Raw genomic sequence first — 144,179 nt, forward strand, 5'->3', positions numbered from 1 at the left:
CCACGTGGTAGATCTGGTTTTATACTTTGCAACCTCCAGCTCCATTTATGTTCTTTACCCTGCTCAGGGAAGATTAGCCTCTAGATGGATGTGTCTGAGGGATCACCTCAGGGGCAGATCTGCATGCAGAAACCGGTTTTTGCCATAGCTGGAAGAGAGCTATGACCCAGCAGAGAGCTCCATCTGAGCGGCTCCCCCAGCATTGCAGGAGCTGGTGAGCGCTCCTGTGCAGGAAGCTTTGTGAAGGCAACAGCTTGGAAGGGGAAGCTCTTCAGATCTTTTCCCCCTCCTTCTCCTCCTCCCTGGCCTGTGAGTGATTCAGTGTCCCAAACCTTAACTTTTTGTTACCACCTTCCTCCTCTTAATCTCCTTCATCTTCAACACCTCCTCCTCTATCACTACCATCTTCTCCTCCATCTGTCTGCCTCCTGGATCTTTCTCTTGTTTGCTTGCTTTCCCCCCTCCTCTTCCACCTCCCTCCCTCTCTTTCTTCTTGCCTTTTCCTCCTCTCTTTTCTTCTCTTTTCTTTCTCTTTTTCCTCCTCTTCCCCTACACGTTGTTGTTGTTGTTAGAAAGGATTCTTGCACCCCCTGGTGCTCTTGCGTTTTGTGTGGTAGGAGAGGAGATTGTCTTCTTTCTCTCTCTCCCTCTGGTTGCTCATTATTCAGAGAGAGACACAGAGGGTGAGTGAGAGAGAGAGAGAGAGACGGATATCTCAGGTCATCTGCAGCTGCAGCAAACCAGTGAAGGAGAGAGAGAGAGGGAGAGAGAGAGAGGGGGGGAAAAGCAGGGAAAGATGGCGATCCTCCATTGCTGAGACCTGGCAAGGAGCACATGAGACTCACAAAACAACTTCCACAACAATAACAAGAAGAAGAGCTAGGCAGAGAGGAAGAGGAGAGGAGGCAGCAGCCAGAGCAGCAGTGCCGGGACGCTCCTGTAAGTTCTTGCAATTAAAACCCATCTCCGGTTTGGCATTGGAGAGATCATCTCTCATGTGTATATATACATATATATCTATATCTCTATTTTTTTTTGGTCTTTTTTGTCTTTCTTTCTTTCCACCACCTTCCTCTGAAATCCATTCATTCGGCCAAGGGAGGAAGGAGGAAGAAAGAAAGGAAGAAAAAAAAAAGAGAGAAGAGAGGGAGCGAGAGCGGGGTGTTTTGTTTGAGAGAGAAGTCTCTTGCATGGAGGAGGAGAAGAGGAGGAGGTGCTGGTGGTGGTGGTGGTGGTGGTGGTGGGAGGAGGAGGAAGGCGGTTAATTAATTTTTTGTTGTTGCATTAAAGGGGGGGGGGATATGGGGAGATAAGTGAGATATCAGCCGAGCTTTCGGGGTGGGGGGTGCCCGTGTGGATGCGTGTGTGTGTGCGAGGTCTGGATGGTGCTGTGCGTGTGGACTTGGATCAGAGACGGGAGAGACACGGAGGAGAGAAAAGCTCCGTGCTGGCACGACCCAGGCAATCGGGTGACCTCTTTCTTCCTTCCTTTCCTTCTTTCTTTTCTTTCTTTCTCTCTCGCTCTTGCTCTGCTCCTCTGTCCCCTCTGGCTGCCTTCCTCCTCGCCGCTGGCGAGGCTGGTCCCTCAGCCGGCGGTGGTGCCCCCTCCGCGGCTCTCCTGGAGTTGGGATGCGGGGGTCCCCGGCGGCTTCGGGGCTGGGGGGCTGGTGGTGCCCGCAGGAGGTTGCTTGGAGGAGGACAGCGTTCAGCTGGAGAGCAGGAGCCATTACACACGCTTCTGCTCTCCTCTGAGAGAAAGAGAGCGAGGAGGGAAGAAAGGAAGGGGAAGGAGCCCAGTTCTTCTTGCTCAGTTCCCCGATGTCCCTACCTTTAAACCAGACAAGGGAGAAGGAGCTTCCTCCCCTGCCCCTTTCTCCACCACCCGGAGCAGCTTTCTCCCTATCTCTCCCCCTCTTTCCCTTTCTTTATCTCCCTGTCCTCCATTTGCAAGCTGTCTGCTTTGGTTCCAGTCCAGGCTCCACAACACAAAGCTTCTCCTCGCTCTCGCACACATGCACACACACAGTCCACAAGCTCTTTATGTCTTCTGGAGTAACCTTCTCCTTCCCCCCTCCGCTCCTCTTAGCATTGTAGTTTCTATCTTCTAGACAGAGAGATCCTCCTGGAGCTTCATGTAGTTGTGATCTGATAGGATTTCTCCCCCCCTCACCTCCCTCCTTTGGGGAGAAAAAGGAAAAGTTTCATTCGTTTTTCTGGTGTTTGGAAGGAGAAAGACCTTCAAGTTTGAGTGCTTTCTGCTGCTGCTTTTGTGTGTGTGTCTGTGGGGGTCTGTTTGTCTCATGAAGCTGCTTGCATGTCTAAGAGGAAGTGACTAGTTTGGCAGAGAGCTGTGATCTGAGTCAGGTAAGCCATGTCATGTTCTCTAGCTCCACCAGAAAATGGAGGAGAGAGAGAGTAGACAAAGCTGAGATGGGAAGTGCTCCTAACATCGTGGATGTCTCTCCATGTTTTGAAGCTTTGCTGGCAGTAGCTGGCTTAATCATGATTTTTTCCCCTAGGGTTTCTTCAGCTTTTTCAATGTACAACATTGTGATGGGTCTTCTCTCTGACTTCATGCTATCAGGAAATGAGGATTGGAGGAAATTGCTCAGATTCTCCTTCACACAGAGAAACACATCCTCAGGCTTTTTTGCTCTTATGCTTTCATGTGGAGGTCACCTTTCTAGATATTTTTCTTTGGTTAAAGACCACAGAATTTAGAAGGTTGATCGGTTGGCCAAAGAAATAGTGTATATATGTATATATTTATAGATTTTTTAAAACGTTTGGAGGTAAGTGCCCACAGCTAGAGGCTGCACAGGTTCTTCCACAGAACATCATGAAATGTTATTTTTTTCTGAGTGATGATGGTGATGCCTGATTTGGGGGATTTTTAACTTATGATTTTCAAGAGCATTTCTTCTTTTGGATGTATTTTAAATTAAGATGAAATATTTTTCCCCACTCACTAGGTTGCATGAAAATGATACTGTGAAGCTTTTAGCAGGTTCCTCAGAGCACCATAAAATACACAATTTCTCCTGGAAAAAGCTAAACAGTTTTCACAGTTATCTTTTTTGGTGTCCTAAAATATTTTTTTTCTGAGAACTTCTGGCAACATTCTTGTTAGGATTTTAATGTCATTATGGAAACCTAAGATCTTTAAAGTAAGATAGAAGTTGAAAAGGAATTTTTTATTTTTTTTTTAACCCACCTTTTCATCTGTAATCATTTTGAATAGTCTCAAATGAGGCCTCACTCTTTTTTCACCAACCTCAATTTGCACATCAGTTGCATAGTAGATGCAAAAAATTCAAACTACGTGCTGAAATGCATGAGGGTGCAGAGTGCAGTGCTACTGAGTTTGAAGGCACAGCTCCATGGGAAGGTATCAGTAATTTTCAAACATACACCACTCTGAGGAGCTTAAGAAGGACTGCTTTACATATGGGAGGTATAAGTGATAGGATGGGAGACCAGTGAATTGATATACACTCCCACATGTGTACCAAGAATAGAAGGATTTGAAGACTGTAGTGACTAGTGATGAACTTGGTATCCAGATGCTGCAAGGTTAAAATTAATGCCTTTCCTTTATTTTTGCTGGGAAGAAATTGTATATAATGTAGCATACTTAGAAAGTATTTTGCATTACCAACTGTGCATCTCTTAAGTTCTGGTTGCTGGTATGTCACCCTGATTACTGAGATGCTGTGGGTACCTTCCATCTTTCTGAAATGAAACAGTTTCTGAGGTGGGCCATGGAAGATGCTATTTTGGATATGTTTAATGTTACATTTGGATGAAGTAAAGAGGAAATTTAACTGTTTTTTTGTTGTTGTTTTTGTTTTTTTTCCCCTGAGGTGGTATTCATTGGTGCAGTTTGCAACCTCAATACAGGTCTCAATCAGAACCCACAAAAGAAAATGAAAAACTCCCTACTGAACTTCGCTGATTTGGGTCAGATCCTAAGCGTCCATCCCCTCCATCATGTATATATCCTTCTTAGGTATCTGCCTGTATTTCAAGTTGTGAATTTCCTCTTAGTTAATGAGAGGTCAGCAGGATGCTTGCACTATGATGTGGCCTACCTATACATTGCTCTTGAACATGGAATGAACAATACAAGAAGGGGTTTGAGATTTAAGCTGAGGATCTTCATAAGGAGAGCAGGAGCACCTACCCTGTGGTATTAGGCACTCTAGAAAACCAAATATTATTGGAAAAGTTTGAGTTGAAGTGAGAGTGGTGTTACTTCTATGGGGGTATTCTTCACTATGAGACTGAAATCTCTTTAGAGAACAATATCCTTGTTAATGCTGTTAGTTGCTGTAGTTCTTTCCAGACAGACTGAAATTGAAGTTCACCTTGCTGTTAAAGGTTAGGTAAGGGACTTTTTTGATTTTAAAAACAAAACAAAACAAAAAACCCCCACCCCAAAACAGGTTTAAAGAAACTCTAGAAGGATGATCTTAATTCATGAGATAGTAATGACTAGCAGGTTTCTGGTAATCAGTCACTAAATTCTGTGTTTAGACAATGGATATCAATTCCTTTTGATTTGTGAGCACCCAGAAGTTTTTGACGGTGCAAGCTCTTTCAGAAGCTCCATATTCATAGCTTATTCTTCAGCATATAAACATATTTTTTGTAATCACTTTTCTCAAGAAAAAAAATTAGAGGTAGTCTACAGACCACTGCCTAAAAACATTGGATTAAACAATGAATTGATTTCCTTATATGTTTTTATTGGGTTCATAATGCATTGCATTGTTGAGAAATACAGCATTTAAAAGGTCACATTTAGAATTTCTTTCCATCAATTTTCAAAATTATTTTGTTATGTGAGGAAAACCAAAAAATATGTTGTGTACACTCAGACTGTGAAGAATATGAGTACATAATTGGATGCTGGGTATGGAAAGTCGAGAAACTGCAAGCAGAAGTGGAAAAAAATATGATCATTTTAATTCAGTAAAGTTAAAACCAAATTTCATAGTCTTGTGGATTTTGACTTAAAGGAGGATTGATTTTTTTTTGAGGACATGAGTGATTAAAAAGTGAGTTGGTAAGTGTTGGAGAACTGTGTTCTACGTAGATGTTTGGACATCTGGCAGATGTTACTCTGGGCCCTAAGGAATGGACAAATTTAATTTTAGCCTTAGAAAGGAAATGGGAAGAACTAGTATCTTATAATAGAACAAGTTACAGTTTGAGGAAGGTTACTTCACAAAAGCCTAAAGATGCTGCTTGAAATTTGGAACTCCCAGAAACAAGTGTAAATGAGTTTTTCCTATGATGTTTTTTGGATTATTTACAAACAACATGTGTAGAGTTACAATATAAATTGAGATTGCTCAGATTGACTGTAACACTTTCTCTGCATGTCGTTGCGGATAATTTCTCAAATTGAGCAGAAGRACACTGCTTCGTAGTACGAGACTGTGGAAAAAGGACTTGTATCTGTGAAAATGTTGAATAGCTATGTTGTATCCATTAACTAACTTTGCTCTATTATGAAGCTATCACCAACCAAACCTAGGGACAAAAAGTGTAGATGTGCAATTATCAAAAAAACCCCACTGAAATCCTGAAAAGAGTGACTTGAAGAAGGATGCTAGTAGAGGAAGGAGATCGTCTTTTGTTAGATCAGGAAAGGTCTATGGAGACGAATATGTCTTTGTGTCTTTTTGCTTATTTTGTTGCTCTTGACTTTCTATTGTACTTCCAGTGCATTGTAATAGGAAATGATATAAATGCTCTTTTCATGGAGGTTTCTCTATTTTGAACTGAAATAATGTATTTTGTGAACCTGTTCCAGATGAAAACTGTCTACTGCTAGTGACAGAATTGTGATTTGCTTAACACCTAAAGGATATGATCAAGTATGAACTTCTAATTACTGACTTCAGTAAGAATCTTTAACTTCATCAGTCTAAATGCTTGCTGGCTTTTCAAACAGTTCCTGCCTTCTAGAGTACTAAATAATCAAGCAGCCTCCCTGTGAAATGTTTTTTTAATGGAAATCTTTCAGGTGCTTAGTAAAATATAATATGGGCCCATAGGACTCAAACAGGAGTCTACAAAGTGTTAATTGAGGAGGGAATGAGGAGAACTCCCATCTCACTCTTCAGCAAGTGAGAGTAATTTTGAAGGAGTATGATAAGAATGAAGGCTGCTCAAATATCCTGTACCTTCTTGGAGAGAGGAACTCAAATTCTTTAATCAAAGAGGTGCTGGAGAAGGTGGTGTGATGCAAGTCTTCAGCTGCTGGCAGAGACACAGTTAACATTGTAAACGGTTGAACTTCAGCATGGCACTTCTCCAAATGAGTTGACTGTTGAAAATAAAATGTTCCAGAAGAACTGGGAGAACAGGAAAGAAGTTAAAATAGCATGGTTTGTATGCCAGTGCTGAAAGAAGAAAAGGGGGGAGGAAGGGAGATAGCTCAACTTATGATAATTATCTTGTTGGTTGTAGTGAAAAGGCTTTAATAGAAGTTTCCAAATGAGGGGACTAGATTTAATAGAATTCGGTCTTCATTTATGTCCTGAGTTTGGAAGTATTCTTCTGCTTTCTGCATGTGTTTGGGAAGTTAAACACATGGGTAAATAAAAAGTCACATGAGATTATTTGGGGTTTTGTTCCATTTTATCCTTTTAGCTTTGGAAACAATACCAAAGATCTAAAGTCTGCCACTCATCTCTTGAGTTTCATGAAGCTGTGCCACATGTTGTGGTACAAACACAGCTCTGAAGGGGTTTGAAAGATGGCTTAGAAGATGGGAAAAGGGGAATCTTCATTGCTAGCGTATTATATTTGAAACACTGGGCTTGCGTAATGCTCGCCTAATCACTACTTGAAGAAACTTTTCTTTAAGCAGTGTTTGAGAAGGAACCTTCTCTCCACCATTGGTGCTTGTGATCACTTTGTAGTCATTTTTGAGACCCTGGTTAACAGAGCATCAGTCCCACATGTAGCAATAATGCTGTGTCTCTTATTTCCCCTTGATCTAAAAACCTCTTTGTACCTCTTTGGGTAGTCTTTGTGATATATGGTAGGCTTTTGGCTGGGGCTGAAAGCAGTTTTTTGAGAAGAGGATAGCAAGGTTCCTCAAGGAAAACAGTCAGTATAACTTTATTTGGTACTTTAAATTTAAAGATGGAAATGAGACATTTCAGGATGTGCTATCATCATTCTTGAGAGAAGAGTCAAATACAGTCTTTTTAAGAATACATATTTAATAATGTCAGCATAAAGAGCTGTAGGCACAGCATCAAAGTCATGAGTGATTAGGGAGGACTTACTGAGAGCTTATCAGGGTAGCAATCATTGCAAGGCCAGCATGGTGAGGACAAATAATTCGAGGAAAACACTTGATTCGCTGGGCTACTCCTGTTAGTTTTAAATCAGTTAAATCAAGAATCCAGTTGTTAAAGCATGTTGCTTGTTTTTTCATGGTGGGAGATAAAACAATCTAATTAGGATTGTGCAGAAAATTGGAGAGTTATTTCATGCTTTTGTGAGAGGAGAAGCTAGATGCTTGCATTGTGTGCCTGTATTTTTCCTTCTTTCAATGCCCAGAATATGCAATTAATAACTTGCTAGTCATTTAGGTAATGGGTGATCAGCAGCACTGGGCAGTGTATCTGCAGCACTTGTTACAGGTACAGCCTCTATGCTGACCTGAAGATTAAGAAGTAGGATGTTGAGTGATGGCATTACTGTTGCTAATAAAAAGCTCTGGAAAGGGGCCTGAGAACCCCAGCTGCTGTCGTGGTAGAGGAAGTCAGGCCTTCAAAGGATACAAGGATTAGAGTGTCAGGAAAAGTAAATGGTAGCATCAGCACAAGTAGAAAATAGGCAGAGCTATTCAGCAAACAGAAAAGTAGGCTAAGGCATGCCATAATTATGTGTAGTGGAAACTTGCTGCTAATAGAGCGATTGCGTGGGGTAGAGAGGCAGGAGAATGATTTTTCAAGACAAAACAAAGCAGACATTACAGAGAATGATATAGGAAGACTGAGGATTCAGTGTGCTCGTGATAATGTGAAAGAGAAGACTTTGTTTTGAAAGATGCTAAAAATGGAATCTTCTGATGTACATGTGGTCACTGTTTCCGTGGCCTTGTGGGACAATAGGGGCTTCTTTGCACTGCCCGAATGAGCAAACTCTTCCTTCCCGCTGGTAGTTCCTAAGGTTCAGATAGTGCTGCTTCAGGGTGGTAACACTGATTGTGGGAAGAAGGCATCATAGGATATTCTTTCTGGGAAGATGGGTCATACTGCTGATACACAGCAAACTGGACTGGTCAGTTGTCATGCAAATGGATTCAAAATATGGTAGTTATTTATCTCAGGAGACCCCGAGCACTTCCTTCCCACACATTGTCCCCAGATCTTTGATTGCTGGCAAAGAAACGGGGGAATGGGAGAAGGTGACCCCTAAAACCTGTGCTCCGGCAGCCCATTTTTTCACTTTTTTCCCTTATTTATCAAATAAACAGGGTTGATAAGCGAAGACTGTATGTGCTGGAAGATTTGGGTCAAGAATGAGTTTGACATGTAGGGTGATGCATTTACCTTCTAATGACTTGAAAGTTAGTTGACTGGTTGAAGACTTTAATTTAACGTCTAGATGGGAAAGGGATCATTAATAAAGGGCTCGCTGCAGTCTGAAAGTCAGAGTTCAGCTGCCTGATGATGATGATGCTGAAAAGACAATGTTTTTTCCTTTCTTCTTTCCTCTTCTTTTTGATTTTAAATTGGCAACTCAAATAGTTCCATATTTCCTATGCTAGGTTAGGCAGAAGTTCTAGAATGATTGGTAAAGTTGGTTAATGTAGGAGTTGGTTGGTTGACAGCTTCTTCCCCCTTCCCTTCCCTTTCCTTTCCTTTCCTTTCCTTTCCTTTCCTTTCCTTTCCTTTCCTTTCCTTTCCTTTCCTTTCCTTTCCTTTCCTCTTTTCTTTTCTTTTCTTTTCTTTTCTTTTCTTTTCTTTTCTTTTCTTTTCTTTTCTTTTCTTTTCTTTTCTTTTCTTTTCTTTTCCTTTTAAACCAAGTGGACACTCCAATCCAGGCTAAACTTGTGAGACTACTTGTAAGAGTGCTGGTCTTGTGGTGTGTGCTGTGAATCAGGCATGGGTGTTTGTCTCTTGTTTTTCCAGAGACAACTTGTGCTGTTTCAGGCAAATTGCTTCTGGCCAGAACTTCGAGAGGCCCCTGAACACTTGTTTATTTTAACTTAGACTTGGATTCTTCAGGTTCTGTCAGACTCTGCTGGATTTGTGGGCATGTGGCTCTTCATAACTGGGTTTTAGGGGTCTCCGACCAACCACTAAAGAGACCAAAGAATTAGTGGTCAGCTCTGGAAATCTTGCTCTTAATTTTTTGAATTCCTTAAACCATCTGTCCCTCCACCCAGTAGAATAGACATAAATAAGATTTAAGAGGGATACTAGGACTTAAGGTCTTGGTGCTGCATTCTGTTGCTGTGTATGTTGAAACAAAGAACATATAGATAAGAAAAAAAAGAAAAGCTCTTTCTTTGTGGAGTGGTTCTGGTCAGTGAGAGTGGGGCAGATCTCATCTGTTGTTTGCAAATACGGGGAGATCTAGGACTAGTGATATCTGGTTTCTATGTCACTTTGGTCATTCAGACTGATCATTTGTTCCCAGATGGGCTGTTGACTGTGGTGAGTATGGAAAAGATACTAAGTATCTATATAGTTTATTTGGTAATGCAGTAAAATCTAGGAATGAAATGGCTATCAGGAGTCATTCCATCTTCTTCTATGTTCTATGACAAGTGGTACAGTCAGAAAAATAAATAAATGACAACATATACAGATTAGGAATAATTTCTCCCCCTACTTAATTGGTCTCTTGTCTTGCCTTTCAGTTTTTCCCTTCCTTGTCTACAGTCTGGGTGGCTTTGACTACAGGATATTGAACCTCCCGCGCTGGTGGGCTCTGAAACCACGCTTCTATTATGCCCAGCTAAATAACTTGACAAGTGTAAAAATGTTAACAAATGGCTGATGGAAAATTGAGAGCAGCCAGGCAGCTCTCAGTCTAGTTAATTAGCTCCTGACTGCTGAATTGTTACTGCCCTCTCAAATAGCTGTAGCTTGCAGCCCTGCAAGAAAAGGTTTGGGTTCCTGGCCAGGAGTGCATCCCCAAAGTTGATTTGTGTAACCTGAAGTCTGTGTGGACCAGTTCCTTTTGGTCTAACTGACCTTTTATCTTTGGTGGGGGAGGGCAGTGGGGAGAAAGCATATCGGCTTTCAGCTATGTCAGGTCATATGGAGGTCAAGTTCTCTTGTCTGCGATCAAGCATATGGTGTAAAACAGCACTGCCTGTGATAGCACCAAAACCGAGGGAGAGGAGGACCTTATCAGGCCTTCAGGAGGTAAATATGACTGAAGGCCATTGTGTGAATCAGCATATATGATGACTCTCAGCTCAGGGTTTGCTGGAGTTGGGTATTTAACCCTTCAGGTACTGGCTTCTGATGTGTTTCCTGGGCCGTACTCTGCTAGGTTGAGAAGAAGCTGCTGTTTCTCAAGAGCTTGCAGGTTTCTCTTGCCAGGTTATCTGGGCACATGTGAGACCTGAAATTTCTGGTTCCGAGGGCATAACTGTATTACTCACTGGAGCTACTGAAAGAGTGAGTCAATATATTTGGGTCTACCAGCCGCATGAATAAATGAGTAAACCTGAATTATTTTTAAATGATCAGATTACAGAGGTGATAATGTACTACAATGAATTTTCCAGTCCATGCCTTCTCCACAGATGCTCTGCTCTGTTTCCACCTTGGGGATATGTGTGTGTTGGGGGGGAATACAAAATTTTCAGTATGTTGGGCTCCTAAGGAACCACATTAAAACTGCTGAGGTCACACTCAGAAAACGTCTTTCAGACCAAAAGCCTTGAGTCAGAAGTTGCTTGGCAGGATGACAGGCAGGTTGACCAAAGATTGCGTGTGGTGTTCTCTTGCAAAACAACCCAAAATGCTCGTTGCCCTCCATGGTTCTTCAGTGCTTCCAGAGGTTCGCCCATGTTGCTTCAATCGTGTGCAGGAATATAATTTGCTTACTGGTATTGTGGTCTTATCTCTGAAGATACTTATTTTAAGAATTCATGTCTACATAGGTTTGCTAATACTGTACTGTAATATCAGATGGGCTGCTGAGACCTCAAGGGGGTGAGCAATCTATTTTTAGTGTGTTTGAAGGGTAGATGATGTTTCAGATTGTGGAATGACTTTCTGGGGGGCCTGTTACCATATACTGAAGTTTTGTATGTCATGGCAGTGGAGGCCAGTCATATGATGATGAGGTAGTAACTTAAATGGGACATAAAAAAAATCCTACTCTTTGGGGAAATTTTAAAGATAGATGGAGCTAAAATGCCACACGGTCTATTCTTATACTTGTTTCCTTGATATGCCAAAGACATCTAATCCTCTTTGCAGGTGAAATAAGCAGCCTGCTTATGGGCTGAAGGCAGTGCCTGCTGATCTGTTGACATCCAGATTGGAGGGTTATTCATGTCTAAATAACAATTTTAATACTGGATGACCAAAAAAACCCTTTTTTTTAGTTTCCCAAGTGGTGTGAAGATGATTTGTGATCTCCTTCCACACCAGAACTTAGTCACAGGGGGAAATTGGATAATAGCAGTGCTGTCCTATTTGAACACATTTGAGACCCCAGCCCTGATTGGGAGCTTTAGTTTGAGAAGATTGCATCTGACAAATGCATGCTTGCAGAAATCTGAACAGTGAATCCAGCCTTGCTTTGGAAGCACTGCACTGTAGTGGTAGCCATGAAGAACAGATTTTAGTGATTTATTATGGTTAGATTTTATATGGATTGGCTTCCTATTTTCTTTGGAAGGCAGTAAAGCTGCAACTTTTACAGGATTCTTCTTACATTCCTGGGAGTTTGTTTTGTGTGCAGGCATGTATGCTTTATTTATTTATTTATTAAATCCTCACTGCCACTGTTAGAACATTAACAAAGGCTTTTTAATAGGTCAGACCTCAGCTACCATTGCATTCTCTTGTTACTGTAGCACATTTGGCAGATGATAGAAGATGGGGGCTAAAACCCTTACCCTGCAAAAGCTTATTCATGTGTGTAGTCCCTATGATCTGATTTTGAATTTCACTGCAGCTACTCCTGTGAGTAAACATTTGAAGATCAAATCCTTAGCTATATGGACTGATTCTTTTGGAGTTTTCAGGGAGGTGTTTGGAAATGGTATCTTAAATAGAAGATGTCCTCAGCTTTCAACACCTACCACCTACATACATGAGATGTTCATTTGTGGTTGCATGTGAGGGCATGGTTGCAGTTCATTTGCAAGAGCCAACGAGTGCTATTGCACTAGGTAATTCTTTCACGTCCATTCATGTGCTCCTTTTTTCATTTTCGCTCTTTGTATTGTGGTGGAGGGAGTGTGCATGTGATAAATACTTAAGCTAGACTTCAGTTAGTGCTGGCATGTCCCTCATGCATGATTTCATATGAGTTTGGGAGTGTTCTGGTGAGAACATTCATGTTGCTTGGCTGCCTGCAGATGATGTTCATGCATTTTGGAGCCCCATTGCTAACTGTGGTGTTTTTGGAAGCCACAGCTTTTGATATGTTTTTTTCCATGAAGATGTTGGTTTGAATGGTAATGGATACTAATGTGGTAATTGCCTGTTCAAGACAGAGCTGCTTTGGATCAGGGAACATGCAACCTAGGCCTTTTTACAATGAGAGGAGCATGTACAATTGCATGTGTGTACATAATACAAGTTGCTATCCATGTGGTTCATACTGCTATGGTACTTCATCTGGCAGATCATTTAAATATTTACTCCAAAAGATCTTGTTCTCTGTTGGTGTGAAGCAGCATTTCCAGTTATTTTTAGGTCATTTTCATCTTAGCAACCCTGTTGGAGATAAACCAGACACAAGTGCTGTAAACTGTCCCTGCGTTTTGATAGAATTTAATAAAATAAAGTTTAATGATTTGGTCCCAAGGGAAGAACAGACCATCTGGTTAACAGAAGGTTAGGCCGAGTAATGCAGTGTTGAGAGTGCCACAAACCAACCCAGAATATCTGGTAATGTGTCCAGTTGCTGTGTGTATTAAGCATTGAAATGGTGCTTTCAGATCTGCAGAGCCAGCAGTTCTGTTACCACTGCTGTGACGCAGGAGATAATTCTGTTGGGCAAGCATCAGCATGGGGGTGGATCTACAGTACAGGATGTGTAATGTCAACATGAAGCATGGGAGCTGGCAGAAAGAAGGAAAGCAGCCATTTCATGCCAGTGCAGGAAGCCTAAATAGATTTTTCCCCTCTGCATCTTGTCCTTTTATGTTGCTTTCATACTTGGTATTAAATGATTACCTTCTGCTTTGTCATCTGAAAACTTCAGCCCAGCAGGGTTTCATTTCTTTCTCTTTTTGAACCTGTTTGCTTTTTTAAACAAGTGAAGTGTACTCCAAAAGCATGTCTGATGGATTATGAAAGGGGCTGGGGGGAGGCTGAAGGGCTAAGCAGATCTGGAGAAAGACAAGAGTTCAGTCATGTGGAAGTCCTGAGCTTCAGATGAAGTTTCACTGTAGATCCTTTTGGCTTTAGTGCAGAGACAGTTTCTTCAAAAGCTGTAACCATTTGAGAACATTGTACTGCAGCTGCAAAATGAAGAAAGGTATGAAATACTGCAAGTGATATTGCATAGATTTTGCAATTCTTTAATTATTAAGAAGCTGTAGAAAAATATTGCAATTGTTTCTCCTTTCTTCTTAGGAGGAATGCCCTGCTACTTATAATTTCTTTTTCCTATTTGGTTAAAGCTAGTGACAAATTACCGTGGTACCATTATTTTAAGAGCCAAATACTGTTACATGACTGTCTAAATCTGCGGAAAAAGAATTCCTAAATAATCTTGCCAGATATTCTATGGACTCTTGAATCTTAAAAATCTAGTGTTTTGACTTCTGTCAGCTCAGTCATAGACAGGTCTTTTTCTGTGTTGCCTTTTTTTTTTTTTTTTTTTTAAAACATTTGGAGACATCTTCCTGTAGCTGCAGTCGGGGAAGCTCTAGAATACTAGAGCTTACTCAGTGAGGGGCATGGCAGAGCTGTGCTTCATAATCAGAGCTCTCAGGATTTCTGTTGCCTGTTCAGCAGGATGTTCAAAGAATAATATTACAGCTACCCTTGAATGAATCCTTGTCTTAGATGCTGTTCTGTGGTAGCCCTGCAAAGGTATGGCTTTCTTCATATGTTCCTAAGAGCTGGAGTGGGAGTGTGGGAGTAGTCAACCCACAGGTATGTTTTCCCAGTTGCAGTTTGGTGGTGGGAGGAGGGGATGCATATGAAACATGGCTTGTCTGTGAACACTGTTTGTTCTCTTCTGCAGTAACTTCATCACTACAAAGTCCTGCTTGCTCCATTGGCCCCATTCAAGAGATTTTTTGGTTAAAGCTATTGGAAGTCTAGCACTTCTGCATAGGGTACTTGCAAAGAGGTGGCACTGAAGAACTATATGAACTTGAACACGACCTCCCAGGGCAGAACTTTTTCTTAGTTACGTAGATAACTCCATGTTGTGGTAGCTGTTTCAGCATCAGAAGTATCAAGGACGCAGTCAAATCAAGAGACTTTTTTTTGATAAGGTATGGTTGTTCTGTTGTGTCTGTCTATATAATTTCGCTTGCAGGTTATTTACCAGTAGCTGGTAACCTTGTGGTTTTTCTAGTGGTGTTGGACAGTTTCTAGAGCACATTGGAGAACTTTCATCAGAAGTGTTTCTTCATATGTAAACAAACAGTGCTTCTAGATTTTGTTTGCACCTTTTCTCATTCAAACTAGAACATCTCTACATAGCAAAGAAAATACATTGTCCTTGACTTTTTCATACCGAAAAAGGTGTTACTTGCTGAAGATAGTTTTATTATAAATAACTACTAAGATGATAATCTCACCACAGCAGGCTTGGCAGCCTTCCACTGAGTTAGCCTGTTTCAGCAAGGAACTGTTGCTTGAGATACAAAGCAATCTGCAAGGACATATGATCACACACATACACAGTTTTCTCTGTCATCATGGATGCCTCATCACTTCCTGTGTCTGGTAATTAGAAACTGGAATTATTATTTGAGAGGCCAGCAGGATCTAGCACCAGAAGGAGGGACATGAGTTCCCAGCTGAAAAGTATCAGGTGATAGGGAAGTTCTGGGTTTTGGAGATCCTGGTAGGAGAATGTCTGTTGGACATGGGTTCTTTGTTTTGTTCTCTTTTGCTTTGTTTTTTGCCCCAGTAATACTTGGTAATGAATATCTTCCTGAGTGGTGGCCATGTGAACTCCTTGGGAAACTCTTGATTTATTTATGGTCACAGCACACTTTCCTATTAGAAATGGTAGATATATAGAAATACTATTGACAGTGAAAATGGTGGTGTAGAGAGGGTTTTTTTTAGCTTTGTTTGGGTAAATAAAACAATGAGTTCAAAATCTCTGAATGCTTGTTTTGTATAGAAATATTACCCAAAGAAAGACTATGATATAAAGAGATAAGAGTCCATATCCATTTTTCTGAGAGCATCAGAAGACTGATGTTAATATCCTTATATGTTCACCTTCTGGATTTGCTTGGTTGCTTCATGGTGACTTATTTTGAGTTTGAGAAGTTGATGCTGCTTTCTGGTACACGGCTCTTGAATTATGTTATTGCAACAGTTGTGATGGATATCAGTGACTGTTGCATGCAGAATTCAAGTAGAGTGTTGGCAAGTTTTGTGTTATTTATTTGTTTAGAAACAATTTAATGAGGCCATCTCTACTGCTTTTTAACAGTATAATAAGAATCAGAACTTCATCTAACCTTGGTGTTACTAAAGGATTTTGTTCCTTGACACCTGATGCTTTTCAGAAACCCGACAATTTACTTTTCAAACCTAGGGTCCTGTGGTTCTTTAAAGATGTGGAATGTAGTATTTAGTGGAAGTAACTGATAAAACTAAGATGGAACAATGAAGATACCAACAATAGCGTTGATTTTTTTCTCCCTAATTTGACAGATCATGCTAAATCCTGTATGTATCTCAACAAGATCAAGGGGAAAAAAAACAGAATGTGAAGAATTTAATCAGACATTGACTTGCAAGCCTTAATAACGATCCTTTTTGGCAATCATGACAAGTGTTTGGAATTAACTTTCGTCTGGGAAATAATTTGCCCTTCTCTGAAAGGGAAGTATGAAAAGAGGCAGACAGATGGTATCACTTTATCTAGTGATGATATCCCACCCCACAAACTGTACAAAGGCAGATTCCTATGTTCTCTGCTGAAATTGTGGGAGTGGATTAGTGACGGGATGGGCTGTTTTCACTGATAAGGTGAAGGAATCACTGGAACTGGTTCCTGATGTTCACTGACCCATGCATGTTTGTGGAGTGTTCTTCATCTCTTAGCATCTGACCTAGCTGCTTTAGCGATGAGGCTGGCTGTTCTCAATCTGTCATGTCCAGAAGCTAACTCGGGTGACCTTGTGGCTTTAAAGAAAACCCTGTGGAATGGTTAGTTTCAACCTTAGTGAAGGACACATTCTGAAGAGCTTGCTCATTAAGCTAGCTTTGAAGGGTGTGCTTTGCAGAGCAGCTTCCTGTTATTTGGTTAATGGTTGACCTAGTTCTATTGCCATATGCTTCCTGGAACGCGTTCTAGTATAAAATATGTGCTAAAGCAAGACCGGGATAATAGCAGGAAAGTCGAAGCCTTTATGAAACAGAAATCATGTAATGCTGTTGCATTTTGGAGGGTATTTTATTTTCAAAAAATGGAATAAAAAATATCTTCATGGAACTGTATTGATTGTGATTGCAAACTCAGGAGCGTTAATCAGATCCATTTATGTATTTTTTTCAGCCTGGCCTTGTACAAAAGGTTTGTATCAATTCTTTGTGCTCTATGTGTGAAGCTAATGTTAGAGAGTGCAGTACTCAGAGTGATACTATAGCTGTGAGGAAAGATTAGATTAGATTTAGTTAAAGACAGGACAGTTTTTTCCCCCCGTGGTAGTTCTTTTTTTCCATTGCAAAGCATGGATTAGCAAGTCTTTTTCTGTTTAAAGCCTGGCTAGAAGCCAAAAGTGGGGATTCAATCTTTTACTGGGTATCAGACACAATACAGGATGCATACTTACACTTAGGCAAAAATACAAGAAATTTGGAGGTAGTAGATAAATTTCAACCTCCAACATGAATGTGTACTCTATGGCAGATTGAAATTCTGAAGAACCCATAGGCTGTGTTTTCTGGTTAATATGATTTTCTGCCCTAAGAGAAAGGAGGATGTGTGATAACAATTGTTTCATAAGTAGTGTGCATTATGGTAAGAGAAGGGAAGGGAAAATTAAAGCCATCCTTTGTAACCTTTTGAGAGCTGATGACCATATCATTTATTATTCTGCTGTAAGTGTGGGAAACTGAACTTACTGCTTTGAATATTCATATATCATGGCAGTGGCTAACCTGTGTCTCTTCAGTTGCAGATGGCTTGCAAGCAATCCAGGTGTGAGTTCTGGGCAAAGGTATGTTACAGACAGCATTGGGGGCTGCTGGGCCAGTCAAATTTGTAGCTGTGAGAAGAAGCGAGCTGTTGGAGTCTGTAAAGGCAGCTGTTGCTGATCACCACTGGGGGGGATGTATCCTGCAGAGAAGTGGTGGAATGTCTTGGGAGTCATAATCATATTGTGCCTAGAGGGCCTTGACTCAAGGCCCTTCAGGTGCCTCTTACAACTCTGGGCCGAATAAAAATTATGTCTGATTTGGTTAGGATACAAGTAGCGACCAAGTTTCCCCTTCTTCCTTCCTCAGTGCATAACATTGAGTTGTATATTTGCAGGAGAACTCCTGAATCGGGGGGGGGGGGGGGAACCAAAACATTTTCAGTAGAACACAATGTGTTGTGTGAGCTGTAATCATACTGGTCATGAAAAAAATCTCTGCTCTGGGGACTGACACAAGCACATCTATTTGTGCAACCTGATCAGAACAAAGGATAATGCTACTGCTGCAAGATCAGACAGATCTGATGCTTCAGCAGGCTGAGCAAATGAATGGAGGAAGTGGTCCGCCTCCTCTTATCCATTGTCTCAAAGATGCAGACTCATGGACAAGAAATGGAGGTTGAATAGTGCTTCTGAGGGAATATGCTGCTTTGTGTTCTGTGGGAAGACAGCAAGCAGGAGTTCTGGAAGTTCTCTGTGTTGGCATGCTGACAAGCTTGTAATAGGAAAGTGTGGCAATGGACTACTGGTATTGAACAAGTACTTTCTCTTCTGTAGCTTGCCTAGAAAATCTTAACTGTTATTAGGAAGCTGATGAAATGTTCCAGGCTGCAATATGGGACCAAGCCTGTGTTGAATGAAGCTCGGTGGGTGTAGAAATCCAATTAATTCTGATCTGCTAGTAAAGAGTGACTGAAGACTTTTTCTGTATATGAGGAAATTCAGAGAATTTTTTCTTTTCTTTTCTTTTCTTTTTTTCTTTTGTCTGTCCCTCTTTCCCCTGAATAAGTCATCTTTATATTCTGGGATACCTCTAAGTTTATGATGGGATTTTAACATATGGAATGCTGAGCTGATCAAATTATGGGGATAGTCAGAATCTTCTTCTGTTTGGGAGTATTTTTCTGGTTCTCTTGCTCCAGTTATCATAGCCAATTTAGCCTAAGTGGGATTTCAGTAGTAAACTCCTATTTTAAAGGAATAATGAGGCTGAGGAAGCATGGGAAGTGATGGAAGAGGAGAAGAATTTTTGGTAAGTTTAGCAGAATTGAGGGTTACCTCATCTTCCAGAGCTGTAATACTTGACTTTCAGGCTCAAGGGGGATTTCATCTGGGAAATTAATCCTTTAAAGGGAGAAGTATAGAGGTCACGGCAGTATCATAGCTGATTAGATCTCTATATGTTACCTTTTTACATGGTCATTGGGATTAGAAATTGCTAAGAGTTAGGTTCCTTATGGTTGGGAGGTATTCACATGTAACCAGTTTCCTTTGAAATGAGATATGCTAGTGACCCTTGCAGCAGGACACAGAATCACATCTGTCAGTCTTGGGACCAAGATTAGTCTCTTTTGAAGAGCTTGACTATGGCATAGAAAACAGAAAGCTGTACTTAGGCAGTATATTTCAAAAAGGTCAGGAACACACTTCTTAAATGCCTATATGCTTCTTTAAAACCAAGTTTTTCTTGGCTGAGGGGCCATAGTTGTCATTTCTACAGAGAGCATACATTTTTCCTCTTTTTCGAGTTAAGGGTGATAAGATTGGTGTCTGTGATAGCTGAGAACCATGTTGGTGATCGATGCGAACCCTTCCATCCTTCGTTCTTCAGCCTGGAAGGTTATGTCAATTCTACAGAGAAGTAATTAGTTCCAGAAGATACTGACACAGTCCATTGCTACTGTGCAGTGGGGATGAAGATGTTGCCTTGGGAGCCATTTTATGAAAACACATCAGAAAGTCATCAGATTCTTCTGAGTGGAAACTTTTAAATATGTGATTACTGAGCTGTCATGATTAGCATATTTTATATCCAAAAGCAATTGTGAAAATTTCCCGTTTGTTCTTAGGAGAGGGTTAAAACTAATACCAAAGGGTGTGCCATGCTGGATTTGACCAACAGATACTTCAGTATGTATTTCCAGTTACTCTGAACTGGAGAAAACACTTCCGGAGAGAGGAAATGATGACATTAGTTGTTCAGCAGCTGAACTCTCATGACTGCTTTTCCACCTTTATACAACCTTGGTAACACAGTGTTTACACTAAATCAGGATTGTTTAGTAAGGGGGATCAAAACTGTGTATAGTCTTGTATAAGAAAGATGAATGAGCTTTTAGATGATGTCTGGATGTGAGGACAAGAGGAAAAATCTCTTGGGTGGACATGAATCTAACCAATCAAGGAGCATTCTCCCAAATGATAAAGATTTGGGCACTTTCTTAAAAGAACACTATCAGCCTTGTGCTAAACAAAGCCAAAAAGTCAATTGTGTATTGACAGAGATTTCAAAAGAATTTATTATCTTCTGTTTACTCACCTCTTCAGGAAGTAGGAGGCACACCAGAGGATCTTGGCTAGTTTTGGAGATCTTCAGAACAGCATCCTTGGAAGCTGTTATATTTTCTAACTGTATAGTATGCAGTGATTTTGAGCTTTTGGGAGGTTTTGTTTGTTTGTTTTTAACAATAGAACTCTTTAAGATGCAGTTGGATATGTCGCTTTTTCCTAGGAAGTCAGAACACTGTAGCAATCATAATTATGATAATGCTTTTATGAAAAAGATAGACTACATCATGGCCTAGGCAGCTGAGGAACCGTGAAGGGTTTGTCTTGTATGAATCTTTGAACAAGAGCAGTGTGTTTGATTTCTCAATCATCTATCAGGATGGCTCTTTGAAGTTCCTGTGGCCAAATGATGCATTTTGGCATTCATCCTGTGTCCTTAAAGATCACATCAAATTTTTGGGTAGTCATCAAATGTTCACAAAGGAGTCAAGCTGAAGAGGGGAAATCATCAAAACACGTTTGCACCATCTTTAAATGACAGTCTAACATCTTTTGTGCTTTATTTTCAAGTAAGGGTATTGAGAATTGGGTTGGTTCCTTGGGGATCATCCAGATGGAGTCATCTGCTTTTGCAGCTCCAGAAGAAGGTGGCTTTGGGTACAGAAAACCTCACATGGAGAGCACAGAGGAATCCTAGGTCTCATTGGCCGTTTGCTTTTCTGGTGTATCAGAAAAGACTTTTTGGGCTTTGCATGACCAAAGTAAATGCTTACCTTCCTTTGACAGATCAAACAGATAACATCAGTGTTGTGCCTTTGAGAGCTCTTTAATCCCAGAGAGAAAAGCAAGGATCTTCCTTTTTCTTTTGGACCCATTCCACTGCAAACAAAAACATTCTGCAGGTTAGACAAGAAGGGTATCTGAAGAGATTTAAAAAAAAAAACAAAAAACAACTTCTCCTTTTTCCTTCTGTTCTCTACACCAGTAATTTATATTTAAAAATAAAACAGACTTAAAAGCTCCTCATTCAGCTTATATCTGTAATGAATAGAAAATGTGGAACAGACTCAAGGGATGTCTTTTCTTCATAGCCAACACGGACTTCAAGAGTCCTGTCTTCCTCCTAAATTAGAAAACAGTTTTTCTGCAAAATAGTAGCTATCAAAATGGTTAGAATAGCTTAGTGGACTAACATAGCATTTAGATGTATAAACAGAGGAGRTATGGCTCCCGTACTGCTCAGGAGATACTGCAGAAGAGGTACTCTACTGGTCTGTAAAAGTACTGCTCTTGGAATACTAAATCTATTCCTGAATTTGGCATTTCTTTTAAAGAAGAGAGTGGAAATGCTGTGGATAGCAACGATTTGAAGTCTGGAAAATTTTGCTTTACAGCAAGAGCTTTCAGGAAGTCCATTTTCCCCTTTCAAAGGTTTTCAGAAGTGACATTTAGAGGGCTAAAAGCAGTTAATTTGCCAGGCTATGCCTGATATTATAGGAATCTGGAATCTGTACCAAGCTGTAACAAGATGCAGTGGTTGGAATCTAAGACTAGAAAATGTTTGCTGTATAAATAGTTCTTTACTTCTAACTTAATAATGGAAAAAGATTATGAAGCACTGGGATAATTAATGGACTCAGTAGAAAGCACTAAGGTATCAAGTCTAAGTGTAGTCTTTCTCTGGACACAGTGCTGGGAGACAGGCACTTCTGGAAGGCGACTCTTTCCACCCTGCTCTAGATGCCTAATGCTTTTGACTGTTACCATTGGGTTAGGTGTGGACAGCTGCCTAGCTGTAGGAGGTGAACTTTGAGCAAGGTGACTCTCACCCCCGTATCTCAAGTCAGGGCAGGGATACGTTATCTTAAAGAATAGCTGGTGGAAATGCCGTAACTTTGAGACATTAGAACTCTTAAGGAGGTGATTAAGTTTTACCAAGAAACATCAGACAAAATCTTCTCCCCTGGCAAATCAAAGGGAAGCAAATGATAAGGCTAAGTGCAGGTTTGTGGCATCAGTTTATGTCTGATTCTCTCTCTGCCAAGTTTTCCTCCATTTCCCTGTCTTTTACAGGCTTAAAACTATGGAAGAGTGATTTGCATTTTGTTCTCAAAGTGGAATATGTGCACGAGGCTGGTGGGAGCAGCCTGTCTCTTAAAAATTAGATATGCTTTTCTGTTTTCTCATTTCCGTAGAGGAAAAGAAGAGATGGAACAGTCCTAACAGAACTACTATACCCTTGCACACTGTGGTTTCTAAAAGGACAGTAAATCCCCCAAACAAAAGATCTCTGGTTTCCTCTGGATTCTACAGCCCAGTACTTCGGTCACCCAGAAGTTCAGTCCTGGTTTTACAGACCGGAACTAGAGATCTTGGTCCAGCAGTTACCACAGAGGTGGTTGTGGCATTAAAACCCAATCAGAATTTAACAACAGATCAGTTTCCTAGAGCACCTAGCTTTCTATTAAAACTAGCTCACCAATTATATTCTGAAAGCATTTTTGTAGATTCAAGGGACTTGATCCTTTCAGTAGTAATCTGTTTCAGTTTTCTGTCAGACACCTCTTTGGTCTGTTAAGGATGATATATCTAAGAAACTTAGAGATTAAGTCTTTCTGTCTCCCATGCTAATCAAAGACTTTAACAATGAGCTCTGTCTTCAGGTCCTCTGGTTTTTTGATAACTGATGCACAAACAAGTCAGTATCTGGGAAAAATGATACATTAGCTTGGTTCTGAAGGTCATGCTGTAGTAAAGGCCTCACTGCAAATGCTTTCCTTTTCAACTTTTATAAATCAATTACTTCAACAGGATGAAGAGGAGTTTTGATTCCCTAATTGACAAAATATTTTCAGTTCTTAATTTGTAGTTTCAGTTTTGGAAGACTGCTTCCAAGATTCAGAATGCTGTATTGCAGTAGTCTAATTGGAGGAGTTAGAAGACAATGGGAGAACAAAGGAGTTCAGGAACGAAGAAAGGGAAAGAGGTCTGAGCTGCTTCCTCTGTGTGTCTTGGTTTTGGAATGAGTGATTATTTTAACCTGTGAGTAATGCTGAGATTAGTGGCTGTCTTCCATCATGAAATGTGAGTAAAGTTAAGATAAGAAGGTAACTTCCTCTCTTCAAACTGTTCCTCTCCATTTCTCTCCCATATTCAGTGTAAAATGTTTTCTTTCAGCTATGGTTGCAAAGGAGCCATCTTGTCTTTACCTTGAACATTTCCTTTCTTCTAATAATCAAGTCTACAGATATAGCCCCTGTGTACTCAGCTGAAAAGGAAACCACTTTTTTTTTTTTTTGACAGTGAAGCCTCACTGCCAAAATGATCTTGTACTGCAGGTGGCTAGAGGTATATGATACAAGTTAAGTTTGTCAGCTTTGGAACACATTTGAAGGGCAGGCTCTTCAGGAAGGGTGAACAGTAACACCAATCTTATGATTAGCAAGTCTGGTTCTGCCTCCTTCGGCTTCTGAGACCTTGAAGATCCATTGCAAGTTCTGCTTTCAGGTAAGGAGTGACTATTTCCTAATTTGACCCTCTACTTTATAAGAAATGGCTCTAGTAATTACTGATCCACATATAGGTCTGGTTCTCAGCTGGGGAAGATTGACAGAACTCCACCAAATTTCTAGAAATAAGAACTGGAGAAATCTCTGTAAGCACAGCAGGTACTAGGACTTGCACAAAATTCTGCAGCTAGTAGGAATACAGGGACAGGAAATTGGAATGACTCTGATGGTTTAATCTTTCTGTGATCTCTTGTTTTATGAGGGAAAAAGAATCTTTAGGAGAGAACTTTTCTTCTGTTCTGCTTGGTGGTGTTGGCTTGCATGGCTTTGTTTTTCTTTGAAAACTGATAGCAGAAGAGTTTCCAACCTTCAGGAGTGGAGCCATTATATGTGGGGCTGTGCAACAGGAGCCAAAGTTTAAAAATAAAATACCAGGCTGCCTTCCTGAGGATCCAGACATAGTGTACACACACACACATACGCAATATCTTGACTGACCACAGTTGTATCAGTTACTGAGTTCAGAGCAACAGACAATGAGAACCAGAAAGGGAGTCTTGTTCCTCAAAAAGAAAGAGGAAGAAAAGTTATGCTTCTGCAGCCTCAGATACCAGTTTGTGGAGTGCATGGGAGGCCCCTTGTCAGCAAATAAGGTTGGGAGGCAGTAAAGCCAGATGACTGTCAGTCATTCTTGGTCTTGTCTGCAGTAGCCCCTTGCCAGCCCTCCCTTTTCTTTCCCTCCTTTTCTCTGCCTTACTGTGTGTAAGGCTCTGGGCAGAGCAGTCTCTTTTGAAAATATGCTCTTCTCTTGCTCAGGAGGGAGAGGCAGTGGTGAGGTCTGGCTGTGATTTTATTTCATCCTGAGTCCCAAGGGGCCAGCACACTAAACATATTCAGAAGAACTCAAAGACCAACTGCTTCAACTTCAGAGCTACCTTAAGGATATATGGTACCAGCATCATTCTCTGCTAGGCTGTGGAAATAGCAGATGACCAGTCTGTATCTTCCCAGAAGCTCTGGAGAAGGAGGGGCCTACACAGGAGACGGCAGATCTATCAGGGCAGAAAAGCAGAAATTTAAGGTTTAATGCCAGGAATTCCCCTTGGAAAGTGAGATAAGTTATATGAGAAAGGAATAATCTTTTGCAGAGAAAGGTAATGTTACACAGACAAAGTAAGAAAATTCCAAGATGTAATTCTTGATCACTTGTGTACGTAGACAGGGATGAAAAGGATGAAAGATTTAACCTCAATTTTGTGATCCTGCAAAACTGCCAATTTAATACTGGCATCATCCCTTTTTTGCCTGCTTCCCCCAAAAGCTGATGTTATATCTACTTCCAGACTTTGCTTGATAATTGGAGCTGGGCTGACAAGGAGTAGGAAGGCAGGGTTTCTCCAGTGAACTTCCCTTGCTAATCTGAGTGAGCCAACTCAGCTGCCTCAGTTGGAGGCAGCAGGTGGGCCTGTTTCTTCCAGGTGATAGGACAGAAACTGTGCACAGGTGGCACCCATGCACAGTCCATCTGCCCGTATGCTGCCTCAAGCTAGAGAACTAAGAAAGTGTAGTCTACTCTTTTGACTGCATGGAGTGGGCAGATGCTTTCCAGAAAACTTTCTGATCCCCTGGTGCATCTCATAGTAAGCACCAACTGGATCTTTAGCTCCTTCCAGCTGTGGTGAGCGTATCTCTGACACCTACAGGGAAGGAAAAAAAAAAAAAGAAGAAGAGATGTTACCACTTTGTATCTCTATCCCAGCAGAGTAACAGTCACAGCTGCCCATGACACACATCACTTTTGGCAGAAGCTCAGGCTAGTTTTGCTCTGTGGACTTAGGATCAAGCATGCTCAGTATGCTTCCTTCAACAGGAATGCCAGCAGTCTTAGATTGCTACAGAGACTGCTCTGTTTCTGTGAGCCTCTTTTGCAAAGCTGGGTTCACATTAAACAGGATCAGGAGTCCTTGGTATGTTGCTCATGTCTCTCAGCACAAGCTAATTAAGATTTTTGGAAAGAGGTGTTTTCTTAGACATCCAAACTCTTAAAATGGAATCATGGAATCACAAAAGGAAGACTTATTTTACTGAAGTACTTCAGAAACAACGTATTAGTAGTGGAGGTGATGTTTAGCCTGAATCTTTGAAGGACTTGATTCTCTTACAACTTGAACTTCTTTTTAATCCATAAAATATGTGGGTCTAGTTTGTGGTAATGCCCTAACAATGAAGGGCAGATGTAACTGTCAGCATGTGAAAACTAATTGCCTGGTTTGTTCTCATAAATTTTGTTAGCCAGGGTGGAGTGGAAGTGTGCATGAGCTTTGTGGCTCCCACTAGCATGTGTGAAAGAGAGGTCTGATTAAATCAAACTTCCTGTTCTTTGGTCATGAATATCTCCTGCTTACAGAAGACATTGAGGAAGATCTAGGTTGTTCCTCTTATTTTTACAAAGATGCTATGAAGAAGATTCCCTTTGATGACTTCTAGTAAGTTTTGATGTTTTTTCTGGACATTTGCTGGAACAGCAGAGTGATAAATATGTTGCTTAATTTTAGAAGAGTTTGAGAACAGAGTAGAAGGTTTGATCAGTTTGGGTAGGATGGTCTTAAGCAAAAAGCCTTTCAGCCTACAACAATATGGGTTTTTCTAGTTTTTGGTCCTTGGAAACAAATCTTCTTTCCCACCCTCATATAAAGCACCCTCTTTGAATTGCTTGCCTTTTTTCCCTCTACCTCCTCCCTTCTGAAATCCTGTGATCTCATCTAATATAAGGGGTTAGGTAATGTTCACCAGCCTTAACCTCTCTCTCCAATGTTCTCATCAGCTCTGCAGACATTTTGCTGAGTTGACCTAAATTCTTCTGCAAAAACCTGGATTCTGTGCACCAAACTGGAAATGTGAATTCCAGTTAAAAAACAAAACAAAACAAAAAACAAAGAAAGGCGATTAATAAAGAGCATCAGTTATTTCTTTGTGTGTGGTGTATGATTTACCTCTGCTGCCAAACTTTCAACTTCCACTATGCTGGAGAAACTTGCGTTTGTAGCTGTTGTGGTAAGTTAGCATTGGGATTTGAGAGATGCTGGCACAGAAGGATAGCATGGTGTAACAGGAAAGGTCTGGAATATGGAAACCTACCCTTTGCTTCTGGTTGTGCCACAGACCAGCTCTGCGACCTGGACCCAGGCCACTTCACCTCCTTGTGCTTCTCCCTTGCAAGCTGAAGGAGGAAGGCTCTTCATGGTGAGACTCACTCAGCTTGCTTTTCACACAGAGAGGGCCTACAACACTGTGGGCTCAGATTGCATGATTCACATAAGTAGGTAGCAACTGCAAGGAGTAGAGTATCAGGTATTGCTACTTGATATATTTAATTCTGCCTTTTTGTTCCTTACATACTATGAACAGATTGTGAATCTTCAGATTATGTTCAATAATTTGAAGCTCTTTGAAAACCAGGGAAATATTTCAGTCTTTTTTTCTCTCTGCGTGCAAGTCACTTTGGCTGTCTTAAACAACTTTTTTGACATAGATGAATGGAAGCCTGAGTCATATGATACTGTCTTGTCTCCCTTTGGTGTTCCATAAACAGGAGGGAAAATGAGATTTCTGCAGGACTGATTGTATACTTTTGACACAGACTCTTCTGTCAATGGAGTCCTAAATGAATGTGAAACTTTCTGCATACATTCTTGCAGACAAGAACCCACGCTTGAACAAATGCTTATTGCAAGAAACAAATGAAAGAGTATAAATGCCTTTATTCAAATGAGTTTTAAAGAAAAAAATGTCCAGAATGGACTGTAAAGCACATTACATTTTTGCTTTTCTGCTCTTCCATAGCAATAATGGATGTTGGCTCATAATAAAGTAAATGAAGTGCCTCAAAATATTAATTGCATTTTGGTGTCATACAGTCCATGTATGCATTTTCTGGGTGAAAAAACAGGAGATTCAACTGACCAGCAAGTGATGTTGCTGAATATTCTGTCTGAAGGACTGTTCACTTAGCTGGACTCTTACTGGAAAGAGATATCTGTTGTTTCTCTTTATGGATCATCCATGTGTCCTTTCCATGTGTAGTTGAAAAGATGCATCTATCCCCTTCAACCAATGTCAATCTCAGTACATTCAGTTCACAACAGTTGAAGCTATGCTGTTTGTGGCTTAGGATTTTTTGCTTACTTGCTTGTTTCCATCTTTGTTCCTTTGCTGAGAAGGAAAAAGACATTTTTTTGTATATGATTCTGCATCAGAGTAATCCTACTTCATTTTAAAACCTACTGAGGTGGAGGATTCTTACAACATTTGAGCTACCTAAATTATTCATGTGTACCTCATCGAAAGCGGGAAGTTTGGAAATTTGTGAGGTTTTTCCCCTTAAGTCCTTTTTTTTCAAGTGGTTGTATAATGATCAATAAAACCAATTTCAGTTACACACCTTTGCTTTTGAACTGTAGTATATTGTAGCACATCTTTGTCATTGCCGTAGGTGAATATTCCTTCTCTTTGTGTAAGATGTTGTGAGCAGGATAACACTTCTTTTTGCTTTCAGAATGTTACTTTTGAATGTTTCAGATTAATTAAAGGGATTGTATAATTTTGTTCATATCTCATCAGGCTGAAAGTTCTGTTGGGTGTTTTGAATGATCATTAGGCTTGGGTCTTCTGGGTTTTTTTTGTTTTTTTTTTCTTTAGGTGTTTCTTTTTAATGTATTTGCCATCTTTGTTAGCTTAAAATACATTTTGATTACTACCTTGTCCACTTGCATCTATTTCATATGCAGAATCCATGTCAGGGTTTGTCTCCCCTTGTAGTTACTTAGGCAGAGCTGCTGCAGTTTCAAATGATACCCTTCTTCAGGCCGAAAGCATGTGCAAGTGTGAATGCAGTCTTCCTGCTGGTTCTCCTTACAGACATGGTTAGCATGACCTGCAGAATGACCTGGAGGCAGGATGAAAGTGTTTTGTTGGAAGACCTGCCGAGGTCAGTTGCAGAAGCCCGTGTCAAGTAGGAAGGCAGAGAAGATGAGAGGACTGCTAGTGAGAACAGCAATACTAAATTGCTCTTTCAGAGTGAGATGGAGCTGCTCCGTTCGCAGGTACACAGAGAGCTCATTGTATTTTTGTGTTTTGGTGATGAAGCTGTTGGCAGCCAAGATGTTTTGTCCCTCTGTGCCAGAGAGGGCATATCCCTGGAGCAGTTACTCTCTCTGCAGGTAAAGCAATGGCTAGTATACCAGTGAGGATAGAGAAGGATTGCTGTCTAGTCTCCTTTCCTAGAGCCAAATGTCAATAGGCCAGAAACAGAGTATCTGTTGCAAAGAGCCTCTATCCCATGCATTTTCAATTGCATGCTTGGATTTGCAGTGAAACGAGAGACTTCTCAGTACAAAGCTTATGAGAAGGCCTTTTCTTGGCATTTCATGTAGTGGTTCTCCTCAGACTTCCCTTTGTTGCTTCTAAATATTTACATGCAAAACCAAAATGCTGGTGAAGTCTAGCGTTCTTCCACATTGGGTGCGCTGCCTTTTCTTGAATTTCTCTAAGATACTTATCTTACAGGTCTTTTTCTGGACACTTTTTTACTGCTTTGGAGAAGGTCCCATTGTTGACTAAGCGCATGCATGAGAGCTTTCTAAAAAGTCTTTCCTCCATGGACACACCCATGCATTCTTAGGTCAGGAAAACTGAAAATCTCTTCCAGTATTCACCTTGCTTGGACCAAGTGCTCTCTGGGGACCTGTGCTTAGTTTTCTACTTCCTGTCTCTTACAAAAAAAAGTAATTCAAGAATTTGGGTTCATTTTCCAGGTTACACAGATTTCCAAAGGTTAGAGAAACTAATTTATCCAAAGCCTTTCTCTGAAGAGGATGGTCCTATGATTCTCTTTTACCATAATGAAGATAAACCTTTTCAGAGTGTTTGAATAAAACATGAGGGCCAGGTTTCAAATTGGTGATGGCCTGAGGTAGCTAAAATCATTAATGATCCATTTGTAAATTATAAGTAGCTGTTCCTTTAATTCACTGGGTTAAGTAGAAAGAGTGGGTAGGTGGAAAATGTAAGAAAAGGATGTTCAGGGTTTCTCTCTCTCTCTTTTTTTTTTTTTTTTTTTGAAAGGGAAGCTTTTTCTTTTCATAAACTAGTCTTGAACTGAACACTCCTTGTGACAAGAAAGATCATTTTATTTATATGTAGTTTGGCATTTGTGTGCGTATTACCAGGGATAAAGTTCTGGAAACTAGGTTCTCTTTTTATCATCTTTCACCTCATGTCTTCAGTGTAAAGCTAGAATGGTCCCATTTTTTTTCAGAATGAAGGTAATCTTGAGGCAATAGGTACTGATTTCTTATTCTAAAACTGAATTTTGTTTCCTTACTACTTGTTTAAAATGCTTAAAATTTGCCATTTTAAAATGGTTAAATGTAAAGCATTTACATCAGTAGGAAAAAACAAGAGATGTTGTGTAATGGGCATGTAGAAGAGAGAAAAGCCACAATAGTTCTGTAATGTCTACATACTTGTAAGGACTGTAGCTTTTGAAGGATACAGTTGGTTGTAATCTCTGCCCCCCTTAGCTATGGGCCTCATTACAAAGAAAGTCTTAGTTATTTATTTTTTTTATGGTCCATTTCCTGTTTGGGTATTTCTTAGGAGGAAGAAAAAGAAATTGGATCTCGGTGGCTGACCCTCAGAGAGCTTATTTAAAGCAAAAAGGAATAAACTAGGACAGAAGAACTCCATTAGAAGCTTCAACATCTTACCACTTTAGATACAGCTCAGCTTTAATAATAGTTCTCTCCTTAATTTGAATATGTCCAAAGTATTTGGGGGAAAGGACTGTTTATTATTGGAAAGATGAGAAGTAAGGTTAGCTAGAGAGTGTGGGGTTTTTTTTCTTTTTGTGAGAGAGATTGTTCTTAATTATTACCTGTGTAACAAAGTACACATTTCTTCTACAGACAGGGCATAGCAGCTTTTTCCTGTTTTTAATGTAATAGTTTCCAATGCCTCTTTGATCCAAACACTTTCTGGCTGGAGAGCTTCCATTAACCTCAGTCAATTCATAGATACTGTGAACTTTAATACTGGGGTCACTCTAAATTCTTTTTATTTTTTGCCTTGAACTGCATTGTAGAGATTCCACTTAGTTCCTTCTAGACACTGTTGATATCTGCATATTACACAAATGATGACTGAGCCAGCATGCTTGCCTTATTTTAAATATTTTATACTTGGGCTGGATATATTATATAGACTGTAGAAAATACTGTTTCCTGGAAAGACCAGGTGGGTGGAGATGGAAGTTGAAGGGGGAGTAAAAAAGAGCAAGGTTCTCTTTTTTGACCTAGTATATTGCATTCCAGTGTGTATATATTACAATCCAATGTGTATTGCAATGGAATATATATAAAATTATAATTTGGGACAAAGTAAAATATTTGGACAACATGTAAATGTTAGCTGCAACTTGCTCTACCTTTTCAAGGGTATCAGTCTTCAGCAAAGTCAGTGATGGGACCAGCAACTTGCTGCCACCATCCCAAATAGACAGAGGACCTTCGTTTGCACAAGTGGAAAAAATCTTTTGGGAGTGGTGGATGGGGGGCAGAGGAGATTACAGTCTAGTGGTAATCACTGGTCTGAGGTAACTGCTAATGGCATTTTGTCAAATGCTGCATAAGTATATATTGTCCTACCTAGGGCAAAGATGTTGTCTGTCATACTGTGAGTGAGTCAGTGGGCAAATGATACTATGTATTCTGTCTGGCATTATAAATGGGTCAGTGATGGATTTATATTACCTGAGGAAATAAACTGGCTGACAGAAAGGCTTCTGCTTGCTGCCCAACAAATATCAAATATAATAGGAAGCTTGGGGAGAGGTGGGACATAGCAAGAGACAAAGGTGGTGTTAAAGTGGCAAGGAAATCAGTGGAGCTCCCCAAACAAAAGAGTGCTTCTGAAGAATATAGTGGGAGAGCAGAGCAATCCTTAGGCTTCTCTCATTGGTGTTTTCTTGTACATCAGTGGAATTTCAGCCACTGTCCTGCTGCTGTAGAGTGATGCTTGAGGTGGTTTCAGGGCTACATGAGATGATGTGCCATTCTAGTCAGCTTTGTTCACCTGTATCACCAACCATGACTTCTGGTGGCTTGGTTTTATAGGGTTAAAAACATTCCTCTCAATGCCCTTTTTCATCCTCTCCACATGCTCTCTTCACAGGGTAAACCCTTTGAAGGTAAGATGCAGTACATTTGCAGCATGTGAGGTCTCAGGATGGACTGAGGGAGTGTGCTGCATCATCCACAGAATCCTTGCTTAGCTGAATTCATATTGTTGAAGAAAGCAAGCAGTAGCCTTTGGCTGACTTGGATCTGATCCATGCAGCATTTCTTTGGTTCTCAACTGTGAATTTCACTTACTTAGAGAGTCCTGTATTTCCACCAAACTGGGCACTATATCTTAGGAATGATCTGGCTGAAAAATCATTCTTCTCACCAGTCCAGTTCAGTCTCTATCACTGCTGCCACAATGTAGGACCAGACTCCGTGCTTTCAGGGGAAACATGTCTCAACAAAGCAGCTTTTCACATCTGTCTTCCAGAGTGGTGGTCATCTCTCTTCATTTTGCCTTCTTGAAGACTTTCTTCAGTAGCACTCCCAAAGCTGAGCTTTCTCCTGGGGGTTGGTGGTGGTTTCTGAATGCTAGTGATTTGATTTCCACCTCTGTGACTTCATGGGAAGTGCTTGCCCGAGTTTTAGGCCAACCATGTTGGCTAATCTAATCTCAGGTCACTAAGATTAAAATTCTGTGGTACCTAAAATAATCCAGCATTTCATGTGTTCCCATAGTTTAGCTCTGTCACTAGTTTATGTGTTGTATTTAGACTTTGTAAAAATACTATGCTTCTTGCCAACCACCAACCACAGTTTTGTAAGTGGTCAGACCATGCAGTGGAGCACATGCTTTGGTGCAAATGGCCAGATTGCTTTTAAAGGCACTACTGACTGGTAAATGTGTTTTCGGGTTCATTTAGGGTCCTGATGGTCATCAGGAGATAATCTCATCTTCACTCACGATTCTGTTTCCCACTTTGGTTCATGGTGTAGCAGGGTACATAGCTGAGTGTGTCATACTTGATTTGCTACTAGTTGGACCCCTTTATAATGGCTCCAACTTTTCTTGGCAAAAAAAGGGATCTTTCCTGGGGTTATGTCAAGCTGAGGAGTCTGCTCATCCCCCTGCTCCTTCTATGGTGACGCTGGTAATGCATCCTTTCTGTAAAGAGCTTCTAGAAGACGTCATTTGCAATGCATGGGAAGGAATTGGATTGTTTCTGGAGTACCCAGGAAGAGTGCTGCTGTGTTCTTCAGCACCACCTACTGACACCTTCCTCTGTGAGTCCATGTACATAGGGAGTGCACTTACCTTAAATCCTCAATCCAGGAACTGGATTTATTGAGGTAATTAACTGTGAACTCCCAGCTGAAAACTGGAAACCCCAGATCCACTGCTTTTGGTTATATTGTGCCATTTGGGAAGTACAGAGGAGCAAGGTACAAAAGCCAAGCTGTCTGACTCTGGTATCTTGGTTTTCCTAGATGGGCCAGCCCACTTGCCTTTTGAACATGTGTGTTTGTGCAGAAGTGGTTGAGAAGTTGTGCTGTGGCACTGAGGTGGTTGATTTTGCTTGTTTCCCATGATCATTTAGTGTGGGAGCCAAGTGGCAGACTTCATTTCTACTCTAGAGTTTTGCCTCTGTGCTGTTCCCTCTTTTTTTATTAGGTTAATGTCTGTATGGAAGGTGGAGGGTCTAACAGTCTTTCTCTGAACTCACCTACTAGACTAACTTTAGGATTTAAACACTCATTTCCTTTGAGGGTTTTGACTGGGAAAATGGTTTAATGCTTTTTTTGTGTGTTTTTTTTTTCTTCCTCTTTTCTTCATCTCCTGGTTAGAAAGGAAACAAAGTTTATACTGTAGAAAAGGAGCCTATCTGATCAAAATTTCCCTCTGCCCTAATAAAGTGGTTGTTGCATCTTCCTGTAGCATGTGGTCAAAGAATATTCTGTTTATTGAGTCTCATGAACCACAGATAAACTTCCAAAAAAGTGCCTGTGTGTCTCCATGTATTTGCACCTCCACAACTTATTTTGTGCAATAAATGAAGTAACTGACATAATAAGGAAAAAGTCCTACTTCAGGCATTTAGCTGTTCAGTTTCTCAGATATATATAGAACTTTTTTGATTTCTGTAGGAATTACCATGAAGGTAATTCAGGACATAAGACCATCTTGGTCTTTTTGGGGCAAAAGCATTTCATTTTTGAGGGCCTTCTCATAGGCCTGAGGTTCTTTATCCTGAGACCCAGTTGCCCATGCTCTACACCATGTAATGCCTGATGGCTAACCACTAGGAAGGGAAGACAACAAAATTTCGAGATTCATACTTTTGCGTGATGCTGTTTTAATTTGTCTTTTAATTAAGTAACAATTTGCTTTTATTTGAAATTTGAAAAGTTTGAAGTTTGAAAGTATCCTTGAGGAATTCAGATGGTGGATCCCAAAAAAAGAACAAGGAAAGATTATTTTTGAAAACTGGAAAAAGAATGGTCTGCATTCCAGGAGCTTGAAACAATAAGGTTCCAACCTGATGCTGTTTGTGGTTAGGTTACTTGCATCTAAATCGTCTTTCTTGATCTGATTTGCTTGCAAGTAACAGGTTTAAGTTCAAGTGTTCCATGTTGGACTCTTATCTTCCTTGCTGGGGAAGCTGTGTTTTTTTTTGTTTTGTTTTTGTTTTGTTTTGCAGTGAGATAATTACCTTTTGCTTATCTCTGCTTGAGGCTGGGCACTGGATATGTAGGTGAAGTTGACATTGTGCCCCTATCTGTGATTCATCTTTCTTTCATACCTCCTTGTAAAATCTATGGTATGCCTTTATTCCAGTAGGATCTTACAGTGAGGTTGCTAATATGCATTACTATTCAGTAATAAAGCAGTAAGTTGGGTTTGTTTTTTTTTTTTCCAAAAAAAGATTCATAGTCTTGGAGAACTGGTTTGGCTGATAGCAATTTATCCATCGTTTGGACCCGTTTGGGCTCATTTATCTGTTTATGTATGAAGGTCCCAAGAAGAAGAATAAGCAGAGATTTTGTGAATCCTTGTTGTCTTCTTGAACTGAAAAACCCATCTATGCTTCTGGGCGGAAACCAACACTGTATAGCCCTCTTCCACAAGCTTTAGGAGTAATGTCATTTTTGTTTCCTTTAAAGCGTAGAAGATTTTGTGAGTTATATAGTGGCTTTACAGTGACCCATAGTGCTTGTTAAATGGTATCCGATATGTCAAATGAATGACTGTGTTCAGATACTGAAAAGCAATATAAGTAAATGGTAACTGTATAGACATTAACAAAGTTGGTTGTGCTGCTTTTTGTGACAGGAGGATTTTGGAAAAGTTTGACATAGGAAGTACTAAGAATGTGTAGTAGAAACCTTTTCTCCGTGGAATTTGACCTGGAGCTTGCTTCAGATTCAGTCTTCCAGATGGCTGGATAAACACATTTTAGGAAAAGTTTTGGGGTCTGTCCCTGTTCTGTTTAGGTTGTTGTTTTTATTGTTGAATTGCAGTGGATCTCTAATTGAAGTTTCTTTCCTGAAAACTTTGACATTTTACATTGTAATATGCTCTGCATTTCTATGTAGGTCAACAGAAATGAGAACAAATTGAAATTTGATGAAATATTTACTGGAAGAAATGGGTGACAGGAGTAAGAATCATCTATATCAATATTTGTCTCATGGGTATAACTGTTGAGTTTCAAAAAGTAAAACAGAAAACCCCAAACTGGACTTCAGTGTGGGGATTTTGATAATAAAATCTATAATGGGTGATAAAGTTTTTCTTTAGGTGCTTTGTATGCAAATTGGAACCACAAAATAACTGTATGGGAGTGAAAAGTTGCAACCCGACTCATGGAATTCTGTCAAAACCCAGCTTAAAAAAAACGAGAAGGAAAGTGGCATTTCATTTTAATTTATTTTTATTATCAGCTTGGAGGAGTAATTCCAAAATCAACTCTCAGAGGACCAAGAATCCCAGTAGTTTGACTGAAAAGTGATCACTGAAAAAGACCCACGAGTTGAGTAAGTTTGCCAGACTTTAACCGAGGGTTGAATTTGTTCTTGGAATTCCTCATTAATTATGTTCACTCATAAATGAAAGATAAGACCGTCTTTTTTCCAACTAGAATAGCCTTCAGGTTTCCAGTTTCTCAGATGTATAAACATTCCCATGATTTTGTTTAGTCCCTGTTTTCCCCACTGCTATCCTGTGTAAGAAGAATTAAAAAAAAGAAAAAAAAAAAGAAAAGAAGGCCCCAAACCTAAGCAAATCAGCCCAGAAGCTGCGCTGTGCGTTAGCTAAATTAAGCGTCCGACTAGCGATCCAGCCCGCAGGGGTGGAGGGCTCCCGGTGGTGCTCCCTAAAACCGAGGCGTCTGTGGCAGGGGAAAACGCCTGCCCTGCGGCACTGCCTGCAGGGTTTCAGGTTCATTTTCTGGAAAATTTTGTGATACCTAATAACAGGCYGCAGTTTCCCGCCTTTTTTTGCCGGAGGCGGTAGCTCGGGCAGGCGAGTCGGGCCTGCGCTGGCCGGCGCTGGGGGCTCGCGCCACGCTGTGAGGGCGCCATGTCGCGTCGCCTCGCGCCGGTGATGAGCCGGGAGCGACGCGTGGAGCAGCGCGGCGGCGGGTCGAGGTCGAGGTTGAGGTCAGGGGGGCCTAAAATGGGGGCCCGGGGTGGTGGTGGTGGTGGTGGTGGCAGGGGGAAGCCGTTGGGGCCGGTTGGCCGCGGTGCACGTGCGTAACCTGCCTCTGCGCCCTGGCGGTGAGGAAGCCTCTGGGCCCCCGGCCGCAGGAGGTGTCGGAAAACGGGGGGATTTCTTCGTTTTAAGTGTGACGTCACCAAGGCCGAGCGGGAAGCGCATGTGGTGTGTGCATGTGGGCTGCCTGGCCTTTCCCGCTGCGGTTGTGCACGTGCACGTTCCCGACTTCGAGGAGTGCTGCTGACTCCGTCTCGAAATGTAACGGATGGGTAGTCAACCACAGAAGCTCAGTTTTGAGGTCAGTGCCTTGGGCTTCACAATTAATTTTGTATTTTGAAGCATTAAGACCAAACTTAAACATAATGATTTGTACTACTTTGGCTGCTGCCAAATTCTGTAATGACTGTTGTTCAACAAGCACAATTATCTTTTGTTTTGGATTCTTAGAAACCTAGAAATCTATTGCAACTGTGTCTCTGATGTTCTCCTCGTGTATTCATGAGTGTAGCAAAAGAAGCTGAGGACAATTGGAGACTCCACCTTGGGTCTTTAAAACTATGTAACTTTGAGAATCTCTTTTGCACAATGTTTTGGGAGTTTTCCCCTCATGAGGGAAATGAGAATACCTCTTCTCCATGTCAAACATTACAGCCACCTACTTTAAGAAAAGATTGCAGTTGCAAAGTAGTTGGACAATGATGTTTTATCATCTGTTTGGTGAGGCTAGCCTCACATTAGTAGGGGTATTTTATAAGTCACATTATGTGTGGGCAATGTGGTCTCAAGAGATTGGCTGTGAATATTTTAGAGGAGTTGTGGGATTTATGGATTCATTTTATGGTGGTTGTGTGTTTTTTTTTCTTTCCCCCAGACTTCCTGTTCTGCTTTTGATTTAGAAAATTTGGTAACTGCCCCTCCTTCCCCCTCCCCCCCCACCCCACCTCCATTCCCCCCTAAGTCTTGCTGTGGTGCTGTTTGAAAATTAAAGGGATTATGGACTGCAGGTTTTATTAAGCAAACTAAATGCAGAAGGTGTCGTTTGTACGTATGGAAGGTGTTGCTGTAGCTGGTCACGGTGGACAAATGTGCAAATCTTGTTCTTTGTCTCTTTTGCTTGGGGTGCATGTCTTGGCACAGTATTAACATCTGCACTGGAAATGCTCTTTGCTGTTGGGTAGGTGGGTCTCTCTGAGCTCCATATTCCATGCAGACAAAAAAAGGAGAGAAAGACACGTATTGTGTTTCAGTTTCTTTTGATATATGAGCTCAAACTAGCAGTTTCTGTGTTTTTCTCCCCCTTTGTGCAATGCCTGAATTTTAAAGAAAAATGTGCAAATAGTAGAGCAGAATTCCTAACAAAACACTTCATCCTGCTTTCAGCGTGATGCTTGGTGAAAGCATCAAATTGAAGGCCATTCAGCTGTACCTGATGTTTGCTCTTCTCAGCTGCTGTAAGATTAACCTCTTCCATGACTTGGTGCTGCCTTTGTGATAGAGACCATACTGACATTAAAGCTAGAACCTGTTAGAAAGGCTTCTTCAGCATTTTTTATAGTCGGCAGCTATTATGGATCTTTCAACTCTCTCAACATTTTGCTTTGTAGCAGAAGAAGGGTACTCTTGGTTTGAGATTGTCTGGACAGCAAGCAGCATCCTTGAGGACAGCTTCTGAAAGTATCAGCATTTTAAAGAACTGCGACTGCCAGGGATGGGGATGATGGTGTTTTTTACCTCTTGAAGCGGTCAGGCTTATCCTTTTCAGAACTTCAGGTTTGCCCTCCCTTCTGATTTTCTATTTTGTAAAGCTGGCCTGAGGTTTCCAAAAGAGACACAGAGCAGAAAGCTGTTTTTGTGGTGGTGTTTCTAAAGGGGCTGAAGTTTTCAGGGGGGAGAGAGAGAGAGGGAGACTTGTGTGTGTGTGTCTGTGTGTTGTTTTTCCTCTCTTCTACACAATGGAGCTTTCAGAGAACCTCTCTTAAAAGGCATAGCTACAGCCTTTGTGTTGAAGGGTGTGTCTGCTGGCAGGGCTTGCTGATGCAGACAGGCTGGCTGGTGATTAACAAAGGTCATTAGACTTTGGAATCTGGCAGGGGAGTGGGGTGGTGTGTCTTCTGCGCAGAGCAGGAGGGCTCCCCAGGGACAGGGCAGGCTGGAGGCCCCCCGCCTGCCTCCCCCGCCGCCTCCTCCTCCTCCTTCTCCTCCTCCTCTTCTTCCTGGGAGGCTCGGCTGTGTGTTGCCTCTGTCTGTAGGACAGCTTGGACCAGTGTCTTGATGCTGTAATGCTGGCACAAAGCGTGGTTTGTGTCATCCATGGGACAGGGGAACCAACCCTGGGAGATGCTTTCGGGTGACCTGCTGAAGGGGAGGGAAGGTGCTGCTTGGGCAGCGTGGGGGGACAGTGGCTACATGGTTTTGGGAGCAAGCCACACAGGACAAGGGAAGCTGTGCTCTGGAGAGGCTGATTTTTCAAGCATCATCCGAGGAGGAGGAGGAGGAGGAGGAGGAGGGGAAAAAAAGGGGGGGAAAAAGGAAAACCCTGGTGTGCTTGAGATGAAGCTGAGATAAGTGAGGCCATGTTGTGCACAGGCGAGAAGCTATGAGCCTCTGAGTGCAGGAGTTGTCTGAGCTAAAATGGCTGCTCCCAAAGCTCAGAGGACTAGGGCAGCTTAGTGAGTCTTAAAGCTTCAGTGACGCAGGGGCTCATATCTCTTGAAAGTGTGATAAACACATTCAGCAGAGCTGTGGCTTGTTTGGCTGAGATGAAAGGACTAAGCTTGGGGGATGGGTAGTGAAAACTGGATGATCTGCTTTTCTGTGAAGTGCTCTAAATGCAGGAGTCGTCTGCTCCATGGAAAAATTTGTTTTCAGGTCTAATGGACTGTGCTAAAGGAGACGTGGGGTGGGGCTTCACTCACTGCTGTAATTTGATCCAGAGCAGATAGCAACCTCTTCCACACAATTTGGTCTGGTGCTTGCACATAAAAGCTTGAGTATCTCGATTATTGTAACTTTGTTAGCTGAAAAGAAGCTGGTGCAGCATTCATTTTCTTTATTGGTGGTGGAGGGAGGGGGAGAGAGAAAGGACACATTGCAGTCTGCAAAGTAATGTAGGTAAATACATGGAGTGCCTGTGTGCTCAGACTGTCCAGAATTTGACTTGCTAGAAGTTTATTTTAGCAAGCTATCAGAAGAAGCATTCTCTCATGTAAAATCCTGATGCTGTGTCCTCTTTTGCTTTTGTGCTCTAATGTTTTGGTGTTTTCTCCTTCCTGGTGAGGTAGCTTCACACTCTACAATAAATACACGGGATTTTCAACGTTTTGGGCTGCCCTTGCATCTTGAACGTCTGGAATGGCTAGCTTATCTGGCCAGTACGGCATGGAACTTTAAGGAAACTTAAAGAAGTAATTCATTTATTAGTGTAGGAAGTTGCTCTTGTGCCCAAGTGCTGTTCAAGGTAGGAGGATCTTGGCCTTTTGCTTGTGTTTTGTGTGTACTATCCTTCGTGGCAGGATGTGAACTTTGAGTCCGGTGACAAATACCCTCACAACTCTGTGATGCATGATTACTTGGTCACATACTGAACCACCATACCTGATATTGCCAAACCTTATGGTAGTTCAGAGTGTCCAAGGCTTTCGGATGAATCAGGGAAGTCATGATGTTTTTGAGGGACATCTTTGTTATTCATGTTTCCATTGTACTTATGCAATATTCCTATTCCCATTGCTGTCCATCTGTTCCTTCAGACATCACCTTTCCTTAGGCTCCTAACCCACCAAGGATATATCCCCCAAAACAGACTAAAAGGAAACTAAGAATTTCAATGAAGAATAGAGATGTCCTCACAAAGCTTGGAGGAAGTAAAGCAGAGTGAACCATTCCACCTTGGATACTTTGGATACATGTAGCTAGATCTCATCTTGCAATAATGTCTAGGTTTTCCACCAAAGTCAGGAATGATCAGATGTTGCGAAGAAATTAAAGTGTTTCTCTGTGGAGATTTTTAAACTCTGGTAATGAAGCAGGCAGGACCTTGCAACTTCTAGGAAGGTTAGAGTGGGCCTCAAAGAGGCAGAAACTACTGTTCTGTGTAAATTTCAGTGCATGACTGTTTGGGAGTAATGTGCTGTTTCTCTAGCAAACCCGTTCTGGTCTTTGAACGAGACAGACTTCTGAACAACAGCCCTGTCCTGTGTAATGGGAAAGCCAAGAGGACAAAGTCCATTGAATCAATACTCATTTGTCAGAAGGTTGACTGTTTGTAGTGTTGAGTCAGCAACTTGTGAGCTACCTAGATAGGACTTTCAGTGAATCTGAATTGATGCCTCTTAAGATACATACCAAAGGTTGAGTTTTACACTGTGGTAGTTATGGAATTCCTCTAAATGACTAAGTCATCATAAGCTTGGTATTACATATTTTCAAAATTCATTAGAATGGGATTGATGTAAAACCCATCTCTATTTCTTCTCTGCTTCCCCTCTTTTTCTTGCAGAATTTTCTAATGTAAAAGGACACCCCTGAACCATGGAGGTGCTGCAGTGTGATGGCTGCGATTTTCGAGCTCCATCCTATGAAGACCTAAAAGCTCACATTCAGGATGTTCACACTGCTTTTCTGCAGCCAACAGATGTCTCTGAAGAAAGCCCTAGCCAGCCAAGGTCTGGTTCCATGAATGCTAGCAACCAGACCGAGGTTGAATTTTCTTCTGTAAAGGATGAATTTACAATTGCAGATGAAATAGCAGGTAAATCTCAACGCTAACCCCCTATTTCACATGTGGCTTATTTCAGTGCATTTTAATTTGTACTTTTAATGGGATTTTAAAAACTCTATTGCTATGAGAGCAGAGCATATGTTGTCTAGTTTCAGCAATATTAGATCTGATCATGTTTTTTTCTGCAAATGCAAACATGGAGGGTGGATTTGTTTCCCAACTGCTTTTCATGTGTTCCTTCATACTGCTTTTTGGTTTTCAGATCTTTGTGGTTGTTCTTCATCACCAAGAATGACCTCAAAATTTTGAACTTTATTAGTGTACTAGCTTCCCCCCCTCCTCCACCCCAGAAGATTATGTTGGAAATGATCCATCCTAGGTTTTACACCATAGTCATGTATATATGAATATTATGCATAATGGTCAGTTTTCTGGCTATTATTATATGATAGGCCTCATCATAAATAAGTGAGGGAATCCTGGTGTGATTATTATCCATTCAGGATGTGGTGGTATTCTTATGCGTACAGGGTGGGTGGAGAAAAAAACAGTTGATTTAATTTATTCACATATTCACTTTAACTCTTATTTTAGGGCAAAATGCAGCAACTCAGATGGGGACTGGAAGTTACTATAGCCAGAGCCAGAGTTTCTATGGTCAGCATATGGCTCCAAATCCTAAACCAACCAGCAAGTTTTTCCAGTGCAAGTTCTGTGTGCGTTACTTCCGTTCCAAAAACCTCCTTATAGAGCACACACGCAAGGTTCATGGAGCACAGGCTGGGGGGAGCTCAGTGGGGCCACCAACCGCTGGTTCCTTAAATTACAACATCATGATGCATGAGGGGTTTGGCAAAGTTTTCTCTTGCCAGTTCTGCACCTACAAATCACCCAGGCGTGCAAGGATTATTAAGCACCAGAAAATGTATCACAAGAACAACCTGAAAGAGAGTTCAACTCCCCCTGCTGCTGCTGCGGCTATATCTGAATCGACATCTGCCTCTGTGCCTGTGCAGGAGCCCTGCAAGGAGCTGCCTGCAGAGGTGGTCGAGAGGAGCATTTTGGAATCGATGGTCAAGCCCCTGACAAAGTCCAGGGGCAACTTTTGCTGTGAATGGTGCAGCTACCAGACGCCTCGAAGGGAGCGCTGGTGTGACCACATGATGAAGAAGCACCGCAGCATGGTAAAAATACTTTCAAGTCTGAGGCAGCAACAAGAGGGAACTGGTGCACCTGATGCGCAGAGTAAGAGCACCCAGAATGCCTCCCCAAACTCTAATTATATCTCCATGAATACTACAGGACGTGAGATACCGAATGCTAATGTCTCAAACTTCAGAAGCTCTATGGGCAATTCCCTTATCAGGGCAAACTCTTCTACATCCTCCAAGTTTTCTTCTGTGTCTTATCCTCAGATGAAGCCTAAGTCACCTCACAACTCGGGCATGGTTAATTTGTCCGACAGATCCCGCTATGGAATTGCTGATATGACAAATTCTTCTGCTGACCTGGAAACAAACAGTATGCTAAATGACTCCAGCTCAGATGAAGAGCTAAATGAAATGGACAGCGAGAATGGCTTGAACTCCATGGATCACCAGACTTCAGGAATGTCTGCAGAGCAGCTGATGGGTTCTGATGGCAACAAACTATTGGAGACAAAGGGGATTCCTTTTAGAAGATATATGAACAGGTTCCAGTGTCCTTTTTGCCCTTTTCTGACAATGCATCGCCGAAGCATCTCCCGTCACATTGAGAACATCCACCTCTCTGGGAAGACAGCTGTATACAAGTGCGATGAATGCCCTTTCACTTGCAAGAGTTCGTTAAAGCTTGGAGCCCATAAGCAGTGTCATACAGGTACAACACCAGACTGGGACCCTGTGAACTCTCAGAGTGAAAGCATTGCTTCTTCTTTGAATGAGAGCACGGTGTCTTACGAGACTGGAAGTATAAATGGCAGGAAGTCAGCTGGGATGATGGAACCAGTGCCGCAGCAACAGCAGCAACAGCAGCAGTCACCCCAACCTCATTCGCAGCATCCCTACAAGTGCACAATGTGCAACTATTCTACCACAACTTTGAAAGGCCTCAGAGTTCATCAGCAGCACAAGCACTCATTCTGTGACAACTTGCCAAAGTACGATGGACCGCCATCCAATATGCCACAAGAGAGCGAGGTAGATGCACACACCTCTGCCAGCACGGTGAAGAAAAGCCAGACCTCGATTCTTGGTCTCTCATCTAAAAATAACTTTGTCGCGAAGGCCCCTCGGAAGGTTTCGAATGACTTTCCTTTGGATCTCTCACCTGTGAAAAAGAGAACTAGAATTGATGAAATTGCAAGCAACCTGCAGAGCAAAATCAACCAAAACAAACAGCAAGAAGATGCTGTGATTAATGTAGAGGATGATGAGGAAGAGGAGGAAGACAATGAGGTGGAGATAGAAGTGGAGCTGGACAGAGAAGAAGAGCAAACAGAACCAATGATAGAGATTTCCAGTTCTTACACAACCCAGCAAATGTGGGGGAGAGAGGCTAATGATTCCCAGAAGGAGGCAAGCTTCAGAAGCATGCAGCATGATTATAATTCCACCAATGGAGCGGAGATTGAGCTCACTTTATCTGAAGATGAGGAAGATTATTATTCTTCTGTCAGTATGAAAGACCATCAGAGCCCTAATGCCTCTGTTCTGGGGAGCCAGTCAAACATGTATGGTGCTGATCAGAACAACGAGAATGCAGAGTTTAATGACTCTGGCAGGCTTTATTATTGTAAACACTGTGATTTCAGCAACAAATCTGCCAGGAGTGTTAGCACCCACTACCAGCGGATGCACCCCTATATTAAATTCAGCTTTAGATATATCTTGGATCCCAATGATCACAGCGCGGTATACCGATGTCTTGAGTGTTATATTGACTACACAAACTTTGAAGACCTGCAGCAGCATTATGGAGAGCATCACCCTGAAGCTATGAATGTACTGAACTTCGATCACTCTGATCTGATCTACCGCTGTCGCTTCTGCTCTTATACAAGCCCGAATGTTAGAAGCCTGATGCCACATTACCAAAGAATGCATCCCACAGTGAAAATTAACAATGCAATGATATTTTCAAGCTATGTTGTTGAGCAGCAAGAAGGTCTGACCACAGAGTCTCAGACACTGAGAGAAATCTTGAATTCTGCTCCAAAAACTATGGCAACCTCCACCCCCGTGGCTCGTGGGGCTGGTATGCCAGCTGGTTTTACCAAAAGTGCCGCCAAGAGTTTTAGTCCTGAATGTGAAAATCAGAAGGAGCCTTCAGTCAATACTGTGGTTGTTTATGACTGTGACGTGTGTTCATTTGCAAGCCCCAACATGCATTCAGTCCTAGTGCATTACCAGAAAAAGCACCCTGAAGAAAAAGCGTCTTATTTCAGAATTCAGAAGACCATGCGTGTAGTCTCTGTTGACAGGGGCTCTGCCCTGGCTCAGATGTCTTTTGAGATGGGGACACCTGTCTCCCCAAAACTGTCTAACTTGGCTTCGCAACCTCCACCTCCACCACCACCACCCCCAGACCTTGCTACTGAACTCTACTATTGCAAACACTGTTCGTATAGCAACCGCTCAGTTGTGGGAGTGCTTGTCCACTACCAGAAAAGACACCCAGAAATAAAGGTCACTGCCAAATACATTAGGCAGGCACCCCCCACTGCAGCAATGATGAGGGCTGGTGAGTTGCCACCTGGTATTCAGAGGCCACCAGTATCAATGCAGTTGAGCCGAGGCAGTTCTGAGAGCTCTGTGAATCCTCCCGAGAATGAAATGTTCTTCTGCCAACACTGTGATTATGGAAACCGAACCGTGAAAGGCGTGCTCATTCATTATCAAAAGAAGCATCGTGACTTCAAAGCTAACGCAGATGTGATTAGGCAGCATACAGCCACCATTAGAAGCCTTTGCGATCGCAGCCAGAAGAAATCATCTGGCAGCATGCCTGCTCACACCTCCAGCACCGAGCGGGACAAGTCAAAGTTGAGAGCCCTCAAATGCAGGCAGTGTAGCTACACCTCGCCTTACTTCTATGCATTGAGGAAGCATATCAAGAAAGACCACCCAACTCTAAAGGCCACCGTAACATCCATTCTGAGATGGGCATTTTTGGATGGCTTGATAGATGCTGGTTATCACTGTGAATGGTGCATTTATTCACACACGGAGCCGAGTGGTTTGCTTGTGCATTACCAAAGGAGACATCCTGAGCATTATGTTGACTATACGTACATGGCAACTAAACTCTGGGCAGGTCCTGATCCTTCCCCTCCTGCTCTAGTGATGCCAACAGAGACAAAGACCTATAAATGCAGAGACTGCATTTTTGAAGCATCTTCCATTTGGGATATTACTAATCACTACCAAGCTTTTCACCCTTGGGCCATGAATGGGGATGAATCTGTGTTGTTAGATATCATTAAGGAGAAAGATGCTGCTGAGAAATCTGGTACGCAGCCTGATGAAGCTGGGGCCAGGATCAGTTCTGAAGACCAGATTACAACATCACAGATGGATCAAGATGCAGAGTGTGCAGAGGACCCCAGCCTCTCCCAGGAAAAAACTGTCCAGCTGGCATCAGCAAACCCTGCCATTTCCTCCACTCCGTATCAGTGTACAGTTTGTCAGTCTGAGTACAACAACTTGCATGGTCTCCTGACACATTATGGCAAAAAACATCCTGGCATGAAAGTAAAAGCTGCAGACTTCGCTCAGGACATAGACATTAACCCAGGGGCTGTATATAAGTGCAGACATTGCCCATACATTAATACACGCATTCATGGTGTCCTCACACACTACCAGAAACGGCACCCATCGATAAAGGTCACTGCTGAAGACTTTGTGCATGATGTGGAACAGTCAAATGACATTACTCAGAATGATGTGGAAGAGACGAGCAGGATTTTCAAGCAAGGCTATGGTGCTTATCGGTGCAAACTGTGCCCTTATACCCATGGTACACTGGAGAAGCTCAAAATTCACTATGAGAAATACCACAATCAGCCTGAATTTGATGTTTTTGCCCAATCACCACCAAAGGTGTCCACCTCAGTGGAGCCAGACATAGTGACTGAAATCAAGGCCTCCCCAGAAATTGCTGCTGAGGATGTTGGAGAAATCTCTGTCCCAGCAGCTCATTTCTCCAGTTCTCACTTAGTGTCTCACACAGTTTTCCGGTGTCAGCTTTGYAAATACTTCTGTTCCACCCGGAAGGGGATAGCCAGGCACTACCGCATCAAACATAACAACGTCCGGGCGCAGCCAGAGGGCAAGAACAACCTCTTCAAGTGTGCTCTGTGTTCCTACACCAACCCTATCCGCAAAGGGCTTGCGGCACACTACCAGAAAAGACATGACATTGATGCTTACTACACTCACTGCTTAGCGGCCTCCAGGACCGTAAGCGACAAACCCAATAAAGTGATCATTCCATCTCCTCCCAAGGATGACACTCCTCAGTTAAGTGAGGAGCTGAGGAGAGCAGTGGAGAAGAAGAAATGCTCGCTTTGTTCCTTCCAGTCCTTTAGCAAAAAAGGCATTGTGTCCCACTACATGAAGCGTCACCCTGGTGTTTTCCCTAAGAAGCAGCATGCGAGCAAGCTGGGGGGTTACTTCACTGCTGTATATGCTGACGAACATGAAAAGCCAACTCCAGCTGAGGAGAGGAATGACTTTGAAAAGCCTGAAGTGGAGAGCGAAGCTCAGGAAATTGAGTGGCTTCCTTTCAGGTGCATAAAATGTTTCAAGCTCTCATTCAGCACAGCAGAGCTGCTGTGCATGCATTACACTGACCACCACAGCAAGGATTTGAAGAGAGACTTTACCATACTGGGAAGTGGCACCCGTTCGCAGAACGCTGTCTACCAGTGCAAGCACTGTGATACTAAATTGCATAGCACGGCAGAGCTGACCTCACACTTGAATAGTCACAATGAGGAATTCCAGAAGCGTGCCAAACGTCAGGAGAGGAGGAAACAGCTTTTGAGCAAGCAGAAATACGCAGATGGTGCTTTTGCAGATTTCAAACAAGAGAGGGTAAGGTTCTGTATGTCGGGTCTACTTCCCTGCTCTGTCCTCCCTGCAAGGGGAGAGAAAGAAACAAAAAAATGACCCTTCTGCACCCCAAGAGGCTCTTAAGTACTAATGCCCACTTGCATGTTCTCTTTGACAGCCAAATGACCACAGGCTGATGAATGACTCAGCGTGCCAGTGAGCGCCATAAGTCAATTACACATTCTGCTTTAAATTCCTCATCCTTTCCTTCTTTCTCCACCCCTTCCTAAATTCCATAGGAAGCCCAGCTCCTTCCTACTGCTTCCTTCAGTGTTTTCTTTATCTTCTTTCCTTCCTCCCACCCTTCTGGAAGGTCGTTTGTATCTGACAGTTGCTTGTTCTTTTGTTTCAAGGCTGCCATGTACTTTGTTATAGATTCTTTACAAAAAGTCCTGTCCCCGTCTTCAGTATACCACAAAATAACACACCAGTTTCCTTCTCAAGCTTGTCTCTTTCAGTACTTTCTCTGATAAAGAGCTCAATATTAACATGACTCTATCTGATGACTGAAGCTTTGAACAAGTGCCCTGTGAGCAGAAGACCAAATTTTGCCTTTTTCTGCCCACTCCCCACTTATTTCTTCTCCAGTTTGGAATAATCGTACTTGCTGTGGAAAGCTCCTCACAGCTCTTGGGGGAGTAGTGGTTTGCCCTTGCAGTTGCAAACTAAACTATCTTCTAGAGGATCCCTGTTATGGAGAAGCTCAGTGTTCCTCCTATGCAGATATATTGCCTGCTTATTCTGGAGCCTTTAATAGGTGTCAATAGAAATTGTGGTTCTGCGAAACAGGACATCTGTATGTTAAATATAATTTTGCTTCAGGTGCAAAATCTGGTCTTTATTCCTAAAAATAAGATGTCAACATGTATTTCAGTGTGTAAATTGTTCTATGCTTGTGTATTCCAATAGGCTTTTGGACACTTGGAAGATGTTTCAAAACTTAAGGAGAGGAAAGTGGTTGGCTACAAATGTAAATTTTGTGTGGAAGTCCATCCCACACTTCGAGCCATCTGTAATCACCTCCGCAAGCATGTACAGTATGGGAATGTATCTTCTGTGTCAGCTACAGTAAAGGTGAGAATTTAAAAAAGGTGAATAAAGATGACTACAATTTTTTGTTTTGTTGTGTTTGAGATTCAGGCCTTATGGAAAGCCCACGGAGGGCTCTCGTGGAGTTGAATGGGTTTTGGACTGGGTTCTCTGTTTAGTTCAACATGACAATCTAATCTAACATTTCAACTTTCTGCAGTGCATTTGTTTATTTTGAGAAGTTTTAACTTTCTTCCACTCTTAATCCAGGAACATGAAGACTATTTAATTCTCATTTCTTCTCTGCCATGAAGGAGTTGATGTCGTTGATGACCGAAAGGCTTGGTTTATGAGCAGGAGACTTTCAGCTATTCTGGGCTACTTTTGTCTTTAGTTAAACTCTTAAAGAACTTTTGTTTTTGTTTTGTTTTGAAGAAGAGGAAATGTGCTCCTGCAAATGTGTGAAGTTGTTTGTGGTGCACCTTTGCAGGTGCAATTGCCTTGCTAGCTCCAAACAAAATATTCAAACTGGCCAGCTGAGCCACTGGTCCCATTCAGATGGTTAGTTGTAAACAAGTTGTTGCTTCATCCTTGTGCAAAGGAACATCTTCTAGGACATCTCCAAGGACAAGCTGTGCTCCGCAGCCCAGTTGTTTCCAGGATATTGGCAGGGGGAGTTGCAAGTGCAATAAGCTTGCAGAAACTGGCTGTGCATTCTTTCTCCTCGTGCTGTAGTGAGCACTCGGTAAAGATTCCTGCTGCAGCTCTCAGAGCATAACCTCGAGTGCGTCTTTCATGCCGTCAGCTGTGTGCTTTAAGGAAGCTGAGTCCTTCAGAGTCTAACCCATGCTACCTGAGAGAGCTTTCATTGTCTTACCACTGATTTTCTTTTAGCTTACCTGATACTATCGACTGATTGGGATGCTTTCCTCCTATCAAACTGTTTCCTCTCCTCCCTGCTTCTCAGGTGAAGTTCATGTGGGATCAATGCCATCTTTTGAACAAATAGATATTAAACAGCAGGGAACAAAAGCTAAAATCCAAGAGCAGAAGAACATGATGTAAATATTCTCATGAGTTTTAAAGTTGCTGCAAAATGCATTATCTGCTAATTAAGTTAGGAAAGGGAACAAGAGAAAAACTTTTTCTGTTTTTGTTTTTTTAAGAGGGTTCTACGGTCTCAGAGTACCAGCTTCTTTCTTGTGAATTTGACACTGATGAACAAGGTCCACACACTGCTGTCAGTCTCACTGTGAGCTAGAGGAGGTGAATGAAAATGAACTTGCTCTGTACTTTACTAACTTTTATCAACTCAAATTTAGAAGATTCATGCCAAGACTTTTGAAAGATAGATGATTCAATTCTAGTCTTTTTGTCTTCTCTAACACAGATTTGTTCAAACTGTGAGATTTTTTTCCACCTTTATGTATGTGTATATGTATATAATTACTTTTTTTCCCCTTAAAAATAAGGTCTCTTTTTTCAGAAAACCATTGATACGAAGTCTGTGTAGGGATATATTTAGAAAAATGAGGCAGTGGGAAACCTAGACATTAAAATGAACACATAGGAAAGACTGAGGGGCAGAAGGGAGAGAGAATTGATGGCTTTGGGGGGGTATGTGTTTTTTAGCAGGAAGCTGAAGATTCTTCAAACACAACTTTGATGGAGGGTTGTGAGGGAGCCAAAGACCCTGGCATTGTGGAATTTACAGAAGCTGAATCTGGAGCATCCTTGGAAGATGAAACCAGGCCTGGGGGCTACCACTGCAGCCAGTGTGACCGGGTTTTGATGTCTATGCAGGGTCTGCGATCTCACGAGAGGAGTCACTTGGCTCTCGCCATGTTTACCCGAGAAGACAAGTACAGCTGCCAGTATTGCTCCTTTGTCTCAGCTTTCAGGCACAAGTAAGTTGTGGTTTTTATTTTTGTTTTCAAAAGAAGGACAGACTAGCACTGCTGTTTATAGGTTGACTTTGAAAGAGACTGCACGCAACTTGATTTTGAGCAACATTTTTCTCAATGTTTAGGTATTTTCCATGTGCCAAAACCTTTGGCTGTTGTCTGTGGCTGTTTATATAAGGTCACATCTTTGTATCTTCTTGAATTTAGAGTCCTTTTTTTGTTGCGTGTAGGGTAAACGCACGCAAACAAAAGACTTCTCTCAGTCAGCAAACAGTGAAGCCCAGCACTTCTGTACCTTGTCAAAAGCATGAAATTTCAACATGCAAAGAAGAGGAGAGAAAAGTATTTTTTATTGATCTTTCATATATAATGAACTTCTGCTGCACATAGCTACCTTGTTTCTAATAACTGCAACTCTTCGATGTTTGACTTTTCATTTCTAATGTTAAACAGCTATCATAAACTTATCTTAAAATTAGATTTTTTGTCCTTAATTATGGTGTGCAGTTTCAGCCTATGAGCACAGTTTTCACTCCAGCATGGTATACTAGCAGCTTCCTCAGCCTGCTTCCTTGTCTGAGGCAGCACATGGAAAAATGCGTAGTTAGGCATCATAAAGAGTCGTGTTCCTTTTGATTTCCCTAAGATTGTCTTTGTTTTTATCTGGATAGTTTTTAAATTCTTTCAATCATAACTATATATATGTCTTGCCACAAAGAAATGAGGTTTGTGAAATATTTTCCACTAGCATCTCAGACTGACACTCATGTATATGGTTTCTCTAGTTTCTGGGGAGAGAGCTGCTTACTTACTATTGCAACAACAGGATCCAGGTGCTCATTTGGTACAGGCATTCATAGCACTGTCAGTAGCACTCTTGAATTCCAGGGAAGTGTCACTGTTTTGCAAACAAATGCGTGTGTGAGAGAAAGCATGATAAAAAGCATTTTTAAACGCCTTGGATTGAAAAGCAGGATTTTTGTTAGTGTCACAGCATGTCAAATCAACGCCATGGTTTGGTCTGCCAGGTTGAAAAGGCCCATGGAACTGAGTGGCCAACAGTAAGGAAGGGCATGCGGGAGAGGATGGGTACCTCTGGGCATATCCCAACCTCCTTTGGCAAGACTGGCATTGGGGATGCCCTGCCTCAGACGGCTCCCAAGACCTGCTGCTTGCCCAAATAAATTGGTTTGCTTCCAAAATCAGGCTGGTGCTGAGTTTGGTCTCTAGTCATTCTGTTTCCCAGGAACTGAATAAAGTGGTATCCTATGAGTGGAAGGATTGGTGAGTCAAAAGGTGGTGGATGGCAGGGAGGAACTGTACAGGTATTGCCTAACTTGATAATTGGTGGTATCAGTGTTGGAATGGTATTCAGCTTCATCTGGTATTTTTGATCCTGATGTAATCACCCTCTTGGGTGTTGAAGTCTATGAGAGAAGCCAAACCAATGTTAAAACAGACCACTCTTCCTGAAAATCTGACCAAAACCTAAAAACCTGCCTTTGGAAAAATCTTGCTGGCAACGTAGCTGGTTGTGAAAACAGTTGGAAGTATTACTGTGTAGAATAGCTTAAAGTATGTGTTATATACATGTTTGGCAGTATGGTTGAATTGTTAAGTAAGCTCATCCCTACCAGCTATTTAAAACATGTTGGGTTTTATGAAGTATTGACTTCTACTAATTTARGAATTTTTTTTCCCCCTATTTCCCTGGAAAGCTATAAATTTTACCATAGATGATAAAACTTATGCTGGATTTTTATTAATTACATTTCTATGAAGTGACCCTGAGATGAGGCATAAGGTTGTTTTTTTTGTTTTTTTTGCTGTCATCAGATGTTTGAATACACAGTGTTCAGTGTTAGCACTGGTAAACAGGGATTTCCTGGCTCAGGCTCTTTCAGTGTGGGACTAAAGATCCCGTGATGATCTGTATAATATGAGAAGGCTGAAACAGATTGCTCTTGATCTAGATGTTGATATTCATTTTAAAAGAACAGGACAATTTAGGTGAAGTAAAAGGAAATAAGGCTGAAGTATGCCTAGAATTACTAAATTCTGATAAATTACCCCTCCTCCAAATTGCTCTGTCTACCCTTGCTGTTGTTCTGTCACCATGCATAAGGAGGCTGAGGCTAAGACTAGACTGATCACAGAGCGTTAATGTTTCCAAAGAAGATGCTGTATTGGAGGTGCGCATAGCCCAAGCTAGCTGCCTGCTTCCTGGAGACTGTGAACTCGCGATTGTCAGCCACAGCATGGGAACTGCAGAGCTCTGCAGGACTTGCTCAGATGGAGTCAATCTGACATTGTCTTACAAACTGTGGAAAACATCCTTTCTTTTCTTCAAAATTTCACTGAGCTGTTAGGAGAAGTTGTGGAGATAGCAGGTTATGAACACCCCTCTGAATCCAGGTAGCTTTCAGTTCCCCTGTAGAAAGTAGAAGCTGGTCTTTGCCACCTCTTTGTCTCTTGCTGAGCTCCATGCAGGATCTCCCACTCTGTTATGTCTGAAACTCTGCTGCCTTTTAATCCTGGAACTCATCAACTGCAGCCTGCTGGCACCCTCCCCAGAGTAGGATCTCTAATCTGCTTTTGCTGCTGTAACCAAAAGAAGGCTTCCTCAGTAAAGCTGGTCAAAAATCTCTCTCTCTCTCTCTCTTTTTTTTTTCCCATCAAGAGGACAAAAGGGGGCATATTTTCACAAAAACATTTGCAAGGAAAAAAAATCTGTAATGGTAATTTTCTTGTTCTTGTCTGTTTCTTATTTCTTTCAACTAGTCTTTTACRTCTGGATCAGGAGTAATTTAATTTACAGTAATTTTTCCCTATGAGTTTATTTAAGTGGCTTGCTTTCTGCATAACAAAATTGGTGTCAGTTCTGCTCCTTTTCCCTAGATTAGATTCTACTTTGTTCTGTAAGCAGACCTATTGGATTTTAAGAGATAGTATGAGAAAAGATATATGAGCCTGATCTGCCTCTTACTTAATTTATTATTCCTGCAAGTGTTTTGGTTTGCATCTTAAGGAATAGTTGAAATAATTTCCCATTTTGTGTTTCCTTTTTCTGCCTTTCCTTTTTTGAAGTCTGGATCGCCATATGCAGACCCACCATGGACACCATAAGCCGTTCCGTTGCAAACTCTGCCCATTCAAGTCCTCTTATAACAGCCGCCTGAAAACCCATATACTCAAAGCTCATGCTGGTAAGTTTCTCTCTCTCAGTTTTGCAGTTCTCCAGCTGAAATGGCCCATGTAAACTTGTTGCTGATCAGAGATGCTGATTTCGGTCACGTGTTTTGTCACCAAATGTGGGTAAGATTTTCAAAGGCAAGTCAGGACTGGTCAGCCTCTGTGCCTCTTGTATCAGTGGGATAATGTTTCTGTGAGGGCAAGAATTTATTTCTTCTCTTATTTCCTTTTATTTAAATGAATTTTTGTTGTTATCTTTGCTTGTTTCCAAGAATGTTCAGTCAGTCCACATATACCGTTGGTGTCTCAACTGCTTGGTACTGAGCTTTGCTCCACTATATCTTAATTTATGTTTGTGCTTTAGGTGATTCTGGGAAAAGGACCGAGGATTGCATCTTGGTTTCATAGAATCTTATGGTGATTTTCATGTTAAAACAAACACTGAAAACTTTGGGAGTAAGGTCTGTGTGTAGCAGACTGAGAATGATACGGTTCCATTATTATACATGGAAATCTATCTTGCAGACCTCTGTCTTGCAATACAGAATACATACAAGCAAGCAAACATGCTTCTGATGAACAAGAATTGGGAAGGTGATGCATCATGCAGGATAGGTCACCTCAAAGTGTTGCACCTTTGACTGTTCAAAGGTGTGAGACACAAAATGTCCTGGTAGGTGACTGATCTTTATTACTTGGCCCTAGACTCCTGGCACCGTCATGCATTGAAAGGTTATGTGAAGATTGGAGTCAGGAACCAATGGCTCCATTGGCTTCTGTTGCATCTTCCCAGTTAAAAAACAGCGAACCCTCCTACCTCAGTCCAAACATGTATTCTAATGCAAATAGCAGAATATGGAGCAATCTTAAAAAAACTGCAAACTAGCCCAATTGTTACAACTCTCACATAGAAACTCCTGGAACAGATGACAAGGTTCTATAAATAAATTCCTTTCTTTACTTCTTGTTTCCACCACATTGTGTACTCAAGTCAGAATGGAGAAGGAAGAGGGAGAAATGGGGAGAAGGGGCAGGAGGAATTTGTGGCTGTTGGCTGATAAGGTAATTGTGGCCCTTGATCCAAATGCACTTCTCGTCTGTAAAAATTTAGGAGGGATGGGTGGTCTCTGCTGTACTCCATTTCCTATATTGATTTCAAATTTCACACTTGGATGCTTTATCTTCTGATGATAGAGTGTATACCAGGACACTTTACTGTACTTGCATGGGTATTGTGGATTAACTTAAAGTTTTCCAGCCTCCTTCTGTATGGGACTATGGCATTCCGTCTCTTCTAGGAAATTTACCTGTATGCAGCAGTTTCAGTTTATGAAGTCTCAGATGCTGTATGGAGGTGCCGATGTTCTCTGTCTTGGCCAGCCATATATATATATTTTTTCTTTTATGTCATTGTACAGTTGGGCTACTTTGTGTTATCTTGTTTGAACTTGCCAGATTTTAGTGTCATGATTAGCATGTAGCTAATATTTACTTTACAGTCCTCTTCATGTAGGTCATTGATTTATATATTAAAAGTCATGCCCTTGAACATGATTAGTGGACCCGTGTTTTGCATCATACAAGAACACGATTTCATAGTTGCTTTCTGCAGCCCAAAGAGTGCTTTGCACAATGACTTGTGTAGTAGGGTTTCCAAAGCCTTATGATCTGTTCTGCCTCAGTCCATTTCTACCAAACAAATACTCATATCACATAAAAATCGCTGGCATATTTTTCAAAAGGAGTTTTGCTGTGTTATGTTTTCAGTCGGTCCTTCAGAAATACATCCTACTGCATAATCACCTTATGGATACTTTTCTTCTGACTCCCCAGTCTTTTAGTAACACAGTGTTTATCTGAATCTTTCTTTTGTTGCCACATTTTTTTCTCTCATCAATCATCAGTCTTTTTTTTTTTTTTAAGAAGCAGAAACCTACAACATGCCCTTGAATTTTTGCAGTCTCCTGGGGATCTTTAAAGTTCAGTAGAATCCTGGAGTCTTTCACTCAGTCTGCCTGCCTCCATCATCTTTTGGGGACTGGTCAAATTTCATTCACTATGAAATGTATTCTTGCCTAACAGCTAGTACCAGTCAGTACCATGTTTCTGGCATTTGTTCTCATCCAGTTTATGCCATCTCCTTTGGCATGGAGCAGAGTAGTTTGCAGTATCTCTAAATGTGCTCTCAATTGTTTTCACCTCAAATTAGATTGTAAGCCAGACTGTTTGCCCTGCTCAGGTTCTACATTATCTGGAACATAATGCTCTGGGGATAACTCAGGTGTTGAGACAGTCCCTCGTGGAAATTATTGAGATGTATTGATTTATATATTAATGCTATCATTTTATGAAATGCAAAACTAGCAACTGAAAATGTGTAAAACCCTTCTGTTGAGTCGAACCATAGCCATGCCTCTGAAATCATACACATTCTCTCATTTACTAATTCAATCCAGAGTTCTTAATTTATAATCATTCTCTATTTGCTTTAATTTCTTGTGATGATTTTAAACTAATGGTTGGTGCCTACCCTCATCTAGGAATCTCTTAAACAAACTGTGAAGTTTTATGTATGTATTAGCATGATATCTTACACCTTGGGGTTTCTTTTTCACAGAATCACAGAATAGTTGGGGTTGGAAATGACCTCTGGAGATCATCTGGTTTAACTCCCTTGCTCCAGTGAGGTCAGCTAGAGCAGGTTGGCCAGAACCATGTCCACTTGGGTTTTGAAATATCTGAGGATGGAGACTTTTTGTCCTTGTATTATCCTGTTCTGTTAAGCAGCCTATCATACATACTATATAAAAAACGTTTTCTTTGTCTTTGTAAAAAGTTAATATCTGTCTCTGACATAATATGCAAGTGAAGAGTGCCATTTGAAAACACATGTGCAACAATTTCTTATTTCACTATTTCAGACTCTTAAGTGATCTGTTCTTTTTCAGATGAACCAACGAGGCTTTCTAGGAGTTGATATTTTCTCCCCGTGATTAGCACAGTTTTTCTGGAAGAGAGGGGTGGGATTTATTTTTATGTAGGGAGGTTGCTGATCTTTCCATGTGTGCTTACTCTGGCTGCAATACATGTGCTTTCACATTCTCTTTTGATTTGCTTAATTCTGGTGTTGGGAACAAACCTGTTTGAGGACCTTGATTGCTAATTTTTTTTGAGAAATGGAAGACTTTTCTTGCTTGTTCATTACACAGAGCTCTTGTTCTGCTGTTATGTTCATGAATATTTCACTCCTGTATTAGTTTTGGCACTTTATGTACAACTCATGTGTGGCCAGTGTTATCCTTATACATGGAATGGCGCTTCCGAAACAGTAACTTGTCGCCTGTATATCACTTTGTTTATGTTGGGCAGTTTCATTTTGTGTTCCAGTTGCCTCCATGATGCTTAATGCAGAACAAATCTTGTCCCAGGGATTTGTTTCTTCCTTGTATTCTGTCTTTATGGCTTGGAATGTATTTGGAATTAAATTCACTACTGTTCGTTACTTCTATTCTTTCACTTCTTTTAAGATTTTTCCATAATGCACTGTCACATAGTCCTACAAATATGAAGTGTTCCTGGTATTGCCGTGTCCAGTTCTTGTGGTAAACCAAGCTTGAGTTGGTTATCAGTTCTATGGAGATTACTTCTGCTTGATGGCAGGTTTCACGTAAGGAAAACGYGACCTTTCTCAAATAGATTTTTTTTTTTTTTTTGAGGGACCTTTTGTAGCATTTTGTGGTCTCCTTCTTGCTTCATTAGTAACAATGCTGGATGTGCTGCATGCAAAAATGGATGACTTCGCCCTCTTTAGTTGCTGTGCTCCCAAGGAAATTTGACAGTGCTGTAGTCAAACAACTCCATTTTCATCCCAGAGTCTGTTTTCTTCCCATACCATGCAACACAGGCATGCTAAGAGTCTGGTCTCTGTTTTTTGACATCAGTCACTTGACAAGGATCTACAGTTGTCAGAAAGTGATAATTTGGTCCAAAGCAGGTGTCTGTACCTGCAGAGTCCAGACTGCTCCAACAGAGACCCATATAGCTTGTTCTCTTTGGGATCAGTCTCACGCTGAAGGAGTCCATGGGAATTTTACTGCCAAGTTCAGTAGGAGAAGTATGGGGGCCCCATTTTGTTTCTTTTGTGAGCTGATGACTTGCCTGTATTTCGCTCACCCAGGTGAACATGCCTACAAATGTTCCTCCTGCTCATTTTCCACCATGACAATCAGCCAGCTGAAAGAGCACTCCTTGAAAGTGCATGGGAAAGCACTGACACTACCAAGACCCCGCATTGTCAACCTTGCAGCCTCACACGCCCACCACACCTCCAAGAACCACACTGCTGCTGAAGAAGTGGAGGACTCTAATGGTAAGAGGTGCCTCAGAGCAAGAGTTTAATTTTCTAAGGTGCCACTTAATATTTTTAGTAAAAAAAAAAAAAAAGCGGCAGGCAGCTTGCCCAAGAAGCGGCTTCCTTTGGTCATTAAGAGGAATCAGAAGTTGCAACAAAACAAGAGTAAATATGGTGTTTTAGGACATGACCTGCTTTAGAACTTCACCAATTCATACTTCACTAACTTGTCCTGTCACCGCTTGACTTTGTTATGGTGGCTTTACTTTTTAGCAGAGATTTATATTGTAGAAAATTTTCAGAGGCAGAGTTTCTACTGAAAGCCAATGGGAAAGAGAGCATCTAATTCCATTTGTTCTCCTGAAAAACACCTCTTTACCTTGTTAGGAGAGCACTTTAGTGAAACCAGCTGATTAAGTTTAAAATGTGTACCTATAATGGTAGTACAAGTGATTATTCTCATGTTCTTGCTACAAAGAGCATAAACAGTGCCTCCAGATATTAAGCTGCATCTGCTGGAGAGAGATTCTGAGAACTGTTCTCTTTTCCCTGCTTTCCTTGAAAGCTTTTAATGCCCTTGTGCAAGAGAAGCATGCAGGAAATATCTAGGAAGCAACAGAAAAGGGGATGCAGTTAACAGAGAAAATGTAGACTTGTAGGATAGATGTAGTGCGGCATTATAGCAAGCTTTAAAACATTTGCAGTTGTTGCTTATGAGACTCGTTTTAGGTTGCTTACTGCCAATTAAGAAAAGAGTTGACCTTTGAGCAAAAAATCTTGATTCTTGGATGAGTTGCATTGACAAGGGAGGAGAAGGTAGCTGAAGATGAATAAAAGGTTCAGGTGTTTGCAGAAATTCCAAGGAATTAGGGTATGGGGGATGTTAGGAGAGGAAAAAAATGTTCAAAACTTTCCAGAGTTTTTCTTTCTTTTTTTTTTTTTTTAATAAAGCAGAATTTTCTTTTAACTAGTGAAATGAAAGGGGAGATAAGTGTCATGACTAATTGCTTTGTAGCTTTTTTGGTCTCCCATCACCCCTTCTTTTCTTTCTCATTGGAAAAAAAGTGTGAAATAAGAAAGAGTGAAAGACAAGAAATAAGTCCAGGAAATGGCAGAAAATAATTTAAAGAAAGAAAAAATCGGGATAGAAATAATTTCTTGAAGAAAAAAAAGTGAATAATATTTGTGTGGTTCAGCAAGTCACTTTTGGGAACAGAGTCTTTTGAAAAGATTTTGACCAGCTGCTCTCAGATTGCCTTTTGTCAAAGGGTGTCTGGAACAGTGCAGTGAAGACTTACTAACTGAGCATTTATTTTTGCTAATGCTAGCTTAAACTAATCCAACAAACAGAGAACATCTTGTGTAGTATCTGTTACTCTTCTATTACTTTCTATAAAGAATGTTCCATTACTGACTGTTAAGAGGTGGACAGTAATTTTCAGTGTCTGTCCTGGTCTTTCCAGTTTGTTGGCAAAGTTTTGCTAGTCAGAGTGGTGTTGAGAGATACAGAAGGACAGTTTTTGAACTTGAGAAGGATGGTGCATTTACTTCACAGTGTTTTTTTTGTTTTGTTTTGCTTGTTTGTTTGTTTGTTTGTTTACTGATCCCAGGAGCACAAAGTCATGGTAACTGAAGTTACAAATTGAGTGAAGATCTCTGTAGAAGATAATTTTATAGCCTTTAATGTGAACTCATCCCAAAATGAATAAAATAATGACTCTTAACAAAAACACTTTTTGAGGATGGCTCTGTTACCTAGATTTGTATTGCAGCCTGAGACCAGCGCAGAATTTGTCCCAATTAGCTTGATCATCTTTAAACAGGGTTAATAGTTAAGTCACTTTGACAATAATAGAAGCCACCCACTGGGGAGCTAGTCAGACAAGTACAGGTATAATAATAATCGTGTTAACATTTTCTGCATTGCTTGGGGAAGGAATAACCTGTTTTAAGTAGTTTTTTGACATTATGAAGTTGGCTGCAGATCAAGTTAATGATTGCTGCTCTTGTGACTTCATTTATTTTTGGTTTTTAGAAGGGAATGAATCAAGCTCTGTGTTACCTAGGCCTGCAAGTTGCAGATGATACATAGGACTAGATAAAAGACTGGTCCCAATAATAGGAAATATGGGTATGTGTGAGAGGCATTATTATGTCCAGCTGGAGGCAATATTAAGTGGGGCTCACACAGCGTACCATAGTTGGATTTCATCTGCGTTAGCGTGTATAAATAACCTGTGCTTGGGCTGTGATCAAATTAATGGGGATACAAAATTGAACTAGGACTGGGGTGAACGGCAGACGAGAAGGTTGCTTCATGTTGCTATGGACTCATTTTATAGGTTGGTAGGTATGCAGCAGGCCAGTATAATTGAAATGGCTGCAGAAAAGGTCTGTTCTTGTCTATGGATGAATATTGTAGCTGGAATAGGAAATAGAGCAGGATGGCTTGGGGAGATTTGAGAAGCTAGCAGAACTCATCTTGCCAATTGTTGAGCCCTGCAAAGATGGAGAAAAGGGAAAAGGGTACCGAATTGTAATAGCAGAGCGCCTGTTTGAATAGAGCTGTTCTGGGACAAGAGCCCAGCGGAACTTCAGCTGCTGCTTTTTTTCCTGCAGAAATTGTTCCCTGAGGGGCCTTCCTTAGAACATTTCTTTTGTTCTTTAGGTTGATCCATTTGTTAAAAGATGAAAATATATTTAAATTTGAGTGACTCATCTCTTTCAGTTCAGTGTGGTTAGCAGCCAGCATATCTGAAACGTTCAACTTTATGTCCTGGAGGTGTTTTGGGGCTTGATATACTTTGCATGGAGGTGAAGTTGGAGCAGTTTAGCGGTTTAGGTAGGCTCATCCCTGGCAACTACATTGTCATTAAAAAGCGTAACAACCACTTTAACGCTCATGTGCCTCTCCCAGGGCAGTGGCATAACAGGGTGTTTGTGGCAATCTCTGAAGTGAGTCAATGGAGAAGGCTTTGTTAGTGAGAAATCGCTGGAAGGTACTGCTTTTTGTATCCTACCTGTTTTTCCATGTGTTGTGTGATATCATGATACGTAAGGATCTGTTCATGCTGTATCCTAACCTCTGTAGAGGTAAATCACTCTGTTCTTTTTACAAACAGTCACAAAAGACCAGCAAATGGTAATCCCCAGTGTGACTTTTCTGTTTTGCATAGGATAGGGGCACTGAGAGTTTTGCAACGTTCAACTCCTGTTGAAACAATGAGGTGGCCAGTCTGGTAAAATGTTCTTTTGATCTCCCAGTAGTTTACAGGTATTTTTCCTTTTGGAAGACAGAGATGGTGGTATTCTATGTATTTTCAGTTATGTGGTTGGAATTTTTGTTTGTTTGGATTTACTTACTTATTTGCACTATGCAGGAAACTGTGGTTTAGGAGTTTTGAGTCCTTAGACAGTGAAAATTCAGAATAAATTGAAATATTTCGAACTCCTCAATCTTTGAGGAGGACTGGATGAATCCCCTAAAAAGATATGTTTTGTTGTATGTTTTTTCACATTTTCTTGAGAACCAGAACTTATGTTTGTGTTAATCTCTGCCCAGAAGGGTTATATGGATTTACTGGTGATATTGTCATCCTGTGGTGCAATATGTGTCATAGATAAGAGTCTACAGTCTCGTGCCGTGTGGAATCAGCTCTGTTGCTGTTGATTTGAGTGCAAGACAATGAAATCCCACAGTCTGCATTGTCAAGTCATTACAATATTGAAAGACCATCATCATCTCTGTCAGTAGGGAAGGCTTGAAATGAAAGCCAGGCAGAGACACAAATTGTTTGACTAAACCCTGGAAAACAGAGGAACAGGTGTTACCTTTAAAGTGAACACTAGCTGAGGAGAATGCACGTATGAACAGATGCTTGCATAAGGCCTGGTGTTATGTGTGTTTGCTCATATTCAAGGGCTGTAGAGGTGGAAGACTGCCTTCCTCTTATAAACTGGAGAAATCCATGAGCGGAGCCTATTGTCGTAAAGACCATAAAACAAAATGACTCCACAGACAGATCAACAGTTTAGTGTTATTACTCTACCCTCAGCAAAAACTTCTTGGGAGTATGTAAAATATTTGTCATAAATCGCCCTGGCTAGAACTATTGCTTCTTTTGAGTAGCTCTTTATTCTTTGAATAACCCCTTTGGCTTAACTGCTTTGTAGAGCAAAGTGCTGCTCTATATTGATATGGCTGGCAGATCTGGAGCCTCATAAATTTATTTGTGTCATGACTGTATAAAGTAATTCAAAATAACAGTTTTTTTTTTTTAGTTTTTAGTAGTTAAGAATATGTAATTGCTGTAGGGACACAGTGAAGTGCAAGTGATAAACCAGACAGATCTTGTGGATGTGGCTTCTAATGTCTTCTCATTCATGCTGCCATTGCACAAGATCTTTTTCCCTTTTAGTGGTAGCCAGCTCTTGAAATGTAGAAAGCAGCACACTCTATGCATGCCCTTGGAGCTCAATAATCATGGTTTTCACTGTTATGCAAACCAAACAGTATCTATGATTAACACCAGCACACATCATAAAACACATGCAAGGACAGAGCTAGAAGAATTTTTGACTTTCCCAGTACACTACATGTCAACATCTTCATTAAATTTAATTACTTGCAGCAGCAAATGCATTGAAAACTACTAAGTGAAACACCCAGTGCCCTATTCCAGCTTTTTGTGAACTTTAGCCTTTGTCGGTGGAAAAGAACTTTGTCTCATCTAGAGACTGGAATATAAATGCATCTGCCTTGCTTTACTGGAGCCTGGCTGGTACAAAACTGCTCAACTAAGTTCTGTCTCTGGGATTGTTGTTTAAGAACTGTAAATCCCTTCCCATTCCTGTACACTTCCTTTTCAGAATGGATAATACATAATCAGGATGTGTCTCTTCTATGCTGCTTGACAGTTGAAATCCTGAGGGGTGCACAGGGCCCTTAGCAGGTTTGCTAGAACAGTTTCATGCACTACCAGAAGCAGAGGAGAGCTATGGGGAAGAGGGGAGGCTTTTTAACAAATGTCTCTCAGATAGTGCCAATGAGACAAGATTTTTATCGCAGTGCACTCAGCCCTAGAGGCACTCAACTCCCTCTTCCTTCCACCTTCCAGAAGAGAGGCAAGCTTTCCATATGCTCAGATATGCTACCCCCGATTGTTTCTTTTTTTTTTTTTTCCAATGCATACTTTATTTTGCAGCTGAGCTATTTATTTCTATCCATGGGCAGCGTTGATAAGAGGTGTTTTTGTAACCTTCTAAGCAGGGTAGAAAGTCTCTAAGCCTGTTGCTTGTGAGGCTCTTTCTTGAAATTTCAACTTTGTTGTTGTTTCTTTCTCATTGTCACTATTGTGTCGTAGTGTTTTATGGCTATCACTGTTAGGGTGAGACCACAGTAGGTTGGAATCCTCACAGCCCGGAAGCCTGATATTGGAGCAGAATTGCCTTTTCTTTGTATTTAAGACCCCTCATTTGTTTGTGTTTTTTGTTTTTTGTTTTTTTGTTTTTTCCTTTTTTTCTTTTTGGGCACCACTCTTTTGAAGTCTTTTTACTTGTCTGTTGTTTGATCAGGGAGGCAGAGAGCCAGTAATGACTACAGGGCAGATTCAGGCAAAGCTTTAATGCCTAATTGCTTTAATTGCAAGGTGAGTTGGAAGGATAGCTTCCATATTAAGGATGCAAGATGGTGATCAGCACTTTGCTGATCAGAAGATGCCTTTGCTTTTGTAGCCATAGTCAGGGTTTAGAAGGGTGTCTCCTGGTTCTGCCTGTTTCCTTGGTTTTGTGCCCTGTAGGAGTGATACTGTATGCCTGTCTTCTCCCTCTCAAATTTCAGATCAACTCTTCTTTCTTTCACGCTGGTCCTTTTTTCTGCCTCGTTCATTCTTTCTCTAACCCAGGGCAAGTTTCCACTCTCCCCACAGAATTTCCCTGTCTTTCCTTCCCAGAGGTGCTGCCAGTGGCCGAGCTGCTTGCCAATGCTTATTAAGACTCTCAGGTACTTGTTGGTGTGTCTTATTTCTTGTGGTCAGAATTACACTAATTATCAGATGTGGAATCAGATGGGAACTTTTTCCTGAGTCAGATTGGCAGGCAGTGGTGGAACAAGTGCAGGGCTTGTTTCTCTCCTTACAAGTTTACTGAGCAAACTCCTCGTTGTTTCAAGGACCTGGGGCACCAGAGATGCCCTTGTTCCCTGAACCTCCTTCCATTGGTTAATAACTGTTGGCTTTTGGCCTTTTCCTACGGCTTGTTGAGAACAGTTTTGTGGCCAGTGGAACAGCATGAGATGTTTGTTTTGTTGTTGGCTTTGCTTTTGGGGATGTCAGCATGCTGTCTATTGTGTTCCTTTCTGGTCCTGAGCTGAATGGGCAAAGGCAAAACTGGGATTCAGCAGGATGGAGACAGGAACTTCAGGCAACTGGGAGAAGTAATTTGCTGCCAGTCTTTGTATGGATTTGGATAACCTGCTGTGGTGGGATTGATGTGATACTGAAAGAATTGCTTAGGGTAGACAGAAGATGGAATAAGTTTTTTGGGAGGATCAAGCAATAAATGAAGGAAGAAACATCTCTTGAATTCCTGTCCATTAGCTAGAAATGGACCTGAGTGCATCCACAGAGAGAAGAAGCATATCTAGATCCCTGGTTCTTTGTTTTTTTGTTTTATTTTTCCCCCCTGAGGTTTTTCTTTCTGTTTGCTCTGGTTTTTACTTTATGCTACTGTCACTCTCCCTTTAATCTGTGATAACTCCATACAGAATAAAAAGGGAGCTGTTGCTGTGAAGGAGTGTGTGGTATGACTTGACCAACACTGCTGAAGAGAGTGTTTCTGCAGGCTATCATTCCCACACGTTAGTAGCCTTTGGGTGTATGCTAAGTGATGTCACTTTCTGTCCCCTGAGACTGGAGTGATTTTCTATTGATCTAAAACATGTTAGAGGGATTTGGAGCTTGATGGAGAGGTAGAACACCTTTACTCATTTTAGCTGTGGATCTTACTGCTCATTTTAGCTATGTGTCTTAGTATCAACATAGTTGACAGCCTGGAGTTTGGCACTTAGGTAGACAGTTTTATTTCTTCTTTAAGGGACATTGTTACCATACTTTGGTATCAATATTTGAAAATATTGTCTGAAGTGATCTGAGGTTACCCAGAGCTAGGGGTAGATCTGAGTCTCTGTTTTTGGTGATAATAATAGTGATGTCAAGATATATGCTGTCCCTCTTGGAGGTCTCCAGAACAAATTTGAAAAGCTGTTAAGCTCTATCATTAGAGTGAATCAGATCCTTGGCACCCATATATTGTCACTGTAATAGTAGGGTCAGTTTTAAAGCAGAATGCAAAAAATGCAGCACTTAATAGAGCTGGATTTCTTTTCACTCTTCCTTTCAGGCTTAGAAGCAAGAGGAGCATGTTGATGACAGCAGCATGCATGTTTGTGTCTTTGTTTTAGTATTTGTATTTATACAAACACTTAAAGAGTCAGAGCAATAGAGTAGGAAATGTGGAATGTTCCTGAAAAATATCTGATAAATTGCCCTTAAAAATGACAAGGAAATCCCAGAGCACAGAGTTTGAGGCTGAATTTGGTTACCAATGCCAAAAAATAATTGCTCAATAAATTATTGCCTGAGTGAAGAGTCAGTAGAAGTGGAAAATTTTTGTGAACTCGGAAAGGAACCTGTTGCCAGTAACTCCTGTTGGCAGATTGGTTTAATCAGCTTCTTGCCACAGCTGTTTCCAGATCTATTTGTCTGTGTTTGTCTCTTCTGTAAGTTCACTTCCCTCTATGAAATTGAGTTTGTCTCAACAGATAAGGAATAGCTGGGCAACTTTTTATTTTATGCATTTTATGGAAATGGTAAGCACATAGAGATCATGATGTTTAAAATGCAAACAGAAGGCTTGTAATTAAGTGCTTCCTGGTATTTAGACTATGGAATTTTGCTTCTTCAATAACCAATGATGAGATGATGGAGTTGAAACAGGACCAATAGGCTGAACCGTTCACCCAGTATAAGCTGGTGGCAGCAGACTGTCAGCCTGCAATGTTCTTACTTTAAACAGAAGGCAGTGGATGAACAGAGATGCCAGAAATGCCAGCAGAAGGAAAACATGATGCACTCCACATGGAACATCTGTGTATTTTAAGGAAAAATTGCAATGGACAAAGCAACATGTAGGTTACAATGCTCTACTGGCTTGGTGCTGGCATTACAAAGGATGCAAGTAGCAAAACAACTGCTGAAACACCCCATATTTGAAAAAGAGGATTGTATGCAGCATTAGAGTGACTATATGCACTCAAAGAACCACAGGAAAATCAAACTGGGTTGAAGCCAGGAAAATAATGTTGTTGGGGGGACAACAGATGCAAAGAGGGGATAACTGGAAGTGAAATGGCTATGTGATGAAGTATTTCTCCACGCCTAAAACTGATCCTTCCAACTTACAGCATTAGTAGAACAGGGTAAGGATTCAAGCAGTGTTCTCGGCCGTGGTATACCTGTTCTGTGGATGAATGTAGGTCTTGAAAGCTAATGTTAATTGGAATTTCTAGTAGTGTTGGAAACTCAAAAAAAGGAGGCCATAGGAAGCTCTTGAACTGGTCCCTCCCATTAAATAGAAATAATATGGCATAACTTCTTTCACCAGTTACTTTTCCTCCTTCCTAAGACTTACAAAAGTCTCACTGCTTTTCTTTGCGTCTTATTATATGGAGTATTATAACCGCTTTCTGCTTGATCTCAACTGTGAAACTCTGAGATACTTCAGTAGGCAGTAGTATGAATCTCTCTGTGTAAAGGAATTCGGAAGATAAAGTTCTTTATTACTTTCTTCTTGTTAGATTAAGTTCATGTCACCTCTGAGTGATTCTGACATTAGCACAAGAAGCTGTGCAGCATTTATCTCATTCGATTCAGAAATATGTGTGCACATAACTCAAAAGAAAATTCAAAGTGTTAAAAAAGCGTAGATATAGTTTCTCAGCTCCTTTGAATGACCAAGATCCCATAGTCCATGTATCTTTCTGATTGTCCTTTGCTGTTACCTTAGATATGTATGTAATAACTTTTTTTTAGATGCAAAAGCTGGTCCAAAATGATCCAAAAGTGACCGTGATAGATAATGCTGAAAGAAATTGCTCCAACAAGGTTGTTTTGGTTTGGTTTGGTTTTTAATCCTTTAAATGGCAATTGTACTGAAGGAGTTTATTTTCTTTCCATACTATTCCTGCATCTTTTAGAGTTTAAGAATGAGAGCACAAAGCTTGTTTCCATTACAGCTCTTTCACAACATGCTAGCAATGTAAACGTTCTTTAGTAGAAATCAGAATTATTTCTAGGACTAGGTTCAAATTTTATTTTTAAACATGCACTGGATAGAACATCTACATACAGTATGGTTCCCTAAGCTTGTTCATCAATATTATGTTGCATCCCTCTGAATCTTGTTCTGTTCTCTATCCTCCCCTCCCCTCAGTTTAATTTATTGCCAGAACATTTCACCCTCCCACATATTCTTCCTTCCAGGTCAGTGATGCATGGCATAAAGTGAACAAATGTGTATAGTCTTAGCAATCTTTGTATGACACTCTGCTTTGCCACCTTCCCACTTTTCAAGCTGTTGCTACTCATGACTATATCCTTTCCCATCACTCTGTGAGCTGGTGATTTTGAGTCCCATTGAATTTCAGATGGAATTATGTTCCTAACTCTCATAAGCTCCACTTCTAATGTTATCTTACTCCTTTTTAAATAATTATTGTTGATAGTTCAGTTCTTTGCTTTTGGCCATATATTTTGTGTTTTTTGGTATAGTGTTGCATCTTGATTTGGCTTCACAAGCATATTTATATCCAGAGGAAACCATTTGTCTACTGCTTTTCTTAATTCCATGGAATTTCCCTGACATTCTTCATACAAATCTTCTCTTTGTGTGAACGCATTCACACTAAATTAAAAAGCATTCCAGGTATTCTCTTTTTGGTCTCTTTAGGACTCTCCCTCACAGATCTATAATGTCCTAGGCCCATACTTGTTATTACATTCCCTTTTTTCCCCAAAAGAGCTTTCAAGAGCTTTTTGAGATTTGTACATTCTCTCTGTGTTTGTTCTAAACTTGAGAGCCAAATGCCCCCTTTCCTAGTTTTTATTGTCATGCAGATGCTGATCTCTCTGACTCTGTGGCTGATATTCCAGGGTGGATTTACTAGGAAAGTGTGGTGCCTTCAGATTTGTCTATTTCTCTCTCCTTCTGGTTATTAGTACTTTGCAGATACAATATACTCACTTTCCAGTATACTGAAACTATGGCTTCTCTTGAACGATATGTCTTCCTGAAGCACTGTTTCTTTTTTTTTCTTTAATAGATACTTTTTCTTCTGTTTTTTCAACTGCCACTCAGTTTCCTTTACTTAAGCATTTTGAAGTATTATAATCTGTTGTTCTTGTTTGTTTTAGGTGTCTTGTTTTTGAGTGTTTCACTGGTGTGTTCATGTTCATTGATATCTGAAAATCTGTACAAATAACTAAAATGTTACTTAATTTCTGAGTAAATTTATGTAACTGGATCAGAATCTTAACTATTTATTTTTTCCTTCTGAAAGGATTCCAGTTTTCCTTTTTTCAGCCATCTGACCCACATTTTATATGCTGTAGAGCATCCATGAAAACCTGGATTTTCATTTTGCTTCTGCAGTGGATTCTCACTGTGTATTTTTCCCTCGTGTATGATCCCAGGGTGTGCAGGTGTGTCTCAAGCCTGTAGTTTTAGCATTATATTGCATTGTAGTGGAGACCATGAATTCCATTCGCATATTTAGGCTCATGTGGATAAGGCAGTAGCTTTGAGCAGAGTTGACAGATACTTTGTGCCAGTCTTTGTGACTGTACTCTGGGTAAAGTTTTCAGAATGGCAAAATCACTTAGCAAGCATTAAAGTGTTTTAGGCGCTTCTGGAAATGCTGTCTCTCTTCACCCCTTGCAGAGACACTATCAGACTTTCTTATGTGTTATTACATGCACACAGCAGTAATATATATATGGCTCTGTTGATGGGGCACCATATGGACAGTAATTTCTACTGCTTTCCATTCAAATAGTCATTTCACCTTTTGGGTAAGAGAAGCCTGTGGTGTTCAGAGGGTGGATCCTGATGGCTTTTAGATCCATAGTGCTGGCAGGGATTTAACTAATCTTGTTACTCTTTCTGTGAATGTAATCTGTAGGTAGATCTGGTGGTGCAGAATTCTAGTCATGAGATCTGCAATATCACTGTTGTTCTTCCATATTTGGTCAAGTCAGTTACTGCTAATTTTTGCCTCTTGGCGTGACTGCAGGTGCCTTTTCTTTTACTTCAGAACATCTCATGCTGTTAGCTTGCTTTGGAAGTGGTCTGGTAAGTTCTTTACATTTGTTTTAGGTGAAACATTCATTTTAGGTAAAATTATTGTGAAGAATAGATTTTTTTTTCTTCTTTTTTTCTTTTTTTTTTTAGCAACTGAGGCTAAATATTCAGTTTTCTCTTCCTTATATTGAATACCTGAGCATCTCTCATTTTCTTGTGGTGCCAGCAAAAAAAAAGATTGTCAGTTTTTTCTTTATCATTTTCATTTTCTTCTCTTCCATGTTTTCTCTTTGGCTTCATGTTTTACATTACAGGCATACTTCAGAGATATTGCGGGTTTAGTTCCAGACGACTGCAATAAAGCGAATATTGCAATAAAGCGAGTCACACAAATTTTTTGTTTTCCCAGTGCATATAAAAGTTATGTTTACACTATACTGTAGTCTATTAAGTGTGCAATAGCATTATGTCTAAAAAAACAATGTACATACCTTAACTAAAAATACTTTATTGCTAAAAAATGCTAACCATCACCTGAGCCTTCAGCGAGCCGTAATCTTTTTGCTGATGGAGGGTCTTGCCTCAGTGTTGATGGCTGCTGACTGATCAGGGTAATGGTTGCTGAAGGTTGGGGTGGCTGTGGCAATTTCTTAAGACAGTGATGAAGTTTGCCGCATCGATTGACTCTTCCTTTCACGAAGGATTTCTCTGTAGCATGCAATGCTGTTTGATAGCCTTTTACCCACAACAGAACTTCTTTCAAAATTGGAGTCCATCCTCTCAAACGCTGCTGCTGCTTTGTCAACTCAGTTTACATAATATTCTAAATCCTTTGTTATCATTTCAACCATGTTCACAGCATCTTCCCCAGGCGTAGATTCCATCTCAAGAAACCACTTTCTTTGCTCATCCATAAGAAGCAACTCCTCATCCATTAAAGTTTTATCATGAGATTGCAGCAATTCAGTCACATCTTCAGGCTCCGCTTCTAATTCTAGTTCTCTTGTTGTCAGTTCTAGTTCTCTTGCTGTCAGCCTGTCCTCTGAAGCTTTGAAGCCAGGCACAGACTTCTCCTCTCTAACTATGAAAGTCCTAGATGGCATCTTCTTCCAACAGAAGGCTGTTTCCTTGACATTGAAAATCTGTTGTTTAGTGTAGCCACCTTTATCAATTCYCTTAGCTAGATCTTCTGGATGACTTGCTGCAGCTTCTACATCAGCACTYGCTGCTTCACCTTCCACTTTATGGTATGGAGATGGCTTCTTTCCTTAAACCTCATGAACCAACCTCTGCTATCTTCAAACTTTTCTTCTGCCACTKCCTCACCYCTCTCAGCCTTCACAGAGTTGAAGAGRGTTCGGGCCTTGCTCTGGMTKMRGCKTTGGCTTAAGGGAATGTTGTGGCTGGTTTGATATTCTATCCAGACCACTCAAACTTTCTCCATATCAGCAATAAGGCTGTTTCGCTTACTTATCATTCGTGTGTTCACTGGAGTAGCGCTTTGAATTTCCTTCAAGACCTTCTGCTTTGCATTCACAACTTGATTAACTGTTCGGAGCAAGAGGCTGAGCTTTCCGCCTCCCTCGACTTTCGACATGCCTTACGCACTAAGCTTCATCACTTCTAGCTTCTGATTTAAAGTGAGAGACGTGCAACTCTTCCTTTCGCTTGAACACTTGGAGGCCATTGTAGGGTTATTAATTGCCCTAATTTCAATATTGTTGTGTCTCAGGGAATAGGGAGGCCTGAGGAGAGGGAGCGAGACGGGGGAACGGCCGGTCGTTGGAGCAGTCAGAACACACACAACATTTATCGATTAAGTTTGCTGCCTTATATGGGCATGATTCGTGGCACCCCAAAACAATTCCAATAGTAACCTCAAAGATCACTGATCACAGATCACCATAACAGATATAAAAATAATGAAAAAGTTTGAAATATTGCGAGAATTACCAAAATGTGACACAGAGACACAAAGTGAGCACATGCTGTTGGAAAAATGGTGCCGATAGACTTGCTTGACGCAGGGTTGCCACAAACCTTCAATTTATTAAAAAAAAAAAAAAAAAAAAAACACAATATCTGCAAAGCACAATAAAGCAAAGCACAATAAAATGAGGTATGCCAGTATTTAATATAAATTTTCTAACTTTTCCCTTTGCTTATTTTAATGTCTTTCTTCTGCTTTCTGACTTTGATGTAGACTTCTAAGACCATTTTACTTTTTTCAGACATGAGTGGCCGGATCCTCTTCCAACTCTGGGCCAAGATTGTTAATGCTTTCGTGGAGTGCTCCCAAACCTTTGTGTTTGGGGTGCAGGAAAAAACTGAGGTGGTACATGTGGCCCTGACTCRGTTGTTAGGCAGCTCTGGGGGAAAAGCTCTACTCTCTTCCTCCTTTGTTCTCCACTCTTGTATCCAGGCATCCTGTTCTTGCAGCAGGACCATCAAAAGGTCTCCAGCATTGTGGGGCACCCTTGCTCAAGGCCTACATAAATGCTGCTACTTTTATGACACTTGGTTAACATCTCAAGTCAGTGCAGTGCTAAGGGATGTGCTGGACTGCCTGGGACATCAGCCTGCTCTTTCAGCAAGAATAGTGGAGGTGCCCATGTAGAAGTGCTTTGCCAGTTTAAGGTAACGGTGTTCCTCACAAATCATTGTTAAGTTGCTCCTTGGCTATGGTTTCTGATGTACCTCCTTAGTCCTTCCCTCAGCTGCTGGTACAAAAAAAACACACCCAAAACCCATAATCCATTTCTTGTTTGCTCACTGTCCTTTCTGTGCTGTGTGCTAAAAGACATGGTCAGAAGCAAAGGCAAGTCAGTTGGTATCTTTCCACTGCCTCCACTGGTTTTGGAGTGGGCACGAAAAAGTGTGGTTCAGTGCTCGTTGAGGTCAGTGGAAAACCTCCCATGCCTTCAGTCGGGTTTGGACTCTGTCCGAAGTGTTTATGGTGGACCTGGGTTGCACCTGTGTGCTAGGATAGCCATCTGGCAAGCTGATTCTCAGAAAGCAACAGAAGCCCTATACACAAGTTAATCCTGGGTGTTTTTCTTCACAAAGTGCTAAATCTTGCACTCCGGAAGCACTGAAAAATAATGAAAGCCTTTGGCAAGGCAAGGAAGGAGGAATACACAGGCAAAGCTAGGGACATGCATGCTACCATTGTTTAAGTGTGAGACTCTCCACATAAGCTCTTGGGATGGCATCTTTTCTATAAGTATCAAAACTGTCTTAATTGTAAAAGAGCAATATACTAAAATTGTAAGGTGGCCAGCACAAAAAGACAGGTTGAAATTAAGTAAGAATTCAAATATTAAAAGTAGAATCTGCTTTTGGCTGTTCCTGATGACAAGGAGAGTTACTTCATGCATTTTTTTTCCTGTGGGAAGAGGCTATCTAATTCCACAGTTTTTACATACCAGATTCCACAGAAGTATGTAAATACCCAATTCAGAGTTTGAAAGCTGGAATAATAGACACCAGATGATAGGGAAATAAAAACATGTGAAACATAATGGGCCTTCCAAGCAACAACAAAACCTCCTCATTCTGAAAATAATCCCTTTTAACTCTGCAACATTCTTATCAATGGACATCACTGAGATTTTGTCTGGGAATCTTGATGATATGAAGGAAAATTTTGATCCCTTCTTTCTGAGGAGAGGACAGTAGGTTACAAACTAGGTTGTAATCTGTGCCTTACAAATAATTTGATTGGTGCTCATGGAGGAAGAACTATCTCCAGTGCTATGAACTTTTTTTAGGATGTCACATCATGGTTGGGAAATGTGTGCCTAACTATTCTGGGCTTTTAGAAGCACTGAGCCAGCTAGCCCAGACACTGGGCTGCAGGTTTGCAAGTCAGCAGATCTGCTCTGAACCGTGCATTGTTTTGGGCCTCGAGGCCCTGATCCAAAAGCAGGGGGAGCACATGGTTGCTGCCTTTGAGGAAGAGCAAACTTGTGCTGAGATCTGCCGCTCCTCAGGCCTGCCCTGTGCTGTCGTGGAGGGTGTGGGGAGCCTGTTAAAAGGGGAAAGCAAGCCTTGAGAAGTGAATGTGTGGGACTCACTGTGAGCCTTCAGTGGTGAGCAAGCCTGCTGTAGAAGTGATGAAAACAGAGATGATAAACACTGCATTGTGATCCAGTCTCTGTTCATGAGACTTGGATAAGAGAAACAAAAATAACTTAGTCCTTTTTACCAGAATATTCCATGTCTCTGCATTTGTCTTGGCTGTACACCTGGTGATGAAGCCAGGGGAGCCTGGAGACATCTATCTCCTGCTTTGTGCTTTGTTTGTATGTTTGGTTTTTTTGCTGTTGTTGGTTTGTTTTTCGTTTCTCAGGCATGTATAACCCCCTTTGTGGCGGTGAGAAAAGAAAGCAAGCATTTTACTCTTGAAGACAGGTGGAGAAGTCCCCACGCTGAATGCTGTATAGGCCTGTTTGCCTTTTGTTTCTCTTTACTAATTGGTAAGAATGGTTGGTATTAAGTTCCTGCAAGTATGTGCATTAGAGAATTCCTACATATCCAGCCTCAGGGAATTATGCTTTGGAAAATGAAGTACCCGTCAAAGCAGGAGGTGTCTGGTACAGTTCGTATCCCTACTTATTTCTTTTCTTTTCTTTTCTTCTTCTCCTTTTTTTCTCCTCTTTCTTCCAAAAAGCTTAAGAAAAAAGCTTTTTGTCTTCTTTTCAGGAAAGTTGCACTGAAATTCATCTGTGCTTTATTCATCTGCTTCCATTTGTGCCATTCATGGGCAGCTGTGGGTTATATAGGACAAAGCAGATGAATTCCTAACATCCACATTCAAAACCATGCATTGGGAAGGGTTCAAGGCCCCTCTGCCCCCCTTGTTTTGGGGTCCAACAAGAGTATTCTAGTTTTCAGTTTCAGTGCTGAGGCATCTCTAGACTGTGTTTCTCCACACGCCAATAAAATGGTGTGACAGACTTCTCCTGGACTGTGTAAGGGACGCTTATGTATAGATAGATATATTTATATAAAGAAGTCTTTTTCTCAGTATGGCAAAAATTAGTAACTTCTAAGGAGATGTGGTTTGGAAACTTGCTTTACAGGAATTTATGATTCAGTATCTTTTTTAATGATAACTTGATTTTAAAACTCATCCACTAGAAGGGCTTGARTTCACCTTTTGTGAGGATGGCTTCAAATATGACAAAATAAAATTGCATCATTTTCATAGGCTTAACTTTTGATGTAGACTTCTTGAATAGTTCCATGAGTTTCAGAGCAAGGAAGTGTATTCATTCCTTTTTTCTTGCTGTTTTTTTTTTTTCTTTTCTTTTAGATAGGTTGCTCAGATATATCCTGTGCCAAATCTTCATCTGGTGTGAATTGGCATAAGACATTTGAGAGGATCTGGTTTGATTTATGCACCAAACATTCTGCAGGAGCACTTGGCAGTATGATTAATACGTTTTACCTTCACGATTTCAAAGTGTCTTGAAACCAGACTTCTTTTTAGACTACTTTTAACTTAAATCTGTCACTACTTCTTCCATCTCCAAATCAGATCTAAAAAGCATAATTTCAGCTGATCATCTTTTAAATTGTAGAATGCAGATTAGATTAGATAAAGAAATGCTACACCTTTTTTTCTTTATCCCTTCAGAAAACTGTCTTTGGATTTTGTAACTGAAGGCTTGATCAAACCCGTGTAAACATCGATAGGTGCTGGAGCAGGCCTTGAACCTTTTTGGATTTGTATACCTACCTGAAATAACAACTTCTTTCTTGTTTCTCTACAGACTCTTCATACTCGGAGCCTCCTGATGTTCAGCAGCAGTTGAACCACTACCAGTCTGCAGCTTTGGCCAGAAACAACAATAACATCAGTCCAATCCCACTTTCTGGGAGTGCTGCAGGAGTGGAAAAAACAGAAGCCATCCTTAACTGTGAATTTTGCGAATTCTCCTCGGGTTACATACAGAGCATTCGGCGTCATTACCGTGACAAGCATGGAGGGAAGAAACTCTTCAAGTGCAAAGATTGTTCCTTTTATACAGGCTTTAAGTAAGTATTGTGCAAAGCAGATAAACTGAACTCATAAGGGCTTTTTAGCACTTGAAAAGACTTCTGAGATCTTTGGGAGCTGGCTGTAGCTAAGAGAAACATGGCCACTGCTGACCAGAGGGAGAAACATAGGAAATGCCGTGCCAGATCACAGCAGCATCCATGTAATCCATTTTCCTCTCTCCTACAACAGCTGGTACCATCTGCTGCAGACAAAAGCACAAGAAACCCTTGCAGTAGGTTGTACTTGCTGGAGGAGAGGGTACAGGTAGTGCTCTGTTCCTCAGTATAAGTAATTAGAAGCTCATCCTTATGTCAAAATTTTTCTCTCCAAAAATAAGGTTATTTCTTGGTACAGCCAGCATGAAGTATGGAACAATCAAGTGTTCTAGGGAGGCAGGAGAGTTTATATTCCTTCTCTGAAAAAACCTCTCATGTAATTTTATTTGCCCCACCATTTATCTAGCCGAAATGGAAAGCATTCTCCAAAGTACTTGATAACATATAGAAACATTTCAGCAAATCCAATCAGATATTGCAGAATTTAAAATCTCAGCTCTGTATGTGTGTGTCTCTGTGTGTGTGCACGTTTTTAGCTGTTCTTCCGAGGAAAAAGTGCTCATGCACTTGTGTTCTGATATGCTGAACCCTTGAGCGTAACCTTCTTAGCTAACATTTGAGGTCTCAAAGTTGTTAAATTCTTAAGAGATTTGTGAAAATCAGCAGTATGGTTGGGTGAGGGAGAGATGTACTGTTGAAGAAAATGTTGAGCACAAACCTGTTACACATGAGAGAATCCACACAAGAGCAACCTCCAGTTACAGATCTGTAGACTTTTTTGCTTCAGTTGCTTACTGGCTTTATGGTATAATTTGCTGCTTATGCCTCACATCCTAATTGCTATCTGTCTTAAAGATTGCCAGCCACTGCCAGGTCCATTGAATCTTTTCCACATCTTGGTAGTGCCCTTTTTCCTGCCAGTATAAAGTGAAATCATCTTAAATCAAGCTGTAATTAAATATGTTCACAGTTATATAAAGAAGTTAGGTTCTTTAATGTGGTGTCTCAAACATTTGGGGATTAAGTCTTTCCTCTTTAGAAGCACAGTGTGTTCTTTCTCTTAAAAAAAGGCAAAACCCAAACAAATTCCCTCTTCCACTCGCCATAGAAAATTAAAAGCATGAAAACATTCACTGAAGTTGATAAAAATACACCTGTAGACTTCAGCAGTCACAGGATCAGGCCCAAAGCCAGTTGTGTAAGTTGCTTTGTATTCAAGCTAACAGACTTGAAGAACTTCAAAGGGACTTTGAATTCTCCAGTTCACTACAGCAAGCTGCTTAGCTTTTGCAAGCTTTACCACTACTTGAGGAAAAAATGACCAAGTCCTCTAAGTTTACAACACCTCTCATTTCAGTAGTTGAGGTTGTGGTTAGATAGGTGTACAGTTTATTTCCTCTGTACTCATGTCTCTTGCAACTTACAAAAAGTATGCAGCTAATGTAATGCCACCATGACATTTGTTGTGCAAAAGTGCCATGGAGTATTCATTCTTTCCTCCACATTAATATGTAGAGTATTCTGAGTCCTGTGTTTTCAGATCCTTATAACTGATATTTTAAAACTTACCTACTCAGTGCCAAACTCACTGTGAACACAAGTCTGTTTCATAACCTGAATCTGAACAATTCAACTGATTTGGGGCTCATCCTGCAAAGACAGAGGTGGTTGAGGATGGTTTTTGCACTCAGAAGTAAGTCTGTCCTCCCTTGTGCAAGTCCAGAAGAGTTGATAGGATTTTACTCAACTTGATAAAAATTAAATCTTTGTCAGATAGAAAGTACACAGAATATTTCAGCCTGAAGACAGTTAACAAGCATGAAAGATGGGAATTCTTTTGCTATCTTAACTATAGCAATGTGACTATACAGCAACCCCTGCAAAAGAATATCTTGTCAGAATGCGTGTCAGTTACTTGAGGATACAAGCCTGCAAATACCTCTGCTCATGTGTTACTCATGTGAGTAGTCCTGCTGAAATGCCATGTGGCACGGTGAAGACAAGGCTGAGTGGTATCTGTACGATTTTACACGACACTTTCCTTATAGAGCTGTGACACTTCAGCGTTCCCTGCACACCTCTTCTGACTACTTCCATGTCTCCCTCCTGTTTCACAGATCTGCTTTTACTATGCATGTGGAAGCTGGGCACTCGGCAGTTCCTGAGGAAGGACCCAAAGACCTTCGCTGTCCTCTTTGCCTATACCACACCAAATACAAACGCAACATGATTGACCATATAGTACTGCACAGAGGTAACGATACCCCTATATTTGTCTGTATCTGATGCGGAGAAAGCTGAACAACGCCCTCTTTTTTCAGAGTGGTTCCATTAAGTTTTCTGTTCCCTGTTTATGAGTGCAAGTATGTTGAATAGGTCACCAGCCCTTGAATATCTTTTATTCTGTTCCTAAATGATGCATCTTACTTCTTTACTGTAAAATACAAAGTCAACCAGTGCTGAAACAAGGCAGATTTAAAATTGTTTTTAAGCTTTTCATCTAAAGAGGTTAACAGTCAACGAGCACCTGTTTAGCAAGAGTTACACTAATTTACAACTGTGACCTAGGCCAGGGTTATTTCCTACGTATGTCCTTGCTATGATAAAATCCTTGCTATTATAAACACTGTGGCACGGTATATCAGCTAATCCTAGAAGCCCCAAAATATCCCTTGATTACTTGCCTGAAATTTTTGTCTTCATTATCTGTCTTGCTGTTCTTAAGATCAAAACAAGAATTATCATGTTTTTGTTCTTCTTTAAGACTCCTTTTCTATCTCCACCCCTCCTTTCTTTTTTTAACCCAGCTAAGAGTGGGATTAGGGWTTTTTATATTCTATTAACTGCAGACTTGCAAGCTCGGAAGAGACAGCTGTTTGGGCTCACTGGGCTGGGATTCCTGCCCATAGCTATCACACTTGATGCTTGTAGATGGTCTGTTGGCTGCCGAAATCCAAACCCATGTGTTGGGATGGCACTTTGCCTGCTTGCAGGTTGGGCAGGGTTTCGCAGTAGGGTATTGATGGTGAGCAAACACAAGTTTTGCATGCCATCTTTTTCCTGGAGAAGCTCCTGGTGTGACAAGCGTTATCATAATTTCTTGTAACATACCACTTTTCAGTGTTGGTTGCTTAAAGTCCTTGTACCAAAGCAGTGAGGTAGACGGAGTTCAAACAAGTGTCTGTCTGCTGGAAGGCCTGTTCTGAAGAAACATCTGGGGGAGAAAATGACCTGTCAGCGATTCAGAAAGTGCATAGCAAAGCTGCCTTATTTGGTTGTGTTTGTCAGATGCTTTTACTTTGGTGAGTGCTTGTCTTTGAAGGTGTCACAGTATTGGGTTTTGCCCAGCTTCAGTTCATGCTCCAAAATTAGCTCACTTTGGAGGAGAGAAGGGTTTGGTAGCCCCGTTCAGGGGACCCTGTGGTTTCGGGTGCTGACGGGGTGTGCTCTGGTTTGTGTCTCTGCCTGAGTTCCAGTGAGACAGCCAAACATATAAAATGTAGTTAGACAGAACAAGGGAGAACTTGCTGGGCTTAGGAAAATTTCCAGCAAAGGTTAACTTTATACTGGGAATGCCCAGTTGCTGTAATGGTGTAGCACTTCGTGAGCTCAAGCAGCTGTGCTGGCTTTACAGAGCTGTTTCTGACCAACTGCAAGGAGGTGGTTACCTCCTGGGTAAGTGGCACTGTGGATCTGTTCTTCTCTATAGCTGTTGCTTCAGTTGCACAAAGCAACCTAAACCCTTGTGCTGTTGAAAATAACTGATAGCAAGGGATGTGATTATACACCCACTAGAGTGTTGGGGGAAGTAAAACAGAGTAAAGAAGATTCAATGCAAGTGGGAATTCAGCTGGTAAAGATTCTCAGAGGCCCCTGAGAGAAGGACAAGTGTTTTCTCAGGCATGGAGCATGCAGCCATTAAAGAAAGGAGGGTCCTTCTTTAAAGTTCTTTCTGGTGCATGTATCCAGATGAAAAACCTTGCTGTTGTATTTAATTGTGTGGCAACTGAAGCAGATAATTTTGACACAGTCTAATGTGCGCTGAAAGAGAGATTGAAGGCTGCTGAACATAGTCTGAGGTAGCCTTCCTTGTTTATAGCCATTGCATTGATAAAACAAGGACATAGTCCCATGCTGTGGTCCAAGAACATCTGTTTTCCAGGCAGACAGAGTGGTGCGGTGTGTAAAATCAGGAGTGAAGAATTTGACCCATTTTTTGGCTAACTTTCCTCCTGTGCAAAAAAAACAAAAAAACAGTTGCAGGTATATAAGTCTTACATTATAGCTTTCAAAATGGTAGCATCCTGAGTCCTTGATTAGGCAGCATGTGGTTGGAATGAAGAGTGTATTTGCCTCTTAGTGAGTAGCTACAGAAGTTGACTCGTACTGGGCTAAAGCATTATAGGGTAAAAGACTGAATGGCTTGTGAGAAAAAATTTAAGCAAGGAGTGTGTTTCCCATTAAGGGTGAAGGCCAAGCAGGATGGCTTCAAGAGCTTTCTTTCGTGTGTCACCTATTCTGCTCAATCAGTTCTTCATCAGTGTAAAAGCTGTTTAACTTGCCTTCTCCGCACACAAGGGGAGCACAAACTCAGCACCTTTTGATAGGCTGCAGCAAGGGTTTGATGCATTCAGAGGCTGCTGCGCAGGCAAGTGAAGAGAGAAGGTTTGGCTCTCAGGTTCCTCCTGGCCTTCTCAGCAGGTATGCCTGAGTTGCTCTTGGACCTTCCACAAAGGACACAGTGAACTCCTGCTCCTTGCCCAGTATAGATCATGGCCTTTCGTTTAGTCTGGACAGTGCAATTAAGTTTTATTATCTATTCCAATAGGTTTTCCCATCCCACATTTTGAAGTCGCTATTTTTCCAGCGCTGAATGCAACTTACCAAGATCAGTATTAGGTCTACTTCTTTAAAATCCTTGGGGAGGTTTTCTTTTTTCTTTTTACTCTTCTGTTTTACTCTCTTCTTGGTACAAATAACAATTTTGTTCTTTCATTTAAGAGAAGTAGCACGCGTTTCTCTGAAATAGTAACTTTCATGTAGAAGGGTCTCATTTTCTACTTACTATACATCCTGAAAGGCTTCTTTATCACATATCTTGATCCCTGCATGTGGATGTTTCTGGCATTATCCCTTGCACACACAACTTGAATGATACATGAGGAACCCCTGTGCTCTGCTTGCTTTTGGCTACTGGAACATAAACACTCCAGTTCTATGACTGTAGCATGGAAGTACATTGATTACAGGCAAGAATACATACATGCAAACAACCCATATTACTGAATAATTGGTCTGTGCCTAGATAGCAGGACTGTTTTGTTTGTTCTTGGTTTGCATTTAAAGGAAGGAAATTACTTGTGTATGCTATGGTGTGTTGCTGAGTAAAGATATTTCCTTATAATTAAGGACTGATAGAGCCATGGGCTTTTTTATGCCTTGAGGAAAATATATGTGTCTGCTTTGAGTTACTGTACTGCAAATATCTAGTGCGTTAATAGCCTTTCCATTTAATCTCTGATCTGTATCAGAATTAGCCTGAATATTTCAGTCTAAACTAAGGTTTAGATTTCTTAAACAAAGATGTTGCTTTTTAGGTGGGCTTTTTTGTTCGTTTGTTTGTTTGTTTGGGGCTTTTTTTTTCTTACACCTCTTGCTACACTGCTCCACAATAAAAGACATCCTTTTATGAGGCACATACAGTAGTCTTTTGTTTAGATACTGCTGAACTTTGAAGTTTGCACATGGAGAAGGAAGCTAAAGCTTCCAGTTTGCACATAGAACTTAAGAGTTTACCGAAATTTTGTCAGTTGCCCGGATATGGTAAGTGTGTTCTAAATGAGTAGCTAAATATAGAGAGCTTTGTGGGTGCAAGTGGCGACCGGTAGAATGGCCAGAGAGTAGAGCATCACCTTGCAAAATGCGAGGTTCTGGATCCAAATCACCCTGCAAGTTCCAAATTCTTTGCCTGAAGGAAGCTCACAGAGGTGAATACGTTCATGTAAAAGTTTTAAAATATTATCTCATGAAAGTGAAATCTTTCAGGCTAAATTCCTGTTTATGTTTATCTTGCTTTTTTCATGTTATTGTGCTGCCTTTGATTTGGGGCGGGGGGGGGGTGATTGTCTGTGAGATAATAGGTTTTGCTGGTATGAATTAGGAAATGCTACTTTACTCCAGAGTGGCAGATAAAACCTTTTATACTGTCCTGTATTTAGTGTTTTTTTTTTTTAATCTGTGCCATGTGCTAGAGAAAAAATGAATTTTCAAGTGTTTTAATTAGTCAGTGCTTCTCTTTTTGAAAACTTCATTTGGCTTTTTTCACTTTTTGAAAACAAGTTGCCTTACTTCAGTGAGTCCAAAGACACACAGCTGTAAAAAGCTTCTAAAAAAGTCTTCTTCTGACCCTAGAATCACAGCTTTAAATTCTGTTATCTCTTAGACCCTATTTCTCCACCCACCCACCCCCSCCCCAAATGGCCACAGCTTGGCATTTTTATAGCTAGAGAAGCTGTTGCTGGTGTAGAAAAGAATCTCAAGTTCTCAGAGTTTTTGTCAGGCATAGCTTTGGGGAAAATTTCCACTTTTGAAGCCTCCAGAGAAGAAGTTATGTGGTAGGATAACTTTTATGTTCATGGAGAAGCTGAAGAGGATGGAGTATTTAGATGGGCTGTGAAAAAATCTCCTGAGCAGTGGTGAGATGTGGATTGGTCAAAGGTGAATGAATTGTTATAGTTTTTACCACCTTACAGAAACCATAAGGGAGTTTGCATTTCTGTAACTGTCTTTGGATGTGATGTTACTCTCCTTGCTGAAGAAAGGGACCCATTGGCTCAGATCCATACCTTGCGTGGACTGTCATGTCTCACAGAGTCCCTTACCTTTCATGTCTGCAATCTGAGATTCAGGCCTGGTTTTTTTGTTCGTTTGTTTTAATACGTTGTTAGTGATGACCTGCATGAGGAAGATCAAACTCCTCCTTTAATCTGCGATCCATAGGGAATAACGGTACTAAATTTCAGTGTTCCAGTTCAAAAGGCCAGCTGAGTAACAAAAGCCCATAATGAGGGCCTTCTGGTGACCCTTGGCTGAAAGGTCAAATTTGGGATTTCCCTTGTGCGCACAGCTTGGAGAACCACAGTGGACAAGTGTTAAACACGTCGGGATTCTGGCTCTGTTGAAAGACTGAAATTAATTGCCACTCTCTTAAATGTGTGTGTTTTGCATGAGAAGTGGAGAGTTTAAAAAACTCAGTGAGAGCATTTTCAGTACATGCTTGTAGCTGTAATCTGAACTGCCATGTGTGTAGATTTTGAACCAGAGCTGTTTAAAAGCAGAGGGTGGATTGGGAGTTTCTGCCCCTGGCTGAACTGCACAGCCACTTCAGAAGAAGGTGCTGCCCTACACACCCTAGCAAACAGCTTCTGATGGGGTGGTGAGGATAGCAGCCATGATTTTTAGAGAACTGGGAGGGTGATGCATTGGGAATCACGCTACAGATTCCCAGTTTATTACATTTCTAGCAGCCRTTACTGGCTGCTGTCAAGTATTGAACCAGAATGGACTGCTGATCTGGCTGATTTATAGCTGTTTTTGTGTTCCCAGGCTCTGCTACTCTGACTCACAGATGGAGTCTAATTTGCCCCAAAACCTCCATTTCCCATCCTCTTCACCCAGTGAGCAGTTACATTTGTGAGGACACCTGCATGGGTAGCCTTGGAGGATTAACCCTATCTTTGCAGGAAGAGAAGTTGTTCATTTCGGTCCAGTTTAGCTCGTCAGTAGAAGGATTGCATGACCATATGGCAGATCTTGTTCATTGTGTGGGTGGTGGTTTCCAGACTGTCGACACATTACCTGATATTTTGTAAAATTTGTTAAACAAATGTTGTCCTCTCCCCACAGAAGAGCGAGTCGTTCCCATCGAAGTCTGTCGTTCCAAACTGTCAAAGTACTTGCAGGGAGTTGTTTTCCGCTGTGATAAGTGTACCTTTACCTGCTCCAGTGATGAGAGCTTGCAGCAGCACATAGAAAAGCACAATGAACTGAAACCTTACAAATGCCAACTCTGCTACTATGAGACCAAACACACAGAAGAGCTGGATGCTCACCTTCGAGATGAGCACAAGGTAACATCCTAATAGGTTTAATTTGTAACAATCTACTCCTTGCAATTGCCATATTTAGTTTTTTAACGTCCATGTCAATTCTGATTAGCCAACCTGCCTTTTTTTTTATTTCCCATAAAACTTGGAAACAGCTCACTCCCATGCTGGGCTTCCCTTTCTGTAAAGCATGTATTCTTTAAAATAAAAATAAAAATCAAGATTAAGGGTTTATAGRGCTGTTCAGAGTGACCAGAATTGGCTGATTGTTGACTGCAGAGTATGATTATCTGGAAAAGGCACTTGTGTATGCTAAGTTTATTTAAAGAAAAGAAAAAAAGAAAAGGAGTTGTGAAACAACATTAAGGCTGTGTGATTCGGCCTCTCTAAAAGCCAGGAGATTCCAAACTTAAGATTGCTCTGGCAACTTCAGCAACATGACATGCCATGCATATTTTAATAACAAAGAGGGCAATACATCCCCGTTTACATTTAATGAGGGAAAGATAAACAGCAAGTATAACCAGGTCCTAAGTTAAGGCTGCTTTAGTGTTTGTGTGGAGTCCCTGAGTACAGACTTGATCCAGTCTTGGGGAACTCATTAGAAGGCTTTCCACAGACTTCTGTTAACTCTGATTTTTTGTAGTTGTGTTGCTGTGAGAGAAACTTGAGTTCTAGAACTGAAATATGTTTTTGCAGTATTTATCAGAATTCTTTCTTGTTGCAGTTCCTGGGGAGGTAGCTATTTGACTTCACATATTGGAGCTGAGCTGCCCCAGTCCTCACTAAAAACTCACCCAACTTTGTTGTTTGAATGACAATTTTCCTACAACCAAATGTATATTGACAAAATTAGCATTAAAAGTCCCAACAAAACTTTTCACACTTAAAAAATATTTGACTACCTGTAAAAACAAGCTCTGTAAACTTACACTGGCCTCTTATGCTTATCTGCCCTCTTTATTACTCCTTGAGAATCTTTCTACACTTTGCATAGTACCCGAGATGTTCCACATCTCCCAGTCACCACAGCAAGGGCCCTGGGATATCAAAGATGCAGCATTTCTCATTCTTTGGCTTAGTGCATCAGGCTGGGAAGATTGTTTCCTTACCTGGCTCTCCTTTCCAATTCTGACCTGCAATGATGATGCCAATAGTCTTCCCCATCTCTCTTTGGTAATTTTTAAATGTTATCATTCTAATTTTTGGCCAGGCCCTAGGCTTAGACACACAATTGATGTATTGCACCTTAGTGAGCTCCTGTGCATGAGCAGAGCAGTAAGTGCCTTGCACATGGTCATATTTGCTTACATCTCAGTAGATAACTTGTTAAGTCAGAGGACCTCAGCACGGCTCTCTGCATGGAGTAGTTCAAGGAACCTGATACCTGCACACTGCTGAATTTAGGGTAGTACAGGATTTGGAGGTACACTACTGTCTTAAGTCACACATTCCTTAGATTCATTCACATTCCTTTTCCTGCAGAGGGATAAAACACAATCAGTGGGGTTGATATTTCATTCAGCATCTTGCAGGAGTTGTTGTACTGCACTCATTCCTTCCTCTCCATCCTCTCTGTCTCTGTGGCTCAGTGCCTTGTGCTGCTGGAGGGCTGACTTTTTTGCATGAAAGATGAATCCAAAATCCTGCCCAGCAGTGATCAATGAGCTTAGAGAGTGCTTGTCATCCAACAAGTATTAGCCCTAGTGTCCTGGTCATGCTCCACACTCTCCACCTCTACTGTAAATCTGGGCTGCTCCTCYGCTGTTTCTGCTGGATATAGTGATGTTCCTGACTTACCCGTCTTAAGCTGCTGTTTTCATACTGTTGCTGTGAGCTGTTAAAAAGCTGGTGCATTTCACCCAAGGGTTAGCTGAATTTGACTGCTGGGTGAAGTGTTCCCATTATAGTCTGTATATCAGTTTGCAAAGCACTTTGCAGCCCTTCATAATGAAAATTAATCTGTTATTAATGAGTGAAAGTGTATGCGGCGCACAGCAGACATGTGCTTAGTAGAGGACCTATCCTTTCATGCATGAAGCTGAATGAACCAGTCACAAAGGATTTTCCTTAAGTGGTGGTGTGCAATAGCAATGTTTGATCACAGTGGTTTAACGCTACCATGAAAGGGTAGGACTTATGGTGCGTAGCTTTTCTTGGACTTTTTAGTTTTAATACTTCAAAAAGAGGAAGAAATGAGGGGGATTTATTGAATGGCTTTCAGTTTTGAAAAGCAAGATTGATAAATTCAGTATAAAAAGGGAAAGAAGAATCATTGTAATTGAAAAGAAAGAAGTATTAATTTGATTGGGTGCCTGCATGTCACCTGTAGTTATAGAAGGAGGTTTGGGGGCATACTGGATTTCATTTTGCATATAAGGTAGTTTTTCTGAGTAGCTGATGATGGTGCTAATTGCTGACAAAACTGTTCCTTTCAAAGGTGAGTCGTAATTTTGAGCTGGTTGGACGGGTTAACTTGGATCAGTTGGAACAAATGAAGGGGAAAACAGAAAGCTCCAGCAGTGATGAGGAAGAAAAAGAAGAAGAGTTAAGTCCCAAGACTGAAGAGAGAGGTCAGTCCCTCTTTTTTTTTTTTTTTTTTTTAATGGACTGCAACATGCCCCACCAGTCCCACCAAGCAAGGTCAGCTGTTGACTCTACAGCACATTCCTGTAGAGTCATGCAGCATGCCAGCAGGAGCAAATGGGGCTTTTGTCAAGACACTGTTCCTGGGGGAATCTCGTGTTTCTAATCCTTACTACAAGTTTTCTGTCTGTTAAGAAAATACATACTATGAGAAAATGCAGATAGCATCTGTGACTTATCTGTCCATGCCGATAACATCTATAAGGGCTTGGAAAACTACGTAAGTGGAGTATTTCAGTGGTTTGTCAGATTTTCTGTGTTGGTAACCCTTTTCAGCTTCTTGCTTGACATTATTCAAGCAAGGATGAAGGGTCGTGGCCAAACTTATTTTTGGACTGTTACTATTAACTATGTGCTCAGCATTCCTTCCTTCTCAGTGAGTGTCAGTCCTGTTGCAGTCTCTGTAGTTGGCAACTCTGGAGCCAGGGTAGATCCATGCCCCACATTCAGATCACTGCTCAGTTGTGTACTTAAGTATGTGCCTAAGTTTATGTCTATGACTAATCCCCCTGACTTCAGCAAGGCTAGGCCACAAGCTTGCTAATGCTTATGGTTCAGTCAAAGTTGGCTGAGTAGGGGAAAAAAAAGTCCTCTAAATCAGACCAAGGGTTTGTCCTGTGTGCCTGTTCCACTCCCCCCTATATTAAAAACATTTTATTGCAAGCTTCTGGTCTCAATTGCGTGTTGTCACAGCCTACTCTGATGCACCAGTCCAGCTCAGTATGTTCGCTACTCTTGAGACTCGTGATGCCTGATTGTCAGATTGGAAGGGTCACCCACCCTCCTGGTGCTGACAACTGCAGTTCGCCAAGTTTCTATGTACTGAACTAAAGGCACGCTGTCATGTTTGCCTTTTTCCTCCTAAAGTTTCAACTTTCAATGGAAGACTCCTTTCAAACTCACTCAGGAGTTGTTCACAAAAGAAAATATGTCTTCCTGAAGCTTTTCAGACTTTGGAAAATTTAGATTTCTAGATTCAGAGGTAGCTTACAGAACAGGAGGGGCTTAGATGATGCCTCTTACCTTACTAACACAATCCAGTGTCTTGGCTTTTGTTTAGTGTCCCTACAGCATAAATTCTGCTTGTGCTTGTCACTAGCACGTCACTTCAAGTGCAATTGGTGACAGCTTTTATTTAAATGAGAAAGAAAGAGCGTTGGATGGGAAACCATTYATGTTTTAATGAAAAATATCCTTCATGAGATCTTAGTTAGCAGCATTAGAGAAATTGGAGAAGGAGCTAAAGGGAGGTTGGTTCCATATGCATGTCAAAGCTTGATGTTATTACCTCCACACTCTCTTGTGCTCAGGTCTGCTCAGGGAGAAATTTGACCCTCAGGGCTTTAGGGCTGGAAGAACAGCTCTGTACCATCCCTAAAGGACCAGCTCCCCTTAGTTGCAGCTGTAGCAGGCTGATTAATGTTTGTGTAGACCCACAGCTTGCAAGGGGTGCAGAGTCATGCTTGTCCTTGTGAGGATTACTTTAGCGTTAGATACCAGCACAGGTGCTGAAATGACTTTGGAAAATGTGGCATCCAGAGCAAGAGGAAGAAGGTGCTATCAGCTGAGCCTTTCAAATTGCTACAAATGCACCATGGGGAGAGGGGGGAACCCAAGATGAAGTTCATCATTTAAGTTGGATTTAAGATGTTTGATATCTTGACCTTTATTATGAAAATGTAAAAATATCACGGCAGATTTAAATCTGCAGCCTAGAAGGTGGTAACAGATACAAGGGATAGTGTTTTACAATTTTATTTCTACTGGGTACTCTTTTAACTTGTATCTGTGTTTTTCTTACCTGTGACTACTTCAAAAGTGATCTGTTTGATGTGTTCAGAGGACCCATGTAAAAAAATCATGAATATTTCCCCCCTTGTTTTCCAGCTGTTTTCCTGGCTGCCCCTTAGGAGTGACTTTGTCTGACCATTGCTAATTTTTCTCCTTTTAATCTAAATATTAGTTGTATTTTGTACTAGAATAGTTAGAAAATACAGAAGGTATTTATGCCTTCTATGAAAAACTGTATTTAGAAAACATCCAAGTTGTATTGCCTTTATTTTTCTTGCCAAGTTGTGGATTACCACTGTGAGGTGCAAGATGCAAGGTAAATTTTCTAAAAATGTTCCAGTGAGACAGGAGCTGAATGCATGGCTGGATGCAAAGTCATGCGCTGACATSATCTTCTCCCATTGGATGTTCAAAAGCCACTTTTAATGCAGAAACAGTTCACCCTGTTAGTAGAGGACCACACCCATGCTGTTAAATATTGCCCGTCACAGTGGCTAGTGCTGTCACAGCTTTCAAACCACATCAAACTATATAATCTCCGATACCACTTGGGTGCTTTTGACAATTTTAGCCTTTGTGGTGTTAGCAGGAAGTAGGATTTGCTGAGAGTGCCTCTGTGTGCTCCACGTATCTGGAAGCAAACACCGGCTGAGCCCTCTGAAGTCTGTGATTTTGGCAGAGCCAGGTTTTCTTCCCTTGAGTTGAACCGCTAGATTCACCGGTTTGACTTCAGGCTGGTGTTTGCAGTCCTGAAGGCACAAAGAAGACCCTGTTGCTTCTCCAAAGGGGCTGTTGGGACGCTCTACCAAAGAACGGTTATTCGTCATCCGGGCAGGCAGAGCTGGGCATGTCCTCTCAGCAGAGCTGAACTGATGTGTCAGGTGGGAAGGCAGAGGAGTCGTCAGTTGTTGGTAAAGGAGAGCAGAAAAAATATGGACACAGGAGGAAGAAGATGAGGGGGAAAAAAAGAGGTTGACTGGAATGCTCCGTGAAAAGAGCAGCTGCCCTTGCTAAGCAGTGCATCCCAAAGGGGCTGTCTCTGCTGACCTTTGTATCTTGTTCTTACCAGAAACCTGAAYTGAGAGGTATTTTTCCGCAGTAGACAAAAATAAATGATTGTGTATGTGATGCAGGAAAAACAAAGAGAGATCAGGTGTCTGTGCAGACAACAAGGAAGAGCATGTCCTGATACACTCTTCCAGGAGAGCAGTCCAAATTCACACACCTAGAAATGAAACTGGTCAGGAAACAGTGAAGAATATAGTGTATTCTGAAGCGATGGTGGATTTACTAGGGTTGCACATGTTAATGGGAATTGCAAGTATAAAGCTGCCCTATTCATTTGAGCAAAGCAGCCTCTATTGTGCACATCTCTTCTCTGCAGAGGCCCAGAATAAATTTCCTATTGTGTGCTCTATGGTAGGTATCTTCCTACACAGAAGAGCAACTGTTGTCTCCAAAACCTTTATCCTTCCTAGGTATTTGTTCCTTTACCATGACTAGACTAAGTGTTGCAGAGGTATTTTTAAATTTGTACTACGCATATAGTATTAAAATCTGGATATAAACTGAAGTAGGGGCATTGACTTACTTTCTTCTGTTCCTGTTGGTACAGCAACTTGCTTTGTGATGTTTAACCACATAATAAATCACTGACACTAGGAAATATGAATTGAGGTTTTTTTCTTCTAGAAGGAAGAGAGAAAAAATGGTGTAAAGCATCTTGAACTTTATTAAAGGCTAAATAGTGACAAGTGTGTTGCAAAAATACCTTTACAAAACTTACATAGGGATAGTAGCAAGTGTCTGCGCAGTTTTAATTTCATAGGCTGGTTTTGAACAAAGTAAATTTGAGAGTGAAGAAACCAAGTGAGCAGAGATCAGAACTGAAATGAAGCAAAATCTCTTTTCTTTTATTATGTAGTTTGGGAGGAGTCGGAAAGACATTCTGTTGATTTCTTGCTTAAGATAATCCCTGCTAAGGAATTAATGCTGTGAGCAGATGGTGCTGTCTCATTTCCAGCAAAAAGAATCAAGTGAGATAGTCCATGCAATTATTTTTAATGGCTTGTGTGGTGATCTTCTTAATTTGTGAGGAAATGTTTCATCTTTTGTTAAAGCTGGCTCTGTTCACATGGGGCTTGGCTTTCAGAAATACTGCTCCCTCAGCTGCCAGTGACTTCACTTCTATTACTAGGTGCTTGACACTTCTGCAAATGAGGCACCAAGCATTTTGTATAAAAGATTAGGATGGGTTGAAACACCTTTGCAGTTAAGATACAGGACTTTCAGAAATATTCTCCAGCTCATGAGAATCCATGATGAAGGAATGTCTATTTCTTATGAGGATCACATGTTCAATATACCAAGTCTCTGTTTCCTAAAATTTGCACTACCAATTCAAAAATTATACACTGGCTCAAGTGGGATTTTGGGTTTGCTTTGAAGCACTTAACTCAGTGTTGGTTTTGAATTAGAACTCCACAGTCTCTTCATTTGTTCAAATACAAGGATGGGGAGCAATAACTCTGTTAACACTTTTTTGTGGAGATGTTTCAAGAGTTAGGATGGGACTTGTGACCTGCATTGTCACTTGGCTTTGTGGAGGGGGGTGTGCATTTTCACTGATGCCTACAGTATTTGATGAAGATCTCCTTTTGTTTCTCAGGAATATTCTTTTTTCTCTTTGGGGGCAGGAGAGGGGATCAGAGTAGGATCACAGTGCTCCCTTCCTCCCCTGGCACTTGTGCATTTACAGTCTGTGTCCTTTCTCAGATCCCATGATGTTCCCTGACAGCGGCGCTCTGGAGAAGCGCTTCCCGTGCGAGTTCTGCGGCCGGTCATTCACAGAGGGCTCTGAGTGGGAGCGACACGTGCTGAGACACGGCATGTAAGTTGGTTTAGTCTCCTTTACCGAACAGCCAAAAGTAACAATAGATCTTTATACATTCCCCCACCTGTTCCTCTCCTCCCAAAGAAAGCCCTGTGATGAAGGCAAACGCAGGTATATGACAAGCAGGAATACAGTTATCAGATGTCTTTGCACAAAGAGAGGTTCTTGTCCATTCTGTTTATCCCAGCCACCCTGGTGACTGTAGAGTTCAGATTTCAGGTGATTCTCTCCATATGTCCACATACCTTTCCAGTTTCAGTTCTGAATCAGATCTCAAAGGGAAAGAAACTTTTTTCAATGGACAGACGGGGTTTAACTGTGATCCTAAAACTTAATCCTTGTCTCAAGATGAATACCACTTTGGCCCAYGGTTAACTTTACTTGAGTCTACTGTTGATTTTGCTTGCCAGTGGAGCAGCATGAAAAATGGCAGAAAACTAAGGAACGTTCCAAGAAGGAACTGTGGGGTTTGTTTTTTTCTTTATTGTTATGACTTCTTATCATGCTTGCAGCTAAACTTGCAGAACAGTGTAAAGAATTATGTGCAGAGAAATGTCAAGACCTTCAAGGAAAGTAAAATCAATCAGAATGATCTCTCCCTAAAATATTCACAGTGAAGTTAATAGCAAAGATCTTTGCCTTTTGTGTGTATAAATAACAGTTTGTATGCTGTGGGATGACACAGATAGACATMTCTGGAACATTCATTTTCCTTCTCTTGATGATGATCTGGTCAGTAGAAGAGATGTCTTTGCTGACYGTAATTTCTTCAAAGAGTAGATCTCATTCAAGATTACTGACCTGTGGAAAACATTTGAATACAATATTGCAGCTTGACTGTGGAGGGGTGAGAAATACTACTTCTCTTACCCTTTATCTTGTCTACTTAAATAAGAGTACTTGAAAAGTTGCATGCTGTAAAACGCTTTATTGGATCATTAAGTCTTTGGGAAAAGTACTCTCTCTTCCTGTGCCTTTGTTTGGTACCTAATGAGTTTCATTCACAAGGGAGTGGGGAAAAGGGGATTGGGGTTCTTCTCTCTCATCCCTTACTGCCCCAGCCTAGAATGAATAAAGATTTGGTTTCAAAGCTAAAATGTAACACTAGCAGCTTCATTCTACTGCCTGTCCTCTTGAGCATGAGCTGGCAGCAACGTGGCTGTTCACTTTTTCAGGAAGTGAGCTGTTTCCCCCTGCCCTGTGTAACGCATACGGATTGGCTTTATTGTTCTCTGTATGGACTATAATGATTTCTGTTTTCTGCTGCATTTCTTCGCAGGGCGCTGAACGAATGCAAGCGCAGGAGCAGCGAGGACAGCCAGCCGAAGGAGGATGCGGAGGAGACTGTTAGCACACTGCCAGGAGAAGAAAAGGAAGGCATTGAGAAAATGGTGGTGGACTTTTGCCACAACAGCGAAACAGCAGTCAGTGTGGTAGCTGCTGACAAACCTCTCCAAGAGAACTCAGAGGCCAAAAACGAATAAGCATTTGGTGTGATTTTAATCAACTTACTTGAACAGTGATGAACGGGGTGGGGTGGGTGGGTGGGGTGGGCAGAAGGAAGAAACAAAGCTGCTTTTAGGACTGAATGATCTATTTTCAAAGCACTGGTACCTGTGTGAGTGTGTGTATATTAAAGTTATTTAAACGATGGAATAAGTGGCTCCATTACATCACTGCATCTTTTCTTCTGGATCTTGACAATGGGAAGTTACGTTCGTCTTGGACTATTGAAACAACTCCCCGTGTTCCTACATTACACAACGTGCTTTGCAGTGGAGACTCGGATTGTTTGTGAATGGAAGCGTCGTGAGCATGGAAGCAGGGGGTGGGGGGGGAACGACAACTTTTCAACGCACAAATTTGGGTGCGTTTTTCTAGTTTTAATACGTAACGCTTTTCCAGACTGAATGCAACTGCTTTAGAAAAGAAAAAAACAAAAACAAAAACCAGAAACTGCTTTGCTTAAAACAGTCACCTGTTTCCTAGTACCTCAGAATTAACCAAGGGAGATCTCTGCATTTGTCAGTACTACCTGTTGTCATTGTGGTTAAATGTAGAGAGACTGCTGGGCAAGGTGGTGAAAGGAGGAAGAAAAAAAGTTTTAAAGGAAAACAAATTGTGCTTAAAATCCCAGTGTGGGTTTTATTTCTTAAAATACTGTGATTTTTTTAATTATTTTAGTAAAAAAAAAAACAAAAAAAAAGAGAGAGACTTTAATTCCTAGATAACTGTTTGTGACTTGTCATCCTTTATTCCAGGTAAGCTGTTTGTTAGTATTCAACTATAATTTTAGGATTTGATAGATTTCATGTGACTGATTGTGCAGTTTTGTTTGCCACATGTTTATTTTCTATCAGCCTGAGGTGTTACAAATACAGCACAATTAAGTTTCTCATGTAAAACAATTATTTCTTTTCAAGGGGGGGGACAGGGAAAGGAGACTAGATCTTGTGAATAGATTTTTGTTGTTGTTGTTAATTTTAAACATACGGATATAACAAAGAAGTTTTAACTTTTTTTTTTTTTTTAACTAAAGAACCAAACTTATGGCACAGCTATGCAGCTTGCGGGCCAAACATGTAGGTCCTCATAACCATTCTGTTGCTTGTCATATTAACATCTATCAGTCTCACACTAGTAATTTTTTTTGTTAAGATTGGCTGCCTTTTTTTTCTTCTGTCTGTGGTGTGTGTGTTTTCTTTTTGTTTTGGTATGGTGGGAGGGAGGGGTGTCTGTTAACACATCTTTTTGCAAGTGGAGATGAAATAGTTACATATGACATTGAGCCTGGAGAACTACTCTTACTCGATTAAAGACGGAAGTTGCTAATTTTTTCCCCTCCTCCTTAGCTTTTAGCATGAGGGGAGCAGTGTAGAATGAATAGGAACCTATGTACCTAGTGGCTGATCCTGCACTTTTTCTTGGGTGGAAAGCCTACCAAACTCAACGGGACTTTTGCCTGAGTAAGGAATACAGGATCTAGTGCCCATGGTATGTTCTGATTGTGAACAAAAAAAGAGTTTCTTTCCAAAAAGTAGAAAGTACTTGACTGAAACCTAGTTTTAGAAATGCATGTGTCTTTGTTTGTTTTTTTTGTTTTCGGGGGGATTTAAGGGGGGAGGGGGGGAAACCAGGAAGCTGCTGAGGAAATGGTGTCCCAGAGAGCTTCACGTAAAATTGATGGCAAAAATGTTGCATTTGTGGAATAAGTGCTACTTGAGAAGCATGGTGTTTTGCTTTTAAGGATTCATCAGTTGTGGGTTTTGGGGATTCTTTTGGTTTTTGGTTTTTTGGTTTTTTGAAGTAGGGAGGGAGCATCGTGAAAAACACATTAGAGGGACAAATATAAATACACATTTTGTGTCTGTATTTGTTTTTTAATTGGCCTCATTTCAAATGTATTTAAACAGTTCCATACCTGGATTGGGTGTTTGTAATGGTTACCAAAAACAAAAAAGAAAAAAAAAAAGAAATGATTGTGACATGCTTTTATCACTACTTTATTTTTCAAATAACATGTAAATATTGTAATCCATTGGATTTTGTTTTGCTAACCTGTTAATAAAAATATGGGACCATTATCCTTTTAACAAGCCTAGAATGTCATATTTTTTTTCCTTTTTTTTCTTTTCCCAAAAATGTATACCTGATATATTGTGGACACACATTTTAGATGCATTATTATGATTCTGTTGACTGTAATGACATAGAATTGAAAATAACATTTTTTTTTCATTGTTTAATTTATACAGAGGACTTTTTCAGAGTTTGACAGAAGGAAATTAATAGCAAAATGCTAACCCATTGGCTTCAGCACTCGGTATTTCCTGATTTTTAAATTACTGCTTACTGATTGGGGATAGGAAGGGGATACTGAACTGTTGCACTGACGGGTTTGTTTTTTTTTAAAAAAAAAAGCAATGAAAATTAATAAAAACTTTTTAAGAGTGTGTGCGTGTGTGTAGAGTTCTCTGTTGGCTACTCTGATGATAGGGCTGTGAAAGTGTCTATGTGACTCAAGAGTTCAACTGACAGCTCTGTGAATGAGCAAAACACCTTTTTCCACCACTTCTCTCTTTTCTCCCCAGTTTCAGATAGGAAATTTTGGACATACAGATGGGGTGGAGTGACTTTCCATAGCTCATACTGGTCTAGGGTCTGCCACGTCCTTGAAGAATGCCCTGAGCATCCATCAGCCCGACATCCATGAGAGACCGAGGGCATGCTGCCAAGGTCTACTGACTCCTGAACCCAAACATAAAAACGAAAAAAATTTGTGGAGTGTCCTGAAAGGTGAAAATGGATGGAGACAGGCTGGCATTTGGATTATCAACTCAATCTCTGCATGAGTTGGGATACTGTATGCTTCAGTATCTGATGACCTATTGGATCCTGCGCTGAGGCTGTGCTTAATCACAGTCAAATATAAGCCCAGCAAGCTGGAGGAGGGGATGCTATTGTTTCCTTTTTCTCCATTGAAAATTTAGAATGATGCTTTTGGTGCTGTCCTGCATCTTACTTTGCTGAATACAGATTTTTAAAAGCACATTGGAAAGATGTCTGAGGTTTGTTTCTGGGGGTGTTTTAATCAGATCATGTTTCCAGTTTAGCATTTTGATTTTACTGGAACTGAACTGAATGTATAGGATAATAAACAGTATGAAAAGTTTTCTCATCTGATAGCTTTACATGCTTCCACTTTTTTTTTTTTTCCATCTCTCTCCCCAAGAGTCAAAATATTTCTCATTAGGATACTTATTCACTTACCCTATGTAGAAAATCAAATTTATGTATTTTGGGCTCTTAGATACTGCTTTTTTCCAGTGGTCTCTGAAAACAGTAATTTGTTAGGGAGACCTACAAATAATTTGCACACAGTATATTCTACCCCAGAGCTAACGTGCATTTCTACCAATTTAAAAAAGAGAAAGGGCTGTTCAGTGATATGTCACTAATAAGAATTACCTAACCAATTTAATAAAAGACCATGGGTGAATACTTGAGTTTTACATTGTGTTACTCCATTCACTTCAGTGGCAGGATTGTATATGTGAAATCAAAACCCTTGACCTACTGAGATGCACATTTCTAGCTGAATGTGGCTGGCTCACCAGTCTTGAGAGTCCTGCGTTGAACTGAAAGACAGCTTAAGGGAAATGGGGGAGGAAGAGCCAAAGGAAAATGTTAAAAAAAAAAAAAAAAAAAAAAAAAAAAGAGCTTTTACTCACATTATTTATCTGCCTTGCTGGTCAATTCCCCTTCTAGTAACTGACAGCCCTCGGCTTCACAGAGAGCAGCTGTGCCATGGGACATTTGCTGTTCTGCACACACTGTATTCCCAGGCTCATTGTCCTTCCTTTTAAGAAGTCTGGGTAAATGTTTGCTACCTTATTGCTAGTTGACTACTGAGATTTTCCTTTGGTTTTGAGGCTCAGTGTCCAAATTCCCTCCATGCAGTGATCTTGGCTTCATATGCATGCTGGTGCAGTGACTCTGCTGGAGTTGCTATGGGAAAGGGGACCATAATCTCCCTCGCCTCCACACACGCACCTTCTCTCTCCGTGGAGAAGGGTTTGGGCAGCCTAGACCACAGTTTGCCCAGGAACTCATGGGCCAGAACTTGAGTAAGGGCTGGCAAGGTCATGGCGAGTAAGGACTGCAGAATCGCAGAGCTGTAGGGTTTCCCATTGAATGTCCTCTGTTTGCAAAGTGAGAGGGTCTATGTGAAACTTTGATGTTTGAGGCCCAGATATTTTGAAGGGTGGGGCCTTATGGAAGACTTCTTTGTGACCTTAAACAGCAAAATTCTGTCTCCTGGCTTCAAGAAAACACCTAGATACAATTGCATGTGTTCAGTACAGTTTAATGAGAAGTGCCCCAAGTTTTCCCCCTCCTCCTGATCCTGAAGGGTTTTTTATTTAATACTTCTCTGACAACACAGGACTTTTTTCCCATAAGAACCAGATATCTGGCTCCAAAGCAGCAATAATCCTGAATAGGAAAGGGCTTGGGTAAGGATGTTTTTGAGGTAAAGATAGGCTTACGATGTTGCAGAAACCTCTCATCTTTTGCAGCATGGTTAATTCCCCTCCCACCACACTACCTGCCACCAGAAACAGGGTGTTCAGTTTGAGCAGTTTGGTGTACAAACTTCTGCCTTGAAGGCTATGATCCTTCTAGGATTCATCTTGTAAACCTTTTGATGTCTTCTCATCTTTCACTTACCAAACTGCCCTCAGATGAAACAGGTGGGGGCAAACACCCTGTAAACCAAAGGTGGGGCTGGTGGCATAAGTAAAATAGCAAAGTCCTGGCCAAAGTCTTAGTAAGTAAAGCTGATGTCTGTTTGAATCAGCTGATGTTTGGAGAGCTTAGCTGAAGGCATTGTCATTCCTGCTGTGTTTGCAGTTACTTAACCCATGTGTGGAAATATGGTATATATTTTGCAAGGGTGGAGGGGAGAAAAGGAAGACTGATTCATCAGTTACAAGATATATGTGTGCATGAATATAAAGAAAGAAAAAAAAATAGAATAGAGAAGCTTTTCTATTGGGAATGCAGTGCAGTGCTGGAGCAGGTCACTTGGTGAGCTGGTGGTATCTTCATCCTTGGTTGTTTTGCAGAATCATCCAAAGCCATGACTGACCTCATCTACTGCTGGCAATAACCCCACTTTTGGCAAGAGGTTGGACCAGAGACCTTCTGGCGTATCTTCCAGCTACATTTCCTATTGCAAAATAAACTTTCCCAGTGTTCTCTAAACTTTCAATTTTTCTAGTTTGTTACTGACTCTTTGCAAATCCCTGGGTTTTGTAGGAGGGAATTATTCTAAGGATATGCTGGCTCATTCACAGACTCTTCTCAGACAGCAGCATTTCTCTCTGTTCTATGTCCAGTCATTTTTGACTGGGCAGTAGAATCAAAACAATTTTTTTTAACAGAATTTCTCTAGAGGTTTATATGCATCATTAGTGGGGAGTAGCAATGAACAGCTCTTAGCTCTAGAAAACGGATATCATTTAGGAGTAGATGTCTGTCTGCACTACTGGGTTTCAACTTGGCCAAAACTTTTTTACTAGTTCTGATCTGAATTCTATAATTCCTGCTCTCCAGCACTGCCACAATATGCTACAAATCAAATGAAATCCTCAACAAAATAGTGCCAGTGTCATGGGGTTTTGTTTTTGCTTTGCTTTTGTGATTGAGCCAGTATTCTTACTTGCTACAATTGGAGGAATTGAATCCAAAGTTCTGCCAACTTGAAAAAAATGAGGAAAAAAAAAAAAGAAAAATAAGAAAAAGAAAGTATCTCCTCATGCAATATACTCTATAGGGCAGCAATAGATGGAGTGTGTAGTTAAGTGTCAGGTAGCACTATTGACTTTTACTGCATTTGAGATCTATTTTATCCTAGCAGAATGTGGAAGTTGATATGATCACATCTGTTCTCTGTCTAGTTCAGTCTCTTGACTCCTAAAGGAAGAATCAAAACATCCCATGATGAGCAGGAAGGGAATAAGCTGTCCCTTACAAAAATCTCATCTTAATTTCTTTTGAAGACTGCCTTAAACTCAGGAGCAGAAGGAGTCCTATCTCTTTCACATTCGTTTTGTGATATACCAGCATAACTTTTAAGTTACACTATTGTTACTGCCAATTCTATCTTAAATGTTACTAACCCCTTGGTTTCTGTCATGAGATATGACAGGTAAAATATTTTTTGTGTTAAAAATACTCCTGCTATTTCATCATCCTAAAAAGAAATGCTTCCCAAAAGTTGATTACGTGGTCTCTGTTATTTTTATGTTGTTCATAAAATAAGTTTTACATGTATATAAAATAATCTGTCAAGAACTCCAATTGATTCATTTCAGCTAGGATGCTTAGGAAAAAATAAAGTCAGCTGTTGGAATGAGAAAAGACATGCTTCTCCTCTACTTCACAAATAATTTGCCTCTTTGAATAGTTGGTGTAAAAGCAAATATGCCTCAGCTTGATTCATGAATTCTCTATTGAGTTTACACTTCTATTAATGAAGAGCTTAGCTTAGTCTAGCCAACTGCACATGCATGACTTCCAAATCTAAGTGAAAAGTGTCTCTCTGCAGCTGTTCTGTTATGCTCTCACCAGTGTTTAAAGAGAGAAATGTATTTACCAGCTATGTCTCAAATTAATTTAGCTTGTGTTGAAAATGTTGGACTGAAATTATAACTTTTCTTTGCAACTAAAGGAAATCCTGTTAAGCACTGGGTCAAAGGATGCTTTGAGTCTTTGTGGAGTCATTTAGACTGAAATCATGGAATACTTCTGCCAGAGAGGTGGGAGTAAGAAAGGTGGTAGTTTTGGTCTATATGAACCAGCAGATTATTAGAAGACAAGGTCCATGAAGCAATAAGTACATTAAATGTTATCTCCAGAGAATGTTTTCTTCTGCTTAGACCTTCAGGATCTCAGCTATGTATTGTTGTAACCACATGATTTAAGAAATAGCAACAATGCAAAGCTAGAGGGGATTTGGCTTCCCGCAGGTAAATAAATATACAGCATGAAAAGGACATTGCCTGCACAAAGAAGTAAGGCCTTTGAGCTATTTGCTACAGCTGCAAGGTATTTCTAGCTGTTGCTATGGGCATCTCCTCCTGGAGGACAGACAGGAAAGCAGGTTCACTCCCAGCATGCCCCAGCTCCTCCTGGAATCACCTTTTCCATCTCTCTTCGAGGGATTGCTTCAATAACCAGAGAACAAACTCTGGCCATTGTAAAGCTGACAGGAGCTGTGGTGCTGTCTTGACGACAGCAAGAAGTCTCATCAGTTGCTGGTGTTACAGGCACCAGGGTCACACATCTGCAAGACTGAGACTATACAGCTGCCATCCCTGCCTGGAAGGGAGGGCATATAGCAAGGCAAGAAAAGAGAGCTGTCTGCTAGGCTTTGGTTGGGACCAGACATAATCCATCTGGTGGTCAAAAGAGTATCTTCATATCTGCCCTCATCAGCCCTTACAGTCTGTTCTGGAGGGGAAGTGCAAACAGGACGTGTGCTGTTTTGGCTCAGTCACAGAAAATAGCTTTAGGGCTTGAATGAATTTAAACATGCCCGATCCTGCTCTGAGAAAAGGGCTCATCTTCTATCCTCTCCACCAAAAGTATGAAGGAACAGGTGATTTGATGTAGATATCATGTCCTGTGTAATTAACTCAACTGATAGCAGCAACAAAAGAATAATTATATTCTTACCAATGGATTAAATGTACATTGTTATTTAATCCATTTAACATACATGTTTAGCAATTAGGACCTCATTCTGCAGGGATTCATGCTGTAACTTACATTTCTTTCCATGTAATTTATTGGAAAGCTGGCAAGGAAATGCTCTTTTCCCATTAGTTTATATCAAATGGGTGCTGTGTCTGAGTGAGTGGGCTGTGCACAGAGACACTGTGCAGTCTGGGAGAGCCTTAGAGCAAGACAGAAAGGAGGAACAGGAGATAAAGGTCACCAAACCAATACGCTGGCTACACACATGGTGGTAAAAGGAAGCAAATGCATTACTTTCTTGGCAGCCTCCTTGTCTTTAAAGATCTGATATAGTAGCATGGGATTTTTAGCAGCTTTGGGGGGCCTATTGACAATCCTTTGGCACCTGAACACTTTTGAACATATGTGAAAATTACCTTTTCCATGCAGAAGTGAGTTCACGGAAGCATTTGGGAGTTTGTATTGTAGGTGTGCTGGTGGCCTCGGGATCCCCTGGCACTTCTTGCTCATTTCAGGCAGAGAAGAGAGTGCTTCCTATGTGGGGTCTCCACTCATCTGAAGCAGGGGACTCCAGCCACTCGCTGCAGATCTGTTCGTCTTTGCCTGGGAAAAGAAAGAAACTTCCTCCTCAGTGTCATTCTTGAGCATGAACTCCATGATTACGTGCTCTGCACTCAAGCGGAAGCATGATTAGATACAGCCGTCAGTCAGCGATGGAAAATGCTTTGCTTACAAGTGGTTAATCTTTTCAGGGAAATGGTGATCACTTTTATTTTAATACAAAAGGGGAATCTTGAATGAAATGAGCTGCAAAGATTTCTCAATTAAAATAATCGAATTGTATTTCAGAGAGCTCCATCCTGATATGAACACTAGCAAAGAATGCAAGTGAAATGGCAAGGGTGTAATACAAATGGGCTGTTCTCCTGCACCAAGGCGAGTTTCTGCCTTATGAGAGTTTACTGATTGATTTTGTGTTTTAGCCATACTTTCTGCCAATAACGAGAACTTCATATGTAAGTTGTTCATCTTTTTAGTGTGATAACTTAAATATCTGGGACCTGGCCATTATGTTTTCATTTTCCAGATGTCTGAGGTCGTCGCTAGTGAACATACATTTGGCTACTTCTGAAAGCTAAAGATGGGAGAGGAAAAAATACAAACCCAGAGAGTCATGGTGCAAGCTTGCTTCTTAATTTCTGTCCACATGGTTACTTGTAACTACCAGCCATGCTTACATAGTGGTTTTCCTTACAGACCTCAAAGCAGTGGATGAAGTGAGGTAAGACACAAATAATTCTTTTTAGCACTGAGGTGTAATGAATCCATTTCTCATCTCTCCCATCTGCTCCTGCTCCTGCCCGTAAGGTTACAGTGCTTCTCCAAGGGCTACTTGATAAGAATAGGCAGTACATAAGCTATTTATGCTGCACGGTCCATGGCAGGAAACTCCTGCAGTCACTGAGGGATCCTCTGGGCTCCATCCCCGTGTGACCAGCAGCAYGGGTCTCCTCCCCAGTTCCCATGGGCAGCCTGACCTCTCTGGGCTGGAGCTGGGTCTGAGCTCTCCTCCCACATCCAAATTCTCCGTAGGCCTTAGAGAAGTCAGGAGCTGAATACTGCCCAGTCCCTGTGGTAGGTCAAACTGAAAACTTGCTTAGAGCATGTCTGAATCTTGATCAAAACTCTGTGGCTTGAATCCATCCCTAATCTGAACATCTAAACTGATCGTTCCTAAACAACCTCTCCTTGCAGCTGTTCTGTTGTTGAACTGCTTTGTTCTCCACAAAGTTTTCCAGACATCTTTAGCTGTCTGTGAACAGTGAGGAATCTTGTTTGCTTCTTCAACAGCAGGTTTCCAGCATAGCTTTAGTTAGTCCAGATTGTGTCCAATTTCAGGCTGTGATTTTTTTTAAGGTAGTGATATTGYTCTCTTGACTAAATTCCCTGTGCCTTGAACAACATTCATTAAATATATAATATTTAGACTTCAAGTCCTCTCAAAAACTTGAGCAGGAAGAGTTGTGCAAACTTACATTCAAAATTCCTAAACTTGAATTCCTGTTTATACTCCAGTGACAGACAAGGGCTTACAACTATTTATAAATGTCTGCAGTCACCATTTCAAGGTCCCGTTTATGGAGGATATATAGCACTGGATTCTCACTTTTCTTTTCAACAATGGCAGTCACAATTTCAGCAAATCCAGTAAGTATTTCATGCTAGTATCCTTTGTCAGTAGTGCTCATTTAAAGAAAATAATTCACAGTTGAAGGAACAAGGCAGTAATCTTTTTGTGCATGACAATAGCATAAAGAAATCATGCCACAGAAGTGTTTTTATTGTGCTTGATGRAGTATGAATCAAGCAGAAATCCTCCACCAAAAAGTCTTAAAATCTAAGGGACAAACAAGTCATGACTTATTTCTGGAGAAGAGAGAAGTTTCTCTATTTCCATTTATGATGAAATGATGTTGTCTTGAGGAAGTCTATTATATCTGGGAAATATATTCTGATAAGTKGGGTTCTTCTCCGGGATCTTAGTCTGAAGACCCTCCTCTTCTGCCAGAGTAAGAAAATAAGATCAGAAGGGACTGTGTAGGTCACAAATCTCGATCCTGCCAAACTAAGCTAACCATGAAAGAGGAGTTCAGTCCTGAAAAATGCTCTGAGCATCTGCTTCCATGCATGGAAGGACACTAAACTCATTACAGAACCTGGCAAAAATGCCAGGTCAAGAATAAAACCCCCAAGGCCCTGAACATGCTATGTCATAGTTTAAAGAGATCTTTTTTTTTTTTTTTTTCCCCCCCCTGAAGACTGGCAAAACCTGTTCAGATACAAGGGATAGGAGAAATACGTTTCTTCTGCAGGCTTTTTTTTGTTTGTTTGTTTGTTTTTCTTTGCATAGTGTCTTACTGTCCAAACTGTTRCTAAGGACACAACATGGTTATGTTATAGATGAGATGATGCCAGGACTCCTGCTACTTTTGCTGATGGTTATTGAAGATACGAGTCAGTTTGCCAGGAAGTATGGGCTATCCATCTCTCTGTCCCACAGCTGCCTGTATTTAAATCTGTCATCTTGGTCAGTGTACAGATATAGTTATATCAAGAGGAGAAATGCTTCAGGTTAAACCTTTGTGCATGAAAGGCATGCAATTTTTTGTATAATATATCTTAAAAATTGGTGAGGTGCCATGAATTCAGTTTCTCTACTGAGATGAGTAAAAATGCTCCCTAACACAGTCAAAGGATTTAGACGAAGTTAGTGGGTGCAGACTTTTTTTCTGAGGGCAGGCAGATCTGCCTGTCTGTTTGGGGTCTGTTAAATGACGCTTCTGGGGAAAGGAAGGCCTTCTGTCCCACTCTGGGGAGAAGCAACCACGGATCTGTGTGTCTGGAGACAAGAGAAGCCCCCCACACCCTCCCTTGGACTTTCACGTTAACCAGGTGCCTCAGATGTCCGTGGGCTGGTTGGAAGTTCTTTCCCTACTGCTTTCTCCTACCAGAGGTGAAGCACAGCAGGAGAGCTCTCTTCCTGCAGTAACCTGCCCAGATTGCTGCTGTCTCTGCCTTCCTCTTTGCTGGCCATCAGCAATCTCTGCACTCTTCTGCAGCTCTGACACCAGTAAGTCTGCAGCCGTCTCAGACCCGCAAGGGTGACGAGCCAGGCTGGCTGGGCACAGACCCCTTCCACTCCTCTGCCTTTCCTGAGACTTCACACAAAATAGCTGAAAGCTTCTGTGAAGAAACTCATCTCCTGACTGTGCTTGGCAGCCATAGGCCTTGCTGCTGAGGTGAGCATGTTATCTTGCCTGGAAAAATGGAATTTATCCTTTCGTAACTCATTGTGATGGGGAGGATGGTAACGTTAGCTCGGGCAGCAGATGGCTTTTTCAGGAAGACATTCTGGGAACGTGTTCAGGTTTCGCCTTTCATGTGGTGTATGTGCATACTGGCAGCTGATTTAGACTAAACAAAGAGTAATTCTACATTGTGGTTTCCTTCTGTCATCAGGCTGCGTGACTGGCTGAAAAGTTCCCAAAAGCATATATCAGCTATTATTTTCCTAACCTCTGGGGTCTCTAGCACGTAACCGTCCTGACTCCAAGTCAAGTCTAAGCCCCCACCTTATCCCACCTTTTCGAATTCCTGTTGTGATATCTAGTCACCCACTCTATTTCTGACGATGACAATGCTGGAGGCCTCCAACTTTCTGGTTTCAGCTCCCCTCTTCCCTGGCTTCTGCCACAAGCCCATCTCCTGATTCCACTGGAAATGCTATTAACTAACATGAACTTCACAGGGATAAGAGCTGAAGGCCTTTCTCAGGAGCATCTCTTCGTGCTGTCCCCTTCTTTGTCTCCTGGCTCTCCTGAGAACTTCCAGCATCGCTGTGATTTTGGAGATGGTCAAGACGGACAATAAATCATTGTCCCTGACAGAGCATGCGACAAGGCTCACATAAAAGCACTGAATGGTAGCTGAAAGCTCCTAATTGCTAGAATGACTTGAGCAGTGCATGTTGAGGGGTTGGTTCATATGGTTAATGAAGAGCTCAACAGTATTTTAGCAATAATTTGATACTTAACTTTTAGCCTGTTATATAAGTGCTAATTAAATGTTTTAACATGCTGTACATGTTTTATGTATTAATAAGCAATAAGTGTACAAGTTACACTTTTTATGAGATTTAGAATTAATTGCAGGGTGGTGAGATTTCCTCCTTTATATACCTATTAAACCCACATAACTGCTGTTTTTACAGTTGATTGGTGTTCAGTTAACATACAGTAATTGCTCTTTAAAGGCTTTAGTAAGTGCATATTTGAGACAATTTACAGTGTTAGCAATTTCCTGGTAGTATTCCTCAGAGGTATAGGAAAGCTAATCATGTTCAACACTGGAATTCTCCCGGAGTCTGCTGTGTGTTTCCCACCGCCGACCGTGCAAGGAGCATGTGGCCATTAGGGACTCCCCATTCAAAGATGATAAACACACAAGAAGATGCACTTTATTGGCTACGAAAAGATGCTGCTGTGTAACTTGCTGTTGCAAGGCAAGCAACTGGGAGGTAGGGACACATTGTTAGAAAACAAATCAGGAGGGGGATAACTCTGTGTTTTCTGTTTTACTCTGTGAAGCCATGGAGAAAAGCAACCGGCTGTCCTCTTTCCTCTGGTGGATCACACACTCCCTTTGTGTTTGTCTCTTGCTTAAGACACGGGAGTTGTGAGTCTGAGTCCCCGCTTCGCACAATCTCTGTGTGACCTCAGGCAAATCATTTAGTGCCTCTGTGCCTTACTTCCCCATCTGTGGATATAACACTCTGCCTGACTTTACTCTCAGGGAATGCTGTTCCTTCCAGACTACAGACTCCTCCAATACTAAAGGGATCAAATGCATACTTACTTAAGATAGATTTAAAAACAGACAAACAGCATCACCCCTCTGTCCTGTTCATTTGGAAGTTTTGAGGGCAACAGAAAACTGATTGCTGCTTCCTAAATGACCGTAGCAGCAAGGTGCACAATGTGCCTGCCATTTAATTGACAAAGATATCTGAAATCCAGTCTGCCAGGCAAAGTGAAGGAAGAATATGGTTTGAAATCTGTACGCCAGTGAGAGAAAGTGCATTGAAGAGGAAACAATTTTTGTTTCACATCATTCCTTTTGCATAATGTTGTATCCCCTTTTGACAAGGCAGCATAATAAAGCCTAACTCCCTCTCAGCTCCCCACCCTCCAATCGGTGACTTAAAAAAAAAGAGCAAAGCCCTATCTTTAGCGTCAAATGAACAATGGGCACTATTCCAGCAAGAAGAAATGAGCTGCTTTTGAAAGAGTTGTGGAGAAAAGTGCAAAATGTTCTATAAAACTTCACATGAAATAAATATTTGAATGATAGTCACTTGACACATCCTCTAAGATGTCAGCGCAGGATTTGTGCTCCAGGTTTACGTAAAATATTGGCCAGGGTAGTTGGAGTGGCTAGAAATCTCTTACTGCCGATAAGAAAAGACATGGATACAATAACATGAAGGATTTTCATGTTCAAGACACTTCAGAAACAGTAACTAATTAATATTTCCACTGCAAGATGGTATATTTCATCCTTAAAAACCGACAAAGCATGGCTAAAACTTTCCAGGCAACCTAGGGCATATCGAAATATTGATTTTAACAAGACTTAGGAATCTCAGTCCCTTAGGCAGCACTGCATATTTCAGCAGAAGCTTGGGGCTATGCTAGTCCAGGTTGCGTGAAACCATAGGAAGTCACTCAGCGCAATCAAAGTAGCAGGGAAAGTGCTTTCTCCTTACAGGATGCTGAAGAATTAATGAAGCAGCACTGGCTGACACCAGCTAGGAATCTGTTCCACAAAGTTCAGGGCCTGATCTGAAGTTCTCCTGGAGCCCYGAGGCATTCACACCAGTGTAACGAGCTTCCCTGGCAGAACTCAAGAGCCCCCCGTGTCTCTGCTTTCCTCATTCTGCCTCCTTCTAGCTTGCTTTTTTCTTCTTTCTCTATCATCTCCTTCATTTTCCTTTCCTTTCTCCTTTCCTTTCTCCTTTCCTTTCCTCTTTTCTTCTTTTCTTTTTTCTTTTCTTCCTCCTTCTTTCCTTCCTTTCTTCCTTCTTCCCTCCCTTCCCTTCCTTTCTTGCTTTTTCTTCTTTTCTTTTTTCTTTCTTTCCTTCCTTCCTTTCTCCCTCTCTCCCATCTTTCTTCCTTCCTTCCTTCTCTCTCTTTCTCTCTCTCTTTCTCTCTCTCTTTCTTCATGGAAAATACTTTGCTTAGTGTTTAGTTTTCTGTTGTTGCTATTGAAAGCTAATAGAAAGTTTTCTAAAGCTAATCTTTAAGAGGTTAGGGCAGGTTGAGGGATTGTGTTATTCCCTCTATTACCATCACAGGTTTATTATTTTTGAAATAATATTTTCATTTAACCCACTTCAGAGGGTTTGGGAGTGACTCCACAGCTTTTCTTTCCCTTCTAGAAAAAGTCATTAGTGATGACAGACCAGGTGCGATGCAACTTTTAACATGTTCACCACAAAATGGTAATAGTAATAATAAAAAATCCTCATAAGCCTGTGTTAGGTCTTGCACCCACAAGAATATACCCATAAAAATGATAATTTAAGTGGATGTGCACAATGTCAAACTGCAAAGTTCCCCTCAGCAGCTGCCCTGGTTCTGGCAGATGTGCATTGTATCAGTTACTCGCGTGTCTCCCAGGTATGTTCTTCCTTTGGTGCTGCCACATATTTCCCATTGATGACGACAGGTCAGGACTTGCAGCACACAACTGGAGGAGGAAAAGCAGACTTAAAGGTCAGGCTTGGGGGTAAGGTTCAGATGAACTGTGTCGTCTTCTACACCACATGACGATTCTGGTTCTATTCAATGGGAAGAGTGTATTCCTACATAACAGGAATATGGTAAAAGCAAATTCCTTAACCAGCTCAAGGAAGGCAAGGAGGTGATTAACAAAGGACCTGTGTAAACCTGGTCCATAATGTGGGCTGGTGTTTTAGGTAGTCTTTTGCCTGAGTCTCATTATCTGATACACCTTCCGATACAGCAGCTACAGTAAAATGATGTCTAAAAGAGCCATCCAAAGGACAACAAAATATGTAGTCAGAACTAGTTACTTCTACAAAAATTAGAAGTATTTGAAAATCTGGTGTCTTAGCAAAGTTTACAATCTGAGATCACTTATAGGAGGAGGAGGAAGTTTTCACTAGAGTTATCTCTATAGTTAAATGTGATCATTTATCCTGATTGCTGTTAGTGTTTCTAAAATTGCTTCTTGCAAGTAGTTCACATTACCCAGAAGTCTCTGTGGCAGAGAAAGTGAAGAACATACTCATGTTAATTTTGGCAGAAAGCAACAATGTAAACGTTCATAACAATGCCCATTGCCCTTTGCAAGAACTGGAAGTGGAAAAAAGATTTTGCATTAAGGGCGTGGTGAGACAACTTGCTCTGCAGATCATCTGGGTTTCCATCTCCATCTGAACTATGATTCAGTGTTGATGCGGCAGTATGATTTGCCCTAAGCACTGTCTCCAAAGTAGAGATAGTTGGAAACTTTCCAAAGGCGAGATTTCCTATCGGGAAGGTCCTGATTCAACAAACGCAAAACCTGCCATGCAAGCACATTGCTCTGGCTGGAATCTCCTTGCGAATCAAAACAATTGGTTTCAATTGTTTGAAGTCCTGAAAGGGATGGGCTTTTATTGGTGCTTAGAGATAATATGCTGCTAAATGTTCAATTTGAAAGGGAAGATTTTAATTTTGACTGAAACACAGTGTTTCCTCTCTCCTGTTTGGGAGTGATGCGGTTCACCTTTTTGCCCATCACAGGTTATTTCCAGGGGCTCGGCTCTCCTGACCTGTGTATCGGGGTGAGTCAGGGGCCGAAGCTCCATCCTGGGGCAGAGGGGAATGAGTCCTCCTGCATCCCTGTGACAGTGTGTGGCAGATGTCACCCGCTGGCTGCAAACCAGCAGCACGAGCCTAAACCACTCCTGGCAGCCAGGTCTGTCTCAGGAGCACGGGCTGTTCAGACCTGCTGCTGAACTGGTGCTGCTCTCTTTGCCAGGGATTTTGCCACCGGCGCTCAGCTCGGCCGGAGGTTCCAGTTTCTCCTTCCCACCACCTGTCCTGGGCACAGCCCTGGAGGCCTCGRTTCCCCTCCGTGGGGATCAGCCTTGCCTGGACTCTTGTGGAAAACATGACCAAAAACCCTCCTTTCTGGTGCCACTGTTTGGAGCCCAAGGTCTACCTGCCTGAGAAAGTAGGAGCACAAGCAGCTCCTCTCTCAATCTGTGTGGTGGGGACAATATTGCCTCCTGCTCCAGACTGAACCACCCTTCTCGTTTTTGCACATTCCTATTTCACCAAGTCCCACAAATCTGCTTGTCTCTTTGCAGGGGACACCTGACACCCTTTCAGAGCCAGAGACTTAATTAAAGCGAAATGGATATGGTGTGGTAGGAACCCATGTTCTCCAATTTCTGTTAAAGCTAATGCAGGGGGTGGGGATGATTAGTGGAAGCAGAGAGAACAGGATGGATTAAAACTATATTATCTTGCTTCTGTGGAAATGGAGTGGAGGGGCAGGGAGAAGGGGACTTTAAAGGTAGATTACATCTCTGTTACAATGGCAGAGGAGGCTGAGAGTCATTGCCTTCATGCTGACAACTTCTCTGAGGCTTGGTAAAGTGGCAGGCAACTGAGATGACAAGCTTCTGTTACCACCTCTGGATCCAGGTTGGACAGCAAAGAAAAAGATGAGGTCAGGATTACAAAAACAGCACAGACAGAGGAAAGGCAGAGCATGTCAGGCAACGTTTCCCCGGTGTTTTTCCATGACCTCACTAGACTCCCTTTCTTACCTTCTGAAGCCCGGGAAGGATGCAAGAAAGTCACATAAACAATGTATCCTGATGAAGTGCATGTGCTTCACACTGTCCTGCTGAAAATACCAACACGTTAGGGAGCTAGAGCATGTCTTAAGAAATGTAAACATCCCCCAGTAGTTGTCTCCGTTCCCTACATCTCCCACCACTAGCTCTTGCCAGACAACTTGAAACTTTTCTTCTCCCTGTGCCTTGCTAATACCTGCACAGCTCCAGCAAACTTGGTGCCGCAAAGCAGATATTGGCGAGGACAATAAACAGAGTATTCGGCTCTCAGAGGACCTGCTTTTCCAAATGGTACATGTTTTTTTCCTCATTACACACAGGTTTTCTTAGTTCAGGAAAAGCTGACAGTCACACAGTGCCCAGAACTGTAATGCTCCCTTACAACAACCTCTGTCTTGCTCAACTCCATGCCTGTGGCCTGTTCCTCTTAACGAAGGAGCCTTCAACAAAACTCAAAACTTGCCTCAGAATCTCCTTCCTCACCCACCCTGGTGAGCTCTTACCTCCTGCAGCCTTTCAGACTGCTGCAGAAAGAGAAGAACAATGGCTTCTGACAAATTACCTCCAAGAAGATGCAATAAATACAATAAAACCCTGAATATTGTTAAAAGGATATTTCAACAAGTGAAAAAATGCAATGGCTTGAAAGTTTGAGGTGACAGAAAGACATCTCCTGAATGAATTTTCCCAGCTGAGGGCAATGACTGGGGAGCTGCTGACTTCTGATCATCTGTTCCTGTGGGCAGCTGTGGCACTAAGCTTTTGTGCCCCTTCATGTTCTGCAGGGCCTGAGGCACTGCCAGGACTAGTGCTGTCTCACAGGGATGGAGAATGGGACATGGAAGGTGGTATGGGACACAGAGCCAGGAAGGTGCATTGTGCGGGGGAAAATGGAGGATGTGTGGAGAGTGACAACCCAGAAAAGGGCCAGTTTAGCAGAGGACATGAACACAGAAAGTTGGGACATTAGATCGTGGAATTAGAAGGGTGGAGAAGGGGTTAGAGTTTGCATACTTGTGAGACAGCTCTATTTAAGACTGTAAGCAACCTTGAAGAAGTTACTGATTCTCACCCAGTGACAGGGGAAAAAAAAAAAAAAAAAGACTTTGCTATAAAACACTGACAAGAGCTTCGCATATGCACACACATGCATTTTGCAGTGTCTCTGTAAAAGAAATTTCCTGAGGAACTGGAATGTGTGACTAAAGCTTTTGTGAAGTTCCCCAAGGGATCGGCTCTTCCATTGGCATAAATCAGCATATTTCTATTGACCCTGATGGATTTACTTCCTTTTGTGTCCCCCCAAGATTCAGGCCAAAGGCACAAGCTCCCCTTTGTTGCTCTGCAGAGTACGCAGCGGTGCAGATTTGCCTGGTCAGGTACTTTGAAATTCCATCCTTTGGTTCCAGTGACAAAATGAGTCATCTCTGAGCTTTTGCAGTGACTTGGAAGGTGCTCAGATGTCTCTCTATAAATAGCTAGCTAGATCTAGCTCTTTAGTGTTTTTAGCGGTGATTGCAGTGAAGTGACTTGTGGCTCATAAATCGGTGATGTTCTATGAATTGTTTCTCCCAGTATTTCGAATGCAAAAGTCGAGGCTGCTTTAAGACCCCACTGCACACATCATCTCAAAAGCATAAAATACCTGTGAAGTTGTGCTAAGCCGAGAGGTCTCATGTAACAGAGCTGAACATTTGTATGTGAAGTGGGAGGTAGTAGTGTGGCCTCGACTGTATCTGAGTGTTGTCTTCTGGGGTTGAGTGTTACTTGACACAGTGTTCAAAACATGGTAGGAAAAAGGTAACACTTGCATTGTGTTCTGGCTTGTAGCTCATAAGGAAACAAGAAACATGCACTTTTTGACAAAGAGATGTGCCTGACTGAGGCTTGGCCTTGCTGTTGTGAAGTACGGCTCTGTGCTGAGAAGTGCCTGGAGAAGTGCACCGTGGAGCTGCATGCTCAGTTCGTGGGTGACCTTCCCATCCTGTGCGCCTGAATATGCAACAAAATGCCCCTTATTTCTCACCAGTCAGGTTTGCGTGCTCTACCTCAAGTGCGGCAACCACGTGGGATGTGTTCGTCCTCCTTTGTATGCAACAGAAGCAACCGCTTTGCAAGGTGGTGATGGGAGCTCAGGAAACAATTGGGTGATGATCCRTAGTCACAGACTAAACCCAGTTCATGTTGTCTCAGGGACGTCACCTCTGTGGTGCCTAGGGGAGAAAAAAAATCAGTGAAACACTTTTATAACTCCTTGGGACACCGAAGTAGCTGAATAAACACAGAAGATCCCTGCTCTGCTGCAGCTTCCTGACAGGTAGAGAATAAATGTAACTGTAAGAACTGGTGAAATAAATAAATATATAAGAAGAGTGGGAACTGTTCATAAGTGGTTTTGATTTGGGGTACTCATCAGACATGCATTCAGGCCAACAGCAGTTGGGTTTGTGGTACACTGAGATCATTAGTTACTGTGATGACCAATGATTTGTTGTTTCTATACTCTCCCCCATCTATCTGTGCCTTTCTCTTCTTAAGCAATTGCATTGTAAGTGTTGCTTTCTGCAGCTGAGGCTATCTTCAGGCCTAGCACAGCATCTAGGGCAAGGGGGTCCAGAACCTTGGCCCAGGCTCCCGAGTACTCCAGGTACCAACTACAACACAGTACAATTTCTGGAGATCGAGAGGTTTACCAAAGATGTCAGGACCCCTCTCTCCATTTTCTGGAAGGAGAAGCTATGTTATGGGGACAGGGAATGATTAGTCCAAGGCCATTTGATGCATCCAGAGGAACAGAGGATTTTGGTTTCCAGAGTCCTGAGTCTATGACGCTGTGCTCCCCCACCACTCGAAACCTATTCAAGGTGGGATTGGAAAGATATTCCCAAATGCCTTCAATATTTTTGCATGTTTCTTCTAATTTAAATTTTCTAATAATAAATCTCTATTTTAATGCAGGTCTGATAAGCCCCTAGGGCAATTTCTATGGGTGACTCACCTGGGGGAAGAGCAGCATGAACAATACAGCTAAGCTCCTGTTGTGTGTGTATGAAGAAAAGGTACAACCTGACCTTCTACTTCCCAGGATGCCAAACCTGAAATCATTGTTTTTCCCACTGTTTGTTTTTTAACCTGGATGCTATTTGATCCCATCACCTGATTGACAACATTGTGTTAGACCATATGGGATGACTCTCAGGAGATTATTAGGCAAGCTGGGAGGGGTCTTCTGGTTTTCATTTGCTGTGTTACATTACACTCAGAAATAAGAAAAGCCCAAGATTTGTCCTGATTTTCAGAGGTGCTGAATGATTGCAGGTGCCTTTAATTTGGGGGAATTGGGTGCTTTCAAAAAAATCAGGTCAGGCTGGGGTTTCTGGGAAGTAGATTTTATTTTTTTGATTGAAGGGAAAAAAATTCCTTTTAATGAGAATTAATCTGTATTCAGGGCCTGAGATCTTTAGCATCTAGATACCTTGACAGTGTGCTGGCTGCAGAACTGTTGGCTGTATGCTTTTAGCTGGTAAGCATATGAGCTGTTCCCTCAGTGAAAGTTTTACAGAGCTTCTGATTGGTTTTCTGACTCTGAAACAGGGTAAGGGAGCAAAACCCAAGTTTTATTCTTGGGAACAGTCCAAGTAATTTCTCTGGAATTAGAAGAGATTTTATCTATATTACTGGATAAGCAAGGTGAGAGTTTGGCTCTGTGATTGCAATTGAATATGACAGCAGAGATTCCTGAGCAAGTGCCATTCAAATGTTCTATTTACCACATTTTTTCAGTTCCCCTAATTGTGTTAGGTTGGGTATGACACTGATTCTGATGCCAGAGCAAGGCTGCTGGTTACAAGACGTTGGAGGTTACTCAAAGTCTGTTAGCAAATTGTTATGAGACCTATCTATCTTTGTACTTCATTTACAGCTAGGTAGTGCAGAGACCTTTTTTTTTTTTTTTTTGGTCTTAATCAGAAATCTTTTCCATTTCTTTCACAACTGAGGGTGGCTATGCTAAGGGCAGAAGATTGATATTAAAAACTTGGGTTGCCACCACACAGCTTTCTTTTCAAAACTCACCAAACTTTGTTTCTTCCTGTGAAGAGTGGGGATGGAACAGTGGCTGTTCTTTGAGAATTAAATCATTTCTTCACTTTCATGTTTGCAGATATTGATGGTAGCATTCTAGAGAATAAGTTGTCTTTTTGGGTGAATCTGAGATTGAGACAGGATTTGGTTTTAATTATGAGCAGATAAGGCAGAAACAAAATTAAAGACAATAATGAAAGCACTAAGTTTGGAAAAATGGTATCTCAGAATTTGGAAGGAAGTAGTAAAATACCTAAATGTTTTCTTTCCTCAGGGAGGTGCCTGAGAATGGAGATAGGAACAGAGGATTGGAAGAGTGAGCTTTATAAAAGGGATATATTTATAGTGAATAGTTCCTTGTAATACAGGAGAGAAACTAAGAAGGAGGGAAATAAAGGATGTATGTTTTTTAAGGATCATGTAGATGAGGAACATGCTAGAGAAAAGTGTCCACTTGTCTGAATTTAAGAACCAAAGATTTTGTTCATCTCTCTTTACTTACTCTGCATGTGGAGCAATCTCAGCTGAATTTTTGCACTTTTCCGTTTGTATTTTGTCTCCTGTTGACCTACCTGGGGACCACTTGCATGAGTGTGTAGGTGAGAATTGGATCTCCTGGTCCTGTTAGAAAACACAGCACCAGGTGATAACTGCAGGGTCCTGGCAAGATGCTCCCTCTCCAAAGCATATTCATGGAGGTGCAGTCCATGCTGTTACACACCCTAAGGCAGCCTCCTGGGTTTGTGGAGTAACTGCAGTTGGTGTTAAGTATCTAAGTAACCAAACCCTTGGTGAGCCACTTTGGGGTGGTGCAAAAGGTGTCATGTGAAGATGAATGCTCCTCTCCTCCTTTCATTTCAGAAGGATTTGGGTAATAGATGAGGTTTCCTGGATGGATGAGTGTGATTCACCCAGCTTGATGTACAGAAGGGAGAGGAAATGAAGTAAGGGGCCAGAAATAATCCTAAAGACATTAGCTTAGAAGGAAGGACAAAACAGAGCACAGACTAGAAAATAAAAGACCCACAGTGATGTGACATTAAGACCATCTGGACAATGTTTGGCAGCAGTGGAAAAGCAAACAAAGCCTTGAGAAGGATTTCTAAAAGTGAGGAGAATGTAAATGACATACTGCCTAGCAAGCACTTAGAAAGCACTGGGATCTTCTGAGCCACTTTGGTATTTCCAGTTTTGAAAAAGGGGCATCTCAAAGGCAAGCAAAAACTACTTTGGCGTGTTTTGGGAATAAGACAGTTTGAAGATGGATTTAACCAARTCTTGGCTTGTGTATACTTCAACAGGCTTGCTGAAAGACCTGGCTGAGACAGGGGTTTCTGAAAGGCAGGTAACATAGTAACACTAGCCAACTATGCAAATAAGTCCCAACAATTAAAGAAGAATTTATCCATTGAACCTGCAGAAAAGTGTGAATGAATCTAAATGTTTGTACAACATCTGCCAAAATGATTGAGGTTACTAGGTGCTATTGCCAAAGAAATAAAGAAATAGTGATAACATTTTATGCAGTGTAGGAAGAAATTCAAAGCTTTGAAATTCATAATAAGAAATATGACTTTTGGGGGAGTTCTTGCTAATTGTAATATTGATCAAGTTGGCGGAAGCATGACAATTATTTGCTATTAAAAATGATGTATTTTGGTGGAAAGGAGCGGATTATTGTTTGTAGTGAAAAATGTATTTTCCTACAAACATTGTTTTCTGAAGAAAAGCTATTTGATTCTTCCTCCCCCTTCCCTGATAACACTCGTTTTGATCCAAGTGCCATAGCAACACCATTGGGAATGTTTCTCCTATCTCTAGGCCAAGATTAGAGTGAGGGAACTTTGCTGGCAGGCAGCTAAGCTTTGTGTTGGGGAAAACATATCTGCACAGATGATCATGAGCTGCACAGCTTTTGGACACCACTGAAGGATGTGGGCCCTTATCCACTCAGACTGATGGATGCAACAGAAGTTTTCCTACCATACAATTGCCACAGATCAGATCAAGCTCTTAAAAACACTAAGACTATTGATATTGATAGGTGTCCTTCCATTAACAACAATGACTTTGGATCAGGTGATGGCTTTCCATTCTTCCATGCAAAGTAACCATCCCTCTCTCCTGTCCCTTAAGGAATTATAAAAATGAGTGTCAGCTTTGGGGACGAACTGTATTTTTTGTGCACTTCTGGCTGCTACTTTGTTGGGTTTTTTTGTTTTGTTTTCATGGTGAACAGGGGGTCCCCATTCAAGCTGACTTAAATTCCTCCTACCCCTTCCTTTTTCTGACTCAGTTCTCTTCCCCTCAGCACTAGTTTCTGGATCCTCTTATCACACTGCCCAGCTGTAAAGTTCCTTCTTATCTAAATTAGCTCATGTGATCATGTGTCTGAACTCCAAACACAGAGGAAATGATCCATTGCAGGAATACAATCTACTGGCTTCAAACTGCTGATTTCATGCTGATTTCCCTGGAGCTGGCAGACAAGCCCACAATTAATGGTTTGGGCACTCCTAATTAATAGCTGCACAAAAACTGGGTGTAGGAGGTGAAGCGTTTGAGGATATTTAGGAAGAGGAATAAAGGTTCATCAATTAGAACCTCAGCACCACCAAAAATAAGTGAAATTTTGAACTCTGCCTCCACGTAGACCTCCAGCACAGAAGGGTAGAGAGAGATGTGATTTTACTAAACCTAGCTGGCCCCRGCTTTTTATGCTGTCTATGAGTAAACAGAGTTGGGGAGGTAACATCAGGATAAACAGGGTCCAGGCACATGACCAGCCGCAGCTTAAGGAGGTACCCCCTATCAGCTGAGCTGTGGTGGCTTATGGCTGAGCGCTCTCAGCTTGTGCTTGTGTAGAGGGGACATAGGTCAGCTCAGACTCCCCAGGACGGACATTTTCCCTCGCACGTTTTGCTTTCAGTTTTGCTATGGGTTAAGATGCCCCTGAGCAATTCATTATGCAGAAACAATGTCATTGAATGACTGACCCTCGAGGTGTCAGGGTAATTCCACCTTGTGCACTGTATTTCCCCTTTTCAGAGGCCAGCCATCTCCAGCTGTGTCAGTCTCAAAACAAGAAGACTGCAGAATACATATGCAGTGACAGGTTTGCTACACAGCTTTGCTCACAGGTTGCCTGCAACATGAACCTGAGAAAAATGGAGGAAGTGAGTCTGAGAATCAATAACCCATTCATACAGTGAAGAATAAAATTATCTTCTAAGGTAGGTGGTTTGMTTAAAAAGTTAACTTGTAAATACAAAACCACAGACTATAGGTCTGGAAGAGGTACCTGCTCCTTGGCTCTGCTTCAAGACTGGTTCAACGTTACCCAAGTTATCCATGACAGATGTTTGTCTGACCTCTTCTGAGACCTCTCCAGAGATGGAGGTGCTGTTCCCTCCCTGATAACTCAGCCTCTAGGGCTTAGTTATTCTTGTTAGTTGAATGTTTATTTCCTGATGTCTGATCTACAGACACTTTGCTTCAATTTGCAGCAAAATTTTGTGTCCCATCCGAAATGGAAACGGAAGGTAAATCATTCTGTTCCTCCTGACAGCAGCCTTGGACCTAGCTGAAGACTGTTCTCATACCCCTTTCACTCTCCTCTGACCTGAAAAACCTCTAATACTTTCAGCCTTTCTTTGTAGGCCATGATTTATAGCCTCCCAATCATGTTGCTGCTCTCCTCTGCACTTTGTATTGAACTTTGGTGCCCCAAAATTTCTCAGAGTAAATCCAAATAAAACCTTGCCAGTGTGAAGAAGTGGAAGGATGACTTCAGATGTCTTAAACATGACAGTTGTATTCCTGCATCACAGCATATGTTGCCCTCTTCTTAAGGTATGTTGTTTCTGCATTGCATTTAGTTTGTGAGCAGGATAATTCTCATAAATTTTTGTCCTGTATTTGTACTGTTGATTATTCCTGCCTCATTTTCTTTATTAACTTTTTAAGACAATTAAGTTACTTTTTGTTATTCTTCTTCCAGATCATTTCTCCATTTTGTCAAGATCCATTACCATCTACAAATAGATGAATGTACTTTCTAGTCCCTCTTCTGAGCTAGTAATAAAAACAATAGTAAAATATTGAACACAATCCTTATCTGAATATTGTTGCAAATAGATATTTTATTATGGAAGATAATATCTGTTCCACTGAATAATTTCTCCCTAAAAGGAAGCAAGCAAAGATGCCTCAGTTTTGCCTCATGCAGTGTTGTGTCAATTTCTGACATGGATCATAGGAACAGAGATTTATGCAAGAAAAGGAGGCAGAGTTGAGCCTTAGACCAGGTTTATAGCTGATGTTTCAAGCTGGCTTTGGGTCTCACCAAACTTACTAAAGACATTTAGAAATCTCTTCCTCACTGAGCAATATAACCAGGAATGTAACTCTCACAGACTGCCAAAGTACGGTGACTCACTCAACATTGTAAAGGGACAAAACAGTAAAAGCGTCAGCCCTTCATTTTCTTTTACTACTTGATAGTGGTCCAAAACTTCTTATAATATTCACCAATAATTACACAGACTGCCCAAGATTATCCTTTAGCATGAGTATTTCATCTGCATAATACAGGGCTTTATGCTCCCCACTGCTTTTATGAATTCCTTTGATTCTTGAATCAATTCTTATTGCAACAGCCAGAGGTGAAAGGGCTCATATAAAAAGAGAAAAGGTGATAATGGATGTGTCTGCATGTTCTACCAGCCAAAGATATGGCCTGAGACACCTATTTATTACTGATTCTTTTAGCCGATGCTCTATTATATAAGAAGCCTCCAACTTTTTTAGGACTTGAACTAGTTTGTTCAAGTTTCAAACTTCTTATGCAGTACTATCTATATTTTATCTCACTCTTGTAACAGAATGCACCAATTTGTAGATTATGATCCAGTTTGCCCTGTCAAGTTGAAACTGTTTGTGTTGTTGGTTTGGCTATGAAGTATATATTTCACTAGAGAAAGAGGTGGCTCTTCTCTGCTGCAACAGTAATTAAACACTGCTTTCCTATGGGATACTGACTTAGGGAAGTACAACTTGCAAACGTTCAGTTGTTCAGCTGAATGTCAGCTTGAAGAATCCCATTTCTGGTGTAGGCTGGAATTTGTCTTCTCCATGCTCCTCTAAGCCTTTGAAAGCATGCATGCAAGTTTTCCATCCTTTAAAACAACCGAGGCTGGAAAACTGCATGGAAGCTGGAGGCAGTGCTGTCCCTTGGGTAAGGCTCCTGGTGCCAGCATAGCTAACTCTTTATAACCTCTTTCCATCCTATCCAGTGCAGCAGGGAGAAGCAGTTAAAAATACATGCAGGACAAATAGGGCTCCATGTAGTATTTTGTTTACGGTAACCCAAAGCTTTCTTTAGGCTGTTTTATAGGCTGAGTCAGTAAGTGCTATATTCAATAGGAAAGTTGCTGTAGATTCAAAGGGCAGTGGACCAACTGCCCAATGGCAAAATGCACTACCATTCAAGCCTCTGGTTGCTCTGCTGGTACTGGGCTGAAGAAAGCAGTGAAAAGCTACTTCCCTCTCCACTTCTCACCTCTCTTCTGCAAAAATAAGCTGAGCTGCGCACTTCAACCTGAGCTTACAGGGGGAAAAACCCAACTGCTACCTTAGCTCCAACCCCAATCACTTTGTTTTGCTGAGCCTTAGCAAGATGTCCATATTTCCTTTGTAGATTTGGTATTTGAGTGTCGATACTGCTAATTTAGTTCAATTCCCCTCCCACTCCAGGGCCCTGGCCCCAGACTGGCCACTCTAGATCCATGCACAGTAACTGCTTCTAGGCCTTCTTGGAGGAGGTCAGCGTGCCAGTGACTGTCCACTCCAGACAAGCAGTTTGGAAGTGAACTGTACCCACAGTGTCTCCAGGTCTTTCATTGCATAAGGTAGTGCATACTCCTGATGTCGCATGATAAAAATGCCACCTTGATAAGCTGTATATAATTACTTGGTGCATTCTGAACTGTAAAAGCATTAAAAAAAAAAAAAAAATCCTTGTCTCAAGACAGTGCTACTCCTCGAAAAAAGAGCACAGAGGAGACTCAGGCCAAAATCTGTGCAGTGTGAATGTGGCTTGTCCTTTCCAGTAGTTTCCAAACCTGTGTGCCTTTGGCACAAACCAGTCCATATTGATTGGAGTGGAGGCCACCAGTCTTCAACTGACCTGATCCACTGCAGTGGTATGGACCTAGATGATTCATTTTCAAATAACTTCTCTTCCTGGGGAGAGCAGAGCAAGCAAGAGAAAACTCCTTTGAATCCAGTGTTATTTTCTGCATATCATGAACTTAAAGATTCATCCAGGTATTGTCAGTTCATCTTGTCCTTCTAGGTGAATGTTTTCCTTAAATCTCAGGCTCTTATTTATTGTGGGAAGTATTTGGGGATGGTGTTTAATTGTTTATTTTCTTTCAGAAGTAGGAATGTTCTTACCGTATTAATGGTGGTTGCTCAATTTTTCTCACCCACCAGCCCTAAAAGAAAAGAGTATTCTTGATTTCAAGAGGTCAAAGCTCAGGTCTTCCCTGAACATACCTAGTGCTTGCACCAAAAAACAGCAAGTATGTAACAGATGCTTTAAATAGGGCACAATAGAATCAAAGGAAACAGAGCTGGGAGGAAGTTTGGCAGGTCATCTTGTCCAGCATGAGGTGCGTTACAGCTGAGTTTTAGGCCTGTCTCTGCACAGCTTCACCTGCTAGCACTAAAACTGAAAATGGTTTCATTGCACCTGCTCATCCTTTCAGGATATAGTCAATCTTCAAGCAAATTAATTGAGATATCTTACTTGGAGATGTTACCTGTCTATTTGTCTCTTTACAGCCCCTATTATTGTAGGGTCTGTGCATGTTACGAGCTGTCCTGCATATTTTTTTTTTTTTTTTAATCTCAAAAACCGTTGGAAAGGAGGGAAATGCTTTTCTGTATGTTTTGTATTTAAGAAAACCATGTGGTGGACATAGATGAAACAGATCTTAGCCTAACTTTAGATATCTAACAGTCTAAAATGGTCACCTCACCTTACAGTCCATCAGCAGACAGACAAATTTTCAGCAGTGCCTTAGGTAACCAGCAAGTCTGATCCTTGCTCAAGAGGGATGTTGGTGGCATAGTGAAGGAAATGAAGGGAGGTCTCTCCCAGGAAAGCAAGCTAATCCCCAGGCTACTCTTCCTTCCGGTTTTTCTGGACACAACTCTTAGCTGGGCAGAGTTGAAGGTTTGGTGGGTAACCCAGCAGCTGGCTCTTCCTGGGGGCACCTTTTAGGCTACCTCCAACAGCCTTAGCCTTCTTGCGTGCTGCTGAACCATACGCCTGTCACCATGTGACGGGCTCTACCTTGCATTAGTTCATTTCAGCGGGAGGAGAGACCAGCCCAGTGTGAATGAAGCTACAGGGAGAAGGGAGGTGGTGGCAGCAGTGTTTCCCGTAACAAGGGAGGCATGCTTTGTTATCAGTTTGAGGGTGGCATCATCTGGCTGTACCAGGAGCTGGAGGTGAAAATGAAGCTGTGAAATCATATGATTAGGTGATTTTCTCCCTGTGATAAAAAGTAAATTAAAAATAGATGTTAAACTGTTCAATTAATTAGAGTGTAATAACGTAGTCTGTTCCTGTGCTCTAATTTGTGCCATGTTGAAAGTAGCTGCCTTCTTCCCCCTACGCCTCCTTATAAATAAATCATATGCTTTCTGGATCAACTCATCCAATTATATCTTAATTGTTTCTATGAGGAAACCTCACTACTGTATTAATTGTCATACAAGCATTCGTTCACACAGGGCCAGATTCCCATTGGTGATATTTTAATTATTGTTACAGTGCCAATGTGGAATTCAATAACTTATTAACACTAGAGGGTTTCGCAAACTTTTATCAGCAAACAGACACCAAAAGGAGTGCTTCCTGGGAAGATTTTGGTAATCCCTTTGCTTATTTCTTTATAACATTTCTGAATAACTTGGAAATCTGAATGGATCTCAGGACTCTGATCTGGGTATTGGAGATACAGATGGAAATGTTTCTGATACCATGAACCCCACAATGATATTTGACATGCACTATATGCATATATAAGAGATACTATAAGACAGCATGTGATGAAAAGGAGGGATTATTTTGCTGATTTTATTACAATGAAATTTTTTAAATGTAGAGGGCTATATAAAGTTTACAAATAACATTTAGTCAGCTAGGTGCAGATTTAAGTGAAGTTTTAAAAACACTTATCCTCCTAAGTCAGTTAGGTACTGTTGAAATCTCCAGGTCTTGTACGTGTACTTTAGCATGAGCTAATAAGAATGGTTGAGAGAAGCCAAGCAGATGCTGAAACATGTAGTGTCTCCTTTATATTAGAGTTTGGCAGGCCTGGAACTTTGTGGAAAAATAGGTCTTCCTACTTATTTTGATTTTACTTGCCATGCGAAACACTAACGATTTTTTTAAATACCACCTTTGTTTCTGAGTTTTCCGTTATAAAACAAAAAGTAGTTAAAAAGTAGTTATTCAGAGTCAAACAAAAATATAGGTTTAACCCAAACAAAGCTTTTTTTTTCCTTTTTTTTTTTTTTTTTTCCTCTGGCTGGGACATGAGTTTTGAAAGCAAATAAATGAACAGAAGGAGTTATGGTGACAGACATCTTTTTGAAATGAGAAATCAAAATGTGGTGTATAGGCAGTGGTGGCTCAAGAAGGGGTTGATTTCTCCCTTTATATCTTAAGCCACTCTGTGCTATAGATATGAGTTTCCTGAAAGTTTTGGTTGACTGGGTTTTGCATTTTCAGTGATAGKCTGGGGGAGAAGAGCTCCACCCAGCTCGAACAGGCCAGCTAATAATAACCATGCCAAGGCAAAAAATGAGCATTTAATCTGCACCACATCCTTGAACCTAGTCAAAACAATCCCCCCTGCAAAGTGAGAGCGGTAGCCAGGCGAGCTTCCCCAGACCTTCCCACAGCTGTTCTCACCCTGCCAGAGGAAGGTCCTTCTCCAGGGCCAAGGGGGGGGTTCTTCGCTCGGCCCCTGCTCTTTGATGTCTTTGCCATGTCTGGATGAGGACAGCAATTTTATGTCACCTAGCAGCCTGCTAGGTGAACGAACCGATGTCTCAAAAACCTTCATGGACAAGAAACCTTTAATCACCTTAAGGCTCTGCTAGTGTAACTCCACGGTCTCCCTCAGCATTGTGGCATTCCCAATTTGCATCAGGGTGAGAGAGGTGAGGATTCGCTTCTGGAAGATTTATTCTGCTAAGAGGCTTATTGAAGGKGAAATTTATAGAAGGATGTTGGAAAAATCTTATTCTCACTCTTCTCTTTTATCTAGGCTGATATATTTTCTCTGTTTTCCAAACAGAGAGGTTGCAGTCACAAGCTCCGCTTCAGGACACCTGGGCTTGGATGCAGACCTGATTTCCTGYGTGACTTTGTGAATTGCTCTCAGCCTGAAATCCAGCTCTGCGAAACATTCATCCACCTCTCCGTTTCAAGGGAAAATCTCCCTGAAGGAGAGCGTTTTGTACAGGGCCTAGCACAACAGGGCTCTGCTCTTGGTTTAAGGACCGTTTGGGCTGTTACTTTATTGATTAATCAGTAGCAGTGTGGTTAGAAATAAAACGAAGAACCCAGCCTTCAGAGTGTAGCAGTTCTTCRGCTAGCACAGCCATGCCTGTAATACGGCTCCCCTGAGGCCAAAGAGTGAATTTTATCTAGATTTAAGCCTGAATATGCTATTATTTCCCTTTCAGTAATCCACTAGCAGATAATCAAATGTATGCAGTATAAGAGAGGAGCGAGACCTGTTGTAGCTGCAATACTTTGAATGGGAAAGCAAAACTGGAGGCCAGTGATAAAGCACAAGTATCCAGGCTCAAAAAGAGCTGGGCTAGGTTAAGCGGTAGGGCTAAAGCTCTTGATGATAGAAACGTTTAACCAAACCTGAGAGAAGGCAGAAGTGCTGTTAACAGAGCAACTCTCCACATGCAGTGCTCATGAGAGGACGCTTGTGCAAAAACGGCTGAAACTCTCATTAGGCGAGGGGGCCCGTTAGATGGGGTCTGGCAGACCCTCCCCTGTGCCGGGAGACGGCGGTGCAGGCTCTGCAAGCGCGGCCCCATCCCTGCCGTGCCCTGGCGCCGCCGGATGGACCCGCGGTGGGCAGCACGGAGACCCGTCCCGTGGCTGGAAAGGCCTCTTGACCCCCGAGGAGTCCCCAGGTAGGCGGCCACGGCCTGCTTCCACCTCATTGCACCCCTTGAGTCATGGAAAGTGGCCAGGAAAGGGAAAGACAGCTCAGAGAGGATACAAGCCTGTTGTTGCATGTGTTATGGCATCTGTTGGACTTGAAATGGGATGTGCTGTTAGTACTGCAGACCCTACCGCCAGAGCAGTGCCTAGGAGAGGATACCAGCAAGGCTGACAAGTGTGATATTAAGTTCCAGGAGAAGAAAGGAAAAAAAAAAAAGAAAAGAAAAAGATAAGAAAATCTTAAAGAGTGAGGTTAGACCATCTGGATTTGTTCTCCTGTGAGGAAAAATTTGCAAGAGAAATTTCTAGCTATTTCTTGTTTCAAAGACAACTGGACTGTCTAAATTGAAAGTGTGCCTGCAGTCAGGTAGACTGAAACTATAGCATCCAGAGAGCCATGACTTCCCTATTTCAGCACTGGCTTCTGTGCCAGGCAAGATTCAGCTAATGCACTGTATCTGGCATAGATGGATATGCTATTGCCAGAGTCCCCACTGAAAGGAGTGGCGCAGGAAGACACTGGCATCTGCAGAGCATGCAAGCAGACGCATGTTTTGCCAAGCAGCCTTTTGCTTGAGGTGTGGTGGATGCATGCGCAGTCCTGTTGCAGGCAAAGGTGCCTCTCCAGCTCCAGCAAGGATGTTTCTTAGGGAGGATAGGCAGACCGGTGCACCCCAGGATGCAAGCCTGGCACCGTGTTCAGCTACCCGCTCCACCCCACCGATGCACCACATTAAACTCTTCAGTCCTTTGGTGTTGCAGATCTCCACCTGAAAAGGGGAATATTGGCATTTTCCCATCCCACCTCCATAGAAAAATGAAAACCAGGAGGAACGCCTATCCTGCCTTGGGGCCACAGGGGTATGGTGCAGAGCTGGGTTCATTATAGTTTCTTCAAGATCTGTTCACACTGTAATAGGACCCCCCACAGCGTCTCAATTAGTAAACTGGTGAAGATAATCTGGGCTGATGTTCAAATGTCAGAACCTAAGATGTGAGGAAAAAAATCTTTTTATGTTTGGGGGAAAAAACCTGAGGAGGCAGATAGTAACTCTGGTCACAAATCAGAGTAGCAGGTCACCAAAGAAGGCTACTGGCAATGACGAGTGACCAAGAAGCATTTCTGGACTAAGTGAAGGATTTAAGAGATAAATAGGAAACAGGAGAGGACTGACTGGCCTTTCCCTGTTTCTACAGATGGAGAAATCAAGCATAAAAATGCAAAGGTCAAAACCAGAGACAAAACCTTTAACATTCAAAGGTTTTGTAGAAAAATAGTCAGCAGAAAGACTCTAGAAACCCTGCCAGTGACCTTCTGAAGTACGAGCTGGAGGAGCAGCTTTGAGTATTCTCCAGCAGCCCAAAATTCTCTGTCACATTTTCCACAAAGCCACAGGTGTCAGAGTCTCTCTCACACTGTTCCAGAACCATTAACCAGCAGGTTGGGGGAATGCAGTTAAAGTCACTGCTAAGGAGATTAGCCCACCACTGGTCTGAGAGCCCTGTGCATGAGCTTTTCTTTGGGACTGCTTGAGAGGGAGTTCTTAATCTCATTTTTAAGATAAGTGGAAGTCTGTGCTTTATATTAGAGTCAGACAATATCCTTTGGCATATAACCAGATAGGCACAAATGGACACTTCATTCAGAGCATGTGTATACATATACATTGTTATATTCACATTTCCATCTTCCCTTCATATCTGTTTTCGTTCTCCCTTCTGCCTCCCTTTTCTAATCCATACGTGCCTTTCTAATATTTTTTTTCTTCTTTTAATTACAAAATGGGGACTTTTTCACTAGACATAAAATCCTAATAAAATCCTATGCATTTCAGCGTCATCTTCAAAACTAACTTAACCTCTTGGGAATCTGATGCCCAACTGAAAATGAATTAGAGTTAAGATTTGAAATTTCTGAATCTCTTTTGAAAAGGATACACAAACTCCTACTTTGAAGCACCATAAATGAGATGAATCCATGGGCCAATCCTGTTCCTAATGAGAAACTTTTGTTTCTGCAATGACAGGTGAGAAGGAGAAGAACAAGTTGGAGGTAAAAGTTTTTTTGTTTAGATTTTTAATCTGACTCTTTCTCCTCTTCATTCTTGTGGGTTTGTGAAAGTATATCGGAGCTGGGCACCTGTGCAACACTTTCCCACTGCTGTGAATGTGGACTAAATCCTTGCTGATCATCTGCAGTGTTTCAGTTCTCTCCAATATGTCAAAGATATAAAGTTCAGCTTCAAGAACAAAAGCTAATCTCAATGCAACTGTACAAAAATCCATAATAAAAGGCACAAAATGAATTACAGCTATCAATAGGAGAAAGAAAATTTCCACTGTTTCTCACTACTGACACTGTTACTCATTCTAGTAAAAAAGGCAAAGACCACTGTGGACAATTCATAGAGCATAGATCTAAATATGACGTTGCTATTCACATGCAAAAGAACTTATGTTTGATTACTCAATGTATTTGTTCCTTACTGACAATTTTGTTCAGAAGTTATTATTTACAGCATGTTTTCTTATGTAGGATATTTCTACTGTTACCACTAGAGGTCTATTCACCACTACAAATATAAAAGAAAGAGGCAAGCCATACGTTTTATTCTCCAGAGTTTATTACTTGTAATTATTGTTCAATATTAGTACTGGAGTAATGACCTAAAGTTCTGTGTCTGCGAATGCCTTGCAGTAATAGATATTAGGTCAGAAAGTGCCAGTATTAATTTTTTTAGGGTATATATAATTTGATCTTCTTAATGTCTTAATTTTGGTTTGGTAACTGGCACTTTTGGAGTTTCATTTTTTTCCTTTCATCATGGAGCAATTATTTGTTGCACCCAGACTTATGCAGCCCAGCTATGAATCCTGCTAGCTTTGTAAGTACAGCATCCTCATACGATAAACAAAAGAAAAGGCAAGTGTTCCCACCCTTCCCAGATCTGCCCGTCACTGACTTCAGCAGGATTTGTGTGAGCTCATGCAAGGGCAGAGTTTGGCCTTTTGTTCCCAGTGCTTGCTTGCTCCCTCTTTCTATCCTTCTTTCTTTCTTTGTGAGAATCTGTGTGAGCGCTACCTTCACCCAGTTTATCTTTTCATCCCTTGTTAAGTGCAGTCGCCTGCTCTGCTATTACATCCCAGCGTTTCTGAGGCTGATAATCAGGTTTCTAGCATTTTTCCCCCTTTGGTTGACTTTAAATGCAGGCTTTCTCRCTGATTATCTGAAACATGCCTCTGCTCAGCGCTGGGGGGAAGGAACAATACTGCTCTGTAAAGGTGGGGTTTGCAGAAAGGCTCAGCCTTGACTTCATTCAGTTCCCATTGTTAATCAATAGTAAAATTCCTGCTGACTTCAATGTGAGCAAAGTTAGGCTGAAACTCATGGCATTTGAAAAATCCCCCTTTACATCCTTTGGATTCATTTTTCAAAGGGACCGAAATTAGAAGGCACTTACTGAACCCCACCATTTTTTTCCTGGGCCAGTTTAAAAGCTGTCTTGTCTGTGCTTTCCTCTTCAATCTCTGTAGCTGAGATTAGCTCAGAGCAGGATCATGTCTTACCCCAGGAGGAGAAGCAGTAGGACGAAATCTTGCACAAAAGAAGGACTTTCTTCCAGCATTTTTCTCAGCCTCTCTCTCTAATCAAGAACTGAAAAAAGTGCAGGGCTGTCTCTCAGATTTGTCCCCAGAGCTGGTGTCCGGTTGTGYGTTCCCACCCTGCTCCGGCCCTATGCTTTTGCCTTTGCCTGTGCCTTTGCCATCCCTGGGCTCACCCTGGCTCGACTCCATCCATCACCAAGCAGGATCTCAGATCCACAAACTGACCTCCTCACACAGTCCAGAGGCTGTAGGAGTAATGTCTCATGCGAAAAACAGGACAGTCCTGGTCTCCAAGCCTCTTATTCTCCATGTAGGCATGGGGGTGGGAAGAGGAACACCATCTGGGCCAAAGCCTGCTGCCTTGGATTTACAAAACAGTAATGCAAGCCCAGATGTGAAACTAGTGATTCAGGTGCTGGGAATCTCTGGCTTGCTTGGTTTTTATCCCTGTCCCCTTGCTTCACTACTGTTTCCATGTAACACGCCACCAGAGCCCTTGGAGCCCTTGGCATTGGTAGCGTAGCCTCAGTCCCAGGAATCATGCAGTCACTTGAGCATCTCAGCCTGAAACTCAAAACCCTTATGCCAGCCCACTGCTGTTTGGATGGCAGATCCTGGCTTTTGAACACCTGGCATTTGCCAGTCCTCACCCTAAAGTGCATTGCACTCCAGATCCAGAAGGAGATGCTGCTGGTGGTACAGCAGTAGCCTAGCAGCCTAACTGTTTATTTCTTCCTGCTGAGCCTACACCACTTCCCACCCCCCACACACTTTTGTTATCCGGTGGGCTGTAAAAGCTTGGGAAATCTGTTTGGTGGTAGAACATACTTTTATCCAAATTGCCTGCCAAGCATATGAATCTTAGGAAGTTTAACCCTTTGACCATATAGTCACATATTCCTCTCCTAACTATTCAGTTGACTGATCATGTGAAAAACATCAGTTTTGAAAGGACTGGTCCATGCCCCATGAATGAAATTCCAAGTTTCCCCTTCCCATATGAGTGACTATTAGCAATAAAGTTGAACACAGGCAGGGAAGTCATTCATCATGGCATTAAAACAGGAGAGTTTTCAGTAGGAGAGGCTCAGCACCCTGCAAAAAGATCTCCCATTAGTCCTTCCCCTTCCCCTTCACTCCTGTTACTTCTCTGGAGAGCTAGYGTGCAGCACACTTCTGGCACTCCAGATGTTGCTGGTGGACAGCTGTTGTGCATCTCCCACTATGCTTGATGCAGAGAAATGGTGGTTCTCCACTGTCCCACGATGTTAACACATCGCAGAGGGACACAGACAGCGGGAAGGTCTTGCTGCCTGCCAAGCCCAGCCTCCTGGCTCAGGCCTTCTCAAACAAAGTGTTTACATGGACCTTTTGGGTCCACTCATGTGACCTCAGCCGTTGCCAAAAGGAAAGAAGGGTCTTGTATTCAGGCTCTGGGGTGGGATCTGGTGTGGGATTCTCACTCCAGGTGCCCATGGAGCTGAGGTCTGGCCTGAGATGTGCTTCAAATGCTTGGGTTTCTGTGTTTCCCTTCTGCAGTGCTTGAAAACTGTTCCTCTCCGTGATATTACAGAAATGCCTGAAACCATGTGCACACAGAACAGATAATCCTGCCCTAAAAAATTCAGATGCAACCATTTTCTAGGACCTAAGGTTTGGTTCTCCTCTCCCTTACTCCCAAAGCCATCCACTGGGATCAGAACTGCCTTCAGGGAGAAGTGAAGTTCCTTCTCGTCTGAGCATTTTGAAGCATGTTTGTTTAGGGTAACCCCCACTGCAGTCATACCCATCAGACTGGCAGGCACCAAAAAAAAGATACACGCCTTCGCTGGCACACATAAATCTAAAAGCAGACCTGGGGAGGACTTTCAGAAGTCTTCTTGTCCATCCCCTTCCCCCGCAGCAGACTCAACAAATCATTATCACTCCTAAYACACATTTCTCTGTACTGCTGCTCACCACCTACCACAATCTCCTTCAAAAAACCTATTCCTCTGCTTTGCTGCTCTTTGCCTTCCCTTGTTTCCCTTTGCGTCATCCCCAAATCTCTCTTGCTGCAGTTGGTATCCATTATTTCTATTTTGGTGCAGCATGGGGAATTGTTTATTCCTCTTGTGCTGTAGAGCAAACTTCTGAGTGTTTGAAGGTTGATTTGATGTCTCACCTTGGTCTCCTCGTGTGGGCACTAAGCACGCCCAGTCCCTTCAGCCCTCCCTCACGGGTTGCGGGAAGGCGAGTGGAGAGCAGGGCCTGGCCCTGGGCAGTGCTGTCTCGCAAGGCCAGTGCCCTTGATGAGCCAGACTGATGCCTTGTGTCAGTCCTTGACCTGCCCCTGCAGACTTGCAGACCGCGGGGTCGACATGGCGCTCCTTTCCCGCTCGGCCCCCGGCTCCGCAGTGCTGACGCGGGCAGCGTGCTGCCGTTAGCTGTGCTGTTAAACTCCTGACGCTTCTGCCCTGAAAAACTACCTGGCCGCAGTTATCTCCCAAGCGAGCACCTCCAAAAAAAAAAAAGGAGAAAAAAGGAGAAATCGAATGTAATTACGCCGTTTGTGAAATTGTAAAGAGGATAGATAGTCAAGGTGCTTTGATTATGGCTGATATGATTTTGCTAATGGGCTACTGCATTAATCAGGTTGCTAACTCAGACTGTGGTAATTGGAGAAACAAAAGAGGAGGAGGAAAACCTGATCTGTGTATAYAAGGAGACTGTTTAGGTTTTGTCACTGAGCAGCAAAAGAAGTTGAATCCTCTTTTTATTTGAAGTATTTTCTATTTAAATCTGCATCAAAGAAAGTAGGACCTTCTTCCGCAGTGATTTTTAAATGCTGCTGTTTGAGTTGCCCATTTTAACAATTTTGCTTTTCTATTGTTTATTCCAAGTACCACTTTTCATTTTGCTATGGGCTGAGTAGTAATTAATAGCAAAATACTTCAAATAGACCAGCAGCAGAAAGTGCATTCAAGGAAAGCAAAGAGACAGGGCACATTACAGTCCATTAGATTTTAATAAACAGCCCTGTGCTGCAGGTCATTGTAATTATTCATGCAAAGTCCCCATGGCGTTTTAGGGAAGGCAGACCCTAAACAACGACACTGAGGCTGAATCTGGGCTGTGAACATCAGCGCTAAGAGCAGCACATGATTTGCTTCTGCTGATAAGCAAGGGTCCTTCCTTCTGCGGCTATGTTTGTGGCTGGACCTATTGAACCCTGCCTGCCTCTCTGCCCTCAGGGAGAGCTGCTCTGCGCGCAGGCTCTTCTCGTCTGGCAGATGTGGGGTAGCTTGTTTAATCCGTTTTCATAGCTGTGTGGCTAGGGAGGCCTGCCGGTGCAGTCGGTGGGAAGGGAATGTGGTTACGTCTGGAGGTCTCGGAGAGGGGATGGCAGGTGAACTCGCTTCCGCTCTGAARGAACTGTTTTATCCCTGCCTTGCCTCAGCACAGCTCTGCTACGCCAGGTCTCCTAGGGCCCAGGTTTACAGTACATTTTCTGTTTTCCTAAGGTCTTGCTGACCTTTTTTTTTTTTTTTTTTGCATTCCCTTGCTGTTTGGCTTGAACAGCATATGGGCAAGAGGGAAGAACTAGAATGAAACATCTTTAGGGCTGCATTACCTGCAGGCCCCAAACGGTGTCAAGGGATTACCATGCTGAGTCCTTCACACGCTTAGGCAGAGAGACACTTGCTGCCCTGAAAAGCTTTTAGTCTAAAGCAGGGCTTCTGCCTGTCCTGTTGGCCTGGCTAATGCTCCTCTGCAATCACTTATCAGTTTCACAGGCTTCACCACAGCACAGGTCACCAAGGGTGGACAGAAGGACAGTCTCCACAGTAATCTCCGTTCTCCTGGCAATACATCACAACTGGAGAAGCGTAAACCTACACTGGTAAAACAGGCAAAGGTTAGGGGATGCATTCATGATTTCCAGAAGACAAATAAAAATAATGCAAAATTTATTCTCCTCCCTTTAAATTGTCACTCCTTTCAAGCTCACCTCTTGATTCTGCACAGTCCAGAAACATCTGAACATGGCAAAGAGCATGTCTCCGTTGAGACTTAGGAATGTGAGTATCGGTTCTTGCCTTTGGTCGAAATGAGAAGCCTGGCGTTGGCTTTTCTTTCTGTTTGGTACTTCTTCAAGGCTTGTTGGCTTTGCTCTTCACCTTTGCATTTCAGTGCAGGCCTTGTGCTGTTGATGATGAGCAATGAGAACGGAGAGGTCTGCATGCTCACGTGGGCGAGCTGAATGAGGAAATCTTTCCCCTGCGTTGCCCTGGGCCAAGCCATTAATCTGTGACTTGAAGGCTCCCTGAGCTCTGGAGGAACGAGGGGTGATTTTCCTGATCTAGGACGATAAGCTTCTTTGCATTCATGCTTCCAAAAAGGCCCAGTAGGACTAAACCGCTGAAAGGGGTCACATCCTCACCGCATGTGAATCGTGGGAGGAGGGGCTGCCCCACCAGGCAGCAGCTGGGAAACAGCCCCGTGAAAGAAAGCAGGACACTTGTCCTGACATACTTTGTTTTGCATCCAGAGGTTTAGAAGAAATCCTGCTGGCCTTGATGCTGAAGCTGTTTACTGTTTTTAGGCTTGACAGCATATTATTAACTGCCATGGCAGTGAACACCATCTGTGTTGCTCAAGCTACTCTATCAGTCTGTAAGTTGGAGGTTTTCTTGTTTGTCTGAGGAAAAGGACATAATCTTCCTGGTTGGTGAAAGATCTTGAATTATCATATCCAAAACAGAAACTTAGACTCCCAGGCTCTTCTCTTTTTTCTTTTTTTTTTTTTCCTTTTCTTTTCTTTAATGGCCTCTCAATATCCTGCTCATATTTTCTCTTGACAGTTCACTACTTTTTTTAATCATTTTTTTTGGATAATGCAAGAAATAAATACAAGAAGGAGAAGAAAAACAGGATGATAAAGTGGGACTTGGAAGGTTTTGGGGCAGGTCATCAGCTGGAGTAACACGTCCTCGATTAATCTGGCTGTTCCTTTTCATTATCACCTGAATTGAGATTTTTAATCTCTTTTCCTCTGTGATTCATAGGGACAGAATTTTGCCTTTCTTCTTTCTTTTTTAAATATAAACTGAGACTTTCATAATCACATGGTACCAGGACACGGACCTTGATGAGAAGCTCTGTTGGCACAGATTCTCTCAGTTGTCTCCAAGTTCCTACATCTCCTGTTCTCAACAGACTAGTTAATTTTGGAGGCCCTAGCATCCACTAAGGGACATCAAGAAAATGGAGTTAGGAAGAATTTAAACCAGCTATTCTTGGGAAAGGCTTTAACATAAATATCACAGAAACTGGAGTCACTGTGATTAGGCCCAAATCCTTCAGCTGGTTCTTCCTTAAAGGTCAGTGCAGTTCTCTGTAGCACTGAGGATCTCTTCAGTGCAGCATCAGGATAAGGGAAGTAGGAGAAAACAGTTTATGAGTGAGAATCAGGCCCACTGTGAAACTGCGACATGCTGAATGCCACAGAAAAACTCCCAGCCACTTCTCTGCAGGTCCATATTCTCCCAGTGCGTGTTTGCTACCCACCTGCCATCCTTGTGCACACGATGAAACAGTGAGCGCAGCTGTCCTGCATGCTGCACGCTGCCTCTGTACAATCCCAACACCAGTGCTTGGTGGTGTTGCTTTTGCAAAAGTAGGGAGCAATTTCCATGGCTGCCCACACGGCTCTATAAAACGCAAACCAAAGACGCACATCATTGATTTCCTCCCCCCCGCTTTTTATTACAGCTGTTTTGAAGGATTGCTCTCCTAGCCGCTGTGTGGTACAGGTTAGGGTTTTTCTATCCCTACGAAGACTGCTTTCTTTGTTCTGACGTTAAGGACAGAATATCTCTGTTTCCAGCCTCAAGATCGGAGCAGGGTTTCCAAGCAGGCCCTGGGGGCTCCTGCAACGCTGCTGCCGAAGGAGGCTTTGGGGAGGCTGGGCTGCAGGCTGCTGGCTCCTTTGGGGGAAGCTGCTGCCATCTGCGGGCCGCAGGGGAGCCCCCAGCACAGACCTCTCAGCGAGTTCCCAAGGTGTCCTCTGCTCTGGTTTGTACCTTGCAGAACTGGACCCAGAAGCACGCACAGCTGTAGATGGTGCGGAGCACGCTCTGGCAGCCCCCTCTCCATCCGAGGGTGTGCAAAGTTCCTGCCAGAACTGATTCATGGTGCAACCAGAAAGGCTGTTTAGCCAAGGCACCGGTCTCCTATCTTCACTCCTGATCAGCCATTAATTCCTCCCTACCCCCCACCAAACATCTCTATTGAGCCTCCTGCTTTGAACATGAGCTCTTATCTGAAGCTCATTAAAGAGCCTTGCTACAATAGGATGTGGTATTTTGTATTCTGTGCCTTATGTGGAGTTTCCTTCATATGTATGTTCACTTGCACTTTTAGATTGCTAGAATTTTTATTAATTATGTTATATTGCACTAATACCTATCAGTTCCCATTGGGAATTGGGGATGTTATATATAATAGTCTTAATGCTGTAAACACACAAACCAAAAAAGCCAGCTGATACTGTATTATAACAGCCCTAGTTAGATGGGGTTGAGATAAATATTTTTTTCCTTGGGAAGTTTTGAAGACAAGTGAAAAAATGTTTAATAATAGTTGAGGAAAACAAAAACATAAAGTCCTCCACACTTCACCTTGATAAGAATGAGAACTGAAAACTGTTTGATTTTACATTGAAAATGGTATGTTTTGCTTTAAAAACTGACATTTTGATTGTCAAAAACAAACTGAAGTTCAGGCTTCCAGCAAAACAGTATTTTCATTTCTTAAAGTTGTTCTTCTGCCTGAAGTGCCCCCCCCCCAAAAAAAAAAAATTTTTTTTGTTTGTTTGTTTCTTGCTGTAAAGGCTTGTCACTGAGAAAGGTAAGGAACAGGTCAGTGCYAGTTCTGGATGCGATCACAGTCCATAATGAATTAGCAATAGCAAAGCAGAGGATCTGTGCTGTGTGCTGAAAAAAGAGACGAAAATGCTTTAGTGGCTCAGGGAACTCCCTGTGGAAGAAAGGGATGCAGAACCCCACCACCGGACTCCCAGGTGACACCAGGCCAGACACTTACCTCTTGTGCCTCAAGTATTGATTTCCAAAGGGCAGTGAAGGAGATACAATCCCATATCACTAGGGGAGGATGGGCTTTGAAGAAACATGCCTATGAGGTGTTCAGACACTGCTGTAATGTGAATTTTAAGACATGAGGTCCCTGCTACCAGCCTAGCTGGCTCAGAGGAGGTAGGGGGTTGGGGGCTGCAGAGTGCCTTGGCTCGTACTATAAAGCTTCACTGAGGGCCTCAAAGATTTTGCAAGCGGGGCTGCAGCAGCTCATGACCTGCTGGGATTTATCAGCGAGGTGATTCTGCATGGGTGTCACACACTCAGCAGTGCTCCATGTGATGTTCTTCACTGAGGAAAGACACTCAGGCATTCACTGTTATTTYTGGCCCGCCTGAGCAGTTTCTGAAATGGCTTTTCATAACAAATGAAAGAGACCTGGTGTCCATGCTCCAGAACTGACTAGATGAAGTGTGATATGCTGGAATGAGCAAAGAATGTGAAAGGGAACAGAGGAGAGCAACAACAAGCACTTTCTGAACATATGTCCTGAGATGTTATCTTCCAATAAGGTATACCTTTTAATAAAGTATCAGCAGGGGTATAAGCACCGCTGCTTTTGCCTGCCTGCCTTGCAGAGAATGCACAAGTAAACCTTGAGAGAGGCTTCTCAAGCATTAAAGAGTTACTGAGGAGACAAGTCAACAATATTATCTCCATGTGATAGGCACAGTATATCAAACCAAGGGAAACTTACTGTGCTTTTCTCAACAGAAGCCTGCAAGGAGACAACAGCTGCTCTAGACAGAGCTCAGGTATTTTAAACATTATTTTCAAGATAACAATGGCAAAAATATTTGTGCTGGTGGGTGATAGAAGCCACAGGCATTAATGYAGCTGCCGTCACTGCCTTACTGCTAGTGAGTCACCATTAAATACCAATGTAATGACATGGGGAGAAGCTTGTACATGTTCTGTCTGACTAGTCCTTTCACTGCTTTGGAGACTGTTATGACAGCAGCTCCTAACCCCTGGGAACTGCTGCTACTGTGCCCTGGGTTATGTGAGTGCTAAATGGCTCTCCAGCTCTTTATACCCCAGCCAAGATGCACACCTGCATCCATGGAAGGAAGGACAAACTACCAGCATTGCCTCTTCCAAGTACTAGGTTTGTAGAAAGAGTACACTTATTTGGAAACTGGGAGACTACCACACACTTAAATCCTACTCTGTCATCTGTTCAGAGCAGGACTTCCAGAGGGGCTGAAACCACATTCTTGGCCCTGCTGGAGCAGCATGGAGAAGTGAACCACTGCTCTGGTAGTGGTGAACTCCTCTCTGCTGCAGGAGAATTGAGGGATCCATCTCCAGAAAAACAGAGGAAGCAGCTTTGTGAGTACTAACACTAACACATTAGTGTGCTCCATGGCATTCTGTATATCCAACACTGTCCAACAGAAATGGCTGGTGAAGGAGGGAGAGGGATCTTTTTGTCTCACTGTCATTACCAAAGTCTTAGCGACTGGTCCTAACTAGAATGACCCAGATGTATTTCTTGCCATCATCTTTTTTAAAGTGCAAACTAGTCTTCCAGGACAGACAGCAGGAGACTGTCAAGCTCAGCTTCTGGGCCCAAGACAGGCACAGCTCTATCTGAATTACTCTTGAAGAAGGTCTGCTTAACTTGCTCTTGAAGATGTCCCCTGACCACCATCCTACCACCCCTCTACTCAGGGTGAGCCCCACCTCCTCTCTACTCAGAAACACAGTACCTCACTACTGCAGAAACTTTTTCTTCACGTCTAGTCTAATTTTTGTTGCCACAGCCTGAACCTATCATCCCTTGAGTTGTGGAGGGTTATTCTCTCTTTCCCTGGACACCATGTTAAGTATTTCAAGCTTACTGACATGTTCGTCTTGGATCTTTTCTTGTCATGACAGAGAAAATCTTTCACTTTCTTGACTTCTCATTGTTTCTACTGTTATCCTATGGGCTAAGAACGGTCCCCAAAATGGGATACAATGTTGCCAGCATTAAGTGGAGCAAGAAATTGCTTTGTATGTATCGTATATGAAACTCCTGTTTACACATTACAAACTTTCCTTCTTTTTTTCTGCTTTGCTTTTTTCCCACAGCAGCACACCACTGTTGTTCCCTCTTCTGCTTCACTAGGACCCCTGATCAGCTGTGGCTTCCATGTTTCTGCTCCCATCAAATGTTGGAAAAGCATCCCTATGATTTGTATGCAAGTCCAGCATGGACTCTGGGGCTCTCCAAAGGGCTGATGTAGGTGAAACAGCCTTTGAGCTGTTTAAACTGCAGTAGGGATGAGCACAAGCAGTCTGCCTCCAGAGTCCATGCAAAGCTGAGAGCTGCCTTTACAGCTGCCTATCTAGGTTTGGGCTGCATATGTCTCCACTGCATGAGCAACTGCATCTTGCTTTCAACACTTCCTGCAAAACAGGCAAAAAATTGCAGCTTTAGTTTTTTTTAAATCAGACTAATGACTAAATATGTCCCACTCAGCTCAGCCTGGGAGGAAGCTGGGAGGTGATGTGYGTGCTGCTCTACTGTTAACAGCAAGCAGAGCCAGAGTAGGGTGAAGCCCTTGATCTCTAATATTACTTCCACCCGAGAACAGATAAACCACACTTTTTTCTAGCGACTGTGATCTGAGGCCTGCTCATGGTCCTAAACTGCTGTGACCTCTTGAACTCCCCAACAACAACCTCTCTCCCACCTGGCAGGAACAGGCACTCTGCAGCAAAAACACTGTCACACATGCATCTTATCTGAGCAAGGATGTGAGCAGTGGGGGGTGGACATAAAACATGATCACCTCGCACATGGGAAATGGGCAGTGCACCCAGACTGCTACTCAACTATTCAAAATCTATTAATCAGGGCTCCGGGGGGCCCACAAGTGGCTTGACAAATTTTGAGTTTTCTGAAAATGCAATGAGCCTGGTGTACTTGATATATTTATTTCCTGTAATTTTGAGTTTTTAGAGTGCCAGCTGAAATTTCTCATGGAGTCACATGACTGCAGGATCTAGTAACTTTCAAGCAAACCCCAGATACCTATGGATTTTAAATTAAATTTAAAGAAATTAGCAAAACTGGACTTAAATGCAATGTGATTAGCACACATCAAAGTCTGGACTCTCTTCTAGTTGTTGCATCTATTAAAAGATCTTTTAAACACTTTGAAACACATTTGTTTCATTGTGCTAACATCACATTTTTTATCTCGGTCTAGACAAGCCTTTTCTTTAGATTTCCCATTGGAAATTTTGTATCTTGAAGGAGAAAAAACTTTAGAAAGCTCCAAGCCAAATTGCAAAACCCACTGTCCATATCCACCCCTGCAAGAGGGTAATTTTTCCCTTTATACTAGATTTTCAGTGTAATACATAGCATGCTCAGCAAAACATTTAATAGCTACAGAAGAAACAGATATTGGAGAGAGAACGAGAGATTTAGAAATGAGGGTTGCTGGTGCACGCCTGCTCAGTGACTCGATTTTGTTGTTTTTTTCCTAACCACAGACATAAAAATATGCATCACAAAGAAAATAGGACAGAAGGGAGGGAAAGCAGAAGAAAGCTGATTCTTTTCTCGTCCTGGGGAACAAAAGGGGCTATATTGGTTCTGCAATCTACTGCAGCAGGGTGCCAGCTTCATCTAAATGCTGTTGCTCCTGTGTTTTTGTACACATACTGTTTGCCAGGCTTTGTTGGTTTAAATGATGGGAAAGGTATGTTCTTATTATATCCACACAGACACTGTGGAAAATGTGATAGCCCACAGAATAGACCTCTGCCAGTGGAAAAACATGACAACCTAAGAACCCCATATTTTATTCTTGCTTTGACAAACTTACCCTTTAAGTTCTCACTGCCTCCTTCGATGCTGTGCTGAGGCWCCTTACTCAAAACCACTTCAAAGCTCCCACTTTGACAGCTTGTGCTAATGTGACACATCTCTCTCTAATGCTGTTGCAATGGCTTGATGCAGCATACAAGCAGCCGACGTGATACAAGCACCCCCTACTTGGGTTGGGGCAGAAGATTTAGGCACAAAGATGAAAACAAGCAAAACTCAATCATAGTATTTCTGTAACAGTGATATCTGAAGCCACAAATGAGCTCACGGCTCTGCAGTGCTAGGACCCATAAGCTACACGATAAAATAAAAGTCCCTGGTCTCTAGAGGACAGAGGGAAGATAAAGGATGGCAGAAAGCAGTGCACTGATCCATTTTTAGAGCTGGCTAATGAAGGCACCCTGTAGTTAAGCAACTTGCCCAATTTTACACTAAAGAAAAGGGAGCAGAGATAGGAACTGAGCTGGGGCAGCTCTTTAACTGTAAGACAACCTTTCAGCAGGATCTGGCTTGCCATTAGACTCTGTTTCACCCACATGATGTTTTAATGGGACACTTATTATAGCTATTGTCCCAATCACCTGTGCATTCATCCAAGATTATTTTTTTGATCGGGAACAAAACACTACCTTGCTACTTTGTCAGCTCAATAGTAGTCACTGCCTGTTTTGTGTCCTGTATCTTCCAAGCTACCACTACAATATCTGCATGCACATTTATTAGACCGACTTTCCTTTGTTTCCTACCCTGACATTAGCTATAACCTTTAGAGCCATTTATTGCTGGATACATATTTCAAAATTGCTACCACAGTACAGCCTCTTTGGCAAATGTCTAGGATAGGGTCCCAAACCAAATTATGTTCCGCCTCTCTTTGTGCAAAGCCAAGAACATCAGTCTGCTTTGCAATAAAGAAGTCGAAGTGTTTCTCAGTTAACAGAACTCTTCAGTAATATACTTTTAATCATTTGTTTCTGAATGCTTTAACTACTTCCCATCTGACAATCATTTGCCACAGAAAAGTCCTCACTTTACTGAATGTTTTAGGGAGAAAGTCCCTGGCAGGTCCATTTGGCAGAACAGGATGATGAGAATATAACCTACAAAGGCTAAGCAGCAGATTTATACTTTGGGGCCATACCCAAGTCCTGTTTGTATATTTTCACTTCCAGCTTATAACTATTTGTGTTTCAAGCTGGAAACAGGGTTTGAACAACCACAAACCAAAAGACAACACCTACTTTGCAGACCTTATGGTGTAAAAATAGACAGAACAGGTTAATACAGGATAAGATGGGACAAGGCAAGTGAAATGACTTGCCAAATGTCACCAACCAGAGAAACAGTCTACTAAATAAATATAAAGAAGGCAGCCCAGTAAAGTACATTGCATTTTACTGCAGACTCCTGTTCATTAGACCATCTAGCTTTTCCAAAGCCAAAACTTCCGACTGTTGTCTTGGTTAGACCAATGTCAACCAGCAGGATAGCCATTGCAATCAATGGCAACACATTTGAATATGCTTAAAAGTAGACAAAGTAGCAAAAAGATGGAAAATATAAGGCAAAAATCTTTATTTTTTTTGCAAGGGAGGGTCGGATTTTGATCTTTTTTACTTAGAAGGAAATCAGATCTATTCTGCTAGAGACAGAAGGAAATCACTGTAATGAATTAAAATAGAATAACATTGATAAAGTTCAGACAGTTTAGTAGGAGCAAAATGGTGTAACCTGCTGTAATACTAGTTAGGATCCCCTGAACACCCTCCTGCTATGCCTATGAATGTTAGGCCACAAGTGGAGCTCACCACTTATTGCACGGGACTTGTTGACTCATGTCCTTCCTTTGGGATGCACGTTAGTCAGGCCACCTACGAACAGCTACCAGATCTGGTCATGTAGAGGCAACGCACTGACTCAGACCGGTGCAGCCACTTCCAAGTGTAGCTGTTCTTAGCCTGGATTTGTCTTCTTGCTCAGCTAAGGCCACCATCCCAGCCTCCCTGCTTGCCAGAATAAGCAGTAGTTGGGTGCCAGCAAGCCAGGAGGGAGGATTCGCTCTGATGCTGGCGTCCACTGATGCTGTTCGACATCTGCCTCATCTGGAGTTGAGCAAGACTCCAGCATCCGCCCCACCCTGACCTCTCCTCCCCTGCATTGTCTGCACAGCCAGGGCTTGAACGCAATACTTCTGCATTCCTCAGAGCACTTCAAGATAAAAACAACAACAACAACAACAACAACAACATCAACAACCAACCATATTTTCTGAGAATGGGATGGTTGCCAACAGATGCAACGGAATGAAATTAAATGTTGCTAATTCATTGATCACTTACACTGCCATGAACATGTCTAACAGCAAATTTATAACCTGACTACATCCTAGCTGAAAAAATTACAGTGCTTGGAAGAGAAAGGCCCCTGAAGAACGCTGCTTTGAACTTAACTGCTTTTCAGTGGCTATGACACGCTTCCATGCCTCTTTGCAAAAGATGTCTCTTTTCCTTTTCTCCTCCAGTCTAATGGGTGCTCTGTGCAGGAAAAGGAAATGAGGCAAACCTTGAGAAGGACAGAGGCAAAAGAGTGGGTGGAAGCAGGACAAAGGGAAATGGAGACATCGTTCAAACAATGCTCAGACTTGACAGTTAGAGGGTTTAATGTGTGACAAAGGCTGTCTGCTCATTCRCAGCAGTGAGAGTGGATTTGGTGGCCTCAGAAGGAAGATGATGATGCTGGAGGAAGGAGTGAAGAAGAGGTCAGTGCTCTGACTCTTCTATTTGCTAGATGTGCTGGAGGAAGTAAGATTTCCTCATGTTAAAGGCCAGCAGTAATGAGTCCCCCTAGCAGCAAAAAGCAATAGAGAAGACTTGTTCCTCTGGTGCATCTCTCAGTATCAGACCCCTCCATGGTTGCTCTGGAGGCCAGGATGACTCCCACATGCTTCCTCCTCAAGGGCTGCAAAATAAACAATCAAAAAAAGAAAGCCCCAAACTAGCAGTGCTGCATTGTTTGGGGTCAGCATCATTTTAAGATCTCCCTTTTATTTTATAATGTTGAATATGAGCTTTTAATACCACAGTGAATAAAAACAAAGTGAGGAAGTGCCTAAATACAGCAAAGGGAATCACTTATGGGAACTGTCTCAAATATGGAGGGAAGCATTTTGCTGAACTTCCCACTGGGAGAAGTGGTATGAGCATTATTCCTCCTTATCTATCTGCATCAGCAATTCCATCAATGAAGCAGAAAAGGAACTCAAGATTTCTGTCAGTAAGGATTTGGTTTGCTTGTGGAGTGGGTTAGGAGGACACCAAAATTAAAGACTTTTAGGCCCAATCAGTATTAAACGCATGCATATATAGAAAGGCATTGCTAATAACTGTAGTGAGAAACAATGTTAAACTGTAATGCCTGGGAGCAGATAGTCAGCGTCATGGGCTTATTTTTATTTTTCCCCACCTTCACTCCAGGGAAAAATGATCAGCTCTTGTCCCTATTCTGGCTCTTGTTCATTTGCTTCTTCTCTTTCAGGTTGGCTCTGTTGAGCTGCCTGCAGCACTGGCAATCATGAAATCACATTTCTCTGCACTCTTCATCCTGTTGCTTGCAGAAGGAATGCCAGGCTCTGGTTGATAGACTGCTCTGCCAGGATACTTGTGAAACAGACAGCCTGTGACAAGGAGTAAGCAGTCTGTCTGAAAAATAAGCAAATGGATCACTGTTTGGCCCTAAATACGGAAATAAAATATTATGATGTGTGAGCATTAAAGCTGATCCAAGTTTTCAAATTCTGAAATCCTGAAAAAATTAGTTTACATATTTCCAAGGAAAAGAAAGGGGGGGGCACCTGTTCTTCCAAAATGTTAACAATTTCTTCTTCCTTTATACCTTTTCTAATTAGTATGTTGTGCAGATGAGCAGATTAGGGCACACTGCAAATGTCAGTGCAGGAGGTGCCTCTTACTAAATGTTTATGTGGCAACAGGCACCTGATCTCAAGCAGTGGCTCTGAGGCTACTCTAACACATATAATATGGCTTCAGGCTGAGCCCTGTCCTTCCCAGTTCCAGTTTGTTACCTTTGCAGGTGTGAATCTGAACTCTTGAGCTTTCAAACACCCTGTGTGAACTGGGAGAGCAAGGCCATCACTTGTATCCCTAGCTCAGTTACAAAGCTTGCAATCTCGACGAACAGTAGGTCTACGAGGCTGCAAATTGCACAGATTGTCAAGACACYCTCACTTAAAAACCTTGCTGGAACTCCACAAACAGCCTGTTGCCTATATTCAGCAGCTTTTTTACAGCCACTGAAGTGAAGAAATCCTGTGCAAAAATAGCATGGCTAAAGGTCATAAGAGGGAGCTGGGAGAGGGGCTAGAAAGAATTCTCTTGGAGCACAGTGCATTATAAAAATGAGTCTCCTACCAAAAATAAGCACAGGACATCCAGTACATGAGAACATCACCACATTAGGACTAGGGCACACATGTGTATCCCAGGACACATCCCTTTCCAGCCCCTGGCACCTTTAAAACTGGGAACAGTCTAAAGAAAACCTCTGTTTTTCCCCACTGGTGGGATAGCCCAACAGTTTTTATCAGCAAATGCAAACTGAAAGATGAGTCCAGTCTGATTTATACAGGAGGTGAGACAAAACTACTAGAGTGTTTTTTCTGACCTTCTTTTCTATAGTGAGGATTTTGTCAGATGGTTATGAGCAACTGAGATGAAATGGCTTTAAGTATAGTTTGAAGTTATCACTCCTCAGCTGGAAGCTGCCATCTCCTATCAGAGATGCAGGGTCTGATTCTGTAACTGGTCCTGCTCTGTGGCAATGAGTTAGTTGGGAGTAAAATCTGTGCAAAATCTTTACCAGTGGGTAAGAGACACCCTGGCACTTCCACACCAAATGTGGCTCTTTCAGGCACAGCAGGAAAGCAGTTCTCACTTCAACTTGAGAATTAAGTGGGTAGCACTTTGTGGCAAAAAGTAAGTAAATAAGAAAACCAAAGAGGATAGTTATCTGATCACATGCTGACTTATGAGCATCTACTCTTTCAAGAATACTCCAAAAATCTGGGTCCTGACAGCTCCTGTTTGTGAGACCTCATGAGTGTCAGGGTGAAGAACAGTTTCTGTTTGTGTGTCTGATGGGGTAAGAGAGGCACTTTTACTAAGAAACCAAAAGAAGACTGTACGTAGCACAATATTTATAACTCTGTTCCTAAAGAAACAGTGTGCCAGATTCCTCCTTGTCTGCCACGAAGATAAGCATGGAGGATTCAGGCCCATGATAGCATGGGCCCCACCTGGATGCCAAGCAAATCTCTTGTACTGTATCTTTAGCCAAAGCTTCAGTGTCTAAAATAGAAGACATCTTTTCTTTTCTTCTTTTTTTCYGAACCAACTTTACTGCAAACCAAGTTGAAACCAGTTGAAGCTCCAAAGTTATGAGGATTTTCATAACCTGATCATTTCTCCCCCCTTTTTTTTTTTAATGCGGGCTCATGAAATTGTCAACAATGTTGAAATTTAGATTGTTGTCATCTGGTTTCTAAAACTGCTGACATAMAAGAAGGGTATCATACATCAGCACAAACTGTCAGCATATGTGCTCTTTCCATTGCATTTTGCAGCAAATGGAACTGCTTGCTTCTCTTTTGCTAATGTAAGGTACTTTGTATTGCCTTGCATTTACTGCAGGCAAAAGTATTCAAAAAGGCCACCAGCTCAGAGCACGACAACTTGTTACTCTCTGGAAAATGTTTCCTGCGTGAAAGCTCTGGGATTTTGCATCACAGAGTAAATAATAGGAGTTTATCTTAATTTCCTTTCTTAGGACCTCTGCCAGGTGAAGTGGATATTGCTATATTGATTAATGTTTCCTTCGTGTCTCAGAGAATTTCTCCGTAACTGAAAGGGCTAAAACTTAATGTCTCTACAGGAGGTT

General features: G+C 41.7%; 1 protein-coding gene across 7 annotated transcripts; it reads left to right on the forward strand.

Moving 5' to 3' along the window:
• Nucleotides 1–1,350: 1,350 nt before the first annotated feature.
• On the forward strand, nt 1,351–94,568 carry ZNF462 (zinc finger protein 462). 7 transcript variants are annotated; one of them, XM_026061093.1, is made up of 14 exons: nt 16,936–16,953; nt 17,555–17,599; nt 40,928–41,179; nt 41,744–47,229; nt 48,157–48,321; nt 49,909–50,183; nt 53,268–53,386; nt 57,550–57,741; nt 74,856–75,120; nt 77,298–77,434; nt 83,086–83,309; nt 85,726–85,858; nt 90,498–90,612; nt 91,895–94,568. In XM_026061093.1, the coding sequence occupies exons 3-14, from the start codon at nt 40,960–40,962 to the stop codon at nt 92,097–92,099; spliced, it is 7,536 nt and encodes a 2,511-aa protein (XP_025916878.1). In that variant the 5' UTR covers nt 16,936–16,953; nt 17,555–17,599; nt 40,928–40,959; the 3' UTR covers nt 92,100–94,568. The 7 variants fall into 7 exon arrangements, with proteins under 7 accessions (XP_025916879.1, XP_025916884.1, XP_025916885.1 ...); XM_026061094.1 differs by lacking the exons at nt 16,936–16,953; nt 17,555–17,599 and adding an exon at nt 1,351–2,364; XM_026061096.1 differs by lacking the exons at nt 16,936–16,953; nt 17,555–17,599 and having other exon boundaries at nt 49,912–50,183.
• Nucleotides 94,569–144,179: the final 49,611 nt, after the last annotated feature.

The sequence above is a fragment of the Apteryx rowi genome, unplaced genomic scaffold (assembly GCF_003343035.1).
Source record: "Apteryx rowi isolate R43461 unplaced genomic scaffold, aptRow1 scaffold_176, whole genome shotgun sequence".
Taxonomy (NCBI): Eukaryota; Metazoa; Chordata; class Aves; order Apterygiformes; family Apterygidae; genus Apteryx; species Apteryx rowi.